Source organism: Globicephala melas, chromosome 9 (genome assembly GCF_963455315.2).
Source record: "Globicephala melas chromosome 9, mGloMel1.2, whole genome shotgun sequence".
Taxonomy (NCBI): domain Eukaryota; kingdom Metazoa; phylum Chordata; class Mammalia; order Artiodactyla; family Delphinidae; genus Globicephala; species Globicephala melas.
The window spans coordinates 74,524,471-74,668,649 of record NC_083322.1 but is presented as its reverse complement, the minus strand read 5'-3'; the positions used below and the strand labels follow the sequence as shown (position 1 = coordinate 74,668,649).

Below are 144,179 nucleotides of genomic sequence, written 5' to 3'. Positions count from 1 at the left end.
GGTTTCCAACTCTCTTCCCTCCTCTTGTCATATGTAAATAGCTCTCCATACAAGATTAGGGAAAGGAAATAAGTTAGAATTAAGGTAGAAAGCTTTGTTTTGCAGCTGTCCCCCAAGCATTCTCCTTTGTATCTGGAAACCTGTGTCTCTGTGTTTTTCTATGGGTTTACCATGTTTTCTTTAGCAGAAGCATGGGAAAAATTCTCAGAGGTCAGTAAAACCCCAGCCTATGAGAAAACTAGGACATAGCAATTTAATATACTTGGGAAAATGAGTATGAACTCAAGACTCCAAAAAGACTTATATTTTCCAACTCTGTGACTTCTCCAATGCCTCAATAGCAGTAGCATTCACTCACCACCAACTCTCATGTGTACTTAAATGCCCATATTTGGGTCTTTGATACTTTTCTCCACCAAAAGGAGCCTGGACTCCTTGGACTGTAGCAGTTTCCCAGGTGACAGGAAAAAAATGGAAACGGGTCAGGAAATATCCTTCTATTGACAGAAGACAAAGATTCTTTAAAAAAACATTAGAGTCAGTGCTGAAAGGGCATAGGTGTAAATTAAAGGCATTCCCATATTCTAAATTTCAAAAAATTAAGAATCAAATGATTATTTTTTAAGTTCACAATAATACTCAAAAGAAAAAAGTTAAAATAATAAAATGTAAGAAAAAAGGTGGATATAAGACAAAAGAATGGTGAAGATGAATAGATTTGTTTAATTTTTACTTATTAATGATATTAAATAGTGAATAAGACAGTAAGTAGTTTTTTCTTTTCAATTTCTATGTCTTGCTAAAGGATAATTTTTAAAAGCGGGCAGTATTTCTATATGACATTCTTATGTAGACATAAAATAAATCCATGTGACTCATTAATTAATGAGGGTACCAGCCCTATGTTACTACTTGGTCAAAGGAAAATTTAAAAAACACGTATATATAGAGGCAATAAGGAATGCCCAAAGAAATTTACAAATAGATGAAAATGTGTATATCCACAGGGAATAATAAATTGCATTCAATTGTTAATTTGCATCTCTATAGACAAAAATCCTTTGTACTATTATTAGTTCACTACAGCTTACAGAGTTGTAAAATAGTTTACAGTGGAGGAAAAATATGGTTTTCTTCTACCTTTCTAAGTTCTTGGCTGGGACAAGAACAAGACAGATTCACAAGAGAAAAGCGTATGAATTTGTTTAATATAAGTTCTACATGACACAAGATATTTCATAAGAAATTGAAGACCTGAAGTGGTTACACCTGAGTGCTTGTTTTTTTTCTAATTTATTAATTAATTAATTTTTTGGCTGCATTAAGTCTTCATTTCTGCGCACGGGCTTTCTCTAGTTGTGGCGAGCGGGGGCTACTCTTCGTTGTGGAGCGCAGGCTTCTCATGGTGGTGGCTTCTCTTGTTGCGGAGCACAGGCTCTAGGCAAGCGGGCTTCAGTAGTTGTGGCACACGGGCTCAGTAGTTGTGGCTCGCGGGCTCTAGAGCACAGGCTTGCTAGTTGTGGCGCACGGGCTTAGTTGTTCCAGGGCATGTGGGATCTTCCCGGACCAGGGCTCGAATGCGTGTCCCCTGCATTGGCAGGCGGATTCCCAACCACTGTGCCACCAGGGAAGTCCCATACCTGAGTGTTTTAATGCTAGGTTTGATGAAGCGTAGAGAGTGGCGGAAAAATGTGATAGGGCAAAAAAGGGATATGAGCTAAGTATAGAAAACTGGGGTAAACAGCAGGGCCTGTTCAGATTCCTCTCAGAGTCTTGGAGATAAGGATGTTCTTTTCCTCCAAGTACAGGGAGGGCACTTCTCACATAAGTGTTTCATAAACTGCTTCAGAGTAAGGTCAGAAAGTCCTTCCTGCACACACCATCTCTCAAATTTCTTCAGCTTAATATATTCAATATGCTAAGTTGCCATATTTTGTGGTAGTGTGTCCTGAACCCCACCAATGAACTGTGGAAAATTGTGCTAGACAGGAGAGTTAATACTTTTTTTTTTCTGATTTCAAAGTCTTTCACAATTTTTCCTCACAGTCTGTTTATGAAGTATATAAATGTCCTTATTTTTATGTCTGTATACAGGAAAGAATATACACAGGGAACAACAGAAGAAGTAGATATTGTTCCAAGAAACTCTTCAACACCAGCAGCCACATGAAGTAACCAACAGAATGGGGGTATGACAACTATTCAGCACATACAATAGCCATGCAAGAAGATAATGTATTCCAAGAAAATAAAAGAGCCAGTTATCCCAAAGAAGAGAATTGGCTACACAGACATAATCCTTAACCACTCAGGAGAAGACATCTCTATATCTTTGTTATGCAAAGTATGATTCAAGGACCAGTAGCATCAGCATCACTTGGGAGCTTGTTAGAAATGCAGAATCTCAGGTCCTATTCCAAACCTACTGAATCAAAGTCTGTAGTTTAACAAGATTCGCAGGTGATTTGCATGTACCTTAAAGTTTACAAAACCCTGATCTAGATATTCTGCTAATTATAATGAGGTACACATGAAACAGAAGTCATCAATTAAACCTTCAGGTTGGACTATTAAGTCAGAGTGGTAAGCTATTTGGTTATATACTGCCAGACATAGAAAACATGAAAGAACATATCATTTTGTAGAGAGAAACCATGTGTCAAAAAATTAAAATCTATAAGAAAGGCAATTAATTAAAAGTAAGAGTGAGTATTCACTATAATAGAGGTTTAATAGAGTAACCAGTGGTTTGGGGTAGAATCAGTGGTTTGGGGTAGAACTGTGTGATTGGATTCCAAATCCAATTGAGAAGCAGTCATTTGTCTACCCAAACCATTTAGTGCTACTATCAGCATAATATTGTGTGTGTGTGTTTTGTCTTTATTATAAGTTGTTTAAAACATTTATAAGAACCTATGTTAATTTGTGATTTAAAGTCATTATTTATTTAATTTAATTTTTATTTTTAAATGTTTTGGCTGTGCGGCACGTGGGATTTTAGTTTCCTGACCAGGGATCGAACCTGCGCCCCCTGCCTTGGAAGTGCGGAGTCTGAACCACCGGACTGCCAGGCAAGTCCCTAAGTCATTATCTAGAGAGTATAATTAAATAAGTTTATAATCAATGTTTAAATATCTGAGAAATTTGACTTGTAAATCTGTGATTTGATTTATCAGCAGTATGAATGTTGTATGAATATTTAGGATAATGTTGATTGTTTACTATTTAAAGAAATGCGAATTGCTTAATGCGTCAGTCAGGTTTCTTCTGCAATATTGATGTGTAAAGTGTAACACCCAAATCGCTTATTTCATGTTCATGGACTGTAGCTGGGGGCTGGTGAGGATCTCTTTCAGGTTGTGTGTTGAGTTTAGGTATGTTCCATGTGTTTCTATTGTGGGACCAGTGGCTACTCAAGGATCTTTTCAAGCTAGATGGCAGAGTGCAAGCGAAGAGTAGAAACAGGTAACTACCTTAATACCTTGGCTCAAAACTGACAGGCTCTCTTTTCTACCCATATTCCATTGTCTAAAGCATGTCACATGGCCAAGGCCAACATCAAAGAGGTAAGGAAGAATGGTCTGCCTGCAGTGAACCATGGCGAAGAGGGGAGGGAAGGAAGAATTGTGGGCAAATAATGTAGTCTACCACATTTAATACATCCACGAGATTAAAATATTGGATAATAACCAAAGCACAAATAGTAGTGATCATTCTTCATGCACAAAAGCCTCTCATAAAGAAAAACCTTTATCAGTAACAAAGTTCTGAGGAATAAAAGACTATTTTTGTGAGGTCAAATGCAGTATGATATGAACTTATTATTTGATCTCAGTGTTTTTGTAGCAGGATTGCAAAATTACTGATGATAACAGAAATTTAGAAAAAATTTAGTTTCTTTATTTTGTCTATAGCTGATCTGGTCTTATGACCTGGTAGGTAGTGGGAAAGAAAAAACAAAACAAAACTAACTTGATTTGATCTGGTTTCAATGTATTCTGATCCAGTAATTTAAACCACCTCATCAAATATTTCTCAGGTTCTGAGATTTCCCACATTTTCACTTCTCACTGCCCTCCTATCTGAGAATACATGGGGAAGCGTATAGTTTCTTGTATTCTTATGGTATGGGGTTGGGAGAGGGGGTCCGTATGGACTTGTCCTGTCCTGGCTTTTGATTGTGCACTGGTCAGTTCATCCAAGTTTTGGCTACAGACTTCACTTGCTCCTAAAGTTGTCTATTTTTTCCTGCTTTAATCAGGGCTTGGTCATGCCTTCCTTGTTTGCTTGGCCCTCGTTCAACTCTCTCTGGCTGCAGACCCTCTGGTTCTCTCCCCCATCCAGCCCCCGGCCAGGCTGTCCATCCTGAAAACACAGTGGGATCATCTCTTCCATTGCCACAACAGGTCCCATGGCAAGCTTCTGGCTGCCAATTCTGTGTCCATGTTACATGGGTACCAAGGTAGGCTTCGGAGTGCAAATTAAGTTCTCTCTCTCATTCTCTCTCTCTTTCTCTCAGGGAGGGACCTCAGCACTGCAGTCTTCTAATCATACTAGGGCATCACATGGTGAAGTGAAGCCACTCAGCGTAAGTCTCCCGGAATCCCGCAAGGACAAGAAGAGCACCTTGGAGCATGAGTTTCTCATTGCCCACTTTCCCTTCCTCTGATCCCTCTTTTCCTTCTCACCATCCCAGAGACCACAGAGGAAGGTTTTCTTTTACTTCTTCTCTATCCATCCTCTTTCTACACACCTACAGAGTAGGAAGTTTCTTGGCATAGTGTTTAAGTGAAAGAGGAAAAGCTCTATGATTTTGTTTGCCAAGTCTAGCTCCTAACATGTTAAGTGGGAGCCAGAGAGATGTAGAAAATAAATCTCCTTCCCCTTGACTGTTTCTCATTGTAAAATCCTAGTTTACATGTCAGAAGCTGCCTGTTGTTTCTTTCATTCCTAATTACCACCCTTCCCCAAAGATGGGTGCTTTAACTCTTTAAAGAGAAGGTCAAGACTAGGAAAAGAAAAAGAGAAAAACGTGAATTTTTCAAAATTCAGCTGCTGTTGCACTGACACTCTGTACTTGTCAGGGCTCAAGTTGAACAATACTTCAGACAATCAGATTTGCTTCCACTCTTAGGTCTACTATCTTCATAGGCAACATGGTGGAGCACAGTTTAGGGCATACATGACCTGAGGTTGACATTCACTTGTAAACAGCCATTAATTTTGTGTGTGTGTGTGTGTGTGTGTGTGTGTGTGTGTGTTTTGGGGGTTGGGGGGGCAGCCAGGAGTGATGAGACTTATCTAAGAATAGGAAAGAAAAATAGATTAATCATCTCCCAATTACTTATCATTACAGGCTAGGCAATAGAAATCATTTTCATTTATCACCCACCCTTAACCTCTGATCAAAACAAGTCTCACTTGGGCTTCCCTGGGTGGCACAGCGGTGGAGAGTCCGCCTGCTGATGCAGGGGACACGGCTTCGTGCCCCAGTCCAGGAGGATCCCACATGCCGCGGAGCAGCTGGGCCCATGAGCCATGGCCACTGAGCCTGCGCGTCCGGAGCCTGCGCGTCCGGAGACTGTGCTCCGTAATGGGAGAGGCCACAACAGTGAGAGGCCCGCGTACCGCAAAAAAAAAAAAAAAAAAAAAAGAAGTCTCACTTGCATTGTCATGAATCCTGTGCCCCCTCTCTGTGGCCAGACTCTGGGATGTACAACCTTAGGACAATGAGTTGCTGCACTGTGGCATTCAGCGTCTCAGAAGGAGATACCACCTCTTCTCCTGGTTGACAACCACCTGGGAGGATTAAGAGCACTGCTCTAATAGGAGCTGTAACTCACAGAATTAATGCTGCTCCTACTGTTCAGGGCTTTTAAGAAATAGAAACCACTTCATACATGCTCCTCTCCAGAGTAGAGTTTTGTAGAAACTCCTAGAGGAGATTTCAAACCAATTCCCAAATCCATCAGGACTTGTTAAGATCTGGGAAATGATTCCTCCAATGAGGAAATGCCACATCTACTGTGTCTATTCTATTACTGGGCTGGCAGCTGGGGTTAGCAGAGATACCTTGGTAACAAAACACTTTGATAGCCTTGTGTCCTGTGGAGTGGTACTCTGAGAGTTACAGCCTTCTTGGTAGAATATTTTCTCCTTTATATATCTCCTTGGGCCTTTAAAATCCTTTTAAAACTCAGAATCATATTGATATAGACTTTATGGGAAAATCCAGACTCTTAGATTGATGATCTAGTCAAGAGGAGAGCTGCAAATATTTTAGAACCATTCTCGGCAAAGGGAGAAACAGCATCCTAGGGACAGCTACTGTATTACTCACTGCTCTCTCTGCAATGTGAGCTCAGTTGCCATGAGAATGAGGCCAGTGAGGCTAAAGTTGTATGTTCAGGTCTCCAGGGTACAGTCATTTTGACTCTGCTTCGTGGCCTTATATGAGCATTCCAACCCCAGGCTGCTCCTGACCATAAGGAAAGCAAACAAGTGCCTGAAATGATATCTCAAAGCTCAGGTCTTACTGACCCCTTAGACAGACAGAGCCTTTCCAGTTCTAATGACCTAGGGGACTGTAACTGTAGCATGGCCGAAGAGTCTCAGCATTTTCAGTTTTTGCTGTAAACCTTGTCAAATGCAACCACCAGTTACAACTCACCGAAGTTACATATTATATCTGGGTAGAGGTCCTTACAGATCCTTGATCCCAGGTACAAAATTTGGGTGGATTCAAAGATGCCTGGGGCTCCAAGAAAAAGCTCAAGAAGATTTAATATTTTTTATGTATAAAACAGTGGTCTGGACTTCCCTGGCAGTCCAGTGGTTAAGACTCTGCGCTTCAGTGCAGAGCGCAGGGGTTCTATCCCTGGTCGGGAAACTAAGATACCACATGCCTTGGCACAGCTAAAACAAAACCAAAAACAAACAGTGATCTTCCTCAGGTACATGGGGGATGAGCACTGCCCCTGGAAGGAGTATTTAAGAATCTCTGAGAGAAAATATTCATTTTTAAGGTTTATTTAATATTATAATATACCTTGGGAATTGGATATTAAATGAACTTTTCCTGTTATCTCAAAGTTTCAGCAGAAGCTTTGTAAGGGAGAAAACTTTTCCTCTAGCCCTCTAGGTTCTTCTGGCTGCTCTATTAGTTAAGTTACCATAAGAGAGATTAATAAGAGATAAACAAATTTAATTACATGTGTATAGGAGCCCCACAAAATCAATGAGATGCTCCTGACAGACAATTGAGGCTTAGATGCCTTTCTGAGCTAAGAAGAAGCGGGTAGGGTCCTGGGGCTTCTAAGGGAAGGAAAACAATTCGCAAGAAGATGGCAAGAGCAAGTGTTTGGTAAACAAATGTTTGCCTTGCCATGCAGAGACAGTGGGAGACAGAGAGGACTTTGAATAAACAGGCCCTGCCCAGTTCCCCCCAGCCTATCACACTTAGCCCATATTCTCTGTAGTTGTCTCTGGTGATATCATTCTTCCTGGACTAGGCCCTTTATCTATGGATTAAAGATCTAAATGTAAGGCCAGACACTATAAAACTCTTAGAGGAAAACATAGGCAGAACACTCTTTGACATAAATCACAGCAAGATCTCTTTTGACCCACCTCCTAGAGAAATGGAAATAAAAACAAAAATAAATAAATGGTACCTAATTAAACTTAAAAGTTTTTGCACAGCAAAGGAAACCATAAACAAGATGAAAAGACAACCCTTAGAATGGGAGAAAATATTTGCAAGTGAAGCAAGTGACAAAGGATTAATCTCCAAAATATACAAGAAGCTCATGCAGCGCAGTATCAAAAAAACAAACAACCCAATCCAAAAATGGGCAGAAAACCTAAATAGACATTTTTTCAAAGAAAACATACAGATGGCCAACAAACACACGAAAAAATGCTCAACATCACTAATTATTAGATAAATGCAAATCAAAACTACAATGAGGTATCACCTCACACCAGTTAGAATGGCCATCATCAAAAAATCTACAAACAATAACTGCTGGAGAGGGTGTGGAGAAAAGGGAACCCTCTTGCACTGTTGGTGGGAATGAAAATTGATACAGTCACTATGGAGAACAGTATGGAGGTTCCTTAAAAAACTACAAATAGAACTACCATATGACCCAGCAATCCCACTACTGGGCATATACCCTGAGAAAACCATAATTCAAAAAGACACATGCACCCCAATGTTCATTGCAGCTCTATTTACAATAGCCAGGACATGGAAACAACCTAAATGCCCATCGACAGATGAATGGATAAAGAAGATGCAGTACATATATACAATGGAATATTATTCAGCCATAAAAAGGAACGAAATTGGGTCATGTGTAGAGATATGGATGGACCTAGACAGTGTCATACAGAGTGAAGTAAGTCAGAAAGAGAAAAACAAATATCATATATTAACGCATATGTGTGGAATCTAGAAAAATAGTATAGATGATCTTATTTGCAAAGCAGAAATAGAGACACAGATGTAGAGAACAAATGTGTGGGTACCAGTGGGGACAAGGGGGAAAGGTGGGAGGAACTGGGAAATTGGGATTGACACATATACACTATCGATACTATATATAAAATAAGTAACTAATGAGAACATACTGCCTAGCACAGGGAACTCTACTTAATGCAGTGTGGTGACCTAAATGGGAAGGAAATCCAAAAAAGAAGGGATGTATGTGTATGTATAGCTGATTCATTTTACTGTACAGTAGAAACGAATACAACATTGTAATGGAACTATACTCCAATAAAAATTAATTTAAAAAATAAATTCTTTTAGGCAGTTGAGGGGGAGGAGAAAAGCTCTTCCTAAGTCTTTCGAGCCTCTGTTGTCTTCAACTCAAAATAATCCATTGACCAAACTGGCACATTTTGGGGAGGCTTGTTCTAAATTCCTTCAGTTTCAAAGTCCCAAAATAATACAAAAGTACTAATGACTCTCACACTCTAAAGAAAAGGTGAGGCTACCTCAGGATGGCCCCATCCTGCTGCCATCGCCCATGACCCACTTCCAGACTATCTGAGAAAATAGGGGGCTTTCAAGTTTGAAAGAGACTTGGGAGGAGGGCAGGGTGCTGTGCATTTCTTCTTCTTGCCTCCAAGAAGGAGGGATGTGGAAGGGAGAGACTGAAGCTTCATCTGAAGCCAGGTGCAATAGGCTTCAATGGAACCACTTGGAGAACTTGACATACATCCCTGGAGTTGGGGGGACACAGAGCTTGACACTGAACGCACACCTGAAAAGTCTGAAGTTGAGGGGTTGCACCTGGACTTGACAGGGTAGAAAGTGTTCAGCAGGTGAAGAACACAAGCATATTTCTCCTGGGCTAGAGTGGACCCTGCAGATTAAACCGGGGCATGGGTTGTTGTCTTGAAATTGGCCATGCCCAAGAGGGCCTTCTGATAAGGGTGAGGGAACCACAGCGGGAAGAAGCTACAGATGAACCTTCAGATGCGGAAGCAGAGTCCGTGTCCCCTAAGGAGGCATCGCCTACATCAAAGGAAGTGGAGACAGCTGATCCCAGAGGCAAGAGGTTACAGAGGGGGTTAGGGTGGGGCTTCACCAGAGAACCCAAAATGGTTCCCCAGAAGAAAAGAGGATGCATTTGGAAACAGGCACACCCAGATTAAAACTGTACTCATCAAGGACTGCTCCTGCCCGTTATGCTTCTCCTTCACCCCTGCTCCAAACCTATAAAGGCTTCTGAACTGCAGCCAGCAGGCGGGGGGAAGGATAACATGAGACAGAGAGAAGAAACTGAGGCATCACCCCTGCAGGTCTTGATTTCATCTGAGCAGAAAGGAGAGAGGAGAGATGTTTTCAATCGCATAAGAGTTTAGAGTTTTGATGTTTCACTGAACTGGATTATTTAAGACCTGAAAACAGGAGAACATTCTTTTATTACCGAGAATGGCAAGAAAAGCTATGCAATCTGCCAAAGGTTTCATCCAAGGGACAGAAAAGAACAATCAGAGAGGATTTGCAAGGGAAGTGGGGAGAAAAAACGACACTGTTTTTTGCTTGCACCCTGTGGAGTCTGGATTATTCAATACACTGGTTATAATTTTAAATTTTTATATATTTTTTTCTAAAACAAACTACAGAAAGGGTTGAGATACTTATGTATATTAAAGGGGGTGTGATATAGTGAACCACTAAACACCCTCCTTATATAGAGAATATGTAACACAAATATATAATATTCCCTGTGCTATACTATATATCTTTGTCCCTTATCTATTTTATACATAGTAGTTTATATCTGTTAATCCCATACTCCTAATTTGTCCCTCCCCTCTTCCCTCTCCCCTTTGGTACCACAAGTTGGTTTTCTATATCTGTGCATCTGTTTCTGTTCTGCATATACATTCATTTGTATTATTTTCTAGATTCCATGTATCATATAGTATTTGTCTTTGACATTTCACTAAGCATAATATTCTCTAGGTCCATCCATGTTGCTGCAAATGGCAGAAATTCTTTTTCATGGTTGAGTAATACTCCATTGTATATATACACCACATCTTCTTTATCCATTCGTCTGTTGATGGGCGCTTGGATTGTTTCCATGTCTTGGCTATTGTAAATAGTGCTGCTATGAACATTGGGGTGCATGTATCTTTTAGAATTAGTGTTTTTATTTTTTCTGGATATACTCTGGAGTGGTCATATGTTTAAAACAAACAAAAAATAATTCAACTCTAAGCTGCTGGTATTTGGGAATGATAATGATAATCTGGGGATAGGAAAGAATAAAGAATAATGATAATAATAATAGTAATGATAATGGTAATATAGGTATAAATTTTTTGCCTTTTATCTCAAGTCAAAGAATGTTTCCCATTTAGGCAGGTGCTCAAAGGAAAGGACCATCTTTTTTTTTTAAGCATTTTGTTTTTGTTTGTTTATTTTATTATTTAATTTTTTATTTTTGGCTGTGTCAGCTCTTAGTTGCAGCACACGGGATCTTTGTCGTGGAATGAGGGCTCTTCATTGTGGCACGCGGGCTTCTGTCTAGTTGTGGCATACGGGTTTTCTCTCTCATGGTGCACGGGCTCCAGAGCGCATGGGCTCTGTAGTTTGCAGCAGGTGGGCTCTCTCGTTGAGGCATGTGGGTTCAGCAGTTGCGGCACGCAGGCTTAGTTGCCCCGCGGCATGTGGGATCTTAATTCCCCGACTAGGGATCAAACCCGCTTACCCTGCATTTCAGGGTGGATTCTTTACCACTGGACCACAAGGGAAGTCCCGGAAAGGGACGTCTTTTAATTCTCTGCATGGAAGAGTGTGTTTGCATAGAATTTAATCTTCTCTTCAGAACACTTTCCTATAAGTCATTTTATTTTGCTCCCTAACAACTATGTGAAATCCATCTATAAACAGATGCTATTAAAAAGGAAGTGAAGTATAGTGGGTGTTATTATCCATATTTTTCAGATGAGAAAGCTAAAGTCAGGTGAGTTGTCCCGAATTGACCAGCTGGTTAGTATAAACTCCTTGAAGGTAGATATGGGGTCTTAAAAATCATTGTAGGGCTTCCCTGGTGGCGCAGTGGTTGAGAGTCCGCCTGCCGATGCAGGGGACGCGGGGTTCGTGCCCCAGTCCAGGAAGATCCCACATGCCGCGGAGAGGCTGGGCCCGTGAGCCACGGCCGCTGGGCCTGCGCGTCCGGAGCCTGTGCTCCGCAACAAGAGAGGCCATGGCAGTGAGAGGCCCGCGTACCGCCAAAAAAAAAAAAAAAAAAATTGTAATTCCAGCACATGGCACAGTGCTTGATACAGGAGAGGTTCTCAATAGCGGTTTGTTGAATGAATAAACGAATGTATAAACTACAGACAGAGAGGGCACTGGGACCCAGCTCAGCCTACTTCTAGTCCAGTGTTCTTCCTGCTCACCAGTGTCTGGACACACAACTTATATAGAATTTATGTAGAAGAGGATCTGGCTGGAGCCCTTAACGTTCTTCTGTATTTCTGGTGACCAGAAGGTTGTTTTAGGGCCATATGATACCTGAGGAAAACATGGTTTGGTAGATGCTGGGGTCATCTGTCAAGTACTGCCAGGTGGAGAGAGAGAACTGAAGTAGCCTGGGACTTAGTGACCTGGCTTCACCCAAAGGTGCTTGGCTCACTCAGGGTGGGTGGAATGGTGTTAGGGAAGCTCATGCCTATGGAGGACAGAGGGGTCTGTGAGCATGCCTGGCTGAATCCCTGTAGAAGGTGAGCTGGTCAAACTTCTTTCATTAATCACTTATATTCTTCATTTGGTAAAATTGTATTGAAGATGTACTGTGTACCAGACACTACTTAGGAGAAGGAAAACCTTCTACAAATGGCAAATTTTTCTTCCTCTGGACACCCCATCATCCCCATTGTCTCTGACCTACTTCAGGCCAGAGAAGATAGGTCTGGAGGTCAGAGGCATAGGTCCTGGTCCCATGTCTGTCACCAACTCCCTGTGAGATCTTGGGTAAGCCCCTGTACCAGATATCTTTGAATGTCCCCTACAGATTTACTTTCCACTCTCTTCCACCTTGCTCCTTGCCCTGGGAGGCTAGCCTGGATGAACTGCATCAGTGGGGCCTCTTTCCTTCTGGCTTTGGTTGAATTCAGCAAAAGTAGTGTGCTGGCTGGAGTATGAAGGAGGAGAGTGAGGTCAGGGTATTTAGTCCTCTAGCTCCCACCTACCCAGATCGCTTCCCATACAGCACCCCTGGTTTTAGTAACTGCTTCTTTCTCCTTCAGACATGATGGTAAAACTTTCCCACTGATTCTGGCTCTGTTGCTTTTCCTAAGACCTGGCCACAGCTTTATTATAAACAGATCCTTTATTAAATTCTCCTTAATTACCCCTCTTAATATAGTCAGTAAATCCTTCTGAGCCTGTTTCTCAATTTGCATATCATAATGTAGGGAAATTGTTATTATTTTAATATTATAACAGGTTTTAAGCAAAATTTCTCTCAGGAGAGAACCATCTTGTCTTGGAAGAACACCGTGCTAGATAGTTGGTGTATTGTCTATTGCTGTGTAGAAAATCACTACAAACTTAGCAGCTTAAAATCACTACAAACTTAGCAGCTTAAAATAAAAATACAACATTTATTGTCTCACAATTTCTGTGGGTCAGGAGTTTGGGTACAGCTTAGCTGGGTCCTCTGATTAGGGTCTCACGCAACCACAAACAAGACGTGGTCTTATCTGGAGGATTGAGTGGGGGAAGAACTGCTTCCAAGCTCAATTAGATTGTTAACAGAATTCATTTCCTTTTAGTGGTAGGACTGAGGGTCCCAGCTTCTTGCTACATCTAGAAGCTGCCCTCAACTCCTAGAGACCATACAGTCCATAGAAGCTTCCCACAGTTCCTTGCCTGTGGACCTCACGATACGGCTGCTTACTTCATCAAGACAGCAAGCAAAGTCTCTAGAGGGAGGTGCTAGCAAGCCAGGGTCTTATATAAGGTAACATAAACACAGAAGTGACATCCCATCACCTTGACCTCATTCTATTGATTAGAAACATATCACAGGTCTTGTCCACACTCAACAGGAGGGAATTATACAAGGGCATGAATGATGGGAATTGGGGTTCATGAGGGCATCCTAGAGATTCTGTCTGCCACATTTGGGAGAGAAGGTAAGTCCTGCTGAGGACTTGGATGTTGGGTATGGTCAAGATTTGAAATGAGTAATTTAAATAAGATATCCCTAAATTGGTGAGGGAGGGAGGGGAAGAAGAAGAGGGGGAGAGAGAGAGAGAGGGAAGGGAGAGTTGGGGGCAGGGAAGGCATTTATTAAGGCACCTATTAAGCCTAAGATGACCATATGTCTTGGTTGTGTGGATCAGTGTCAGTTTAAACAACAAATTATACAATCACCAAATTAAGGGCCTCCTATATGTCAGGATCTGCATAGTCAAAAGAGAGACTAAGACAAAGCTTTCTATGTGTTTCTATATGATCCTTATCACAAATGCTATCAGGTAAATATTGTTCTTCCCACTTGACAAATTTCAAAAGTGAGGCTCAGAGATGTTAAATAATTTGTTTAAGATCACACTGCTGTTAAGTGGCAGCGCCAAGATGCAAGTCCATACCTGTCTCATCCTAAAACTTGTCTTCTTTTCATTCTTTTTTCATCCTAATGTACGAGGGATGTTTGGGATATTTACTATAAGCCAAGTTGAATTGTGTACTGCTTATTTTCCCGTAATATATCCCTTTTACAGAGAGCTTTAGGAACTCGCCTAACTTCACACATTTTAGTTTAGTTTAGTTTAGTTTAGAACCAAGTGAATTATGGTTTGAATTAATTAGGAGGCTTTTGGTTGCAAGTAACAGAATATCTGCCTAAACATGGCTAAACAATGGGAGTCTATTATCTTACATAAAAAGATGTCTAGATGTAAGAAGTTCCAGAATGTTTAATGCTGCTTGAGCTCTTGGTCAGCTAGACTGCAATTTCATTGTTTTTCTCCTCATGGTCACAAAATAATTGCTACCATTGTAAACATTATGCCCTCATCAGACAATATCAGCAATAGGAAAGGATTTTCTTCTCATATGACTCTCTTTCAACAGGGAATTTAAAAAATAACCTTCAGCAGATTTCCCCTTATAATTAATTGACCCCCAATGTATCACAGTTTTATACTTAAGCCAATGAAATAAAGGGAAATGAGATTACCAGGACTGGCTTAAGCCAATTATGATTTATTCCCAGAGGCAGAATTGACCTTCCCGGAGCATTTTGCTGCCTGATGCTTGAACGAGTTTGGCATTCTAGTAGTGATGGAGAAAGGAAGAAATGTAGTTGGATCCACAGTGTCTGCTACAGGGTTCTATGCCAAAGACTTATAACAGTGAAAGCCTCATAACAATGGACCTGCATGGGCAGGGTCACTGTGCTGAGTCACTGCTTCTTATGGGTTGGAGGGGACACTCCTTAATAACTACCGCCTCTCTGTCTTCCCTTCCAGGTGGCTTAATGCAAAAAGTTAGGTTCAAGCTTCTGACTTTACACTTGTGATAAATAACCATCATTCTTTGGTACATGGTGTTTTCCATAAAGCATATTATTGTTCCAAATTCTTACTACTTTGCTTCAAATATTTTTGAAGAAAGAACAATACGAGTCATCTTTCCCAGGACTGGAAATGTGACTACCTCCCTTTGGAAACAGCACACAACTATGTAACTGAAAATGGCAAGCACTCTCATCATCAATTTGTGTTCCTGGTATAACAGTAACACAGTAATATAATCATAATAGTAATGGTTAATAATAACAATAGCTACCATTTATTGAATGGTGCCAACCACTGGGCTGAGAATATTTATACACCCATATATTTTTTTCTTTTTTTTTTTTTAATTGAAGTAGAGTTGATTTACAATACTGTGTTAGTTTCAGATATACAGCAAAGTGATTTAGTTATACATATATATTTTTTTCAGGTTATTTTCCATTTAGATTATTATAAGATATTGAATACAGTTCTCTGTGCTATTCAGTAAATCCTTGTTGCTTATCTGTTTTGTATATAGTTGTGTGTTTCTGTTAATCCCATACTCCTCCCCCCTGCCCTTTCCCCCTTGGTAACCATAAGTTTGTTTTCTATGTCTGTGAGACTATTTCTGCTTTGTAAATAAATTCATTTGTATTATTTTTTAGATTCCACGTATAAGTGACATCATATGGTATTTGTCTTCTCTGTCTGAATAATTTCACTTAGTATTATGATATTTTCTAGGTCCATCTGTGTTGCTGCAAATGGCATCATTTCATTCTTTCTTATGGCTGAGTAGTATTGCATTGTATATATGTACCACGTATTCTTTATCCATTCATCTATTGATGGATACTTACTTAGGTTGCTTCCATGTCTTGGCTATTATAAATAGTGCTGCTGTGAACACTGGGGTGCATACACACATACATTTCTTTTTTAATGTAGTGTTACCTTTAAGTACAAGTCATGTCACTTAGAGATCATTTTATCCACTGCTCTGTTTGGCCGCCAGTCTCTTGCCTCTCTCCTCAGCAATGGTAAGGTGGATACAGTTTCCACGGGGAAGAGAGATCCATGGTTTGTTGTCCAGTGTCAGGTTTGATGAAGTCAGTAATCTTGCCAGTCTCCAAATCAATTTGAATAGTGTCATTCATCTTGATGAGGGGACCAGGATAGCGGATGGTGTGAGCATAGTGGGTCACCAGATGAGGGATTCCTTTTGTCCCCACAAAGATCTTTCTCACTTTGCACAACTTATATTTGGCCTCCTCTGGTGTAATATGATGAACAGCAAAATGACCCTTGGTTTCATAGGTCAGATGAAAATTCTCTCCAGTCTTGTCAACGCTGATGACATATATAAAACCAGTAGGGTAGGTTATATCAGTGTGGATATTGTCATCAATCTAAATGAAATGCTGCATGCAGATCTTCTTTACTTCATCTCCTGTTAGGGCATACTTAAGTCTGTTCCTTAGGAAAATGATTAGGGGGAGACGTCCCCTCAGCTTGTGGGGTCCTCTAGATGGACAAGGAACAAACACACCAGTCAGTTTATCCAGCATCCAATGCTCTGGAGCTGCTACGCGCTTCAGTTGCTTCTTGGGACCACGAGCCATGGCTGCGCTAGGCATGAAAAGAGCCACACATATATTTTTTTAAAAAATTATTTATTTAATATTTTATTTTTGGCTGTGTTGGGTCTTCGTTGCTGGGTGCGGGCTTTCTCTAGTTGCGGCGAGCAGGGGCTACTCCTCATTGCGGTGCTCGGGCTTCTCGCTGCGGTGGCTTCTCTTGTTGTGGAGCATGGGCTCTAGGCGCACAGGCTTCACTAGTTGTGGCACTCAGGCTCAGTAGTTGTGGTGCACGGGCTTAGCTGCTCCGCGGCATGTGGGATCTTCCCCAACCAGGGCTTGAACCCGTGTCCCCCGCACTGGCAGGGAGATTTTTAACCACTGCGCCCCCCGGGAAGTCCCCACACATACCTTTTTAATCCTCATAACAATGACATGAGATAGGGTTGAATATCCCCATTTTATACGCAAGAGAACTAAGGGGGAGGTTATGGGACTTGCCCAATTTTACACAGCTGAGAGTTAAGCTTTGAATCCTGTCCACTGATTCAGAGCAAGCCTGCTGAATGTCTGTGGTGTGCTGCTCTCACTGAGCTCATGACCTCACCTGCTACAGATGAAGAACAAGGGTGTGGAAAGGGAGTGGGAAGAGAGATGTCTTCTAAAGGCTGAAACTGATCACCATGCGGGAGGATTTCAAAGTTCACTTGTAAGAAGACAAATCTCAAGTTAGAGTTTTAGAGAAACATTATTGTATTGTCAAGGTTATCTGGGGTCAAACCTAAGCTTTACCATTTTCTAGCTGCATAGCCCGGGACAGATTATTTCTGCTGTCACTGTCTCCAGGTCTTCATGTGTAAATAGAGATAATAATAGTCCCTACTGCATAGAACTACAGGGAAGATTAAATGAGTTAATGGACATAAAGCACTTAAAACAGTGGCTGAAATTTTATGTCATTGACAGGATGTTGAAATAATAGGGGAAATAATGTGAGTCAGATGAGCTTGGGTTTAAATCCTGACTCAGCTACTTAGCTACCGTGTGACCCGGACCAAAATGTTAGACTTTGTGTACCTAATGTATGGCTTGCATTAACAAACAGGTTTTAAGAATATGACCTGTTTTAGCACTACAACATTACCCCTTCCCCTACAATCATTTCTTCCTATTTTGATAGGTCTGATTGATAACAAGTGACTTATTAAAATCAGGTTGATGCTGCTTTGAGTATACCGGCTCAGATTCCTCTACCTTAAAGATAAGTAGACCTCAGTATATTATCTCAATTAATGTCTGGCTAAAGGATTTTCACAAGTGAAACATTTAGTACTGAAAGGAGGGGGAAATGTTAGTAAAGGTGGTAACAGTTATCCACTAGGTATTTCATCCTCTGAATCTCTCAGCAAAGGAATCTGGATACTGAGTAGGAGGCAAACATATGTGCCTAGTTGCTGTTGCTGCTTGTAATAAATATCTTTAAGCAGAAGTGTCGCTACTGCTACAGTTTTGGGCAGTCCCCCAACTGTCCCAATACTTTCTTCTTCCAAAATCATTCCTCCTCCCTATCTTAAATAGATTTTTTTAGAGTATATGGTTTCTTTAGAGCCCTGTTTTGGGCCAGATGCTACATAAGAGTGAAATCTGACAAATGAATTCACTCAAGGGTGTTAGTGACCTGTATAACTGCAGTTTACAGTAAGTGACCAGAAAGAACTGCAACTTACAAAATTAGATACATGAATTTCTAACAAGAGTCTGGGTGGGTAGAGATGTTAGAGTCGGAGACTCTCTAAGGCTCCTCCCGTCTCACGTGGTCTGCTTTCCATCAAAGAGCTTACATTGGCCCCGGTGTACTAGACTTCAGTATATGTACCAGTTTACACCCCAAGCAAGCTAAGAGGAAGGTAGGACTCCAGTGGGGCTGTAGAGATTCACTTCCTTTGGTTTTATGTCTTCATTTGGGGCAGGGTCTTTTCCCTGGACATAAGCCAAGCACATTTAGTCACACCAAAATATCTTTTAGCCTGAATAATATGAACAGTTATAGCTATAATTTTATCTTACAATTATTCTTTTTTCTGTTACCTAAGGTTAAGCCTGCCCTGTGGTGAAGTTGTTATTTTGTAAAATTTTTTATTATGAGAGACCCAAACTCCATATAACTCAGGCCAGAAGACAAACTGCTGTCCTGAAATTGCTCAAGCTATGGCCCAAATGTCCACCTACCTTTAAACTTTATGGAGATGGGCTAAAAGTATTTCCACTTTGGTAAGCACCAGGGGTTCAGATGAGTACTTATGGGAATCATGATTTGCTGGACTGCCATTCTGCTTTCTGAGATAAAATGGTAATCAATTTTTAAGCGGAAGACTTTTTACGATGCAACTGACAGACCAAAAGCAATTTTCAGTTTTTCACCAGGATCCAGGGAGTAGAACTCCCTACCACACCAATAAACATTTCTTGGCACCCGCTTGCTAGATGTGCCTAGAGCTCTTGGCAGAAGCTATAATAAACTCGTCCTTCTTCCCTCTATCACACCAGCCATTCACAGACGATTTATAGTGCTTTCTGAGAAAGGCAATTCTCAGCCCTAAGGGACATCAAAATGAAAAGCACACCAAATGAAGTATTTAATTTCATCAACCCAAGAATTAAGTAAAAAGTCTTTTTCTCTGTAGGGTTTATAACCGCAAAGTAGCCTTCTGTTAGAGAGACTTGATTACATGAGCCCTTATGAAATAAACTCCTGGCATAGATTATGTGACATTTAAAATTGTAGCAGAGAATAACATTAGAAGGTAAACTTGTTCAATTCATTCCTTATAAGACCACATGCATTTTTTGTACCATAACAAATAGATCCTATAATATATCAATATGATAGAAGTTTCTTTCTTTTCATTTTTTAAATGAATAGACTCTTTTTTAGAGTAATTTTAGGTTTATAGAAAAATTGATTAGGAAGTACAGAGTTCCGACCCACTTCCTCCACTGCCTCCCCCACCCCCGCCCCAGAGTTTCTCCTATTATTAACATCTTGCATTAGTGTAGTCCACGTGTTGCAATTGAGCCTATACTGATCCATTATTATTGACTAAAGTACTTAGTTTACAATAGGGTTCACTCTCTGTGTTGTCCATTCTCTAGGTTTAAACAAATGTATAAGGTATGTCGTATCCACCATTACCGTATCATACAGAATAGTTTCACTGTCCCAAAGATCCCTGTTCTCCATCTATTTATTCCTTTCCTCCCCCTGACCCCTGGCAACCACTGAACTTTTTCTATCTCCATAGTTTTATCTTTTCCAGAATGTCATATAGTTGGCATTGTACAGTATGTAGCCTCTTCACACCGGTTTCTTTCACTTAGCCGTATGCATTTGTAGGAGAGCAAAATTGGCCATCCCAAAATGTCTCTTTGGCTTGTGGTTTATTTTGAACTGAGAACAATCAAGGCCTGAAAGACTCAGGAAGAAACTTTGACCTTTCTCTTAGCTGCCTCAAGCATTTAAAGGCCCTGTTCCCAGAATAGAGCTGTCACCAGGGATATATGGAAAGAATATGGGGTAGGTGTGGTAGGGGAGACTTGGCAGGGCCTGGGGATCAGAGTCCACTGTGTGTCCCATTGCCTTTGAGTGGCCCAGAAAACATTTGTTTACCAAACATTTGCTTTTCCAACTTCATGTGAATTGCCTTCCTCTGCTTTGAAGTCCCAAACTACTACTTTAAACATCCTCTTTTGTCTTTAGCTGAAGAGGGCATTTAAGGTGAGGGTTTCAGCCATTTTGGTGGGTTACTCAGTTTTCCTGGGTCTCTCCCATGTACACATGTTATTAAACTTTTGTATAATTCTCTCCTATTAATCTGTCTCATGTCAATTTATTTCTTAGACCAGCCAGAAGAACCTAGAAGAGTAGAGGAAAATTTCTTCCTTCTTAAGGTTCATCTAAGTCTTTGCGTGACTTAACAGTTTATTTATGTTTATTGCTAAATAATATTTCATTGCATGGATTACAACAATTTGTTTATCAATTCACTTACTAAAGGACATCTTTGTTGCTTTTGGCAGTTATGAATCAATTTGTTCTAAAAATTTGTATGCAGATTTTTGTGTGAACATAAGTTTTTAACCCAGTTGGGTAAATACCGAGGAGCATGAGTGCTTGTTCATACATAAAGGTATGTTTAGTTTTATAAGGAACTGCAAAACTGTCCTCCACAGTGACTGTAACATTTTACATTCCTACCAACAATGGATGAGAATTCCTGTTGCTTCACATATTTGCTAGCATTTGGTGTTGCCAATGTTTTGGATTTTAGCCTTTCTAATAGGTATAGAATGATATCTCATTGTTGTTTTAATTTGTCCACATGCATTTTGAAATGTCTCAAAACATATTCCTCCCTCCTGATCTGGGGTTCTTAACCTGGAGTTGAGAGATGGGATTTAGGCCCTTTGTGAAATGGTGTGTAAAATTGTGTGTGATTTTTCTGGAAGCGATTTCTCAATCACAAAGATGGAGAGCCATCATTTTAGAGTATTTTATCATTTTTTAGAAAATGTAAATCACTGTTACAATATTATCATATTCCATGCTTTTTAAATATATTTATTTTTGTCTATGTTGGGTCTTTGTTGCTGCACGCGGGTTTTCTCTAGTTGCAGCGAGTGGGGGCTACTCTTCGTTGTGGTGCACAGGCTTCTCACTGCGGTGGCTTCTCTTGTTGCATAGCACGGGCTCTAGGCATGCGGGCTTCAGTAGTTGTGGCTTGCGGCTCTAGAGTGCAGACTCAGCAGTTGTGGCACACTGGCTTAGTTGCCACGGCATGTGGGATCTTCCCCGAACAGGGCTGGAACCCGTGTCCCCCGCATTGGCAGGCGGATTCTTAACAACTGCATCACCAGGAAAGTCCTATGCTTTTTAAAAGGTTAGACTACAGGCAATTGCGTTCATGATCGTCCAATACATTTGTAGAACATCTTTAATGTGACAAGCATAGTATTAGGCACCACAGAGTCAAAGCTCAAAAACACGTGATCTCTGGGACTTCCCTGGTGGTCCAGTGGTTAAGGCTCTACGCTCCCAATGCAGGGGGCCCGGATTTGATCCCTGGTCAGGGAACTAGATCCCGCATGCGTGCTGCAACTAAAAGATCCCTCATGCTGCAAGGAAGATCCCGCGTGCCACATCTAAGACCGGGCACAGCGAAATAAATAAATATTAAAAAACAAAACAAAACAAAACACATGACCTCTGTTCTTAAGAAATTCAGGCTGATGCAACTCATATTATCAGGCAGCAATCATAAAGGAAGACTCAAAGACTGCTGTGTCACATTCACAATTACCTCTGGATGCTCAGTCCTGCTTGTGCCAGTAGATGTCATTGTAGTGTAGGCCAGCTAACTGATCAGCTACCCCAAAGACAAGGAATTCAGAAATGCCTTTTTTACCCCTTGATGCATGATGCACATACATGTTAAAAAGGCATCATGTAGATTTTTTTCCTCTTATTGACAAAGACATAGAGCCACCATAAGTATAAAATTGTGGTTATTTTGAAAGTTAAAGGAGATTTTGAAGCCTAAGTAAAAAATATTTCTGCAAAAAGAATATACATAACCAGTAACGTTATAAGTCCTAATATATAATGTAGCTTGCAACTTGAGACTATTAAGCTTTCAACATGATCTTGAGGTTTATCAAGGCTTCCATTTAAACAAGCAACAATTACCATTACTTATACTTAATACCATCTTGCTTTTCTCCTGTAAAACCCAAAGACAAATTGAATACAGTGAATACAGTAGCAGTGAAAGATTTAAATTTTAGAGTTTATGACATATGTTGTTTCAGAGAGTATTATTCTGTTAGGAAATAAGAATTTTGTACAAGGAAAAGCTGTACAAAGTGTAGCTTTTTAAAGTGCTCATTCATTCATTAAATAAATTATGCTTATGCCCAAGAATTTCCAAGCCTTGTACTAGTATTGGAAATACAAAAATAAATAAATTATATGCCCTGTCCATAAGGAGATTATATTCTAGTGAGAGAGAATTTGGATTTTCTTTTGTTTTTTGTTTTTTTTAAAACAAAAATTAGGGTAGCAATTGCATAGACGAAGACTCAGTTGGAATTAACATGTGTTTTTTGGCTAGTCCCAAGCCAGGAAGAGACCAATGAGGTACACTAATATATAACTGTGCCAAGGCTTAGAGTTTTTTCTTTAATACTAAGGGGCTGGGGTTCTGGATTCAGTTACTGAACCAATGAGTATGTCTACCTTACTGCTTGTCATCCATATCCTAAGGAGGCTTTGTTGATGCACACTATTTTTCATATAGGGAGTCATTTTGAAGTGGCTCTTTTGTTCATCAAGTAAGTGGGTGAAAATTGTACTGAGAGGGTTGACATAAGAAACTCATTATGTTTTAAAAAATATTTATTTATTTATTTGGTTGTGTTGGGTCTTAGTTGTGGCATGCGAACTCTTAGTTGCGGCATGCATGTGGGATCTAGTTTCCTGGCCAGGGATTGAATCCGGGCCCCCTGCATTGGGAGAATGGAGTCTTAAGCACTGCGCCACCAGGAAAGTCCCAGGAAACTCATTTGATGAGGCCAGCATTATCCTGATACTGAAACCAGACAAAACCATTATAAGAAAAGAAAAGATGCATAAACATAGACCCCCAAATTCCCAACAGAGTACTGTCAAATCAAATCCAACAATATATGAAAAGGATAGTACATCATGGTCAAGGGACTTCATCTCAGGATGGCAAGCTGGCATAATATTGAAACAAAATCAATGTAATTCACCATATCAATAGACTAAAGAAGAAACATTATATGATCATCTCAATGGATGCAGAAAAAGCATTAAACAAAATTCAATATCCATTCATGATATAAACTCTAAGAATACTAGAAATCGAAAGAAACTTCCTCAACTTAATAAAGGACATCTATGAAAAGCTTAGAGCTAACATTATACTTAATGGTGAAAGACCGAATGCTTTTCCCTGTGATCGGGAACAAGGGAGGATTGTATAGTCTTACCATTGCTATTCACCATCTTACTGGAGGTTGTAGCCAGTGCAATAAAGAAAGAAAAAAAATGCAAAGAAATTGAAGAGGAAGAAATAAAACTGTTTGTATTTACAGGTGACATCACTGTCTATATAAGAAATCTCAAAGAATTAACAAAATAGCTACTGTAATTAATACGGGAATTTAGCAAGTTTGCAGGATACATGCTCAATACACAAAAATCATTTATATATATATATATATATATGCAAAAGTTGGAAGGTGAAATAAAAAATATCACTGCACAATAGGACTAAAACCATTAAATACTTATGTATAAACCTAACAAAATATGTGTAAGTTTTGTATGCTGAGAACTATAAAATATATATCTCTAAAGAATGAAGTATCTGAGTTCATGGATTGGAAGACTCAATATTGTTAAAATTCCTATTATTCCCTAATTGTTATAGATTCAGTGTGATCCTAATAAAAATTCCAGCAGATTTTTTTCTTTTCTAGAAACTGGCAAGCATATCCTAAACTTAAATAGGAAAGCAAAAAGTATAGTCAATTCTGCAGAAGAATGGCTAAACGAATGGTTAAACAATTTTGAAAAAAAGATAAAAGTTGGAAGAATCACAGTACTACCTGATTTCAAAACTTGCAAGAGTAATCAAGACAGGGTGGTACTTGCAAAAGGATAGACACAAAACACTGAAACAGACTAGAGCAAGTGTTGTCAAACTACAACCTAAAAGCCTAATCTGGCCTGCTGTCCGTTTTGTAAATTAAGTTTTGTTGATACAAAAAAATAGCCAGGCTTATTTATTTACATATTGTCTATTACAGCTGCTACTATGCTGTAATGCCAGAGTTGATTAGTTACAGCAGAGACTGTAGGGCCTTTGAGCCTAAAATCTTTCTTATCCTTCCCTTTACAGAAAAAGTTGGCCAACTCCTCAAATAGAATCCAGGCATAAAACAACTCATATATGGTCAATTGATTTTTGGCAAACATGCTGAGGAGAACGTGCAAACATGCAATGGAGAAAGGATAGACTTTCAATATGTGCTGTTGCAACAATAGATGCTGGACGTATATGTGCAAAAATGTGAACCTTGACTTATACCTCACACAGTATTAAAAATTTAACTCAAGGGCTTCCCTGGTAGCACAGTGGTTGAGAGTCCACCTGCCGATGCAGGGGACACGGGTTCGTGCCCCGGTCCGGGAGGATCCCACATGCTGCGGAGCGGCTGGGCCCGTGAGCCATGGCTGCTGAGCCTACGCGTCCGGAGCCTGTGCTCCCCAACGGGAGAGGCCACAACAGTGAGAGGCCCCCGTACCACAAAAAAAAAAAAAAAAAAAAAATTAACTCAAAATAGATCACAGACCTAAGTGTAAAACCTAAAGTATAACATTTCTAGAAGAAAATTGGTGAAAATCTTTGTGAACGTGGGTTAGGCAAAAGTTTTGTAAAGAGCATCCAAAAAATGCAAACCAGAAAAGAAAATGCTGATAAATTGGGCTTGATCAAAATTAAAAACAACGAGTCTTCAAAAAGCAATGTTAAGGACTCTCCTGGTGGCACAGTGGTTAAGAATCCACCTGCCAATGCAGGGGACATGGGTTTGAGTCCTGTTCCGGGAAGATTTCACATGCCACGGAGCATCTAAGCCCATGCGCCACAACTACTGAAGCCTGCGCATCTAGAGCTCATGCTCTGCAACAAGAGAAGCCACCACACTGAGAAGCCCAGGCACCGCAACAAAGAGTAGGCCCCGCTCACTGCAACTAGAGAAAAGTCCACGCAACAATGAAGACCAAATGCAGCCAAAAATAAAAATGAAAAAAAACAGAAAAAAAACAAAGAAACAATGTTGAGAGAATGAAAGAGAAGCCACAGACTGGAAATAAATATTTACAAAACACTATCTAATAAAAGACTGATTTCATTAATGTGTAAAGAACCCTGACAACTCAATAATTTACAAGCAGACAATCTCATTAAAAAAAAAATGGACAAAACATTTGAACAGACATTTCATACAACAAGAGATACAGAGGGCTAATAAACACTGAAAAGATCATTAGCCATTAGGGAAATGCAAATTAAAACCACAATGAGATATCATTATATGTCTCTTAGTGTCAGCGAGGATGCTGCGCCACCGGAACTCTCATACGTTGCAGGTAAGATGAAAAATGGTGCAGCCACTTTGAAAAAACAGCGTGGCAGTTTTTTATGAAGTTAAACATGTGCTTACTACATGACCTAACTCATCTTCTAGGTTTTTACCCAAAAGAAATAAAAATATATGTTTACAAAAGACATAAATGTTTATAGAAGCCTTATTCATAACTACCAAAAGAAATGCAAACAACACAGATGTTCATTACATGAGAAGGGATGAGTAAACTATAGAACATCCACGATGTGTACACACGTACTGTGATACATTCCATACAGTGGAATTCCATACTATGGAATACTACTCAGCAACACAAGGGACAGATCTCAAATGCGTTATGCTAACCTAAAGAAACCAAACTTATAAGGCCACATGCTATTTGTTTCCATCTATATGACACTCTGGAAAAGTTAAAACCATAGGCACAGCTGTAGGCTGGGGAGCGATCACAAAGGGGCACCAGGGAACTTTTTGGGGTGGTAGAAATGTACACTATCTAAAATTGTGGTGGTGGTTATGTGCCTGGATGTATTTGTCAGAATTCATAAAATCATACATCTGAAAAGGTGAATTTTGGGTATTTCCTGCTGGTCCAGTGGTTAGGACTCTGTTCTTTCAGCTGCAGGGAGTGGCCAAAAAAAAAAAGTGAATTTTACTCTCCGTAAATCATATTCCAATAAATATGACTTTTCAAAATGGCCATCAAGTGAAAGAACGATTTTGAGTGAAAGTCAAAAAGCTGACTGTCTTGTGCTGGGAGGAAATCCAGGATTCAAGCTAGAAACTGAACACCAATTCTTATTTATTTATTTATTTATGGCTGCACTGGGTCTTCATTGCTGCACAAGGGCTTTCTCTAGTTGCAGCGAGTGCGGGCTACTCTTTGTTGCGGTGCACGGGGTTCTCACTGCAGTGGCTTCTCTTGTTGTGGAGCACGGGCTCTAGGCGTGTGGGCTTCAGTAGTTGTGGCAAGTGGGCTCAGTAGTTGTGGCTTGCAGGCTCTAGAGTGCAGCAAGCTAGAAATTTAATTTAGAAGAAATCCAGAAACCCATATAAACATTTCCATAGTCAACCTTTTGGATCTGTGAGGTCTCAGGACATATACCTTACAAACATCAAGGGGCTCTGGTATGTACTATAAAGTACAAGAATCTATTTTTCACATAAGAGACTTATGACCATACAAGGGAGGAGGTTGGTAACTCTCCCTAGGGGCTCAGGACAAGCCTAGTAGAGATAATGATGTCACCTCTTAAGTAGCTTCTTGAAGGATGAGCCAAGGATAAAATTGAAGAGAAAAGCATTCTAGACAGAAAGAACAATCTAATGAACTAAGACTTAAGGGGGTAAGGTGTATTCTAGGAAAGATAGGTATTATATTTTTGAAAGATTGAAGAGCAGTTATTCATTGTACTGCGTTTTTAATCTTTTCTCTTGCTTAATTTGTTCCCTTCACTTATTCCACATATTCCTGAGCACCTACTTTGTGCCAGATACTAGGTAACCTTTAAGGAGTTAAAGATAAATAAGCCGAGATTTCTGTTCTCTAGGAGCTCACGGGCACACACACACAACTTACTAGTGTAAGATTTTTAAATAGGAATATGTGCATGCATGTGCAAGTTGCTCAGAGAATAGAGGGTCTAACTCAACATGGTGGCTGTGAGCAACTGGCGGTGAAAGAGTAAACAACCAAAAGAATATGTAAGCTGAGAGTTGAAGTATGAGCAAGGTTTGTCAAAGAGACAGAACGAATATATTGCAAGGCAGAGGGAATAGCATGTGCAAAAACACAGCAGCTGAAGAGAACATGGTACTTGGAGAAAATGGCAAGTCATTTAGTAAGGCTAGAGAGCAAGGGATAGGGTGCATTTGAATGTCTAGATGAAGAGCTGATGTGGTTAGAGACGTGGACAAGGGTCATTGCCAAGCTAAGGCATTTGAACGTCTTCTGTAGACAGTTGAGAGCTACTGAAATATTTTACCCAGAGTAATGAAATGATCAGATTTGAGTGCTAAAATGCCACTTTGCAGTATTTTGCAATATAATTTGAATAAAGAAGAAACTAGAGATAAAGAAAACAGTTTTACAATTGCTGCAGAAATTAATTGTGGGATACTGAGGACTTGGCCTAAGGCATCTGAGAGATAAAACTGATGGACTTGGGAATCACTTGAAAGTGTGTGGGAAGAGAAGTGGTGAGGGAGAAAAGGGAATTGAGTATATCTACCAGTGTTCTGGTTTGAGTAGCTGAATGCTGAAGCCATTAACTGGGTTGTTATAGAAGAAGGAGCAAGTTATAAACATAATTGTCTAATGAGAATCATTTTTTCACATAGGAGATCTATGTGAGTTGAATACACATAAGTAAATACACATAATTAAATAAATTAAATTTAAGTACAAATTTAAACTAGAGAAAGATGTCAATAAAAAAAATTCTGGATCCTATTCCCCTATTCCCAGGCAAGGACATTTTTCTTTGCCCCTTCTCATTCAAATACTGAAGCAGAATGGAATTTAAGACCTATAAATCATGTCCAATTTATTCCTGGACTATTTTACTAGTGATACAATGGTTACCTTAGAAATGAGATAAATGGAAAGTTGTTTCCTTTTGTGCTTTGGATAATTGTCTCCTTGCCTAGGAGAAGTTCTGATCTCTGGCTCTCTGTGAAAGGGTACCACCTTTTGTTTTGTTAGTTCACTTCATTCTACTTTGAGATTTCCATTGAAATCTTAAAACATGTTCCAAGTTTCTTTGAAATGCCTACGTCTTCAATATCTTGTACAATTATAACAATAGTTGCTGAGTGTCTACTGTGTGTCAGGCACTGTGAGGTGCATTAGAGATATTATTTCTTTTAATTCTCAATATTCTTATAAGGTACAAATTAATTATTTTAAAGATGAAAAAGAAGCTCCATGAGTTTAACAATCTTTCCACTAACTTGTTAGTGAAAAGAACCAGTATTTGCATTCTGGTTTACCTGGCTCCAAATCCTTTGAAATTTCCATTATGTCACACTGATTAGGTCTATATATAGAAAAGCAAAACTTTTTAATGGAAAATTTTAAACATAAACAAAAGGATAGGGGATAGTATAATGAACTTCCATTTACTCTTCACCCAGCTTCTCCAATTATTAATTTATAGCCAATCTTGTTTCATCTTTACCCATCTACTTTTCCTACACTCCCTCCCTCTACCACTGAATTGTTTTGTAGCAAATCCCAGGAATCATATCATTTCTTCTGTAAATATTTTTATATGTAGTTTTAAAAGAGAAATATTCTAAAACAACAGCAACAATGAAAACTAACCACAATATCATTATTACACCAAAAGAAGTAGGCAATAAATTCCTTAACATCATCAAATATACAGTGTTCATATTTCCCTGATTGTCTTATATATTGCTTTTTAACAGTTGGTTGTTTGAATTAGGATGATTGGAGCTAAATTTTACTTGAGGTACATTGTTTAAACTAGACAAAATACCACCTCATTTTGGCCAAGCTATCATCACATCCACATACATGGGAGCTAGGAGGAACCTCATGGCAAATTGTAAATGAACTACCGAGTCGGCGAGTGACCTGTGGGTCGCTCTCTCTCTCTCTCTCTCTCTTCTTTGTATTGCGATATAACTGACATATAGCAATTATATTAGCTTCAAGTGTACAATGGTTTTATATTTGTATATATTGCAAAGTGATCACCACAATAAGTCTAGTTAACACCCGTCACTACATATGGTTAAAATTTTTGTTTCTTGTGATGAGAACTTTTGATATCTACTTTCTTAGCAACTTTCAAATATACAATACAGTATTATCAACAATAGTCACCATGCTGTATATTACATCCCCAGGACTTGCTTATTTTATAACTGGAAGTTCGTACCTTTTGACCCCCTTTACCTGTTTCTGATATAGACCAAGATAGACATGATTGGAAGTCAATCCCATTGGTGATCTGTGTGAAATGAATCATCACTTTGGCACCTTAACCAATGTAAAAAGTTTCACAATGTTTGACTGCCTAGGACAAATCAGAGTATCTTGTATTCCTTTGTTAACTGCCCCAGAAACAAGATGAAGAATTAAATTAGTACAGAATTTGAATGTATATCTTCTATCAGATTAAAATGTCACACAATAAAAAATTTAAGAGCTGTACAGATTTAGTTTCTACACATCTAGTAATGCCCGGGTATCAGGATTTGCTTCACAGTGTTCAAGTGTTTGGATTAGGTGATGTTTGTCTCTAGTGCCCTCCCTTTCTTTGTCTTTCTTCCCCAACTCCCTTGTGGGCCTATGTTTCCTGTGTCTTCCTAGAGACCCCTAATAAAGCACTTACTTAGTCCTGGTCTGAACCCAATTTCACCTGGTGTCTAAAATTACCCATCTTTTACCTCATCCTCCAATCAAAACCCCTTTCCTCAAGGACAAACAAATGTAGTAGAAAGACTGTGGGCTTTGGAATCAGGCAGACATGGAGTGGAATCCCATCTCCACCACTCTGTGACCTTGGCCAAGTTGGCTAACTTCTCTAAGCGTTGGTTTTAAGATTAACCACTGGGTTATCGGCAGGCACAAAACATTTTTGCACCCTATAAATTTCAGGTAGCGTCTTCAACCAAGCTCTCTTTTGTGTGATGAATCAAAAAGATAAGTCCAGGTCCCAGGCCCTGGACAGGGGCTCAGTGGATACAAAGACTAGTGGTAGAGACTCAGAGGTGGCCAGAGAGAGAATATGCTGTCAACCAGGCTTTCTGTATTTTGTTTTATTTTGTTTTTAACAAAGACCAAACCCATATGCCACTGCCCACTACTACTTCCCCAAATCATCAAAATAGAGTGGGCAAAACTGCCTTTCCTAACTCTACACACCCCTTTTAGGCTATATATTTACTTTTCATGACTGGCAGTCCTCTTTTTGGGTCCCTTGGGATGTTCTCTGATTTGGAGGAAGGGGGAGAGCCGGGAGGGGAGCACACGGTATTATTTGCTTCATTTCACCACCATGAGTAAGGGCCCTGCCTAGAACTATTCATACCAGGAACTGGAGGAGAACAACCTTCTAAATATCCAGTTACTGGTGTTTCATAGCATGGCCAAGGGCAAGCAGAGGTTGATCCAGGACTGCCTGGGTGGAGTTGCTTATTGTACAATTCAGCAGATTGTCCTGGGGCCCTTCCTGTCACACTAGAGATGAGTCTTCTTCCAGCAGCCGCTAAGTGAGATAGCCAAGTTCTCTAGGTTCTGAGAGGCAGATTTTAGAATGGTGCTCTGGGGACCCCTGGGGTACTGATGATGATGGAGAAAGGGGCAGGAGGGCAGAAGGTTCTTGAGGCATTCCACTTTTGTTCTGTACATTGTGCTTTATTCAGTCTTCTTTGCTGAGTCTGCAGGAAAAATCATTTGGAAAAAGAACAAAGAACTTTGCTACTTCTTCTACTACTGATGCTACTATACACACACACACACACACACACACACACACACACACTCAAACAGACAAACCAATCTCTTGGATATTTTGCTCAGGGAGAAGTTAATGAAGGATAATGGGGAAAGGGAGCAGGCATGCCCTTGAACTTGTCTGTTCTATGAGACTATATTGCTAGTAGTAGATGTTCTCAGTGAAGTTAAGAAAATATATGTGTTCATGTTCATGTGTGGTTGGTAGAATATTTTGGGTGGTGTTTCTTAACTCTGCTTGCACATTGTCGTCACCTGGGGGGGTTTAAAAAAAAATAATAGTGCCTGGTTTTACCCCATAGAGTCTCAAGATACTTGTTTGTTAACCCAGCTCTGGTGTCTAATAATTAAAAACTTGTATCCTTTATGTAACTTTAAAGCACTTATGTACTATAGAAATATGCATATATGTAAAATAAATGTGTGTTATATATAAAAATTTTATAAGGAAACCTGGTATAATTATAGAGTAGAATTATTAAGAATGACTACCATTAATGACAGTTTTGGATATTTTTTCAATTTTATGTTCTTTTCTGCTCATGAAGATGCAAGATAAACCACCATAGGATTTCCTAGCATTGTGTTAAGAGAGGCCATAAAACAGCTTTTATCATTTTGTGTTTTCTATATCAACCAGAGGGATAATAACATACATTCATCTTCATGATCTATTACTGCCTCCTGGTTACAATAAAGGAAATTTTAGAGAGTTATTTTCTGGATGAATTATCTGATGTCAAACACTTGCTTCAAAATGTAACTATAAGGGGTATTGGTCATGGCCTTGGAAAACACAGGCCATACTTGTCCACTCTACTTAAATCATGTTGCAAGAAAGTATAAGCATTAAATAACTTCAGAAGCCATTTATTGTCAATTTATTCCAAAAGTTTGTTATTATTGGGAATTACCTTGTGGTCCAGTGGTTAGGACTCCATGCTCTCACTGCCGAGAGCCCGGGTTCAATCCCTGGTCAGGGAACTAAGATTCCACAAGCCGCATGCAGTGCAGCCAAAAAAAAAAAAAAAATCCAAAAGTTTGTTATTCTTCAAGACAGCAAAATTAAACAGCCCACCATTAACAGTAACATTAAAATTTTAAGCAAACATCAGAACTTCTTATTTTTCAAGTATTTGAATGGGCTACGTTTTCTAATTGTATGACTTTTCACCATTAAAAATGGTGTGATGATAGAGCCACAAAAAATTTGTCAATTAAACAATTATTTAAACCCTATGGGAGTGCATCATGAATTATTAACTACACACACCCTTCGGAGCTCGGAGAGTAAAATTCTTCTTTCCTTGATGTAGCTGCTTCAAAGGGAGCAGTCTTTCCTTGGGAGCCATGGCCTTTCTTGTCATGAGCCAAATAACTTACCCCAAACTCTGTGTGTGGGTGCTGTTACCCAGCACCCACGTGGGTCCATTACAGGGAGGCCTGTGAAAGGACAGCGTGGACTCCTTACCCCACACAGACTGTTCTATTTTGAGATTAACACAGGTGAAGAGGACTACCTCTCAAATTTGGAAATAATCTTTCAAGTTCAAATGTAGACCCACATAGCCCACTTGAAAAAACTCTGGGAAGAGATTGTTAGGAGAGTGTGAATATGGGGGAACTGATAGAAAGTCTAGGACTGTTCTTTTCCTGGACGTGGTCTTCCCTCTGGGTTCTTATACCTAGAAAGGTTTTAGACAAGAAGGCACAGGCAGAATTTTTCCATTCCTGGTACAACTTAATAAGGGCACTTATGAATGGAAATATTGGGGAACATGAATAAATAAATGTTCTAAAGTATTTCCTACTCATTCAGCAAATAACATTTCCCATGAGGCAATAGGCAGGGGAGGAAATGAACATTTATTGAATATCTATTATAGTCCAGGCACTGTGCCAAGCACTTTAGATGTATTATCTCCTTTAATCCTTACAAATGCTATGCAAAATGTTATATTACAGAATGAAAATTAAAGTTTCAGAGAAGTTAAATAACTTTCCTAAAGTCATAGATCAAGAGAGTGGTGAAGCCAAGATTCCAATATAGCTTGAATTTAAAAGCTCACATTCTTTTCATTATACTAAAAAGCATGTTTCCTAAAAAGCATAATGAGTTAAACCATAAGAAACCAAATGAACTGCAGAATCACAAAGAGTTAGTTTGATGGAGGTTAGGGAGAGTGGGCCACTATATGTGGGATAGTGGCTTAGCAAATGGACCGTGGGTCAGATAGACCTGAATCTCAGATTCTTCACTCAGCAGCCAACTGAGTTGGGGCAAGTTACATGCTTCATAGGGGCTATTCTCCACCCACTGGCCTGCCCATCTATCCATCCATCCAGCCATCATTCATAGGGACTATTCTAAGTATTCAATGATAGGATGCTAAATAAAATCCTTGGCCATGTATGACGTAGAGTAAGTGCTCAGTAAATGCTGGCTACAATTGTTTTTGTTTTCAAGAATTTAAAGACTCTCTGTTTCAACACCCTTACAGGAGTAAAAGCTGGGGTTTAGAGAGTCTAAGTGAATTTCTCAAGGACATTGGCTTGAACAGTGACACAGCTAGACTTAGACCTTAGATCTTTTGATTCTTGATATATTCTCACTGTCTTTTCAGGACACAGTACATTCACCAGAGGATTTCGAGAGAGTTTTTGAGATAGTCATCTTAATGCGGACCGTGTTTTGCAACCCCCATGGAACAGAATATTTGAAACCAGTGTTGTTTTTGAGAAATCCAGGACGTGGACACTGTTAGTAGTTCAACAGGCATAACTTCCTCCTCCTAACATAACCCTAGTTTGGTCCAGGTCTCCACCCCTTCCCCCCGCACCAGGAGTAGATTCTGTTTAGTCTAAAGCAGTGATCCTCAAACTTCAGAATACATGGCATATTTGTTACAACTCAGATTGCTGGACCCTAACCCCAACATTTCTGATTCAGTAGAGCGAGAGTGAGGCCTGAGAATTTGCATTTCCAATAGGTTTTCAGGTTCCCAGCAGCATAAGCTGCTGATTCGGGGACTGTACTTTGAGAATCATTGGTTTAGGACAATCAATGTCATTCCTCTGTTCTGGGAATGGACAAGTGTAATAACTTGACGCAATGAGACTAAAGGCAAAGGCGCATATTCGTTGGTTGGAAGATTTACTGTCTCCTGTTGTAGATGAATAATGAATGATTATTTGTTGCTGGTACCCATTTTATCATGAGGAGAGAACCAGCCTCAGTAAGCAGCCAGTGGGGCAGAGGGCAGAGCAGAGGGAGGGACAGGGCCCAAGCCTTTGATGAAATCATTGAGACACTGAATCACTCCAGCCAGAGACTTGATCTTCCGCTGTACCTCCTGGTATGTGAGGTTATGCAAATTTCCTTACTGAAGCAACTTCAAACCAGAGCTTCTTTTACTTTGGCCATGCTGAACTGTAACCCTTAATGTTACATAAATTCCTAAAACTCAATAAAATGAAAATAAATGCATTTGAAATAAGGAATATTTTTATTTATTGGAGCTTTTTCTCTTCCAAATAACTGTCAACTTTCTCTTTCATTAATGAGATAATACATATATAAATACAAATCTATTTCTATGGTTTAAAATCACAGAAAGTGCTCAATAAAAGCACAACCCTATTCTTAATGTTTTCGTGATATACTGTGGGCAGGAAAGACAGTTCTCTTTCAAAAGATTTGAGGTGATTAGTTAATAGTTGTCAGCGAAAAACAAACTCTGGTACATTACTAACTCAGGAAATGCTTGAGATTCTTAGACAAGATAAATTCCTTCTAAGGAAGCTGATCCACATAATCTTAACAATTGCAGTTTGTTAGAGCCTCCATTCTGTTTATAAGTCGAGGTAGGAGCAGAAGTGAAATAAGTTACTTCACCTCCTTCATGTCTTATGTTGTTATTGTAAGTAATGGCAACTATGGAAGGATATTAAAAATAAAAACAAAACTCTCAACAAATTAGCTCTTCCTTCTGGCATCACAGAATTGGAATATAATATATATATGTATGTATGTATGTATATATTTATTTTGCCCAGTTCATTTCTTCCTTGTAGAAACATGCCATTCGTTGTCTGTGTCTCTAAGCAAACAGAATTTTTTGTCCATGATTCTGATATATTTCCATGTAAGACTTCTCTGTGTGAAAGGTCATTTTATTGTGGCTTAATCATTTGGTTCTCCTTCAGAAAATGTATGTTACCTGATGACAGAGCCCATCGAAGTCTTTAAGTTATTTTGAAGGGGGGGACAGTAACAAGTTTTGAGTTTTTCTGTTTCCTCTAAACCAGAGATCATGATGAATAGTAATAATAGCATTTGTTGCTATTTATTTTGTGTCAGGCATTGTGCATGGTTTACAGGGACTAACTCATTTTATTCAATCATAAATTCATTCAACAGACATTTGCAGAACACTTAACATTTGCCAGTCTGGTCTTATATACTATATAGACCGTTTTCAGCTAGAATATTCATCAGGGTGGAAAAGAGCAGCAGTCTGACTTTGAATCCTAGTGCGAGAGCCCTATTGCCCAGGAAGTAAGAAAGAGATAGAGAAGATACAAATCAGGTTTTTCTGGGGTTTTTTTTTGCGGTACGCGGACCCCTCACTGTTGTGGCCTCTCCCATTGCAGAGCACAGGCTCCGGACGCGCAGGCTCAGCGGCCATGGCTCACGGGCCCAGCCGCTCCGCGGCATGTGGGATCTTCCCGGACCGGGGCACGAACCCGTGTCCCCTACATTGGCAGGCAGACTCTCAACCACTGCGCCACCAGAGAAGCCCAGGTTCTTCTGTTTTTATTCCCTGAGTTTCTCCTCCCAATATGACAGACTATGTTTTTCAAAGTTTGTTCCTTGATATTTCCACAAGAGAATGAAAATAGATGTTATTTTAAAAGTTCCATGACTAAGAATTTTGCGGGGAAACTTGGTGACTCAACCATTAAACAGAATTCTTTACTACACGAGTTCTCAGTACCTTTAGTAGGCTTTGGGGCTCTCCAAGGAGGTGCCACATTTTGTATTATTTCCCAAACGTATTTGATCATAATCTCCCCCCAACTTGCACCCTGCACAGGAGGTACAGTGTTAGGGCTCCATGGCACACACTTCAGGAGAGACTTATCCAAACTATTTTTGCTTTTAAAAGCTTTTTCATTTCCTCCTTTTACTTCAAATCTCTCTAATGCTCTAAAAGCTCCGGGTTTTGTTCTCCACAGCTGCAAACTCCCCACCTCCCTGACAATCATACGTGTCTTCAACATGTCTAGTTTTCAGACCTCACGGAAACTTCTAGTCAAATTGGATATGTCTATAACATTTAGCCTCTCAAATCCCTTCATCCCTGGATGATATAGTGTCCTTGATCCACAACGACTGGGGAAGGAGGGAAGAAGAGGACATAGGCAGAAAGGTTATAACCAGAAAGGGTAAAAAATGTAAATTTCAGTAAACAGATGAAACTTGGTGCAGCCCTGCTGAAAAACTGCCAACTCCTGACTGAAATGAAAATGTGTAAAAATCAAAGTCATGGATTATGTTTATCCTGGATGCAAAGTGAAAGAGAAAACTTGGAAACCGCCTGCTTAACCTCGTCGTGTTTCAAAGCCAAGTCCAATAATTCTTGTTGGAGGAGGTGTGGAGAGGGAGGAAATGGTCTTTGGAGCTTGGATCATGTAATTCGGCATTTGTGTTAGCCAAATAACTTAACCATTTCCCAACCTGGATTTCTTTCATGTGAAGTGTGTACCTGCACTTTGTTGTGAGTTGCTGCACTGATGAAGTCCACCTGAAAAACAATAGTGTTAGTAATAACCTATAATGGAAAAGAATCTGAAAAAGAATATATATATGTAAGTATAACTGAATCACTTTGCTGTACACCTGAAACTAACACAGTATTGTAAACCAACCACCGTTCAATAAAAAAAGGAAAACAATAGTGTAAGTAATAAAAAGAAGGAGACCTCTTAACTCTGTGTTCCTTTCCCTCCTCCAAGTAAATACACCCATCAGACCTCATCATTCTCTGGAAATGGGAAAAAGAGTAATAGCTAGCATCAGGTGGGGAGAGGGGGGACTCAGGAAGTTCTGTAATTCATAGTTTTCTCTTTGAAGAGAAAATTTTTGTATTAACCAGGATCCTGGTAGGAAACTGAATTCTCCACTCAAAATAGTTCAGTGGAAGAGGTTTTAGTAAAGGGACTATTTACAGAGATGAGGGCAAGGTCAAGGGAGACAGCAAAGATGTTAAGGTACCCAGGGACTGTCGATAGTGGGAAGCTATTACCGATAGTAGGTCTGAGGGGGCAAAGAGAGTAAAGGTGTTACCAGCTGGAGGAAGGGCCATCCCATAAAAGCTGGACTTATGGACGCAGCACATCAAAGCAGGAAGGAAGCAGGAAAGAAATCTCTCTCTTTCTCTCATTCAGTTCTCAGTTCTCCTACAGGTATCTCCTACTAGCCAAACTCAGATAGAACCAGAGAGCAAAAGAGCCCAGGAGATGCAATGTGAGTAAGTGAGAGCCTCTCTGGAGCCAGAGCACACAAGGCTCTGGGGAGAAAATGGAGAATAATTAGGCCTCTCTCTCCACAATCTACCTTCTGGGTAAAAACTTTGAGCAGAACTCCAGTCTGTCAAATAAACGAACATTTTACTTTCAGCTCAGAACATTTTACTCCACTCATCTTACAGATGAGAAAACTGAGATCCACAGAGCTTGTTTAAAGTCACACAAGGTCAATGTGAGGTGTCAGCCCAATCCTGCCTTCTAGTTCCACAATGTGTCTTTTCCACGCGGCCACTCTTCATCTTTTAGACCCTCTGGGTTTATTCATTGTCTTACTTCTCCCTCAAAATTCAGTTTCTCAGTTCTCCTGTGTCTTCTAGACAAGGAAAAGAGAGATGAAGATTTCACCTCTGGGCAGACATATGCCACCAACAGTAGACTGTTTTTCTGAATAAGGTGTGAATTGCGTAGAAATGAAAATGTGATTATATGAAAGCTCAGCTACAGCCCTTTGGGCAAGCTGGGTGGACAAGAAAGACCTGACTCACCAGGAGAGGTCAACTTGTCCTTCCAAATGCACCACGGGTGTGTTCTGGGGAGATCTGAATGGGTAATTAAGGTGGCCAAAATGCTGGATCTGTTATTAGGTTCACTGCAGGGAATTCAGGTCACTTAGGTTTCAATACTTCAGGGTCAGCCTTAGGGAAAATTGGGAAATGGTTGACCTTTGCCTTCAGTTGCCTTATGCTCACTCCTTCCCAGGTTTCTTCCTCCCCTTCACTCCCGGTCACCAAGAGCTAGTTCCCGCCTTAGGCAGGAGCTGGTCTTCCTAACCCCTTGAACGTGCCCAGAGTTCAGACTGTCTTGGCCCTCTCCTCAGTCAAGGCCTACTGTCCTTTAGGGTTTCCTTTTCAGTGAGACTTCAGCAGATATGCTAAACAAAGGTGTGTCTAACTGGTCGAGGTTGTTAAGTAGCCCGTTAAGGTGTTACCCTTCCCAAATACTCTCCCCACATTCCTCTCCACTGTCTGCACAGTCACAGCACCTCAGTCTGACAAATAGACCCTATGGTGGAATATTCATACACTCCAGTCAACCTGTGACAGGTAGCAGGGGGGAAGGTCATCTAGCACCACCTCTTGATTGAGGTGCAGAGGAAGATAATTTGCAACCTCTTTTTCTAGAACAGAAAAGAGCGTCTCATCAGCCCCTATTGCCAGCTCTGGAAAAAACTGCCAGGTGGGATTTGAGGCCAAGTAAACTTTTCTTTGGCCTTCAAAGAACCTCATGTTCCCAGAGGTTTACCCACATTTTTAGAGAAGCTGTGCTATGAGTCATTCCAAGAAAGATCTGTCTAGGAGATTTTTATTTCACAATACCGTCAAACACCTATCGAAGGTCACTTTGCCCTTGCTTACAAGGATTAGTATTATCTGTATCAGTATTAATAATCGTCCTATTTTATGGCTGACAGGTTAAATTATTTTCCTTGTGGAAACTGTCACCAACTATTTTCAAGCTGTAAAGTTTGGAAATGCAGCTGGTTTTCACTCTTTATACTCAACTCCTTTCCTCTTTCCCTGCCCTGCTGGCATATTCTTCTCCCAGTAGTGTCCTCCCTGCAATGTCAGTGAAAATATACTGGAGCTAAACCAACAGGTCTGACCAGAAATCACCTAGTCCAGAAAAATCTCTCACCACCATCTTCAGGCCATGTAATTGGAAGCAACTAACACATGTAGTCTCAGATTCACAGCAGGGATTTAATGAATGATTGTTGATCTTGCAACTAATAGGCAAATAGGTCCTGGAGATCTGATGCACAGTATGGTGAATATAGACAATAATATTGTATTATAATCATCCAACTTGCTAAGTCTAGATCTTAATTATTCCAACCACAAAAAAGAAATGATAGTTATGCAACGTAATAGAAGTGCTAACTATAGCTACGATGGCAATCATATTATAATATAAAAATGTATCAAATCAACATGTTATGCACCTTAAATTTACGTTATATGTCAAATATATTTCAATTAAAAAAAGACTGTTGAGTCTGAATCAAAATGTGACTTAGCAGTGATTTGCAATGAAACAGACAGGCAGAGATGCTTTAAAATTGCTGAACGTGGAAAGGTCTGCATTAGTCATCTGGAAAATGCAAATTAAAACCACAGTGAGATACCATTACCTATCCACTAGAATAGCTAGAATTAAAAGGGCTGGTAATACAAATATTGACAAGGATGTGGAGCAACTGGAACTCTCATATTCCACTGATAGCTACGTAAATGATACAATTACTTAGGAAAATGACTTGACAGTATCATGTAAAGGAGAGCATAAGCTGACCCTAAAACCAGAAATTCCACTCCTGGATATATACCACAAAAGTACACATACATGTACACTGAGAGCCATGTAGTACAAGAATGCTCACAGCAGCATTGTTTGTAATAGTCTTCCTCTGACAACTACCCAAATGTCCATCAGCTGTAGTATTGTCAGATACATTGTAACATATTCATGTAGTAGAATACCATATAACAATGAGAATGAATAAACTATAAGTACAAGAAACATGGATGGAATGCAAACAATATGTAGAGGAAACAGTGACTCAAGAGTATATATTCTGTATGATTCCACTTACATCAAATTTCATAAGTATAGCTACATTAGAGCAATAGGAGTCAAAACAGAGGTTATCTTTGGGAAGGAAGGAGCAAGTGGTGATTGGCAGCAGGCCCAAGGGAGCTTATGAATTGTTGTCAATTTTTTTTTCTTGACATGGATCAGTGGTTGCAGTGTTCACCTGTGACAATCCACTGAGGTCATCGTATTTTTGTTTTCTCTCTTTTTCTATATGTACGTTACACCTCTGTTAAAACAAAATTACAATTGCAGAGCTGGCAGGACTGGTCCAAGTCAAAATAGCCTGCCCCTCCTTGACCCCTTCAGCATATCTTATTTCCTTCAAGGGTCCCCCTGATTCTTCTCAGATCCCCATAGCATCTTACTGCCCATGGTCTCCAGAGGGAAAGAGCTCCCTAGTTACTGTCCCAGGCTCAAATATCTACATTCCTTGCATCCGTCCTCCCCATTGTCTTTCCTAAAGGCCTGCTCTGTCTTAGAAATATGATCAATTAATCTCTGCTGATTCTTTTTTTTTTTTTGACGGAGCTCTGAGGCTTTTGGGATCTTAGTTCCCTGACCAGGGATGGAACCCAGACCACTGACAGTGAGCAAGCAGAGTCCTAACCACTGAACCGCCAGGGAATTCTCGATCTCTGCTAATTTTTTGATGACCAATGTGACTTCTTTTCTTCCTGGTGTAATTCAAATTTGAAAAAAATCTTCGAGAATGACTTTAAAGATTAGTACCATGGTTCAGCCCATAGAGGTAGTGGTTTTTTGGGAAATGACACCCTTTAAAGGACACAGGGGAGCTGAGCCTGGACATGTGTCCCATGCCTGTGCAGAGAACTTGCCTCAGGTAAACAGAGAAGTCTACAGAAGGTGTTCCTTGGTTCTGCTGACATAATGGGTATCAAGAAAGACCAGCTTAATGGAGGACTGAGTCATTTCAACATGGCGATGGAGGAAATGGGTGACGGGCTTGTCCTTACTGAACATTGGTGATGATGTTGAATTTGCTCACTGGAACTTTTTTCTTTTTTGCATAAATATCAGGGTGTGGTGATGGTGACTAAGTAGATGAGAACAAAATTGAAAAATAGTATTATTCATACATTGGACTCTCTTAACCCAAGAGTAACAAACCAGAGTGAATGGGTTGGCAAAACTCTTTGCGGGTGTGCCTCTCCCTGCCTCTCTCTCTCTTTTTTTTTCTGTCATACAGAGTGAAGTAAGTCAGAAAGAGAGAGACAAATACCGTATGCTAACACATATATATGGAATTTAAGAAAAAAAAATGTCATGAAAAACCTAGGGGTGAAACAGGAATAAAGACACAGACTTACTAGAGAATGGACTTGAGGCTATGGGGAGGGGGAAGGGTAAACGGTGACAAAGCAATAAAGAGGCATGGACATGTATACACTACCAAACGTAAGGTAGATAGCTAGTGGGAAGCAGCCGCATAGCACAGGGAGATCAGCTCGGTGCTGTGTGACCGCCTGGAGGGGTGGGATAGGGAGGGTGGGAGGGAGGGTGACGCAAGCGGGAAGAGATATGGGAACATATGTATATATATAACTGATTCATTTTGTTGTGAAGCTGAAACTAACATACCATTGTAAAGCAATTATGCTCCAATAAAGTTGTTTAAAAAAAAAAAAAGATTACTGCTTTTTAAAAAAAATGTATTTTTTTTTTAATGTATTTTATTTTTGGCTGTGTTGGGTCTTCGTTGCTGCACGGGCTTTCTCTAGTTGCGGCGAGCGGGGGCTATTCTTCATTGCGGTGCACGGGCTTCTCATTGCGGTGGCTTCTCTTGTTGTGGCACACGGCCTTAGTTGCTCTGCAGCATGTGGGATCTCCCTGGACCGGGGCTTGAACCTGTGTCCCCTGCATTGGCAGGAAGATTCTTAACCACTGTGCCACCAGGGAAGTCCCATGTATACAGTTTTGTACCCATTTTTCATCTTTTTCCCATGTCATAAAATATTTTTCAAAAACATGATTTATAAAACGTGCAAAACAAGACTCTCCCAACAATAATTCTTCTAGAAAACACTGGTTAATAAAATGTCTTAGAAGATATGTGTGGCTATTTTTCTTTTCTAATGAGGGTAGCAGTTAGTCATTAGGCTTTCCACCCCTATCTATATGGCTTTTTATAAATATGAACAAGATTGGCTCTGCTGTTAAAAGTTAAGAGAAAAAAGTTTTTTTCCCTTAAAACATCTGTTATAAGGATATTGAAATTTTAACTTATGAATTTTTTTTTTAAGATATAGAGAACGTTGTCTTCTTTCTAGGATGTTATTCCTAGAAAAACCCGGAACCAACCTTGAAGGATAAAATTCACTTTGCAAAATGCAATTGATCCAGCTTCTTTCACTTGGTGCTTGATTCTGGGAGTCTACTTATTGTTTCATACAGGCATGAAAGGTACAACAATTTACTTAGAATATCTTAGGTGATGCAGATGGGAATCTTATAGGACTCTGGAAACAATTGCAGTTAGATCTCACAGATGTTGAATGCAAACACTGGAAACTGGTGTGATTCAGTGCAGCTGTAGGAGATGGATTATTTCATTGTCCCCTCAACAGCAGGATTTCATTGATCCCCATCTTTATTACGGTGACTCATTCTACTCTGTCCTTTGTTACCAGTTACTTTGTCCTCTACTTTTTATCTCTGTTCACTGCCTAATGGCTTCAGTTTCCTCATAACTTGCCCCTCTTGGGGCTTCTCAGGGCTTCCTTCTATTGCCTGACTTTTTAGCTTCTGCACCCACCACGTGAGGGATTTTCTCTTCCCATTTCCAGTTCACATTCTTGAAAGAGAATGGGTTTAGGTAATTACCACCATCCCTGTTTGGATGGAGTGTTCACATCATTAGGCCTGGCTTCCCTTGGCCTATATGGTTCTAGGAAGGGGGTTGTATGGCACAGATCATGGCTATTGCCTCTGCTGTGGGCACTGGCTGGAGTGGCTCTCTTAGAAGGAGAATCTGGCACAGCAAGACAGAATGACCTCTTAGACACACTCTTTTAGTTTTAATTTTTTTTTTTAAAGTACGTTTTAACATCCTTGCCACTAAAGTAACGTATTCTTCATGTTTTTTTCAAGATAAAATTCTCCTGACTGTGTCATTTAAAATAGTCATGGTACATAGAAACAAAGAATATATTGGTGGTTGCCAAGGGTTGCAGGTGGAGGGACATGGGGAGATGTTGGTACAGATTTCCAGCTATAAAATGAATAAGTTCTGGGGATATAATGTATGGCGTGCTGACTGCAGTTAACAATACTGTATTGTATACTTGAAAGTTGCTAAGAGAGTAGATCCTAGACATTCTCACAACAATAGCCAAAAAAAAAGGAAAGAAAGAAAGAAAAAAGTTAACCATGTGAAGTGATGGATGTGTTAACTAATCTTACTGTGGTAATTATTTCACAGTCTGTATATCAAATTGTCAAATTGTACACCTTAAACTTACACAATGCTATATGTCAATTTTTTCTCAATAAACCTGGAAGAAAATAGTCATGTTACCTAGCTGTTTTACGGTTAATTTAATAGAAATATATTTGAGTTAAATGTTTCTTAGGTTTCTGAAATTTAATATCATAGGGAAAATGTTCACGCTTTAAAATGTTCAACTTATTTGCAAGAAGGTAAATGCATTTTAGTAGTTAATGTAGAATTATGCATACAGATATTGGAGACTGGCAAAGTTGGGTAGTTAAGGTCTGGAGTATGCTGACTTTCATAAAGTAGGTTAAAAGCATTTCCCTTTTGAAACAATGTTGTCAGGCATTTTCCTGGTGCTTTGCTGCTCAGACACAAATGGTTATGTGTAACTGTTAACTGCAGGCTGTTATTGTTGGAAAATACTTTTATATGCACAAATTGTGATAGAAAGGAGGGTGGACCGCGAACATAAATTTGTGTTTTGGTTTTACTCTGACTTAGAGGAAAGATGACTTAAATTGCCTTCTATATCATCTCACCACTTCAAAACAGGAAGTGGTCAGGCAATAAATTGCTTTCTGTCTTCTTGCAGAAAGGAAACAAATATATGAATATAAATAGACAGCCTTCAGTCTCTCCCACTCAATCCATCCTATGTACGGTCTTGATTTAGCATTAGTAAAATGTTACGATGTCATTCCCCTGGTCTCAACCCTGAGTGTATGTTAGGTTCACTTGGGAAGCTTGTGAAATAAACCCTATATCCATCCCCCAATTTTCTGATTTATTTGATGTGGGTATGCTTTCGGCATTTATATTTTTGAAAGTCATCCCAAGTAACTCTAAGGAACAGACAGGAAGCTACTGGCAAGCAGACAGAACCTGAACATTTGAGTTTGCTTTTAAGGCACTCTATTATCCATCTCCAACCTAGCTTGGCAGGGTCTGGCCAGCTCATATGGCTCCCCATGTCCTCTGTACATTGCTTATACTTCCCCTCTTCTGTTTCTTTCTTTCTTTTTTTTTTTTTTTTGTGGTACGCAGGCCTCTCACTGCTGTGGCCTCTCCCATTGCGGAGCACAGGCTCCAGACTCGCAGGCTCAGCGGCCATGGCTCACGGGCCCAGCCGCCCCGCGGCATGTGGGATCTTCCCGGACCAGGGCACGAACCCATGTCCCCTGCATCGGCAGGCGGACTCTCAACCAGTGCGCCACCAGGGAAGCCCCCCTCTTCTGTTTCTTTCCCAGGCATACGAAGAGTTTCCTTCTCACGTGTTTTTTTTTCGGATTCAAATTTCTGCCCATTTTTCAAGACTTGGCTCAGTTTTTACCTCTCCCATGATGCCTTCCCTGACCATCCTTGACTGAAGGGCTTGCTCTCTCTTCTGAACTCACACAGCAGTTATTGCCTAGAAAATCATCTGAACAATGAATCAATCATGTACTGCTTTGTGTTATCTCTTCTATTGTTGTGATAAATGATTAAACTTTGCTTTACTTTTCACCTGTTACCCAGGGACCCATACTGTGAGCTTCTGGCATGCTTTTGTATCCTTGACAAGCTGAGTGCCCTGTGTAGTGCAGGAAGTCAATAAGTATTTGCCCCTTTCTCCCATTTCCGAAGGTGTGGTTTGGCCCTTCATGTCTGCTGGGGTCATGCCCTGGTCCTAGTGGACCTTCTTGCCAACAGAATCTCTGGCTCTTTAAATCAGGCCAACACATCAGTGGCCCACATGGCTAATTGTCAGTAAAACTGATTGTGTGTGTACTCCTCTGCTCACCCTTGCTCTCTCCCTATTTTATGATCAGCTGACCTTTTGGCTTTCTTTCCCTCTCTGACACCTCACTCTCCTACTCCCTATTCTGTCAGGACTTGATGTCAGAATTCAATTTCTTGGGTTTTGACTGCTTGCATTTTTTGAGATGTTAGAGTACAACACACTCTCTGGATCTTCCTGTTTCTATTCCTTCAGGTAAACACTTCCCCTGGCCAGGCTCTGGCCCAGCTGACCTAAGTTATCCTGCAGTCCTCCACCAGTACCCTGGTCTGATCTGTCAAGATTCTCATCAAACAGAACAGGCACTCTCTACACTGTCTTTAAGATTATCCACATGATTAAAAGCTTCTGTGAGTCCCTCATTGCCTGTAGAATAACATCTAAACCTGAGCTGTCCAATATGGGAGCTATTAAAATTCAAAAAAAAAATTGAGTTCCTCCACTATGCCATATTTCAAGCGCTGGATAGCCACTTGTGGCTAGTGGCTATCATATTGGACAACGCAAATATAGAACATTTTCATCCTTGAAGAAAGTCCTGTTGGACAGTGCTCATCTACATACCTTAGTGTAGTTCATATGGCCTTTATAATCTCATCTCAGTGTTTTGCTCTAGCTTAATTTTTGGCTGCTACATGCCTTTCAGCCCCACCAACTTTCTCAGTGTTCTGCAGCCAATCAGTGCCCTTTCACACTTCACGCCTTTGAACTTGCTGTTCCCGCTTCTTGAAATGCCCTTTGACTTCCCTCTCTGGCAAACTCCCATCTACATTTTAAGATCCAACTCAAATATCACCTTCCTTGTGAAGTTCCCTGACTCTCCTAAACACAATAATTTCTTCTTCTGTGTTCCTCTGGCTCATTGAACCTAGCTCTGTTGCCCTTATCACCATATTTTGTTATTATTTACTTATAAATCAGTCTATGCTCTTGGATGGGGGATCCTGATTGTTCTATAGATCTACCCTAATGATTACCTGAAGTTGTTTGCTTGATTCAATATCAAGTAATATATTTTGTTACTTTTTGCTTGTTATTTATGTGTGTGCTATGTTTGAAAAGATCTTGGGGCTTTAGGAGAAGTCCTTCCCCTTTCTTATAAAACTAAAGTGGCTTCCTGTCTTCCAGGTTGAAGGTTCATTTTTCTTCTAATCAATTCTGATTGGACTTGCGAGGGATGTGGTAGGAGGAATCAACAAGGTTGAAACAGAGGAACTATATGTAGGAAATAGTTCAGATGTGCTCAGGTTCCAGTCGTTACATAAAATATTTAGTGCGTATTTGGGAGAAGAGTAGGGAGGGAAGATGAAGAAAAACAAAACAAAACGAAACAGCTCATGGAACGGATATTGTGGAATTGTTTGACTTTTTCCCGACTAAGGCCAAAAGCAATGATATAAGGTGAGAAGAGTTTTTATTACCATTTTGCAAAACGTACATTTTTTTCTCCCCTCTGAGGATTTGATAAAATTTTGATAAATTCTGGTGACTCGAATTACTGGGAAGTAAATCCTCCTGACCAAGAAATTAAGATATCAATTAGTTTCTCTTCTGTGATTACGGTCAACAGCATTCCGAAAGGCTTATTTTCTTCTGGGAGGGCTGTAAATCCTAATGGCTGAGTCCAAGAGACCTTCTCTGATCACTATCGCCTAGTTGTTGCCGCAATCTTAACAGTCAATCATCTCCCCTTGGGTGCCCCGACCACGCCTATTGCTCAGACCTCGCCCACCAAGTAGCCCTCCCTCCCACCTCATGGCTCCGCCCCAGGCCTAGCAAAGGAAGATTCTCACTGGTGGAGAAGTTGCTCTGGTCCCGCCCGGCGGGCGGCGATAGGCCGAGCTGGCGTGGGGCGGTGGCGGTTGGCTGCCTGGGGACGGGTCCCTGGTGTTGCCCGTCAGGGTAGCTGGCGGCAGTGGCGGCTCTCGGGGGTGGGTTGTCAGTCAGTGAGCGGAGGGGGAAGATGGCTCGCGGGGACCCGTTCTGCTAGGAAGAAGGTGGGCAGGTGGTGCTACTTACTCGGGAGAAAGCAGAGCAGCCGCCGTCGCTGTCGCTGCGAGCCAGACAAGTCGAGATTCTGGAGGTGGAGCTTGGAGAGCCGCTCTGGTGAGTCCGGCCGAGCGAACCGCGCCGGGCCCCCAGGGCGGCCGGCGACCGATAACTTTTTTGTCAGGGAGGAGCCGGGGCGAGGCGGCGGCGGGGAGGGCACTGGGACTTTGTCCTCGGAGCGGCGGCTTCGTTGGAGGTAACGGCTCCCGCGCGAGGCGCCGCGGTTGGGCGCGAGACGGTGCTGGGCGCCTGGGGCGTCCGGAGGTCTGGGGAGCGGGACCGGATGGTGGGCTGCGGCCGGCGGCTTCTCGCCCAGAAGTTGGGCGCAGCCCGCCTGCTGCCTGGGCGGCGGCGGCAGCTTTGTGCGCGCGGACTCGGGTCTTTCTCCTTCCCCGGCCAGGAGCCCTCCGACCTCCGGGCGTGACCGGGGTGTAGCCGCCTCGGCCCGACCCGCCGCCCCTCGGCGGGGTTGGCCTGGGGTGGGACCCCGCCACCCCCGCCGCGGCTGATGCTCCGGCCTGACCTCTCCTACCCCTCCCACCCCTCCTACTCCTGCTTGCCACTTCAGCGAGGCTGCCGCTATCCGTTCAGTCTAATGGCCAAAACGGTCACTGTCGCCCCCCTCGTCTTTGAAAGCTGCATTCGCCTCGGCTCCCCCCTCCCCGCCCCCAGGTCGGACAGATTCACAAAGCAGCCACGATTCCTTCCTTGGTTATTTACACCGGAGATCTCTTCTTCAGCCCTTGCCCTCTTCTTACTAAGAGTTAGCCCTCTCCTTAGGATGATTCTGACATACTAGAGAATCGTCAGGGTTTTGTCTGAAAATTGTTGCATTGAAAGACCCGTCGAAGTTTGCACGCTTTGGCAAAACTGGGTATCCGCCCTTCGGTGTGCACATGTGTGCGTTGTACCCTCAGAGTTAGGCAGTCCTGATAATTTTTAATTTTGCCCTGGTGCTTTCGTACTCTGCAGAATCGGTTCTCTGATAAATACACTATCACACGCCTGGCAGCCGCTCGGCTCTTCAGGTAGGGGGAGTTTATTCCGCTGGCAGCTTCTACTTATCTCAGAGACGTACTACCGGCAGTCGGGCCAGGCTGTCCTTTGGCAAATTATTTGTCCTTTGGGTCACCCAGTAGTTTGGGGGGCAGGTATGACACCTCTTTGGTTCGTGTATCATTTTACAGTTTGAAATTTTCAGCTTTTAAAATCTTATCTGCATAAAATCATAAATATTGGTCTAACCTTGAGTCAATGTGATAGTCCTGGGAGGCTTGTTTTCCATAAGAATATTCTCCTAACATCCGTAGATCACCGCCCCGCCGCCGGACCCCAATTTCTAAGCATTTTTTTCTTTAGGTTAATACATTTTAAGTCCAAAGTACCATATTTTTGAAGTGCAGGCAAGAAAGGAAGAAAAAAATCTGTAGGATATGCTTGGTTGGCCAATAGTAGCTTCAAAGTCAGTCAGTTATTCTAATAATTCATTTCAACAAAGTGGCAAGGGAGAAAATCATCACCTGTTTTAGAAAATAAACTCTGGATTTGGTGTATTTATCCTTTTTTGATTTACTATAGTTATAACCATAGAGGGATTATAAATCCTCTTAGTTATCAGCATTAACAGGATGTGGATAGCCAGATGAGGCATTGGCTAGGTCAGTGTGTTACCCCTGCTATGCTTCCTTTCTTTGTTGTATTCCTATTTTATGAAATCTGCTCTTGGTTGCATTTTTAGAGTGGTGTTGTTTTGACAGTCAGAGTTTAAATATATCTCGTAGTCAACTATTTTACTCAGGATCCTGTTGCCTGATATTTATTTTATAATGAATATTAAGAACTCTCTAAAAAATATTAGTATCAAGACCATTTTGGGGGGTATCAAGTTTACATTTTGTAAATAATGGAAATTATGTCAAACATAAAATTTGCACTATTCCAGGCTGAATAGGTGCTAGGGATACAGAAATGAATATCATAACTCTTGTCATCAAGGAATTTACTGTGTAATATACAAGACAGATAAGTAAAGTAACAATTATAATACCCTCTGTTAAGTGTGAATAGAGATATGCCTAGTATAGTAAGGGAACAGAGTAGGAGATGGCTAACTCAGCTTGGATGTATATAAAGTCGGGGGCACACAGTAGAGTTTTAAAGTGTGACATAATTTTGCCAAGTGCAGGATGTAAGTGAATAACTTTCCAAGAAGAGAATATAAATATAGTCAGTGAGAAAGCAAGGAGGCATGAGAAACCCTGGTAGTTTAGAGAAGTCATTGTCAGTGACAATTACGAAGTCAGCAATGTTGATGTAACTTGAATGCAGGGGTGAGATGGGGAAATGGTGGAAGATGAGAACAGCGAGAGTGGTAGAGGGCCAGACCAGGGCCTTGTATCCTTGGCTAAGGGGGTTGTGTTGAAAATGATGGGTAAGAAACCGCTTAATGGATCTGTGTTTTGGATCCTCACTCTGGCAGAGTGAGGTAGAATTTGATAGATGCTGTCACCTCGGGAAAGAAAGGAGGAGGAATCAAGACTGAGGATTTGATTTGGTTCCATTGATTGGAAATGAGGAACACATAGATGGAGGGAAGATGATAAATTCTATTTTGGATATTTTTGAATTTGAGAAAGCTGTGGAATGTTCAGGTGAAGCTGTAGATAGATGTTTGGATCTAGGATGTGAAACTTGTAAAGGAAATCAGGAATAGAGGGAAGAGTGGAGGTTGAATTGAAGAAGCTGCGTTGACTTGGGTATGTTGGAATGACTCAGATTGGGAGTCTTAAGCATAATGAAAGCAGCAGTCAGTGAACAGACAAATAAAAAGCAGATAGGTGGAAGCATAGTGTGAAAGAGAGAAGAGTAGTAGTTAGAAAGGTAGGAAGAACGTCAAGAGGGATGCCAAGGGAGGAGAAATTTTCAAATAGAGAGGGAATGGGTTAACAATTTCAAATTCTTTAAAGAGGTGTCAAATAAGGAGAGACTTCAGGGAACAGTAAATTTGTCAGGAGTCCATAGGTGACTTTGACAAGTACAGATGTAGCTGAGTGGTGGTTCAGAAACTAGTCTTCAGAAGATTGAGAAGGAATGGATGATGATAAAGTAGACATGCTTGCCTGAGGCATTTTAAAAACTGAGGAAGGGAGAGAATGACAGCTATAAAGCAGTGGTTCTCAATCTTACCTACACATTTACAATCTTCTGGGGGAGCTTTTAAGAATCCCGATTTCAAGGGGGAGCTCTTGTACCAATTTGGGGAGTGGGACAGGACGCAGACATCCGTATTTATTTCAATAGCTTTATTGAAGTATAATTGGCAAATAATAAACTACACATAGTTAAAGTGTGCAGTTCAGTGTTTAACATGTGTTTATACTCATTAAACCATCACCACAATCAAAATCACCTCCAAAAGTTTCCTAGTGCCCCTTTGTAATCTCTCTCTCTCATCCCCTGAAACCACTGATACACTTTTTGTTACTATAGATTAGTTGCATAGATATTTTAAAGCTCCCTAGATAATTCTATAGCCATAGTTGAAACTGCTGCGGAGGGATGTGGGTTGAAGAGATATTATGCTTGATTTTTTTATATGCATAAGGAAAGTGAGAAGAGATTAGGAAAGATATCTATTGGAACTAAGTCCCTGAGGAGATAGAAGTCGATGGAATTTAGAGCTTTGACTGGTAAGAAAGGAAGACAATTCTGGAAGCAACATCTCTAACAAAGAATATGATATTAAAGATAGTATTTTTTTTTGTTGTTGTTATCAGCATCAAAGTTGTCATCACGTAATATCAAGATTAGTTCTCTGAAGTACTCAAAAACAATTAGCATCTTAATATTATTAAAATGAATGCCCCTCAGAAAAACCCCTTAAATGCAACCTGAGACCCCTGGCACCACCATGTAATGCTTTGTCATTTTTTTGGAGGGGAGCAGATGGAATTAACAGTTTGACTATTGCTTATTGTTAAGAGCCAAGTACTACTAGAATCTTTTTGGCCCTCTCAGAGTTAGGCTGCATATCTGCACTGTGGAAAGAGAACATTTAACATTTACAAATCTCCTGTTTAAAGTATTTTTGTTCAGAAGAAATCCAGCTTGCTTGCCCTTTGGACATATGCCTTTTAAATACATTGGAGAAGAAAATCCTTCTTCTGCGTCCCAAATGAGACAGAGAAGAGCTGTGATTAGAAGTTGTCAAAGGCCCACACTTTGGGACTTCCCTGGTGGCACAGTGGGTAAGACTTCACACTCGCAATGCAGGGGGCCCGGGTTTGATCCCTGGTCAGGGAACTAGATCCCACATGCATGCCGCAACTCAGAGTTCTCATGCCACAACTAAGGAGCCCACGTGCTGCAACTAAGGAGCTGGTGAGCCTCAGCTAAGGAGCCTACCCGCCACAACTAAGACCTGGTGCAACCAAATAAATAAATATTAAAAAAAAAAAAAAAAAAGGCCCACACTTTGTATCCTGAGAAAGGTAATTCTACCCCCCCATCCTACCCCACTCCCCCATTCCACTTTTTCTTTTTCTTTTTTTTTAAATTTCTGGCTCAGGTTTTGGATGTAGGCAAAAGCTGAGCCCCACTGGTTCTGAGGTCCAGGGTTTGTTCTTCACTCTTGTTTCTTACCTTTGGCAGGGGGCTGAAAGCAAATGGTTAATATCTAAATATTATTTGACATTGCACTTGAGCATAAATAAAGGTGGGGTGAAAATTTTTGTCTGATTATTTCCTAGAGTTCTGAAAATTTCTTTCATTGTGATTAAAGTATAAAAGTATGATCAGACCTAGAGAGGGTAGGCATCCCTAGTTTTGGTGCAGCCTAAAAGAGTGGGACTATCAATGTTAACATGATTTTGGATACTATTGTTACTATATTCAAAGCAATATTGTAAACATTCTGTATTTTCTTAATTACTAATGTAATACATAATAATTGTAGGAAATTTGGAAAATTTAGGAAAGCATAAATGAAAAATAACATAATACCTTCACCCATTGATAATCATTATTAATACTTTGGTAAATATCCTTATAGGTCCTTTTTAATGGGATTTACTCTTTTTTTTTTTTTAACAAAAAACGCCCCCATGTTGTAAATACTCTTTTTCTGTTGTTGTTGTTCATGCTGTTCTGTTTCTAGCTTACTTTTACATAATTGAATGAATACTTACCCGAGTCAATAAAACATTATTTTTTTTACAACATAACATCATTTTAAATGTGTGGCTAATATTCCAGCATATGGATTTACCATTATTATTTAACCAGCATTTCAATTGTTAAAAATTTAAACTCTTTCCAATAATTTTGAATGAATCATGTAGCAGTTAGCTTCTTGATGGATTAATCATTGCCCATATCTTTATTTACTTAAGACAAATTCTGAAATCAAAAGGTATCATATTTTAATTATTTTTGATATTAATAGACTGCCTTCCAGAAAGTTTTAATTAATATTCATTTTTGTTAATTGTGCTTGAGAATGCCAGCAACCTCTCCATATTAAAAATCTGCCATTTTGATATGAAGAGTTGTAGCTTCTATAAATTTTTTTGTTTCATTGGTTATTAGTTATTTAAAATATTTGTATTTTTTGTGAATTATCTATTACTGTACTTTGTTTATTATGATATAAAGATATGATATGGAAACTTTTAAAAACTGAGTTATGAGAGCTCTTTGTGTATAAAACTATTAGACGTTGGTCAAATTACAATGAAAATAATTTCTCCAGTTTGTCATTTGCATCCTAATTTTGTTTTTGGTGTGAATTTTTTCTTTTTAAACAGATTTTTAACATTTAGTGTAGTTAAATCTGTCAAATTTTTCTTTTATGGCATCTGCCTGCTTAGGAAAGCCTTCTTGCATTCCCAAATTATATAAGTAATTACCTCTATTTCCTTATATTACTTTCAGAGTTTTAAGAAACATTTACATCTTTAATCTATTTGGAATGTATTTTGAGGTAGAGTGGCAAGTCAATTATTTTAATACTATTTACTGAATAATTATCTTTCCCCAGAGGTTTTAAATGCTGTCTTTTTAATATGCCAATTCATGATTTTTTTTCTAGGTTTTCTATTCTGCTTCATTGGGCTATATTTTTTGCTCCAGTAACTCCAAACAGTTCTAATTATTAATAACTTCTTAATGTATCTTACTATAAGGTTGTGTGAATTCCTGTTATCTTTTTCAAAACATTTTCAGCGTTTCTCATATATTTTTTTCAGATTGCCTCTAATTCAATTTATTAAGACCCTGAAAGAACCCAATTGGAATTTCTAAACTAATTTTTTAGAGATAGCTGTGATATCTTTACAATATTTTCATCATTTCTTCAAGTCATCTTTTATGACTCAGTGTTTTGTAGTTTTCATGTGGTTCTGCCTATTTTTAAAGTTGATTTTTGGTATTTTAAAGCTTGTTGTTGCTATTGTGAGTGGAGTAGTTTTTCAATGTATTTTAAAGAGGATTGCATCTTTCTCGTGGAACATAGAAAAGTTGGTGACTTGTGTATACTGTTTTCTAACTGGTTATTTTACAAAATTCTTAATTCTAATAGTTTTTTATTGGATTTTGTAATAAGGCAGTTATAGCCTTTGTAAATGATGATAATTTTGTTTTCTTGCCCTTATTTAACCCTTTCTTTTTAAAAAAATTACACTGATCAGAATGTCTAGAAGACTGTTAAATTATAGTAGTGAATAGTGAGCATCTTTGGCTCATTTCTCATTTGAATGACTGCCTTTACGGTTTCACAGTTGTGTATTCTTTTTGACAATTTTTTTTAGTATGTTAAGGAAATAGTCTTCTATTCCCCTTTTCCGGAGTTGAGGTTAAATTGGAAAAATATATTAAATTTGATCACATACTCTCATAATGTATATTGAGATAATTATATGGTTTTTCTTCTTTTACCTATTGGTTGATGAATTATATTAGAAGATTTCCTAGTGGATTTCACCAATTTTGTCTCTTTGGAATAAAGGCAACTTGATAATAGCATACCTCTTTAAAGCTACATTTGGTTGCTCTGTAAGATCTCTAATGTTCTTTTTGTATTACCTTTTTGAGGTTTTGGTTTCTGAATATGCTAGCTTTGTAAAATAGAGAGAGAGAGATAGAGAGAGAAGTGTTCCATCTTTTTATAAGCTCTGGCAATCTCTTCTTTGATGGTCTGAAATAGTTTAGCTATAAAAATGTCTAGGTCTTTTTGGATTAAATACAACTTGTTGAGATTTTAATACCTGCTACTTTCTAAGTACTTTGCATAATTAATTTCATTTAACTGTGCACAGCTTTGCAAGATAAGTATTATTATCCTTATTCTACAGATAAAGAAACTGAGACTCAGAGAGATTAAGATACTTGTACAAGAGCAACAGCTAGTTAGTGGTAGAGAGAGTTTAAACTCAATTCCTATCTGATGCCATGATTCATGATTTTTAATCAGTACCCTAATTTTTTCCTAATCAGGACTCTTTCCTATTCTCTCTTACTGAGAAGTAAACTTAATTATTTTATTTGAGTGTCTTATTAAGTGTTTTCCTCTTTGTCCAATTAATTTCAGTTTTTGGTAACCCTATCTTAATTATTACTGGTTTGTTCTGTTTTGCAATCGTATCTTCAGCTGTTTTAACAAATACAGCCCAGTATGGTTATGACAGAAGATACTGGAATGGGAATGGGATGATAGTTATTTAATGCACTTTATATAATTCATGTTTTAATTTGTCAGGTGTTCAAGATCAACTTGCATTCCTGAATCCTGTTTTACCTTGTAAGGAATATTAAGCGCAACACATCAAGGAGCTTTGGAAATAGTACTTTTCCATTCTAGTTTAAACATTTGTCACTGTTGAAGCTTGCATCAGGGTAGCCTTTTAGTAGTAAATGTTAAATGATATTTGTTTGGTGTGTGCTTTCTGGAACAAAGAGTCTTTTGATTAGAGGATGAACATTAGTTGCTTTCTCATATAAATGCATAAGCATTCATTCAGTTATTTGCACTAGACCTAGTGAAAACATTATATGTGAGCTCTTAAACTGTGCAATGAAAATTATTTGAGGTTTCAGGTATTGGAAGATATACATCCTCTTCTGTAGAGGAACTTACAGGCTTGGAAATTAAAGAGAATAATGTAAGCCTTAAAAGTGCTTAAGTTGGGCAAGCAATTGTAAACTCTGTTTCTATCTTTTTGAGCTCCTCTGTTATTTTCTTCCCCCTTTAGATGTAAGTAACATTTAATTAATTCAATTAGGGTATTGGTTCTAATCAACATACACAGACTGTACTCCCCACCTCCACTAATGGGGGGCAGAAGAAGCTGCCAGTCTGACCTGGCACATAACATGCTCTTTGGATCTAAATGTCAAAGTTCCTGTTGATTTGTTAATCCATAGATATTATTGTGGTGGACGGAGTGACCACACAGTCCTCAAAGCAGTACACACTTTAGTAGTTGAGAAGAGGGAGAGACTGTTTTGGGAAATTATGAAACTTTGAGTGGGTCTGGATAAAGGAATGTAGAGGAAGGTGAAAGTATTTTAGAAATGGGTGGGGGGAGATGCATCAACTAAGTATGAAAGGTAGAAATGTGCAAATCGAATAGACTGTTAGAGAAGTATGGAAAATCAGAAGAATGGGTTACATGGGTGATAGAAGCAGAATATTGAAGTCAGTGAAGTCTTCTCAGTAGAGTTTCAGAAAGGAAGATGCTTGTGGCAAGGTTAAAGAGAAGGAATGAGTATTGAGAGAGAACCAATAGAATTGTCATTTTTGAGGTCATGGAGAGTATATGATGAGAACCAAATGTATACTGTAAAGGGGGTTAAGGAATAAATTGGTGGTGAATAATTGGAGGCAGTGGCAGTAGATAAGGCTACTAAATCAGAAAGCTAATCAGTGAAGAATAAATAAGGATGAAAGTAACTGGAGGGCATTAGAAGCTAATGAAGCTTCTCTCCCTGTTCTATCCCTCCCCCCTCCCCCTCCCCACAGATCCTGAAAAGCATTTTGTCCAACTGAATGAAGTGCAAATTGTCCAATTGAAAATATTTTGTTAGTGATAATTTGAACTATCATTGAGCATCTGTGGGGTGGCAGTGCTTTAGTTGTATTATTTTTAATCCCTAGAACATTCCTGTAATACAGATGTTATCACCTACTTTTCACAGTGGACGAAAGTGAGAAAGTTTAAGTAATTTGCTGGAAAGTGGGCGTGGTTTTTTTTGACTCTTCATTATGCCATGCTTCTTCTTCTGTTTATTGAGCTGTGTTAAAACACTTGGGAACATTGTAAAGCAACTATATTCCTATCAAATTAATTAAAAAAAAACACTTGGGGAAGGAGTGGTTGTAAAAGGAATATAAGGTATGATTCCTTTCCTTATAGAAAGGAGTGGAAGAGAAATTTTAGTTATGTTTGCTGTAATTTGTGTTAACTATATTTTCTATTTAAAATGTTTTATAAAAGGATTCCTTTCAATAAGCTCCTCTACCATATGTATAATACTTAAATTTTATCTAGAGATGAAATGTTCTTTTTATCCATGATAATGATTGGTTGAGGGGAAAGGAAGTACAATCCAAGAAAGATGATGTCTAGAAAAGTCAGGATATGGGAATTCCCTGGCATTCCAGAGGTTAAGACACAACTCTGTCACTGCCGAGGGTGCAGGTTCAGTCTCTGGTCGGGGAACGAAGATCCCACAAGTTGTGTGGCGCAACCAAAGGGAGAAAGAAAAAAAAAAAAAGGCAGTGTATGAATTGTTCTTTTCACTGTGAGAGCTACAAGTATGTTATACAATTTTCGGTAGCACCTCAGAAAGTTTAGCTTCTTCATGGAAATCATACTGAGCTTGTCACAAGATGGTAATCAGGGCAGATATTTTTCATGACACCAGATTATAAAGCTTCAGAGTTTAATGTAGTATAATGTGATTTATTGAATTTGGATTCCATCAGTCAGGAATAGGTTATTGGTGACAGAGTCCAAACAGATGTTTAATTTTCTGTTATAAACCCTTTCTTTGGAAGGAATGCATAACTGAAAAGAAATACTTAAACTACTTTAGGGATTAAACATCCTCACAGGACTTTCAAGTACTTTGAGAGGAACCAACATAGAAATTTTTGCTGTACTAATTTTAGTTTCACATTCAGCTGCAAAGCAACATCTAAGTTACATTTTGCTATACTAGTATAAGGCTTAATATTATTAAAAACTTTATTTAGAGGATTTCCCTGGTGGCACAGTGGTTAAGAATCCACCTGCCAATGCAGGGGACACAGGTTCGATCCCTGGTCCGGGAAGATCCCACATGCTGTGGAGCAACTAAGCCCATGCACCACAACTACTGAGCCTGAGCTCTAGAGCCTGTAAGCCACAACTACTGAAGCCTGCGCGCCTAGAGCCTGTGCTCCACAGCAAGAGAAGCCACCACAATGAGAAGCCCAAGCACCGCAACGAAGAGTAGCCCCTGTTTGCCACAACTAGAGAAAGCCTGCGCACAGCAACGAAGACCCAACGCAGCCAAAAAAAACAAAACAAAACTTTATTTAAAAAGTAATTTTATAATTGAGCCTCTGCTAAAACAAATTGACTGTGACCCCAGTTAGTATGAATCAACATGATCATACTGGGACCTCCCTGGTGGCGCAGTGGTTAAGAATCTGCCTGCCAGGGCTTCCCTGGTGGCACAGTGGTTGAGAGTCCGCCTGCCGATGCAGGGGACGTGGGTTCGATTCCTGGTCTGGGAAGATTCCCACATGCCGCGGAGCAACTAAGCCCATGCGCCATAGCTACTGAACCTGCTCTCTACAGCCCGTGAGCTACAACTACTGAGCCCATGTGCTGCAATTACTGAAGCCCGCACGCCTAGAGTCCTTGCTGCACAGCAAGAGAAGCCACCATAATGAGAAACCTGCGCACCACAACAGAGAGTAGCCCCTGCTCTCCGCAAGCCCACGCGCAGCAACAAAGATCCAGTGCAGCCAAAAATAAATAAATAAAAAAAAAAACAAAACAAAAAACATGATCATATGGAACTATTTATTTCATCTTTGGTTACTATAATTTTTTAAACAAGAAAAACAACTGTGTTAATAAGATCCACTGAGTTTCTGATTGAGACAAACCAAATAGAATTTTGTAGTGTAGTTAAGATTTGTTGCTTTTGTTATTATGGCTCTTTTATTATTATGTTGCTTTTATTATTATGGCTGTATTATTTTGGCTCTATTACCTTACCACCATTAACTGTTTACTTGCATTTTTTCATTGTACCCTCCCTTTGTCTGCACATTTTCTAATTGAACATCTGAACTTCTGTTGGCAGATGTCATTAATGGTTGAGCATCTCATTCCAAGTTTTGAAAGGGCAGTGACTCACCCTAAGACATCAACCCAACCCATGAGTCACTTGGAATTTGGTTCTCCTAACATTTCTCTCTTCTTTTGTCTCCAACATTAGAGAAGGGAAAACTGCCGCTTAAGAATGCAAAAAACTTTAAAGGAATTAAAATAGAGCTGTGCTTTAAAAAGTGTATTTCTATATGCTATCATTTTGGGGAAAGAGAGGAAAGAGACGTGAATGATAGCAAAATGATTGCAAGATAATATTTACATTGGACTTTCTTCAACATTCCTCCTCATTTTCCTCATAGCATTTGTTTTTATTTGCTTATACCCTGATTTGCCTTGATTTGTTTCAAAAGGGATTAAAGGACACTCACTTCTGCTGTGTTTTAGGTTTACTTGTTTCCCCTAATAGACTGTGAATCCCTCAAGTCAGCGACTGTGTCATATTCATTTTTGTAAATCTATCACCTAGGACATAGAAGACATTTAATAGTTCATAACTAAATGGATGATATTTAAGCGCCTCTAGTACAAGAGAAGAGAGGTTAATCGCTGCAATCCTAGTTAATTGCATGCAGCTTTGATGGCGTTCATGGACTGAGTTGTGTCTGTTCCCCCACCCCGTTCCTAATCCCCAGTACCTCAGAATGTAACCATATTTGGAGATAAGGTCTTTATAGAGGTACAAATTAAGTTAAAATGAAGTAATTAGGGTAGCTTCTAATCCAGCATGACTGGTGTCCTTTTAAGAAGAGGAAATTTGGATATGACTTTACAGATGGAAGATAATGTGAAGGCACAAGGAGAAAATGGCTGCAAACCAAGGAGAAAGGCCTGGAACAGAACCTTTCCTTAACGGCTCTCAGCAGGAATCAACCCTGCCGACACCTTGATTATTAGACTTCTAACCTCTGGAACTGTGAGAAAATAATGTCTATTGTTTAAGCCACCCATTCTGTGGTACTCTGTTACAGCAACCCTAATAAACTAATACAGCTGGCTTGTATGCTTGGCTGTAGCAAAATTTGATACCCTTAATTTGCCTATCTCCAAGGAACAATTTGTTACCCTCTATGTCAAAACCTTAGAACTTTTTACTCTTCCCCCAGGCAAGACATGGGAAAGAGACATTTGTGTGGCTTAAGGGAGAAAGTAATAACTATACGTCTCAAATAAATAAATAAATAAATAAAAATAAACAATAACTATTTGTCTCCTTTCACCTTCCTACCCATACAGTCAATGGCAAGCAGCTAGCTCATTCTCTAGTTCAACTGAATTTGTTTGGCTTGGCACGGAGGAAGTGTTTATGAGTTATTTGTGTTTAAGTGTTCAAGAGCTGCCGCGAAACCTGGTTGCTTTTTCAAAGTATGGAGATGGAAGAGGAAGACTGAATAAAATAGTTATTGTGACGTTAATTTGAACTAATTGCTTGCGCATAATCTCATCAACATTACTTTGCCTGTGTTATAGTCAACAGGGCAGAGCATTGTGTCTTTTATAGTGTTTTGTGACACTTAGTTGAAAGAGAAGATTTTGGACGTGTACAAAACAAGAACACTTGCTCTATCATCATTTGGAAGTAGTTTACCAGAGTACTGAGAATACGGTAAACTTAGATTAACTAGCAAACTGAATAAAGCTCTCAGTCCTGGAGTTAAAAAAAAAATTGTTTGCCATAAAGCAAAACAAAACAAACAGCAAAACCCTCCAATTTATGGGCAAGTAGGAATTTTAACCTAATTTTGGCATTTAAGCTTCAGTCACATCCACACAGTCTAGAGCACCCTTGTTAACAGCCTGTAGTTACTGTGGTAAATACCAGTGATACACTTTCTCATCCCCTTTCTTTTCCTTCATTCCAGTTGTTGAGAAAAATACTGAAACCAAGAATTTTCTCAAAGTCACTTGCTAACAAGTGGCAGAGCTGGATCTCATTGTAAATTGAAGACTTTTGCTCTGTTACCCTACCATGTTTTACTATGGCCCTGTAGTTCTCAACCTGGCTGCCAAACAGAATCACCCATGTAATTTATTTTCCCCTACCAATTTATTTTGAGATGAAAATATTCTAGTTTTCTGTTTAGAATGAAAATATTAAGAAGGAAAGACTAAAAGAGTAAATTATTCATGAAACGGTATGCTATAAACTTTGAACTGTTGTGTGCTGGGGGTAGGGATTGTTGATAGCATGAAGAGTGATTGAGAATGGGGACTCTAGAGTTGGGCTGCTTGGATTCTAAATCTAACTCACTTACTTGCTAGTGTGTGACACTGGACAAGTTATTTCTTTAAGCTTCAGCTTCCTTTTTTTTGTGAAATGGAGATTATATTAATTTACCATTTAGGAAGTCTGTGAGGATTAAATGAAAATTCCCATAAAGCACTTAACAAAGTGCCAGACACATAAGTGCTTGAGAAATGTTAATCGTTATAACAATATCATCCCTGGACGTCTATTGTTGACACATTTGACTCGCACTGTTTTCTAGACTGTATTCCCAGTGATGCCAGTTGTGTCTGGACCATAAAGGATCTAATGGGCAAATACACTTGGGAAAATATTTCATTCTAAATAGCTTTCTTGGAGACTCATTAACACAGATATAGCATATTAAAAGGCTCTGACGAGGGGCTTCCCTGGTGGCGCAGTGGTTGAGAGTCCGCCTGCCGATGTAGGGGACACGGGTTCGTGCCCCGGTCCGGGAAGATCCCACATGCGGAGCGGAGCGGCTGGGCCCGTGAGCCATGGCCGCCGAGCCTGCGCGTCCGGAGCCTGTGCTCCTCAACGGGAGAGGCCACAACAGTGAGAGGGCCGTGTGTCGCAAAAAAAAAAAAAAAAAAAAAAGGCTCTGACGAGTCCTTTGATTAAAAAGAAAGAAAACTCTAACTTTCTTGAATAGTTAAATTTTAATAGGGAAAGCCTTTTCTTCTTTGGTACAACTGTTAATATCTTTTAGAACGGTTTGTTTTTGTTTGTTTGGTTTTTTTTTTTTTGGCTGTGTTGGGTCTTCGTTGCTGCGCGCAGCTTTCTCTAGTTGCGGCGAGCGGGGGCTACTCGTCATTGAGGTGCGTGGGCTTCTCATTGTGGTGCCTTTTGTTGCAGAGCATGGGCTCTAGGTGCACGGGCTTTAGTAGTTGTGGTGCACGGGCTTCAGTAGTTGTGGTGCACGGGCTTAGTGGCTCCACTGCATGTGGGATCTTCCTGGACCAGGGATCGAACCTGTGTCCCCTGCACTGGCAGGTGGATTCTTAACCACTGCACCACCAGGGAAGTCGTAGAACAGTTCTAACAATAGTTTAGGAAGCACTGCCTAAACTATTTATACTGTGTTTACCTGGTTTAGTGAATTAATAAGGATAGTGATCTTTTTATTTTCCCCAGTTATTTGTACTCTACAATAACAATATGATGTATAGTTGGAAGGAGCCAGGAGTTTGGGATTCTAGTAGAATTTCTGTAACTACCTAGGAGAGTGATCTTGTATTTAGCCTGTATATGTGCCTTTTAAAAGTAACAAAATAAATGAGGAAAATGACTGTAAACAGCTGGTTATATGAAAGATTTGTCATTGAAATAACTTGCCTGTTAGATTTGACTTTTTTTCAGCCTTAGTACCAACTGTCATACAACCAGCCTTGCAAATAAGTTATAGGAATAGGAGCTATGTTCCTGATCAAGTCCCTGATATCAAATTCATTATAGAAATAGTCACTGACAAAACTACAGAAGCTTTGAGAAATCTGGTTAAAAATAATTCCTTGACAAGTTCAAATTCTGTACATGGTTAAGAAGTTGAGGTTTGGGTTTCTTTTTTTTTTTAACATACTTAATTTAGATTACTTTGTCACATTCTGATGTTTGTAGCCTAACTTAAATAAAAAATAATAAAATCTATCCTCAAATAGAGATCATTTTTAACATACAGAAATCTGTTGCATTTCTTTACACTAACAATGAAATATCAGAAATGGAAAGTTAAAAAAAAATTCATTTTAAAATTGCACAGGAATTTTAAGGAATCTTTTCCTTAAAAGATTTTATTTTATGAAAAGATTTTATTTTATGAAAAGATTCCTCCTTAAGGAATCTTTTCAATTTTAAGGAATCTTTTCCTTAAAAGATTTTATTTTATGAAAAGATTTTATTTTATGAAAAGATTCCTCCTTAAGGAATCTTTTCATAAAATAACATTTCATAATCTTTTCATAAAATAACATTTTATGAAACTTTTTTCATTTCACCTGCATTGCCAACATCTCTTCATATCGTATCCATAGCAGCAAACTTTAATACTTGCACGTTTGAAATGTTTGAAATGTAAAATATGATTTGCCTACTGAATGGCAAAATTCGTATAGGTAAAATTAAATTGGGGATTAACGTTGAGGTAGAATAAAAAAATTAACTGTCATGTGGGACAGTTACTTATAATTAATATGATTGTCTGTCTAGAGTATTTCAGATAATAGACTGAAGAACTATTGGAACTTTGGATAAATATTTCAGTAGGATTATTAGAAATGAAATAAACCAAATGCATAGGAAAACAATGGCTTTCCTAAATACTTGAAATAAGCAGTTACAATTAAAAAGAAAAAACGTAAAGTGTAATAAAAAGAGCTCATTTATAATAGCAGTATAAATTAAACCCTATTAGATAACAAAATGCACAAGTAACCTTAGACCCAGCAATGCTCTTTCTTGAGTCTGTCCTATAGAAGTACTTGCAGAAATACAAGAAAATTTGTCACAGCATTGTTCAAATAGAAAAATTGGAAAAAAACGTTTTAAAGGGCTGGAAAAATTTCAAAAAAGGGAAATACCTGTAACTTAATAGATTTAGTTAAAATTGTAATAGTCAGGTTTTTTTTTCCCCACAAAAACCTGATTTCTCTGAATGTGTCCTACAGTGTTTTAGTTATCTGTTACTGTGTAACAAATTACCCCAAAACCAAGTGGCTTAAAAATAACAAAGATGTATTTTTCTCATGATTTTATGGGTTGACTGGGTTCAGCTGGCAGTTTTGCCTTTGCATGGCTAAAAGCAGTCTAGCTGAAATCACTGTTGCAGCTGCATTCATGTGGGAGCTTGGCTGTGTCTGAAATCCCCAAGATGGCCTCTCATCCTCCAAGGCCTTTCTTCACATGGCTTCTCATTCACCTGTCTATCCCTGAGCTTTTACAGCATGGTGGCTACCTTCTAAAAGGGTATTTCAAGAGGACATGCCTGAGATGCAAACTTCTATTAAGCCTCTGCTGGCATCACGTTTGGTAAAGGCCACTGGTCAAAACAGGTCACATTGCCGAGCCCAGCATCAGTGTGGGAGAGGACTACACAAAGGTGTAAATGGTGGGAAGGGTTGTTTGTTGAAGGCCATAAATATAATAGTAATAGTCTACCTCACATGAAGAAAAATGTCCAGGCTATAGTAGATGGAAAAAGATCAAGTCTCTGTGTAGAGTGATTGCATTTTAGGGGGGAGAGGGGAAATCAAAACACAAATTGACCATCATATCATATCAGTTGGAATGCAGAAGCAGTTATAAAGATTCAATTATGTTCTATTAAGCCAAGACATTAAAGAAATTTGCAAAAATGTGAAACAGAACCACTCTTCTCAATAATTTTTTTGTTTAGGGATTATTAAAAATATGTTGATATATAATAGGTTTATTATTGTAATAAAATTTAAAATTTTATCATTAAAAATTTCAAATATGATTGAAATGTCAGTAAATATATCCACCATAAACAAGACCTCTTTGGGGTTCTCAATAATTTTTAAGGGTAAGGAGTTTTGAGAACTGCTGATTATATATTGATGGTATATGCATAGAAAAAAATTTGAAATAATACAAAATAGTACAACAGTGCTTTCCTTTGAAGAGTGAGATAGCAACAGTGAGATGAATGAACATTTCTTTTAATTATGTGGAAAAGATTTAAGTGTAGCAATGAAAGAAAACTCCAGTAAAGAAAAATATTAGTGGAGATGGGAGATTAATGTTCTATGAAAGTGTTTATACTTTTTTGGTTTGTTTTCTTAAAGGAAATTTTGTAATTTTTTTATAGTTTTGTAATAAGCAGAACCGTGTTTTACACTCTACATTGTTGATTTTGTGTATTTTGCCTAATTTTATCATGATTCTAGTACTTGTAATTATTCCTGTAGAAAATATAGGGTGCCGTCTTGATTCATTTTCCCCCTCAGCTATGCTTCTCCCTTCCTTTGTCATCTGGATTACAGCCTCCTGTGGACACAGATCATATTTTACTGTTCTTTTCAAAGTAATAGAAACACTTTGTATTATACTCAGTAGGCACTCAAGGGCTTGTTGAATTATTAACGTTGCAATTTGAATCTATAGTAATATTGATTTTTTGCATGTATAAAAATATTAAGTGAGTTATACACATGATCGATTCTCATCCTATGTCTGTTTTTACCTAGTCTTGTTCTTTTTTGTTCCGACTCTGACCCTGCCTGCCCTACAGTCTGGGTAAATTGTATGAACTAGACAGGGGATGTGTAACTAATTTGTATCAACTTGAGGTCCTGGTCTAGTGAATATGTAAAAAGCAGTACTGATCACTATACTACTTACTTATTACTTATACAATAATCATGTCAATGAATGGTATTGAGGTAATTTTTGTAGTTTGAAACTTTTATAATCTGTCAACATAAACTTTACAATTTGTGTCTTAGTTATCATGGTTTCATGGACTTTGATTTACTGAAGTAATACTTGAATCATTCAGTATATACTGTAATTATATTTTATAAAAGACGCTACAAACATTTTGGAAAATCTTATTTCAGCTAATAATTGCTCTTGTAGATTTATACCCAATATTAAATTTGAAATAACTCAATTTCTGATACTTCTATTTTTAAAGAAATGCATAACTTAACTTAGTCGACTCTTTAGAATTCTTGTAAAATTCTAGTAATATTTTCTAAGTCAAGGTCAATCAATCAACCTTTAAACCAATCAATCAGGCGATGCTGTTGTGGCTTATAGATGCAGTGCCATAGTTCTCTCCTGACAGTTTTCCTTGCTACCCATATACTTAGGTAGCAGCCTAGGCTCTGAGTTTTTCCTGGGTAGGTTGTAAAAAACAGGAGTAAAAGGAAGATATAGTAGAGAAGAAAAGCATACAGACTTGGAGGTTGGAGTGGCATGATGCATTTTGGAGAATAGCAGTAAGTAAAATTTAGATAGGTAAATTATGGCTGTATTATAAGGGGAGCTTGAGGTAGAAGATCTGATAGGTATGATGTGGAAAAGTGTCATAGTATGTTTCAGGAGAAAATCAGTGTTTCAGGAAGATTAGTTTGGCAGTAATGTATATGGTGTCCTGGAGAAGAAACAGAAGCAGGAAGGCTGTGTGAACTGAGCCTGCAGAGGCAATAAAGACCCAGACTGAGGGTGTAGCTATAGAGATGGAGAGCAGATGGCAAATTTGACAGGCATTATGAAGAATGAAATTTATTCCTTTACTCAACAAATATTTGTTAAATACTTGACTGTATATATTTATGCTTCTAATATCTGGACTGAACTTGGCCTATAATTACAATACAATTTTAAGCTTTAAAATTATGTACACTGGTGGTGAAGTTCTTACTATTCTCTTTTCTGGTGATTTGTAATTTTAAAAATAGTTAATCTAGACCTTTCTAAAATGAAGAGTAAACACTTCTTAATCTTCCAAAATAATTTGTACTTTATTTGATTAACAAATTGAAACCAGCTACTTAATTATACATATAAGAAATCCTCTGGCAAGCAAATGGAAGTTCTTAAACAGAGGGCTTTATTTTTTAAGAAAGCTTGCATTTATATTTGTGAACAATTAAGAATGTTCTAGTGCATGGAATTCCCTGGTGGTCCAGTGGTTAGGACTCCGAGCTCTCACTGTTGAGGGCCCAGGTTCAAGAGGTTCAGTTCCTGGTCGGGGAACTAAGATCCCACAAGCCAAGCAGTGCGCCCCCCACCCCCCCCAAAAAAAAGAATGTTCTAGTGCATAAAAAAGTCTTTTCATTGCAGTCTTATAATGCCAGCTATCACTTTTAGCATCTTGTTAGTATGATTTCTAAATCAAGCAATGCTTAAAATAGGTTGTTGGTTTAAAACAAACTGAAAAGTACTTTGATTTCGAGGTCATTTTCTCTGGTTAAAGCCAATAACAAAAGTAGGTATGAATCCACTCAAAGAGCCACATTAATCATTCTTATAAGATAAAGATTTTCCTTAAATTATGTTGATAACACATAATAGTTTGCATATTGGAATATAAGTATGAGGGCAGAGTGAGGCAACGGAGGTAAATCTTCATGTTATAAATAATTTATACCTTAGTGTGTTGATGAGAAAGACTGGAAAATTTCAATTTTAATGGTATTGTCTTCATTGACAACAAGCAAAGTAATTTTTTCTTCTTACTGTCATAACTGTAAATATACTGCCTATAGCATTGCTTTTTTTTTTCCCTATTAGATCCCAATGAAAGCCCTGACTTTTAATGCTTTCATTCTGTTGGAACTAATATTTTGCTTTCTGTGTTGTCTTCCTGGACAGTCATAAGATTCATTGTTGTAATTCTTGTATACGTTTATTAATTTTTTCCTTTATATTTCTCCTGTTATCTATTTCCAAGATTTCTATTTCATTGGTTGATCTGGGACCTTCCTCAGCATAGGCCCCTATTCGTTCTTCATTCTAAACATTGAAAATGCCCAGCAATACCACTACTGGACATATACCCTGAGAAAACCGTAATTCAGAAAGAGACGTGTACCAGAATGTGCATTGCAGCACTATTTACAATAGCCAGGACATGGAAGCAGCCTATGTGTCCATTGACAGATGAATGGATAAAGAAGATGTGGCACATATATACAATGGAATATTACTCAGCCATAAAAAGAAACGAAATTGAGTTATTTGTAGTGAGGTAGATGGACCTGGAGTCTGTCATACAGAGTGAAGTAAGTCAGAAAGAGAAAAACAAATACCGTATGCTAACACATATGTATGGAATCTAAAAAAAAAAATGGTTCTGAAGAACCTAGGGGCAGGACAGGAATAAAGACGCAGACGTAGAGAATGGACTTGAGGACACAGGGAGGGGGAAGGGTAAGCTGGGACGAAGTGAGAAAGTGGCACTGACATATATACACTACCAAATGTAAAATAGATAGCTAGTGGGAAGCAGTTGCATAGCACAGGGAGATCAGCTCAGTGCTTTGTGACCACCTAGAGGGGTGGGATAGGGAGGGTGGGAGGGAGACGCAAGAGGGAGGAGATATGGGGATATATGTATACGTATAACTGATTCACTTTGTTATACAGCAGAAACTAACACAACATTGTAAAGCAGTTATACTCCAATAAAGATGTTAAAAAAATAAACATTGAAAATGGATTATTATCATGGATATTTACTTAGTTTGGGGCCTCCTGTACGTTAACTGTGTCCACTTTGGGGAAAGTCATTTATTGTCATTGCACTAATAATTGCTTATACATGGATAGCTTACGACACATCTCTAGCTTTGTTTCCTTACTTTTCTCTAGTCCAAATTTCTTGCTTTCAGGATCACTTTTATTGCATGCTACGATGTCAGCTACCATGGAGGGCTAATTAACAAGGTAAATGTTATACTAAACACACAGAATGGAATTCAGGGCCCAAGCTAGCAAAGGTTCAAAGGTTTGCTCACTTTTTCATTCACTGAGCAAATGTTTATGTATCTATTAAGTGTGAGTCAGTTTAAAAAGACTAAATTGTAACTTAGATTTTTAAGAATTGATTGGATAAGTATAAGATAGGAGTGACCTAGTTTGGAAGCAGTTTGTATGAAAAAAGTCTTGGGGTTTAGCTGACTGCAAGCATAATATCTCTTTCTGTGAGACTTGATTACAAAGGAAAGTAAAAAAAAAATTTAGGTTTCCCTGATTGAAATGTTGTGTCCTTGTATTCAGCTTGTTAGATTTCTCCTGGGATATTATATCTATAGTAGATACTAGATATGTTTACCATTCCTGCTCATGCAAAGCCCCTTTGAAATAAACCTGCATCTATATTCGTCTGTATCTTTGATTTCAACTGTAGGACCAAGGGGAGATATCTGTCCAAAGGATGGGTAGTCTTCAGGCTGGCCAATTTCCAGGGTGGCTAGTTGAGTTGTTGTCATGATCAAAATAAGGAACTGGTACAATCAGATTTATTTGAAGAATTTAGATTTGGGAAATTGAGAAATGCAGATTTGGTGCAGAGGAGAGTGTGTGTCTGGAGCAGAAAGATCGTGATAATTAGGACTAGAATAACCATAATGGAACGTAGGCAGGATGAGTAAGTTAGAAAGGCATTCAGCAAATGAAGAATGGAACATCAACACTATGAAAGCAACCTATATTCATCCTATGCTTTGAGATGTGGGAATTGGACATACGGCTTTTGTGGTCTTCTGCATATATCCCTTTCTGTAACATTAAGATGGTACATTGTTGTAACAGTTTACTAAACTTTCTTTTGAATAATTAATTTTTATATATGGATGTAGGATGAGCAGGGATTTTAAGAGTTTTCTAGATTATCAATTTTCATGAGATATTACTTATAAAATCCTGGACAGATGAAAAATCTATCATAATCTTAAAGAAGTTTGGAAATTGTATGTTTTCTCTCAGTAGCCTATTTTATATTGAGGTTTCCAATAATAAGGGTTATTAATTATTTTATCAAACCTGAATCCCTTATTGTATCATTTAAATTAAAATTTTTTATTAGTTTCAAAATTGCAAAGATCTATACTCTAAAGAAGAATATCAAGGTGAAACTTCATTTTTTTAAACTGAAAATTTAAATGAAAGCATTTGACATCTCAGGAAAATTCTGAGGTGCTGGCCTCAGGATATGTACAAACTAAGATTGTTTATACCTAATGAATAAAAACAACTTTTTTTTTTAAACATCTTTATTGGAGTATAATTGTTTACATTGTTGTGTTAGTTGCTGCTATATAACAAAGTGAATCAGCTATATGTATACATACATCCCCATATCCCCTCCCTCTTGCGTCTCCCACCCTCTATCCCACCCCTCTAGGTGGTCACAAAGCACAAGCTGATCTCCCTGTGCTATTAAAAGCAACTTTTATATAATATAGTGAGAACTGTGAAGGTTACTGTGATAAGTTGGCTCCGTTGATTAAACATAGCATTTAAGATAGGATGATTATTAGTCAGTGAGTTTTGTTTTGCTTTGTGGCTATGGACTTCTCCAGACTTTGAATTCTAGCCAACCGTATCACAATGTCTGCCATTATTAACAGTAGGATCAGGCAAAAAAAATATATATCAGCAGAATGTAAACACATTTATTAGACATTCATAGATTATATTCTATTAATAATAGGCTTAACTACAAGTTTTCAGACAAAAATCTAATTCCTTGATGGCAGGGATCATGTCTTGAAAAATCTAATATTCTCTGATAGGAGTTAGCACACTGCCTTGCACTAAAAAGTTATGTCCTACATGTTTGATTAAGATAGGTGTTATGGTTTTCTGTTGATGCCTAACAAACCATCCCCAAACTTAGTGGCTTCAAACAGCAAATATTTTTGATCTCTCACAAATCTGAGGCTGACTAGATTTAGCATGGCAGATCTTCTACTTCATGTTGTCAGCTGAAGCTACAGTCATCTGGAGGCTTGGCTTGGTTGGAATATCCAAAATGGCTCAGTCTTGTGGCTGGTACTTGGTACTGACTCTTAGCTGGTAGCTCAGCAGGGCCCTCAGTTCTTTTCCATGCAACCTTTCATGATGGTGTGGGCTTCTTACAGTATGGTGTTAGGATTCTAAACACATGAAAGTGGAAGCTGCAGATTTCCTAAGGCCTGGCCTCCGAAGTTTCACAGCATTGTGTTCACTGCATTCTTTTGGTGAAAGCAGCACGTGGGGCTAGTCCAGATATCAAAGTGTTTTTTTCCTCACTTGTATTATTTAAATTCAAATCAGATATCCTTTCCCTGGACAAAAGGTTCTTCTGAAGTCCTGGAGGATTTGAAAAGAATAGAAAGATAGAAATGAGAAATGAGAAGAGGGATTGCTACCTTTCTTCTAATTGTCCTCCCTTTTCCAAAAGAAACACACTGGCCTGGTTGCCGTAATACATTGGTATCCCAACATGATTTTATTTGTCCTTGGGGTAGGCAAAAGATATTGAATGCAAAAAACATTTCACATAGTAAAAATCTCTGCTCTATTTTTAATAACCAGACACTTGTTTGTGACTTATGGGGAAAATAGGCCTGAGTTATGGGTCTTTGGAAAGATTTCTCACACCTCTTCTACTGACCTATAAATTATATTCCTTCTCCCTGTGCCCTGAGAGGAAACTTTATTCATTTGAGGACTCAAGTAGGCAATGAGGCAATCAGTAGCACTTCTTTTCAAGTACCAGCACAGGTACCCTCCTGTTTCATAGGGCTCTCCAGTTGAGTGGTCATTTTCTAAGCAGTAAAATCACTAAGATTAAATTAATTTTATTCTGTAACATAATCTGAACATTTCCTTCTGCTCTATTTTCCTGAAATTCAGCTAGGAATCTTGGTAATCTTCTGGTGGCACTTAATTTACTGCAATGGCCCCATTTTGTAGGACAGAAGTTTAAAACTGTGATGTGTCACAATCCATTTATAGAAATTTGTTTGTTCTTTAGATTTATAGAAACTTGATTTTCATGACATATAAAGCAAATGGTTTTAAAAGATTCAGAAGTGATTTATAGTTAATACTTCATGATGCAAGGGATGATGTGAAATAATAGTGAAAATATTTTTTAGAGTTTTACAGTGAAAGTTATAAGTACATTTATTTCTTTTTATGTTCTTCCTTAATTGGATAAGAGTAAAACATTTATAAGTTATATGTTTTTTGTGACAACATTTTTATGATATGCTTTCTGGAAAGCTTGAGGAATTCAGGAATCATTATTAGGGTTAAAATTAAAATATAATGTGGGGGACTGAAGAAAAAGACATTAGATTTAGAAAGGTTTTATGACATACTGAAAATATAAAAAATTAATTTCACACATTACTAACTCTGCTTGTGAAATACTGCATAGAATCCTAGAGAGCTTTCTAATATAATTTTAAGTACTCTGTTCCAAGATATATTTGAGAAAAATAGGAAGTTAAATACACAGCAGGAAATACCTATTTTAATTTTGTTCCTTTTGCCTATGAGAAGAATAAAGATTTTTTTAATGTGAGAGTATATGTTGAATATTGCTTGAGAGATCTAATTAGGTTTATAAAGCTTTAAAGTTATGTAATCAAGACTTTGCCATAAATGTTAACAGATTACATATTAGATATGAAATGTGGGGGTGGGACAGCAACTGTAGAGAGTCTCTTGCTGAGCGCTGGTGGAGAGAAAAAGGTTTTAAATCACGGTTTCAATTTTGTGGTCATTTTGCTTCTTGTCCTCCCTAGTCTTTAGTGGTACCTATAGTCATAACTTATTCACCATGGAACCCAGGTCTAATGGAAAGAAAATTTTTTTACAGGGTCACAGTGTGTGGTAAGGACAAAGAAAAACTTCTGTAAACTGACACACACTATTGGTTTTTCATCTTCTATTTCTCTAGCTACTTATGCTACATTTTATAAAATTCCATTAACCTCTTTCTCATATAATGCATTAATATTTCAGGTCCCATTTTTAATCTTTGTACATTTTCTATTTTTCTTAAGATACTTTTCCTTTTTTGAAATTTATAAAAACTTGTCATCTGAGGGAATTTTTAAGTTTTACCATATTTAGATTTGTTTTGAACTGGCTTGACTTGGTAATTTAAAATTACATGAATGCCAGTTGAAATTTTCACTTTTTGTAATTTTATGGTATAGTTTAATATTTCTGTGAAATTACACATGTAATTAAAAATATTTCTACATTGTACTGAAGATTTTTGACTCCATGTAAAGACAACTAAAATGCTTGAGTATATTACTGTTCTTAAAGAAAACACAACTAATGATAAGTTAACTAATGATTTGAATTTTCATTCATGTTTATAATTCAGTACTGTAATTATTTTCCTTTTTTAACTTACAACAACAACTAGATAAGAAATCTCTTTATAAATTAGTCTCTTTGTCATCTCAGTTTAGTGCAGAGAATAAGTTATAATGGAAAAGAATTTGCCCCTTAGGGTTAAGAAGCCCTTGTGTAATCAAGTATTATGAAAGTTACTGAAATCGAAGCTTTAATGAAGAATGGTATAGAATGTTATCAAAAGACATGAATATCTTTGAAGTGATCTTAATCCCACTGTTGGAAGGTGCTTTCAGATTACACTTGTGGCAGATAATATACTACATTACTTTATATACGGGAAAATAAATTTACGTTTAAAAATTAGAAATGTCCTAATTTTCATTTCAGATCTGCTCTCCACAGTGGCTGGTGTCTTTCTACATTATTGCTTATTCATGGATAGTTTTACAACATATCTCTAGCTCTGATTCCTTACTTTTTCTCTAGTACAAAATTCCTTGCTTTCAGGATCACTTTTATTGCATGCTATGATGTCAGCTACCATGGAGGGCTAATTAACAAGGTAAATGTTATATTAAACACACAGAATGGAATTCAGGGCCCAAGCTAGCAAAGGTTCAAAGGTTTGCTAACTTTTTCATTCACTGAGCGAATGTTTATGTATCTATTGTGAGTCAATTTAAAAAGGCGAAATTGTAACTTAGATTTTAAAGAATAGATTAGATAATAAGTACAAGATAGGAGTAACCTGGTTTGGAAGCAGTTTGTATGAGAAAAGTTTTTGGATTTAGCTGACTCCAAAAGTAATATGAGCTCTTTCTGTGAGACTTGATTTACTGATATAAGAAACTCAACTAACCCTAAGCAGGATAAATTCAAAGAAAAACACACCTAGATTTATCATAGGCTGCTGAAAACCAAAAATGAAGAGAAAGCTTCATATAAGAAGATTTAGGCTTCATATAAGCTTATTTCAGATACCTCATGGCACGCATACATTAGATGATTCACTAGAAGAGCTCACAGGATTCAGGCAGTTACACTCACAATGCTTTATTACACTGAAAGCATGTAAAGCTGAATCAGTAAAGGAAAAAGATGCATCAGGTAGAGTCAGGAGGAAACCAGGCACAAGCTTTCAAAGTCCTCCCTCATAGCGATCACATGGGACACACTTCTTCTCCTGAAGTGAACTGCAGCAACACACGCAAAGTATTGCTGACCAACTCACTGAAGCTGACATAAAAAGAAATAGAAGAATTTTAATAGCTCTACATCTATTAGAGAAATTGAATTCTTTGGGTAGGCAATCATTTCTTAAATGGGGCACAGAAAATACTAATCATGAAAGAAAAAATGGTAAATTGGACTTCATCAAAATTAAACCCTTCTGTTATTTAAAAAATACCATTAAGGAACCAAGATGGTGAAGTAGAAGTATGTGCTCTCACTCCCTCTTGCGAGAACACCAGAATCACAACTAGCTGCTGGACAGTCATCGACAGGAGGACGTTGGAACTTACCAGAAATGATACCCCACATCCAAAGACAAAGGAGAAGCCACAATGAGATGGTAGGAGGGGTGCAATCACAGTAAAATCAAATCCCATAACTGCTGGGTTGGTGACTCACAGAGTGGAGAACACTTACACCACAGAAGTCCACCCACTGGAGTGAAGGTTCTGAGACCCACGTCAGGCTTCCCAACCTGGGGGTTCAGCAACGGGAGGAGGAATTCCTAAAGAATCAGACTTTGAAGCCTAGTGGGATTTGATTGCAGGATGTCGACAGGACTGGGGGAAACAGAGATTCCACTCTTGGAGGGCACACACAAAGTAGTGTGCACCTCGGGACCCAGGGGAAGGAGCAGTGACCCCATAGGACATTGAACCAGACCTACCTGCTAGTGTTGGAGGGTCTCCTGCAGGGGTGGGAGGTGGCTGTGGCTAACTGTGGGGACAAAGACACTGGCAGGCGAAGTTCTGGGAAGTACTCCTTGCTGTGAGCCCTCCCAGAGTCCGCCATTAGGCTCACCAAAGAGCCCAGGTAGGCTCCAGTGTTGGGTTGCCTCAGGCCAAACAAACAACAGGGAGGGAACCCAGCCCCACCCATGAGCAGTTAAGCGGATTAAAGTTTCACTGAGCTCTGCCCACCAGAGCAACACCCAGCTCTACCCACCACCAGTCCCTCCCATCAGGAAACTTGCACAAGCCTCTTAGATAGCCTCATCCACCAGAGGGCAGACAGCAGAAGCAAGAAGAACTACAATCCTGCAGCCTGTGGAACAAAAACCACATCCACAGAAAGAGAGACAAGATGAAAAGGCAGAGGGCTATGTACCAGTTGAAGGAACAAGATAAACCCCCAGAAAAACAACTAAATGAAGTGGAGATAGGCAACCTTCCAGAAAAAGAATTCAGAATAATGATAATGAAGATGATCCAGGACCTCAGAAAAAGAATGGAGGCAAAGATCGAGAAGATGCAAGAAATGTTTAACAAAGACCTAGAAGAATTAAAGAACAAACAAACAGAAGTGAACAATATGATAACTGAAATGAAAACTACACTAGAAGGAATCAATAGCAGAATAATTGAGGCAGAAGAACGGATAAGTGACCTGGAAGACAGAATGGTGGAATTCACTGCTGTGGAAAAGAGTAAAGGAAAAAGAATGAAAAGAAATGAAGACAGCCTAAGAGACCTCTGGGACAACATTAAACACAAGAACATTTGCATTATAGGGGTCCCAGAAGGAGAAGAGAGAGAGAAAGGACCAGAGAAAATATTTGAAGAGATTATAGTCGAAAACTTCCCTAACATGGGAAAGGAAATAGCCACCCAAGTCCAGGAAGCGCAGAGAGTCCCATACAGGATAAACCCAAGGAGAAACACGCTGAGACACATAGTAATCAAATTGGCAAAAATTAAAGACAAAGAAAAACTATTGAAAGCAGCAAGGGAAAAACGACAAATAACATACAAGGGAACTCCCATGAGGTTAACAGCTGATTTCTCAGCAGAAACTCTACAAACCAGAAGGGAGTGGCATGATCTACTTAAAGTGTTGAAAGGGAAGAACCTACGACCAAGATTACTGTACCTGGCAATGATCTCATTCAGATTAGGCGGAGAAATCAAAAGCTTTACAGACAAAAGCTAAGAGAATTCAGCACTACCAAACCAGCTCTACAACAAATGCTAAAGGAACTTCTCTTAGTGGGAAGCACAAGGGAAGAAAAGGACCTACAAAAACAAACCCAAAACAATTAAGAAAATGGTCATAGGAACATACATATTGATAATTACCTTAAACGTGAATGGATTAAATGCTCCAACCAAAAGACACAGGCTGGCTGAATGGATACAAAAACAAGACCCATGTACATGCTGTCTACAAGTGACCCACTTCAGACCTAGGGACACATACAGAATGAAAGTGAGGGGATGGAAAAAGATATTCCATGCAAATGGAAATCAAAAGAAAGCTGGAGTAGCAATACTCATATCAGATAAAATAGACTTTAAAATAAAGAATGTTACAAGAGACAAGGAAGGACACTGCATAATGATCAAGGGATCAATCCAAGAAGAAGATATAACAATTATAAATATATATGAACCCAACATAGGAGCACCTCAATACATAGGGCAACTGCTAACAGCTATAAAAGAGGAAATCGACAGTAACACAATAATAGTGGGGGACTTTAACACCTCACTTACACCAATGGACAGATCATCCAAAATGAAAATAAATAAGGAAACAGAAGCTTTAAATGACACAATAGACCAGCTAGATTTAATTGATATTTATAGGACATTCCATCCAAAAACAGTAGATTACACTTTCTTCTCAAGTGCGCAGGGAACATTCTCCAGGATAGATCACATCTTGGGTCACAAATCAAGCCTCAGTAAATTTAAGAAAACTGAAATCATATCAAGCATCTTTTCTGACCACAATGCTATGAGATTAGAAATGAATTACAGGGAAAAAACATAAAAAATGATATATGCATAGATGTATGTGTAGAACTGTACACTTAAAATGTGTACATTTTATTGTGTATAAATTATACCTCAAAGTTGATTTCTAAAAACTAAAAAAAAAATGTTGTGAGGGGAGGTAGGAATTAAAAACAAGCATACAACTCTTTTGAGAAGTTTGAGTATAAAACAAAAGCAGAGAAATGTGGAAATAGCTGAAGAGGAAATAAGGTTGAGAGTTTTTTAGGGGGAGTGAGTTAGTAGAGAGGGAGAAATTTAATTAGGGAGAGAAGGAGGCTCGTTGGAGCAATTTCTTTAGGTAGACAAGAAAGGTTGGTTGTGGTGTGTAATTCAAAGGATTGACCGCAGATAGGATCATGGACAGTTCATTTATAGTTAACAGAAGGGAAGATGGAGTATAAAGATACAGATGCTTTAAGATTGGTAGACATTTGGGAGTTTGTGGAAGTTCTCTTCTGATTGGTCAGTGAAGTAGGAATTAAAATCATCAGCTGAGAGTAGGAATGGGGAGATGGTTTTGGGGTTTTGAGGATCAGGTAGAATGCACGAAACAATTAAATAGGACAGTAGCAAAGTGAATGGACTATGGGGAGGAGGACACTGCATGATTACCAGGCAGCAGTAAGAGCTCGAGTCAGGTTCCTGGTCATAAGTTTTAGGTGTTGTTTTAGTTGTTTTCTCCACCTTGTTCAGCTGCATGGGTGCTCACATGGACTAGGTGGAGAGTTGGATTTTACCAAAATTATATTTTTGCTAAAGGAGTAAAACTAGTAAGAGCAAAGGAGTTGAGGGAGCATATTTAAAATGGTGATTATAATTGACTAAAGAATTTGAAATGGGTAAGGAGAGAAAGGAGAAGGTTGGAAGGTGACATTAGATTCATGTATGGTCAAAACGTTTTGGGGTTTGAGTACATAAAAGTGTGTGCCGAAAAGATAAGAGGAACAATCAGAGTGGGTAATGACAAGGACTAGGGTAATGGTTCTCCAAGTATCATCTTGAGACCTCTCGGGGTCCTGAAGACCCTTTCATGGTGTCTGCAAGCTCAAAACTATTTTCATAATAATGAAAATATGAGTAGACTGTGGCTACATGGTAAGTGATGACTAATGAAATATGTGCTCATGTGTTCTTGTGCTTTTAAATTTTGTTTTGTTTTTGAATACAGTAAATGTCAATTGGATTAGATCCTAGAACAGAAATACATCAGAGCCTCAATAATGTTTTAAACAATTTTAGATTTATAGAAAAATTTCAAAGATAGTACAAAGAATTCCTGTATACCCCAAACCCAGTTTCAGTTTCTCCTAATGTCATCTTATATTACCATTGTACATTTGTCATTACTATTACTTTGCTATTAACTAAATTTCAGACTTTTTTTTTTATTACTATCTCTTTTCTTTTCTAGGATCCAATCCAGGAGACCATATTGCATTTAGTTGTTATGTCACCTTAGTCTCTCTGGTCTGCGAGTCTCAGCATTTTTAATTTTTCATGACCTTTTAGTTTTGAGGAATATAGGTCAGATATTTTGTAAAACATTCCTCAAATTGAGTTTCTTCTAATGTTTGTATCATGATTATACTGGGTTTATGGCTTTTTAGAGGTAAGGTGCCCTTCTCATCATATCAAGGGTACATGATATTCACATGACATCATGGGTGATGTTAACCTTGATCAAGGCAGTGTTTATCAGATTTCTCCACTATAAAGTTACTGTTTTCCTCTTTCCATACTCTCTTCTTAGGAAGGAAATCACTATGTCCAGCCCATTCTCACTGGGGAGGCGGCAGAGACAACTCCTCCTAGAGGGGGAAATACCTATATATATTATTTGGAATTCTTCTGAAAAAAAGATTTGTCTCTTATTCTCTAACATTTATTTATTTGTTTAGTCATTTTATTTATATCAATATGGACTCATGTATATTTATTTTATACTTTGGGTAATAATTCACTACTACGTTATTTGTTCTGTTGCTCACATTGTTCCAACTTTGACCATTGGGTGTTCTTTCAGGTTGGCTCAATATTTAAAAGTGTAAATGTTTGGTCTAGTTCATGATAATAGGATTGAGTTGCTGAGGCCGGGAAGAAGACAGTATTGTTGTAGGAGATTTTTAGGAATTCAGAGTTCAGGGAGTGAGAAGGAAGAGTAGTTTCAAAACATGACAGTGAGCCAGAGCTAAAATCATCTAGAAATGAAAGGGAGGAATTGAATGATAGATGACAGCTTCATGAGTTTCGGAATAGCGTTGGGTGGATGGTTCGAGGGGAGAGAGGGAGAATGATCTGAAATGGTAATATTACCTCTAGGGCCAGTGGTTTCTTCCAGGGCTATGAGAGGAAAAGCAGTCCTCTTTGAGAAGATTGCAGGGAAAGCAGTGTCTTCAGAGAAGAGTCAGGCTTCTTGTTAGAACAAGAAGAAAGTGATAGTGAGAGAACTGTTGAAGATATAGAGGATTTTGCTGGTAACAGATTGTCAATTCCAGAAGGCACAGTAAAAGGGAACCTCCTTCCAGTATTAGGATGGAATAGGAGATGAAGGTAAAATAGAGGGCCTGCAAAGAGTTACGAAGATCAGTGTGCAAGGGCTGAGTGTAACCTGGGAGCTGTAGTTTCTTGTGGTTCCTGACATCAACAGCGGGGAAGGGAAAATGACTTTAGTCCTGGTGGAGGCAGGTAGTGGTGGTGAGGCTGTGAAAGTTCCTGGGGGGTGCTGTTTTGAGGTCTCCCTTTTGAGCTCTGCAGAGGAAGGCAAAGAAGTATGGAGAGGGACAATTTTACTGAGTATTCATGTGAACTCAGTTATGCAATTGAGGGCTTCCATTTGATCTCTATCAAGTGAATGATAAGAGGCCTGGAGCTGTCTGGTGTTACTAATGTATATATAGTATATACACAGAAAACTGCACAAAACATAAGTGTTCAGCTTGATGAATTTTCACTAGATGAACACACCTGTGTAACCAGCACTTAGATCAAGAAACATAATATTACCAGAACCCAAGAATTAACTGCCTCAAGAGCAACCACTCTTCTGATTTTTAACAAAATTGATTAATTTTGCCTGTTCTGGAAGTTTATATAAATGCAATTGTATAGCAGTACTCTTGTTTGCCTTCCCTTTCCCAATATTGTGACATTGATGTAGTTATAGTTTGCTTATTGTCGTTGTGTAGAACTCCATGTATGATACACTATAATTTATCCATCCTACTCTTGATGGACACTTGGTCTCTTTCTAGTTTTTTTTTTTTTTTTTTTTTATGATTTTTTTTTTTTTAACATCTTTATTGGGGTATAATTGCTTTACAATGGTGTGTTAGTTTCTGCTTTATAACAAAGTGAATCAGTCATACATAAACCTATGTTCCCATATGTCTTTCTTTCTAGTTTTTGACTGTTTACAAAAACTGCTGCTGTGAATGTTCCTGAACATATCTTTCAGAGACATATATTCACATTTCTGTAAGATATATATATATATATTTAAAATTAATTTATTTTCGGCTGTGTTGGATCTTTGTTGCTGCACGTGGGTTTTCTCTAGTTGCAGCAAGCGGGGGCTACTTTTCATTGCAGTGGCTTCTCTTTGTTGCGGAGCATGGGCTCTAGGCTCACAGGCTTCAGTAGTTGTGGCACGTGGGCTCTGTAGTTGTGGCTCGCGGGCTTTAGACTGCAGGCTCAGTAGTTGTGGCGCACGGGCTTATTGCTCCTTGGCATGTGGGATCTTCCTGGACCAGGGCTCGAACCCGTATCCCCTGCATCGGCAGGTGGACTCTCAACCACTGTGTGACCAGGGAAGCCCAAAAAGGGCTATTTTTTATCCTGAAAAAATAAAATGCATATCTCTCAAGTAATTCTTCATGTATGAATAAATGAATTAGTGAATATATATTTTTTTCTTAACCATTTTTTTAAATGGAAATTAGACAACAGAAACATTAGAATGTATTCTTTGCAAGAACCTGTGTTGTTCATTATGAAGTATCTGTATACTTTGATAGACAGCTGAGTAGAGGCTATACAAGTTGATATTCTTTGATAATAATATTGCATAGTAATAACACTTTTATTGCAAGGTACTGTAATAAGTGCTTTTATTTACATTTTTTCATTTAATTCTCACAATAATCCATTGAAAGTAGGTACTGTGGTTAGCCCTATTTCGTGAATGAAAAAAGTAAGGCAAATAACCTGCCCAAGGTTATACTATAAGTAAGAATAGAATCAGGATTCAGTTTCTGTCAATTCTGTCCCGGTTTCTACTACATGATAATGCTGATTAAAATTAAGAAGGCTAATGCAGGGTTTGTGCCTGACTTAGGAGGTTAGGAAATTCAGCTAGAGCTAATAAAGTTTCCCCTCAAGAAACAGTTTTTAAGTTCATTCTCCTATAGATGGATGGGTGAAGAAAACTACATTGTACTTTGACAGAAGTTTTGCTTGAGATAAATTTGTTTTGCATTTCCTTTAGCTTCCTTTTTTCTTATTTATACTTAAGTAAATTCCAATCTTATGAATAACTATTGTTAAGACTAAGGTCATTATCTTGGATATTACCACTTTTACTTCTGTTTTATGACTATTAAGCTTTCAGGGAACCAAGTGGCTTGCCTAGATAGATTGTTACTGTAGTAAAGAACTGAAATATAAGCAGATTAAATTAATGCTTTCTATAAAGTTAGTTTTGGATGCACGTCTTTTTATATTTGCAGTTTTAAAATGTTTTTCGCAGTTTTCTTTTTTTTAATGAATTTATGTATTAACTTATTTATTTTTGGCTGTGTTGGGTCTTCGCTGCTGTGTGCAGGCTTTCTCTGGTTGCGGCGAGTGGGGGCTACTCTTCCTTGCGGTGCGCGGGCTTCTCATTGCGATGGCTTCTCTCATTGCGGAGCACGCGCTCTAGGCGCGGGGGCTTCAGTAGTTGGGGCACGCAGTGGTTGTGGCACAAGGGCTTAGTCGCTCCGCGGTATGTGTGATCTTCCTGGGTCAGGGATCGAACCCGTGTCCCCTGCATTGGCAAGCAGATTCTTAACCACTGCAGCATGAGGGAAGTCCCTCTACAGTTTTCTTAAGATGCATTATCTACTTGGAATTATTTAATTGAAACTAGGGGAAAATGTCCAGTATGTTTTGCAGCTGGTATTACTAAAAGCTGAATGAAAAATTGCAGAGCCAATTTCATCATGTTATGATATTTATACTTTTGTCAAAATTGTTGCTTTTTTTTTTTTTTTTTGTGGTACGCGGGCCTCTCACTGTTGTGGCCTCTCCCGTTGTGGAGCACAAGCTCTGGACGCGCAGGCTCAGTGACCATGGCTCACGGGCCTAGCCGCTCCGCGGCATGTGGGATCTTCCCGGACCAGGGCACGAACCTGTGTCCCCTGCATCGGCAGGTGGACTCTCAACCACTGCGCCACCAGGGAAGCCCAAATTGTTGCATTTTAATGCTTGTTTGTGCACACTGGTTTTGAAATGAACCCAGTAATTTATGTTTGAAACTGCTTTAATTTCACAAGTAACAAAGTAGATAAATTTTATAGGATTACTTCTATTCTTGGTAATCTGACTATAAAGAAAATATATTCAAAATTTTAACATTTTTCTATGTTAATTTTCAGGTTGAAAGTTTAGAACAGATGTGGAAAGATGTTCACTTCAGAGAAAGGGGTTGTGGAGGAATGGTTGTCAGAGTTTAAGGTAATATTTACTGTTTTAATATAATAGTTATATTCCAGAGAAGTTGTGTCTGTGGTTTAAATTCCAGTGACTTTTTTTTTTTTTAATGGCTAAAAAGCTAAATATCTGTGGAAGCAAAACAATGTTCCAAAAAATCTTATTAGGGGATTATTTACACATAGTAATCTTTCCTAGGAAATTGACTCCTTTTTTCACCAAGTACTTTAGTTTGTTTTCTCCCTTTTATGGCAACACCACAAAGAATGGTTAAAGTCTCTGAAAGTTGATGTCATTCTCTCCAACCAGCATGAAAGATTCACTGTTGAAATGTTTCTCCCAATTTGGGGGGCACTAGGAGTGGGCAGATCAACGATGAGGAGGAGATGGGAAGATATTTGCCCAACTTTCTATCAGTGCATCTTTCTCTAGTTGGCTAACCCAGTGCCTATATAAGCGGTATATAACTCTTGGTTAGTTGATGAAGAAAAATAAAACTCTGTTTTCTTGTCTCATGAACTCTTCTTTATGATAGTTAAAATAGTGTTCCTTTAACCAGTTAACTAACTTCTTTTTGTCCCCTGGGTCTTGTTGTTACACATAATTATGTGAGCTTCCTGATCATGAACCACAGGAAGGAAGGGTTTGGGCTGAAATTGTCATTTTTTGTCCAGCCAAGTTAGCCCAAGGCCTCGGACAAAAGTCAGACTTATTGGCTTGTTTCAGTGAGGCAGACTATACAATAGGTACCCTGTAGGCATCTCACCAAACAAAGGAAAAAATAAAATTGTTATAGGATTTTCAGAAAAGGTGAAATTTAAACGAAACAGTATTTTGATAGACTCAAAACAAAGCAGAGCTATGTGTAATGGGGTTAAAATCTGACCTGGACTGTGAAGTGGACCCAGGGTCATGTTGTCTTGGGAACTACAAAGTTAACATCTGTGTGGAATGTTCGGTTCAGAAACCCCTTATCTGAAGCCTGCTTCTCTGTGTCTAGGTGACTTAGATCCTCCTGCCAAGAGTGGGATGTTTCATTCTTAACCGATATATGTTTAAATGACAAAGTTCTTGATATCTATGATTTTAGATTACAAGGCTTCTCACTAAGTAAGAATACAGTAGTCATTCAAAAATGGAGGTTATGACACTTTTTAGCTGCAGTATGTCCTTGAGAGAAGCAATGTTTCCTGTTAATTTTGTAGCTGGCCTTACCTGTCGTTTTCTCATCCTGATGAATGACAAAGGTTTTCATTTTCTCAGCTTTTATAGTCATGAATTGAATATCTTTCTATGGATCCCGTAACTCATCATAAAGTGATGTAGTTATACATGCACTTATAAAAGGGCACTGTATATAGTATACATATTTTAATAGTTTGATTAAATCTGGTGTGTGCCTTTTTTTCTTACATATGTTGTCTTTGTGTTTTTAAGCTTTTTTCCTGCTTCAAGAGTGTTTAATATGGTTCATTACCATGATTTTTTTTTTTTGGCAAGTTGATTAAAATTGTCAAGTTTAACAGTTGAATACTACTTCTAGGGCATCCTTATATTAATGATGAAGTAAAATTTGCAAAAGCAATTAGAGCCAGTTAGCCGTTCTTTACTATGGGAGTTGTGTCAAGAGGGCTCGATAAAGGATGTGAGGCTTAGGGGAGGATCAACTATTAAGGCAAATAACTGAAAATCATGACTAATTCTCTTCCCTTCCCATCTTTTTGTTTATTTCTTTCCCTTCCTGCGAAGGAAACTTTTCCTTGAGAGGAGGGGAGTAAGATCCTGGGCCCCATGAAATAAAAGGTTATTTAACTTTCCCCTAACGCGCCAAAATTAAATTTACCCAATTTTCAATCAATTTGACATAACAAATGATTTAAATTATTGTCAAGTATAAGGGAAGATATTTCCTATTCCTTGGTTAATTTGGTAGGCATTTCTGAAAATTATTTTGAATTGTGTTAATGTGTGTTGAATTCAGCTCTGTTTATATTTGATGAAGAGATTAAGGTTACCAGACAAAATCAGCAGCATAGTAAAAGCGATAGAAGATAGGAAAGTGCATGAGAACAAATCTCCCAAGTATCCTTTTATAATTGAATATATTGTCTTTTGAAATGATTTGTGATGTTAATTATGTATTTTGGTGAAAATATTTAAGAAATAAAGTTTAGGGATCATCTATCTATCTACCTATCTATCTATCTATCTGTCATCTATCTATGCCTCTGCTTGGTTGTTTAATCTAATAACCGTCGTGCTAATAAGGCCAAGGTCATCATGATTAATAAAGTAAGTGGTACAGAGTACATGGGGCTGAGAAGTCAGACACCCTTTGGTCTAATCATAATTTTTCCTCTAGGTGGTTTTACGATGTTGGACAAATCACATAACTTCTTTGGGTCTCAGTATCCTCACCAGAAAACCTGAAATAGGTGGTCTTTGAAGATGATTTTAGCTGTGCACTGTTCCATGGGTACAGTCTGAACTCCCAACCTCATAACGTCACTCAACATTCTCTCAAATGCACAAAGACAATGCAGTTTGCTTTGGGCAATTTTTATTTCTTTTTTCTTCTTTGCCTTTGGAAAAACTAGTATTTACTCTAGCTATGGGCCCTCATTAATATTCTCTTAGTATACCAACAAAGAGAATTAGACTCAGACTTCATTATTTTAAGGTTTCATGAATAGTTAGTTCAATCTCTGTCTTTACAAATATTTATTTGTAAAATATTATCTTTTTCAGATTGTATTGTGTTTTTCTTAATGTTATATATAGATTTATCCGCCAAATTTTTGATTTTCTGGTAGTCACTGAATCGCAATATGTGACTCAAAATCTAGTCTTATGTGTAATGTTGTTGGTCAGAATTGTTTTATTTATTGGTTCTCCACCCATCTGTCCATCTTCATTAATTCTCTTCCACCCAACCCATATCACTTCCTTATATTTTATAAAAGCCATCTGCCAAATGATACTTTAGTATGAAGCATCTGTCTTCTTCAAATTTTGCCAAGACTAATTTCCTACCATAATGTCCCGTTATAACTTCTTTTGTCTCCAGTTCTGCCTTCTGAAAAGTGAGAAAGCTTAGCTGGTATTTAAGAAGGCAAGTACCTTTGAACTAGTACAGTGTAAGAAAATTTAAAGGTTTGCTGTCATAGTATTTAAATCCATAGGCTCTTTTAGATCTTAAGGTTTTCAAAGCACTGTTCATAAACACAGCAATTGTATTTTCTCTCCTTCTATAGACAAAAGTAACTTTTCCCACATTCACAAAATGAAATAATGACAGAATTGTGATAAAATATAATAGTTCACTACCCTAATTTTTGGGAGATCCTTCCTCTCATTTAGCAGTAGTAGCCTAGGCCCAGGATATTTTCTAGAACTTGTCTTTTCAGAAAAGAGCTGTCCTTTTGCTTTTGGCTGTTTCACAAAAGATATTTTACCTCATGAGGGTTAATTGGTACATAAACTGAAAATTGTAGTTCACATTTTTAATGACTCTTCCAGTTTTAGCCTAGATAGTGTATGTAATAATGTTTCAATTCACTAATCATTTTTTAAGATTTATTTTTCAATTCACTTGGTTTAAAATTTTATGTTTAGACACGCGTGTGCACATGTGCACATACACACACATATATGAATGTGTTTTACATGTATACTTAGGTTTGTTATCATTCAGGTGATTGGAAATCTGTTGTTTATTTGACTATTATTCCCTTTTATATAAATTCCATCAATATTAGGTTTACTCTTGATCAAATAACGGAAATGGAATGTTGCCTGGAGATCTTTTGCTACATGCTTTTGAAATACTGAAGAAAGCCCTAATCTCCTCTTTGTGTAAGCAGCTGCAGTGAAACTCCCAGCTTCCGTCCCCCCCAACCCTGGAAGAATTGTGGAAGGTTCCCAGATAGTTCACATTTACTTACCATTCTGGTAAACAAAACTATCTTAATAAATTAAAAAAAGAAGCTATTCACTCATATATCCTAAGGTGAAATGTGACCTATTTTTAAAGAATCTACTGAAGAGTAAACAGTGACAGTATGTATTTCTTATTTTGTTCATCTATATAAATGTCTTCAGCAAAGATTTGAGTACGAGGCTTTGTGCTGTATGCTGTGGATGGAGAGATAAGATAGTTCTTGCCCTCAAGGAGTTCACAGTAGGGTAAAAATGAACCAAATGTCCTTATTATAAAAATTAATGCTGTTTAATTTTCTGTGTCTATTTATGCACACACCCACCTATATACACTAACCATAACCCATTTTAAATCATGAAATACTAGGATGTGGGACATGTAAGAAATAGTGTATATCTTGGCATGACTGTTAGCAATATCTTGAGACATTATATCTACTGCAGGATTAACATTGTTGATTAATTGGTTGATTGATAGAAATAATTTTCATGGGAAAAAATAATGACTTGGGAGACAGAAGTTGTTAAGGAAGGGGTATACTCTAGAAGGATAGGTTTTTATCATTTGTTATGATGAAGTGGGTTTTTGTTTTTTTGTTTTTCTTCAGATTTCCCTACTACTTTTATCCTAAACCGTCTGACTTACTACTGGAGTTTTATCTCTTCCCATTCCTCTCTGGTCATAGTGTCCTTTCTGAAAGGGTGGCTCTGTGATTAGTTGCTGCTATTTTAAATGGAATTAAGAACACTAGTTTGTTGGTAGTATGACTATCTTTTTCTCCAGTTCTGAGAAGTAAAAAATTTCCCCCCAATTCTGTAAAGTAGAACAGTCTTACTTAACAGTCACAACATGTAACTCAGGAGTTACTTTGATAGATGAGCTGTGGCTTTAAGGTTTGAAACATTAGATCCTTATATAACATGTTTATTAAGAAACAGGATAAAATACTGCTAATAAGATTGATAACCTGTATAATGCTACAAAAAATGTATCTCTGGCTTTACAAATGATTTGTATTCTTATTTCTAACCCCAAACTGTGATCAAAGATGAAGTGCTGAATGTTAACTTATGTCCCTGTTGATGTTGAGGATTAAATATATCTTTTATTTTATTTTTACAATTTTTTTGTTGAGATATAATTCACATAATGAAAAATTCACTATTTTAAGATGAAAATACAGTGGTTTTTAGTGGTTTTACAATGTTGTGCCACTAACACAAGCATCTAATCCTAGGACATTTCCATCACCTCCAAAAGAATTCTTCCTTCTCCCAATTCCCTGTCCCCCAATCTCTGGCAACAACTAGTCTGCTTTCTGTATTTGGATTTGTCTGTTCTGGACATTTCATAAAAATAAAATGTATTTTTTAAAATTTGTTTAGACACTACCAGAAACATCTTTACCAAATTATGCTACAAATTTGAAAGACAAGAGTTCTTTAGTTTCATCTCTCTATAAAGTTATCCAGGAGCCACAAAGTGAGGTAAGTACTCTAACAGTTTATTGTGCTAGTAGTATTCATTTGATTGATTTTTTAATTTGTTACTGTGAAAAATAACACATATATTAAAAAGGGTGAGAAAAGTATAGTTTAAAGAATTGTAATATATATTCTGGAGTGTTTAGCTGATTACTTTTGAGAAGTGGATAGAGGGATAAGAGAAGAATACTTTATGTGCAGAAAAATGGCAGAATAAAAAAAATTATAATAAAATGAGCTCCAGTGTACCATCACCCAGACCAAGAAATAGAATTATTACCATATTCCAAAGCCACCTCTGAACATGTTCCTGCTCATCTACCTATGCATTATGTATGTAGGTATCTGTCTGTCTATCTATCTATATATCTATCTTGCTGGAGATAGCCTTGGAAAGTCTGGGTCACTGCATTCATTTATTCATTCAGCAAATATTTGTGTGCCCATTATGAGCCAGCTGCAGTGCTGGGCAACAGAAAATCAAAGATGAGTAGCACATGGTCTTTATCCCGTAAGAGGAAAGGGAGGAAATGTGTAAATACATGCTTTCAAGGCAATGCCTAACTGAGTCTAGATGGATTTGCACATGTTTTCCAGGTGTGGAAAGTAAAAGGACGTTCCAAGCTGTAGGGATAGTATATGGAGGCCTGAGAAAATATGCGGAATTTGAAGAGTAGCAAGTAGTTTGGTCCTGCTGGTGTTTTTCCCAGTCCTTTCTTCTTTTCTCTGCGTGCCCCTCCACCCCACCCCGCATTTCCTTTTCTTTTTTAGATAGCAAGTTTACTTTGAAGGTGACAAAATGATCTATACTCCAGATTCTGGTGCTTATAAATCTCACCATTCATAGTAGAAATATAATAGGTAAGGATTGGAAATAGTGAGGAAAATCAAAAGGCTTGGCATTCAGATAAAAGCAAATAGGCTAATGCAGTAGTTAACAAGAGATGAAAGACTGTTGGGAACTGAAGCTGGAAAGGTAGGTTTAGGTTGTAACCATGGCGGGCCTAGAATTCCATCATAAGCAGGTTAGACTTGTTTTGTGCTGATGACTTGACCGGTTGATTGTTTTAGGAAGGTGGCTATGTGGAGGACAGATTGGAGAATGGAAAAAATGAAAGCAAGAAGACTAGGAGGCTATGACAACAGTGTAGGAGGGCTGTTGAGAACCTGAACTAGGGCAGTGTCAGTGGGAATGGAAAGAGGTGGAGTAGAGAGGAGGAGTATGAGGTATGCATTCTTTTTATACTTGAGTTTGGTAGGTGAAACGATAGGCTCTAAGACCACTAGTCCTATTATCTAGGGGTAAAACAACTTACACCCTGGCGTCTAGTCCTATGTGGACCTATGTGCCTTTGGGATGAAACTATCAAAACTAGAGTCTTTTGTTATTTGAGTAGGTAACCTCTTTTGGAGGGTGTCTAGAATAACCCAGCTTCTACTGATTATTCCATAAAGAAGATTATAAAGATTATGAATTTTAGGTGCTGAAAAAAAGACTAGGGTTTATATTGACAAGACAAAAACTTTAACTGGAATAACTAAATAGAGCAACCTTCCTCCTTCCCAAAGCTACTTAATTTGTATAGTAGCTTGTTTTCTTGAAGGGTTTTAGTTTTTGAAGTATTTGGGTAGAAGCTGTCTTACAGTTTTCCATGTTTATTTGAGAATTATTTTACCAAATGGATCAAGTATAGCTGTGTGCTTTATTATTATTTTTTTTAACAAATTAAGTCTTATTTATCATTTACTGATCAGTATTTTGAAAGACTTAAAAACTATTTCTCTAATGAAGTGTGTTTTAACCAGGCTGCTTTGGATAGAGGTAAATTTCTGGTAGGCTAGTTTGGTTCATAACATTTCTTTCATTCAGATGACAGTGAGCTCTGATGGCTCAGAGCAGTATATCTCAAACTATTTGTGGTGAAGTACCAGTTTAATATTTTTTTTCCAGTCTCTCACAGACCAATATGTGTACCTAATGTGTATGACAAGTATGCAACTCACATCACATGCGAGGTGCCACATAAATTTGATAACCCCTAACTGATCCATACTCTGTTCAATAAGTCTGCTGATCACCCTCTTGGTTATTGCAGCCATATCAAGTTGCTATAAAAGTTTTTAAATATTTCCTCTCAATTTCTGTATTTATATTGTTGAGGACTGGTAACAGTTTGTAGATGGTCTTCAGTCCATGGACCACACTTTCAGAAGCACTGGTTTAGGAGGTTTTGCATGTAAGTTTGTTTTATGTTTTTAGCCTGATGAATGTGGTAAAGACAGTGTGTATTCTGTATTCTTAAAAAGACAACTCAGTCTTTAAAAATGTACTTAGAAGTGCTTCTAAAATATAGCAGTGTCTACTTTAACATCATAACCTTCCTTTTGCTCTTTAGAACATTTTGTGTCTTAAAGTGGAGATATTCCCAAAAAGTTGCCGTCATTGTCTTTTGGCATTTTTGAAATTTGGAACGTTGATTCTGCGGTTATTTGAAGTCTGGGAAATTTGGTATTTGGATTTTACAAGTAGTACTTTTTCATTATTCAGTTAAATTCATTTGATAAATATTTATTGAAGACATATAGTGTGCCAGAAATCACTTAGAAATGTAGCAGTGAACAAAACAGAACAAATTCTTTTTCTTATAGATTAGAACTTGTATTCTGGTAGGTGAAAGAAACATTAAACAAATACCTAAATGTATAATAAAATGTCAGTGATAAAACTGTGAAGATAAATAAAGCAGAGTAGGGGAAGTATGTGTTGGGACTGAGGAGGTGATGGTTGAATTAAGGTCTGAATGAATTAGAGGAAGAAAACTAAACTGGGGCAAGAGCTTTCCAGAGAGGGAATAGTAAGTGCAAAGGCCCTGAGGCAGGTATGTGTGGCAGGCTCAAGAAACTGTAAAGAGGCAGTTTATGGATACAATGAAATTTCCTTAACCAGTGCTTTTAATTGACTAAGATAGGCATAGGATTAGAGGCTAACAATGCTCAAGTCTGTTATGAAACCAGCTGTTTTTTTTGAAAAAACCGCATAAAATCTTCTAGGCATAGCAATCCCAGAGTGAGAGGAGGTCAGTTCATTGGCTACTGGCACATGAAGAGTAGTGCCCTCCAACTTTTCTGAATCTGTTTCCTACCTGTATTCTCAGTAACTGTTCAATTCAAAAAAAGTTTGGAAGATTCTCTTGTGAATTTACCCAAACTTAGCTCTTTTCCATCTTCTATCCCTGCTTTAGTCATTTAAAGGCATTTTTATGATACATTTCTGTTACCATTAAAATTCTCTCTTAAGATACAGCTTCTTACTTATGAATAGATTGTTGTAAAAGTTCATTTGTAACTCAGTTGTTTCAGAATTCAGAATGTATTTTAGAATGGAAAGAAGGTACATGATGTTTAGACCATAAAAAGGCCATTTAGCACATCAAAATATACTTGAGGTGCAGTTCTCTCTTAACAGTATTATGAAACCTACCCGCCGAGTATAACAATGTTTTCATGAGAAAATAATTCAAAAGTTCAAGCAAGACACTAGGAATACAGCATGTTCTAATGCTCCATTCTTGTCTCAAATATATTCAGGTTAGGGCTTCCCTGGTGGCGCAGTGGTTGAGAGTCCGCCTGCCAATGCAGGGGACGCGGGTTCGTGCCCCAGTCCGGGAGGATCCCACGTGCCGCGGAGCGGCTGGGCCCGTGAGCCATGGCCGCTGAGCCTGCGCGTCCGCAGCCTGTGCTTTGCAGTGGGAGAGGCCGCAACAGTGAGAGGCCGCATATCGAAAAAAAAAAAAAAATATATATATATATATATATATTCAGGTTAGATAAGTCAGACACTGCTTGTGTTTCCCACATTGTATATTGTTTTATTCTTTTCCGACATTTTTCAGGTATGTTTATAAAGGAGTTAGAAAGCCTTGCCTTCAGTCAGACATGGGCTGTGTGATGTTTTTGATTTCAGTTGATAGCTTCTTTGTCTCAATTTCCTTATGTAGAAAGTATACATGAGGGTAATGACATTGTACCATATAATATTGTGGGAATTAAATGGGTTCATATATGTGAACGTACTTTGCAAGCTGTAAAATCCTGCACAGATACTGGTATTTACCTCTAGTGTTTTGATATGCATAATTTCATCTAATCTCATTGCAATATATAACTTCTGCATCCCTTTTGAATCTGTCTTCATTTGGTTCTGCTTTCATAAACCAAAACTCCATTTAATTTTAGATTTTAAACCAGTTTAAAAGGCCTTTTGGAGTGTTTTGATTAAAATTGATTATGTGTTCATGCAGCCTATTGAATAAATTTTCAGCATAAAGTTTCACAAGCTTGCAGATAATTTTTAGACTATATTAATTGATTTAATCAAAGCTTTCCGTGGTATTTAGAGAAGACTGATATTACACCACAGTACAAGATTATCGACCCTGGTCCACAAAGAAATTTTAAAACTCCATCCTGAAAGCTAAACATTCCCCTACCAGTCTTTCTTCCACCATCCCCCTCTCCATTCTTCCAAATTCCTACCCTAAAAACTTTCCTTGCTATCTGTGAATGGGGTTACTTTGCCTCTGACCCTGCAGTTTCCTTTTGCCTTTGCCATGCCACAGTGGACACCTGTTGCACTCTGATGACCATTCTGAGAGTGGAAAAATGTTCCTTAACTGTCAGAAGATAGTTTTTCAATAGGAAAGACCAGTTTGATTTAGTCAATATTTATTAAAGTATAACTTTTTCTGTAATACTGACTTTAATTATACCCGGTTTGCTTTACATATTGAACTTTTTTGAAATCAAAACATCCACTTTAGTTCCTGTTCATTCCAATTATTGGCAGTAGAAAATCTGTTTCGTAAATTGACGTCAATCTATTGCCTAAGTTAGTGAAGTGAATGAACTCCCATTCGCTTAAAATATAATAGTAGCCTGCTTGTTTGAAAAGTAGCCCTGACATATTCGTTAATGACGTGTGTGATTATATATGCTTTAAGATAATACTTACCTATAAGAGTCTCTTATCTTGACTTTCTGATTTTTTAAAAAAATGTCTGTTATAAAGATACAGTCAGCTCTGTTAACTGGGTAGCTGGGGGAGTGTGGTGGGGGGAAAAAAAGGCTATCAGTAAGTCCAAATCAAGTTTAAAATAAAATGATAGCAACGTTTAGATCATCCAGGGGAATTAACCATGGTTACAGTAAGAAACTAGACCTAGGGGCTTTATATTATTCAGCTTCTCCCTCCACATACTGGTCATTGCTGTCCCATGCTGCCTAGTTATAACTCAGGAGGGCAATGAGACAGTAACTCCCTAGGGCTCCCATTTCAATTTCTCCAACCCTGTAGCCAATCATTTATATTGACATGTTTTATCTGGAAGCAAGGACATTCAGGAAGGAACTTCTCACAACCTATCTATTTTAGGAATTTTAAAAGATACGGTTTTAATAACAATACTACCTTCGAGTTACAGAATGTTTTAGAGTTTATAAAGTGCTTCAGTATACACTTAGTTTGCAGTTTGGCCTTCCACTAGAGTTCATTACTAAATAGCTTAGCTGTGAATAGTTTTGTGTTTCCAAAAAATGGAAACATTTGTATATTTCAGTAATTACCAATCAGGGAAAACCTTTTATATTTAATACATCAGTGTCATTCAAATACAGTCCAGTCCGTGAATGAATATTTTGTCTTTCTTGCAGTTGCTAGAACCTGTCTGTCACCAGCTCTTTGAATTCTATCGCAGCGGAGAGGAGCAGTTGCTTCGATTTACACTGCAGTTTCTTCCAGAACTGATTTGGTGCTACCTTGCTGTCTCAGCCAGCAGAAATGTGCATAGCAGTGGATGCATTGAAGCTCTTCTCCTAGGGGTTTACAATTTGGTTTGTATTTAATATAGTTAAAATGTTTTCTGACAAAAGCCAAGCATATAACCCTTTCAACAAAAATGAATGCATATTGGCAACTATTTTTCATTTTAGTAAAGCTAATATTTATTTTTAATACATCAAATGACTCGTAGCTCATTCTCCCAAAAATAACTTTCTGGAGGTTGAAGACTATATGGGCATACATACAATTATGTAAATATACATTTTTTGATTGATTGGAGACTAAGAATCAGTCCATTTAAATGATTTTATGGAGGTATCTGAAAATACCAGTGTTGAGTTTTCAATTTTTTAAACTTAAAATCCACTGTCTATAAATTGTCTATTGTGACCTTCACAGACGGTTTGGGAGAAAAGATCTAGTCTAATATCTACCAATGATAATTCTGTAAAATCTGGACTGTCTCCAGACTTCACACCATTCATTTAAAATATATAGTTTGCATTACTAATAGTGTTTGTATATTAAATAGTACAATATTCTAGATACATACTTAAGGTTTGTACTTTTTAAAGTGGAAAAAAAAATTTAAGGGTCATTTCATAATGTATTTCATAACTATGTTAATTGATTTAGAAAGTAGAACTTCTTACATGAGAAAAAATCAATGATTATTACCACACTGCGTCTGTATTTCATCCTTAAAACTATGTTACTTACATTTTAAGGAGAAGGTTAACTCCTAGTATTTGTGAATAATCGATTATCATAGTTTAAGATTTTAGCTGAATTTAAAATTCCTTTCTTCTCAGGTCTTTTTTTTTTTTAGACTAACAGTTTAAATTCAGCTTTTAAATTTATGTGTAAAAAATAAATATTGTAAGATATTTTCTTTCATTTTTGTAGGAAATAGTTGACAAACAGGGACATAGCAAAGTATTGAGTTTTACGATTCCATCTTTATCCAAACCATCTGTATATCATGAGGTAAGTGACATTTTTATCAAAGTAAGTTTATTGGTCCTAAGATTTGAAGTTGCTATAAATTAGGGTCTGGTTATTGAGACAAAAAATTTTATCAGTTTATTAGTGCCTTAAAAAGTATAAAACACCACACAAAGTATTGGCTATTCCCAAAGTAAAAATGGGCAATCAAAATCATTAAACTAAAACCTGATTTTAAAAGATCTATTAAAAGTGTTCATTTTGAAATGTTCTCCCCTTCTCCTGACAGATAAGATTAGATTTTTTATGTGTGGCAATTATGTATTTCTGGGGTAGAATTTTTAAAGTTAAACTATTTTGTATTTCTATTTGTAGTTTGTTTTTAATTATTTGTTAAATCTTTGAGCAGAATACTTAGTAGGCAGTCTGAATATTTCCAAGATGTATGATGTTCATGGCAGTCATTCTTACTGGTGTATATATTCTAAATACCACATCTTCAACAGAATGGTTTTTTCTTTATTCACATGTCTTTTCTTTAGCCTTCCAGCATTGGGTCCATGGCTCTGACCGAGAGCGCCCTATCCCAGCATGGCTTGTCAAAAGTTGTGTACAGCGGACCTCACCCCCAAAGGGAGATGCTGACAGCACAGAATAGGTATACTGTGGAGACATAACCTGCTATTGTACCATGCTAATTTTTTAAGAAATTATTTCAGTAGATTTATAAATAATGTTTAATAAGTTGTATGTAACAATTTTTAAAATGTTGAGTCATTTTATACAAGAGAAAAACACATCTTCCCGATTTGTCACTTACACTTTGCTTCAGATGTCATCTGGAACATTGAATTTTTAAGATAATTTTCATATGACTGTTACTTTTTTCTTTCAGTTTTGTATTCTTATTGGTGTGATTATATTGTACAGGTCTGTTTTGTAACATAATATCCCTCCCCAATGCTTGCTTAATTACAGTTGACTTCTAAGAATTCTCAAGATTTGTAAATATTCTTTTGGTTTATCTTTAGGTTTGAAGTGTTGACATTCCTTTTGTTGTGTTACAATGCTGCCCTAACTTATATGCCCAGTGTTTCTCTTCAATCACTGTGTCAAATTTGTTCAAGGTAAATTAAAATTCAAATGTTTTTAGTATTGAAATATGTGAATCTAGGATTGCTAGTTTGTTACATATCTAAGTTATTTTTGTTTTGTTTAATCATTTGCTTGAAACACTAAATAGGTTAATATAAAGCTCCACGTAGTTGACATACAGAAAGCTCCCTAAAAACACAATGAAGTCACAAAAAACACAGTGAAGCGGGTAAAGCTGAATAACATTTCAATAGAATATTTAATTAGAAAAGGATCATACTGTATAATTAAAAGAATGGAACTATTATGACCTTTCAGTTTTTGGCATGTGGTTGGCTTCTGTTTTGTTTGCTTTTTTATCTGTCTGTTTATCTATCTATCTATCTATCTAGGTAGTTATTTTCTTTGTGCTCTAATTTGGTACCAAGAAGGAAGTAAGAGATACTGGTTTTTAAACTTTTCGTGTTAAAAAAAATTTAGCCAAGAGCTTGGTTAAGTAAATTATGGTAATCCTTGTGTATACTATGCAAATACTTAAGAATTCTGATTTAAAAGAGTACTTAATGATAGTATATATGGTGTGATTCCAGCGTTGACTGAAGATGACCAGAATATTAACAATAGTTATATCTACTTGGTGGAATTATAGTTTATTTTAATTTTTTTCCTGTGTGATTTTTCTGTCATTCTCTACATTTTCTGTGTTGAAGATGTTACTTTTTTTTTTTTTTGTCCGCACTGCATGGCTTGCGGGATCTTAGTTCCCCAACCAGGGACTGAACCTGCACCCTCAGCAGTGAAAACGAGGAGTCCTAACCTCTGGACCACCAGGGAAGTCCCTGTTACCTTTTTTTAAAAAAACAAAAACAAAAGAAAACAAAAAAAACAAGGCAGAGAAAATGCCTTTGGTAATTCAAGTAAATAAGGGAAAATATAGAATTAAGGAACTTGTAAAATAATTTAGATTTGGGAAACTTATTTAGAAAATGTAGCTTTGGAAAGTTAGTAAGAGGGAGGGTGCATAGAGCAATACTTAGAAATGAAGTCAAAACAAAACAAACAAAAAACCTAAATTGATTCTATTGAATAAGATAGAAAACCACATAGGACCAGGGAGAGGGAGAGGGAGGTAACAAGGCAGGGGGCTTATTAGAGAAGATAGAGAAGTGGAGAGTCATTCAGATATTTCCTGAATTGGAGCACAAGTACATTTGCTGCACCTTAGAAGATGGTACCAGTGTGCCATCTCTCTCACTTACTCTTTCTAATATGTTTCTTGTTTTAAATATTTTAAATTTAGAGGTGCCCAGAGTTTTTGAATTTCACAGATCTGTAAAATTTCAAGAAAGCTGAAGTGGGTATTTACATGGTGTTGCCGACTTTGTCTTCTGTCAAGTCATTGTATTATAAATATCTACCATCAACATTGTTTAATGAAAGGGGAGAGTATTTTAACACCCAAAAGGGGTAGAATGGAAGGGAAGGACAACAGTTTATAAGCCAAAAGTGAGATGTTTAGCATTCCTTGTTTCTCATTTCATTATGGTCCAGTGAAAATGTTGTTATGCACTCAAATGAGTGTAAGAACCAACACTTCAGAAACATTGGCTTAAGGAGTAGTTAGATGCAGGAACTTTTCACCTGTAGAGCTTAAAACACACTACTTTAAAGCAGTATTTTAGATGGTAGGACCCAGGAATATTCTAATATGCTTGAAGCTCTAACGTTCTAATACATACAAATGTTCTAACACAACTTCCTAAATAAGGACCACTGTTGATGTTTTCCTGAAATGACTGATGGCAAAGTTAGGAAAGAACATGTGTCACTGGTTTCTGTCCTGTGTAACTCGAATGCACTATCTTCAGTATAATTACTTTTATGTTCTGGGTAGAAAATTGCTAATATATCAATTTAACTAACCAGGGACTTAGATTATCCTTTAAGAACACAAGTAAGAGCTGGTTTTGAAAACAAATAGAAACAGCGATTACTTGAAAACTAGCTATAGGATTTTGGCCGAGGAAGGTTTTAGTAGAAACATATTACATTAATTCTATGCCACAAGAAAAACTCTTGTATACTCACTAGCTATAAGAAAATGAGGGAGGAAAGAGATCTATGTAATTCAAAAGACTTAAACTATTTAATAATGCTAACTCTTAAGCCACAGAACATGATGTAATAGGAACTCCATCAAATTCATTGTTTCCATCTTTTTTAGTTTGCTTTTGTTTTTGTTTTAGATTCCCTATTACTGTATTCTCAATAGTTTAAAATCTAGTTATTTATTTCTCTTAACTCTGGATTCCCTTAATCATTTATCAAATATTCTAATTAAGGTGTACACTTTAAAGATGTATGGCAAAGAACTAGAAAGCACTAGTATCTAATCAAGCAAAGCCTAGTCCAGAGCTATGGAAGGAAAATTAGTTATAGAACTATGGTGATAAGTAAGTTATAAATGATTATGATAGTTAAAGTACAAGAGATTCCTCATGATCTTAGTCCTGGTGCAGGTTTTCCTGAAGAATAAAATAAAGTGATCACACTGTGTTATGGCTAATCAAGTTGTTTTGGCCATGTGGCAGTTGTTTCAGATTGCTGATTAGTTTGGTTGTTGATGATAATTATACCAAAATGATAGACTGGGTTATCTAGGAGGAAGGACACATAAATACAACCAGAAAAATTTTGTGGAATACCTGAGCTAGGTTCAGTGACAAATGTGTTCTGTTCTTTTTTTAACCTTCTGATTGTAATGAATCGTGGAATTAAAACAATCCTGGACACTTCCCACCCTCCACGCATACATACAAATCTATTCTGCTGGTCAAAAATCTGTTCAGTTAACTATAAGCTTTGCTTCAGTTAACTGTAAGCAGACTGATGGCCAGCTTGATAGCCTGTGTTTTCCTCCTGCATATGTGCATGGACCACTAGAAGAGAGATCTGAAAGGAGGCAAGAGGTAGACTGAGTTTTAGTCAACAAGTTTTTATTTTCTGCTAGTACTAAATATTACATATGGCCCTCCTAAAAGCAACATACCCAACAATACTACAAATAAGTTTTATTAGTATATTCCTAAGTCCTCTAAATTTGGGGAAATAGTTTTTTCTTTTTTTTTCTTTTTTGAGCATCTCTTTTAATACAATTGTGTTTAAGAAATGGCTTATCTTGCCTTTTGATGTAGAATATAAATATTAAAGATGAAACTGTACTAAGCTGTAAATTAAATTTTCCCCCATTGTCTAAGGGACTGTCCTGATTTTGTTCACTTGGTGAGTCACCTCGGTGACTGACTTGAATATGTACTGCTAGGGATTCTTGATCAGTGTATTTGTTCCTGTGAACCTGTAATGAAACACTGACCCACTCTTGATTCCTAAATCAGCCTTCCTGACCACTGAACAGATTTCTTCTTGTTTTCTGTCTATTAGGGACAGCTTTGTGCAAATAAACCATCTTGTGGATTAATTTTCCTGCCTGATAAAATGAGAGAGAGAGAGAGAGAGAGAGAACAAGCTCTTAGCACAGTGTATGTCACTTTGTTATCATTCAATAAATGACAGCTAGCACCCCAATGATGAACACACATGTTCACTCTAGATACACAGCCGCTCTTTCTTTTTTCCCACCTGTTTGCAGTTGCCAGCTGTTCTAGAGCATATCTTATACTAGGAAATTCCTTGTTGAAAGAACCTACAGTTGACTTTTCATTGCTTATTATTTACTTTGTACACCTTTCCACCATTGTAAATCTTCTCCATCCTTCCTTTACAACCCATCTGAGATAATCTCTTCTCCAGCAACTTGAGCACTATTTTTGTATATGGTATTCTCTTGAGGAAAGTGATAGAAGATGCAGCCTTTATTAGGCTCCTAATTTCAAAGAGCAGAAGCATAAGAACAGAAAAGTGCTCATTACTGTGTAGGAATTTCTTCCATTTTCTCTTTTCTCCCTTATTCCCCCACTTTTTCTCCTCTCCTGGCCTTCTCCTCACCTCCCCTCTCCTCACTATTTAAAAAGCAGAGCAGAAAAGGAAGAGGTTTTGAAATTGGTTAGTTTTATTTCATAGTCTATGTATTTTATCCAGATGGATACGAAATAGAACTGGACCAAATTTTAAATATTTCTCAAGTTAAAAAATAGAAAAATCATTGTTTCCCTTTTTTTCTAGCTAGTTTCTACTCACTGGTCTGATGATCTAATGATAGTAGTTAATCTATTTACTTTTCTACCTTAAGTTCTAAATAAATACTCTCTCCAGTCAGCCCCAATGGAATTGGGCTTTCTAATCATTTTGTGGTTTGTAATTCAGTATATTGAGAACAATCTCACAGGTTTTCTCTCAGTCTAAGAAAGAGATAGTATCTCTCAACAGAGAATGAGAATCATGGCAGTAGTTTCCCTCACTTACAAATTGATACTTAGAACTTCTTCCAGAAATGTATTGACAAATATGCCTTCTAAAAGGAATTTTATTTTATCATGGTTTGTGAATTTGGGAGATACCTATATGTGACTGCAGAGTAAGTTTAATATAGCAGTGGAGGTTAGGCCACTCAGCTGCTCTTCGTAAGGTCGAGTCCTTATGCTTTGGATTTGTAAAGGGAAGTCAGGCAACTTCAGGATACCCTCTGATGAACAGAGGAGTCAGGCATTCATGTGACATGTAGCTTTGTTGATTGTTTTTGCTTTGTTCTGCGTTTTATGTAAATTCAGTGAAGGATCTATGTGAAAAGAATATCTTTGAAGAGAGCATTCAGAGTACTGATGAGTAAATCAGAATTCTTAATTATTAAAAGCAAGGACAGGAGAGGGCTTCCCTGGTGGCGCAGTGGTTAAGAATCTGCCTGCCAGTGCAGGGGACACGGGTTCAATCCCTGGTGCGGGAAGATCCCACATGCCGCGGAGCAACTAAGCCCGTGCACCACAACTACTGAGCCTGTGCTCTAGAGCCCGCGAGCCATAACTACTGAGCCCACGTGCCGCAACTACTGAAGCCCGTGCGCCTAGAGCCCGTGCTCCACAACAAGAGAAACCACCACAATGAGAAGCCCGTGCACCGCAACGAAGAGTAGCCCCCGCTCACCGCAACTAGAGAAAGCCGCGCACAGCAACGAAGAACCAAAGCAGCCAAAAATTAATTATTTAAAAAAAAAAAAAAGGACTGGAGAAAAGAGGGTAAAGAGTTGCCATTATGAGTTATGCTGCAGCTGGCTAGCACTAGATTATTTTGGGTCTCAGCTCAATGTTACCTCCTTGGAGAGATCTTCCATTATCATCTTTTCTATAGTAGCACCTTCCCACCCCAGTTTATTTCCTTTTAGCACTTATAACACTGTTATTACCTTGTTTGTTCACTTGGTATAGCCTGTCAACTGCTGGAATATCATGAGGTCAGGAACTTTGGTGTCTTTTTCACTGCTGTCTCCTTAGAGTCCAAGAGAAATGCCTGGCATACAGTAAAAACTTAGTAACTATTTGTTCAATGAACGAATGATAGATGATCTCTTCCACTTCAGATTTGTGATCCATTAAGTAAAATTATGATTAAAGGAAATAATTCAGTTTTTATTTTTTAAAAATTTTTCATTGATAAATGAAAAATTCCTGAAGTCACTTGCTACAGTTTGGGTAAAGTTTTAGTAGTTATTAAAAACTAACTGCTAAAAAACAAACAAACAAAACCCCCTAACTGCTATGATCTGAATGTTTGTGTTCCCCCCATCCCCAGATTCTTATGTTGAAATCTTAATGCGCAACGTGATGGTATTAGGAGGTGGGGCCTTTGAGAATGGGATTAGTGTTCTTAGCCAGATCTCTCTCTCCCCTTCTGCCATGTGAAGATATAACAAGAACTCTCCAACCTTGAAGAGGGCCCTCGCCCGACCATGCTGATACCCTGATCTTGTGATTCCAGCCTCTAGAACTATGAGAAATAAATTTTTGTTGTTTATAAACTACTCCGTCTGTTGTATTTTGTTATAACAGCCCAGACGGACTAAGACACTAACCCTTTGCACTTCTGAATAAAGAAGTAAATACAGCCTCTAACAGATAACTGCTTATTTCCTTATAGGTAGTTAGTAGAGAAAACAAGAGAACCTGGAATCCTATTTCTTTTGTGAATTGAGAGAACTATCTCTCTAGTTCTTACCTAAAGTAAATTTAAAAGTTGATTGACCATCCTAGAGCTATGGCAATGTTGTTTTTTAAAAGTTGTGTAATAACAGCAATAACTTATTTTTCTGACCATATTCTCTTTCTTAAATCCTATACTTCTTTCCTGATTTCTAAACCTGTGTATCCAGTTCAGTAAACATCTTCATCAAGATGTCCCATAGATACCTTTTAAGAGTTAGAACGCTTTCTCTTGCAACTGACTGATACCTACGTAAAACTACCTAATATCAAAGGGAAAATTTTTGGCTGTTAGTACTTGGGAAGAGCAGGGATGGAACTGGCCTCAGGGTCAACTAGATGCAGAGGCTCAACTGTTATCAGGCTATTCTCTCCTCTCTCTCTCTTACCTCATTTTCATCTGTTGGCATTGTACTTTTTTTTTTACTGAAGATAGGCTTCTTCTATGTGGTAAGAGCAGTGACCACAGGCAGCTAAAAGCTTACATTGTCTTCCTTTAGTGAACGCAGGAAAAAGAGCATCTCTCCCAGGTTCACTATGAAAAACAATCCAGCAAAAGTTTCGATTGTGCCATCTGAAGCTTATACAAACCCCTATAGGGCCAAGTTGCATAGTAGCATTATTGGAAGAGTACTGTATCAGGTTAAATTTTGGTTTGGCTGTTTTAACAGAAATAATGGTAACTTAAATAAAGTGGTTATTTTTCTTTCACATAAAAGTCCAAGCTGATAGATGATCTGAGGGCAGATTGGCTCTGTTTCTAAAGTATTCAGGCTCCTTCTTTCTTGGGATTCTACCATTCCCTATGGTCTTACTCTTGTCTGTATGGTGATGAATCACTACTATTACATCTGCCTTGTATCCTGAAAGCAGGGAGAAAGAGAGAGTGGAAGGCAAGCAGCTGCCTTTTAAGGGTACAGCCTAGAAGTCATACGACTTCAGTTAACAGACCACTGTCCAGAACTAGTCACATGGTCACACTTAGATGCAAGGAAGCCTAGGAAATATGGTCTCTAGCAGGTGGCCATAGTTCTAGTTAAAATTGGTTGGGGAGTGTGGAGGGGAGTGTGCCTTTATATATGTTATTAAAAGGAAGAAGGGAAAAATAGATCTCAGAGTAGCGATCTCTTGTCACAGGCAGTTTTATTGTCAGCCTCACCATAATCACATGGTTATACTTAATTTTATAGGGGGTGACTACTTCCTAAAGGTAAGAGGGATAGAGGTACTATTAATGGAAGACGTTGGGGGTGGGAGAGAGGACATGACAGACAAAACTGATACCTATATTGTATACCTAAAAATAAACATATCTGAAACTTAGCACCTTCCAAAACAGTATGTGTTACTTGTCCTAATTGATTTAGTGGCACTACCAGCCAGCCAGCTATCCAACCCCCCCAATAAATGTGGGGATAATTATACATTCCTCTTATTCTTTCCTTTTCACTCCCTGATGATAGTATGTTACTTTTTTTGGGTTTTTTTTGGCTGCATTGGGTCTTCGTTGCTGCACGTGGGCTTTCTCTAGTTGTGGCGAGCGGGGGCTACACTTTGTTGCAGTGCGTGGGCTTCTCATTGCAGAGCACGGGCTCCAGGCGCGCGGGCTTCAGTGGTTGTGGCACGCGGCCTCAGTAGTTGTGGATCATGCGCTCTAGAGCGCAGGCTCAGTAGTTGTGGCGCATGGGCTTAGTTGCTCCGCAGCATGTGGGATCTTCCTGGACCAGGGATCAAACCCATGTCCCCTGCATTGGCAGGCGGATTCTTAACCACTGTGCCACCAGGGAAGTCCCCTCTTATGGTATTTTAACATAAAAATTTTCAATCTATCTGAAATTTATTAAGATATACTGTATGAAGTTTGAGTCTAATTTTAGAATACTTTTTTGGAGCCTGCAGTTTGTGTCAAGAACTTTATCGGGAATAGAGGATCATACCACTGATCTATTCATGATGAATAGTGCTGAGCTTCATGTTTTATGGTAACCAAAAATCATTAATAATTTGGTCAGTAATAATGATTGATCAAAATTAGTGAACCAACTCTGATAATCTGGTTCACTTACTTTATATTAACATACCCCCAGCTTTCTACATTTTTTCCCAGTCTAACTTACTCAGTAAAATGTTACAGACAAACATTCTGTTTTGAAAGATTCTTTGTTTCATTGCTGTTTGGTTTGTTATGAGAGCATACCTCGTACATTGTTGGCTTATAAATGTTAAAAAATAAATTACCTTAATTTTTACTAATTTTACAAATATATTTATTTTGGTCTTTCTAGAATCTGTGTTTGTGGATATCCTCGACAACATGTAAGAAAATACAAAGGTATAAGTAGCAGGGTACCGGTTTCTTCAGGATTCATGGTGCAAATGTTAACAGGAATTTATTTTGCCTTGTAAGTTTATTTCATATACAAAGTTAATCTTTGATCTCTTTGGAAAATTATAGTCTGTTATTTTATTGTTGCTATATTATAATCTCAATAAACAATCAGCATATTTTTGTGAAAAAAAATGAATCAATATCTTGATAATAGTTTTATTATTTAAAACATATCTTTTAATATTCTAAAGAATTTGTAACCAACTAAAACACTTCATCGTCTTTCTTTAATTCAGGGACAGAATGAAAATTAGTGACACCTAAATACACTTACAGTTTCTTTCTTCATTACTCAATTTTTTTTTTGCTGTAATTTCCAAGTAGCAATTTTTCCCTAATGAATATCCCTTTTCCATTTCCAGAAATTTTAATTCTTGAGAAACATCTTAGAGCCTCTTTCATCAAAGTTTATTATGAATTTGCTATTAATTTCTAATATTGATGCTCAGTCTTACTTGATACTTGAGATATTAGTATTTTTCTTTGCACCCTTTTACTACTTTGTACTTCTCTTACTACACATATCTTACTATACTTTATATTATATTCACTTGATACCTTAATTTTCCCCAGTAGATTATAAGCTTCTTAACTGAAGGCAGAATTTATGATCTTTGGGCCAAATCTGGCATGCTCCCTGGTTTTTAAAAAGTTTTATTGAAAAGCAGTGATATCTGTTTGTTTATGTATTGTCTGTGGTTGCTTTTGTGCTACAGTGACAGAGTTGACTAGTTGCAGTGGAGACTGTATGGCCCACGAGCCCAAAATATTTACTATCTGGCTCTTTAAAAAAAAGTTTCTTGACCCCTGTGTTAGACCATTAGTATTGTCCCACAGCTCTTAGATGCTCTGATCTATTTTATTTTCTCTCCTTTTTGCTTTGTGTTTCTGATTAAGGTCTGTTGATCTATCTTCATGTTCATTGATTCTTTCCTTGACTATGTTGAGTCTACTAATGAGCCCACTGAGGGGGTTCTTCATCTCTGTTACTGTGTTTATTTCTAGCCTTTTCATTTGGCTTTTTTTATAGTTTCTATCTCTCTACTAAACTACCCATCAGTTCATACATGTTGTCCCTCTTTTCCACTAGAGCATTTAATATATTAATCTCAGTTATTTTAATTTCCCAAGTAAGTACAACATCTGAGTCATCTCTGAATTTGGTTCAGTTGGTTTTTGTCTCTTGATAGTGGGTTGTTTTCTTCTTGCTTTTTGTGTGCTTTGTAATACTTGATCATTATTTTGTTCATGGGTAGGACAGTAAAGATTGAGATAAATATTATTTATGCCTGGAAATGGATATGCCTCTTTTCTAGGATGCTAGTAGAGTTTTTGTAGGCAGGAGTGAGCTGGGACTGGATTCATTGCTGCTATGATTACCTATATTGCACCACCTACTCCAAATTCCTTTTATGTTACCTGCTACTTATTGCTGGAGAGTTTTTCCTCAATACTCTTGCTCCGTCCTCAGCTTTTAGCTTTCCGGGTATGTCTGTACCTCAGAGAGGGTCTCTCTCCGTGTTCTTGCCCCTCCTCCAGCAGTAGAGTGCTGCTCCATGTTTCTAGATGTGTACTAGCCTGGTTGGGGGTGGGAGGGAGGAGAAGTGGTGTTTTCTGTTGTCCTCGTCTAGCCTCAGTTCTAAGCAGGCCCTATGTCCCTGCTTATCTGGGTGGGAGTTCCTCAGTGGTCCTGCCCCTCCTCCAGTGGTAGGAGACCTCTGGCCTTCCTTCTTCTCAGCATAGGATGATTTCCTGATCCTCCCCTACATGCAGAGGCTTTTTTTCTTTTTCTCTCCCTCGCAGCGAGAGTGAGTTGGTCTTCACCTCCGCCCTCGGGGTGAAAGGGTTTTTCTGCTCTTTCCCCAAAGGCTTTAAACTTTTGTTCCACTGAAAGTGTCTGGCTGGATCTGTCTGGTGTCTTTCCTGCTCTGGTGGCCACTCTTCTCCTTCAGGCCTGCACTACCAAGAGCAGCTTTCTCTGGTCCCGCGCCCTGTGCTTAGTTTTTCTTATGAGTGCCTAAAGGTGGTTTGTGGAGAAGAGCTTATGAGTGGGTGTGACGTCCCCTTGTATCTGCTTCCAGAGTTTTTGTACTGGCCCACACCTGGCTTTTAGAAATTTGTTGAAAAGTTTAGCTGAATTCTTTTTACCCACCTGCATTGTGGCCTCACTCTCTTCAGGGGCACCTGGCTGCCATTGGGTTTCGGGCTACTTGGTTGCCCTGTGACCTTAGCTCCTTGTTGGATTCATGAGAAGTTATGATTTTGTAGATTACCTGGCTTTATCTTGTTTTTAGGGTGAGAGCAATGCTGCTTCCATTTTTTAGGCCTCACTTGCACGCTTGATGTAATTCACACTTCTTTATTTTGTTGTCAGATGAGCAAGTGGTTATTTCTCTGTCCGTTCCATCATTTAGCCAATTTTTAGGAAGAGTTTGGCCATATCTTTGAAAACTAATATACACATGCACTTTTTTCCCAATATCTCTGTGATATTTGCAGCATATGTCACGTACACTTGTAAATGACTATGTGAATGCAAAGAAGTAACTACTTAGGATGCTGCAAGCCACAGTAGTTGTAGATTTTCGTTAAAAACCATGGGAGTTACAGAGTAGTTTGACCATACAGTGTTCTGAACATTATTCTAAGGTATATAATTTATTATGCTCTGACTTGTTTTGAAAGCGTAAAGTGCTTTGAGATTGCCTAGCTTTTTGGCTATCTGTTCTATAAATAGACATGTTCTTTAGAGAAGAAATTACATCTGTAAAATTTTCTTTGCTATTAATAGGCTTTCAGATACAGTTGAAAGGAATTCAAAGATTTAGAAATATATATTTAATGAGGGTGGAATGCTAAGCAATGTGCTAATACGATCTATTATTTTCTTTATTAAAGATAAACAATTTCTCATTATATCTTGTTCAGTTATATAGAATTAATTTAAAGTAATTATACTTCATTTAATTTTATAGTTATAATGGAGAATGGGATCTAGCTCAAAAAGCATTGGATGATATTATATACAGAGCCCAGCTAGAATTATATCCAGAGCCATTGCTGGTAGGTGTCTCACTTATTTATGTAAATTTTGTAATTTAAAATTTCTCAATTTAGAACTATAAATTGAGAAGTAGCCATTTGTAGTGCATTAATACATTATCAGTACTCAGTGATTCATGTTCCTGTTATAGTGTAAAAATTTGTTACTCGAAAAAGGTATATATAATTTGAAAATTTCATTAGGCTAATGTCTTAGCCTGATATGAATAGTCATTTTCACTTCTAAGAATATTCTCATTAACATGCTCAAGCTGCATTTATTAATTAGCATTAGGCATTTGGAAATATAGTTTAGTATTTTGGAATTTTAAATTTCATCACATATATTTTTAACCATGTTTCCTTCTGCGTTCTTACTCCTCATTTTAGAGGATCTTATGAAAGATCTTGAAGGAATTATTCTTTTTAAAAATCTGTTAAAATTTAGCATCTTGGGATAAACAACATGGTCCTAATGTCTTACACAGGGAACTATACTCAATATCCTGGGATAAACCATAATGGAAGAGACTATAAATAAAGAATGTATCTGTCTGTGGATAACTGAGCGAGTTTGCTGCACAGCAGAGGTTGGCACAACATTGTCAATCAGCTCTACTTCAATAAACAAATTGAAAAAAGAATTTAACATCTTGTTTTATCTAAGGGTATAATAATACATCTGTTTAATGCCAATCTTGAACTATATTTTTCCTTTTTAGGTTGCCAATGCAATACAGGCTTCATTGCCTCATGGTGCCATGAAATCTAGTAAGGAGGGTACAAGGTGTATTCAAGTTGAAATCACACCAACTTCCTCTAGAATATCGAGAAATGCAGTAACCAGCATGTCAATAAGAGGTCATAGGTGGAAAAGACATGGTAAGAAATAAAACACTCCTCAAATTAGAGGATTGTTATTGCTGTCCCCTTCTTCTCTGTACTTAAGGTGCTGTAACTTCTAAATTTGGTAAATAATATCATAGTGGCATGGAATAAAGAGCTGTTGGATCACCTTTAACTTTTCATTTCTTATCCATGAATGGCAGGCAATAAGAATACAGAGCCCCTTGTGTTACATATACGGATGAAAATTTATTTAAACATTGTATTGGCTCTTAAATTTTATTTCAACACAGTAGGAGAGTAGGAAATGCATTTTTCAATTATTAATACATTTTGGGTTTCTATTCACAACTATTTGCAAATATTCCTTAATGTTTCTGATTTTTCAACTTTTTAGCAGGTAAACTTGCATGTTGAAATGGAACAACCAATAGGGACTTTAACATTTTCTTCTGGACATCTTGGTAAAGAATCCCATGGTATTGATACAACTCTAGGCATTTGTATTTTCTAGAAGTTAATTTTCTTGTAAGATTGTTTGTTTTAGTATCCCTTCTTGACTGCTTCATTTTATTATTTAAAAATTCTACTGGAAGTGAATTTTATTTACCATGACTTTCTTAATGCTTTCCATCTCTCTCCGTTCTCTTGTAACTTATTATTTTTTATTTAATTTCTTATTCTTTTTATAACTCGCCTCCTACCTAGAAGTTGTTGTAGTCGGCAAGAATCAGTGTAAGGAGATTACTATCACTTTCCTAGAAGTTAACCATAGAATGGGAAGCAAAAAGCCATTTCTTTGCTCCAAGCAAACATATATATTGGAGTAAAACAAAATCGATTGTCTGTTTTCTCCTTGCTACAAACTGCAATGAAAATGGTAGCTCCTTTTGGTATATTTGATAGTTCCAGTTGTCTCTATGATATCTATAGTGAAAATGCAAAAGTGAGAAGAGTGAGATTATTCACTACGAAATAGAAAGTTGATGATGAGAACAGCTGCCATTGTTTCTACTCAGGGAATCTAGGAGACAGTATGTCCAAAAAAAAATGATGATGAAATTTTCCAGCTTAACCAATGATCATTTTCAATCTTTTCCTTTTTTAAAGTAATGTGACCAATTCTCGAAAGTCCTTTAGGAAGGCACAAAAGAGATGGTAAATATTTGCCATTATCAAGGCAAATTATGCTACTGTTTAAGACATATAGTCAGCGTCTAAACATACATCAGTTTCTTCAGTGAAAATTATGCTACAGTTTGGGATTAGATTACAGGTAGAAAGTCATTTAATTAGATATCATCATGTTCCCCTAGAGATCCGTTTTCTGTTTAAGCATTAGCAAGTGAAAATATACACAGAGGCAATGACCCAGATCGTATGCGTCTGTTGTGGCCATAATTGCTCCAAAATTACCACTACAGGAAATGCAAGAATGAATTTTAATTCCTTTTTCACTTACCCTTCTTTCTATTTAGGTGGACATATTGGGCACTAGGGGAAAAATATAGGTCCTGCAGTTAAAAATGTGAAATATTGAAGTTTAATTGTATTTGCACATATGTATGTGTGAAAGAAGATTTGTGTATGTGTCCATAAGTGCATTTAATGGAATAAGATGTGTACTGTGCAATAAAATAGAAATAATTTTCCAGAAATATTGTATAGCAGTAAATTACCAAAGCAAGAAAAGACTACTTCAATATATTGTATATACTAGATTCTTACATATCTTCCAGATTTTATATTGGCTACCACTTGAAGGGTTGGCACAGTGTCTTAAGGCTACAGCCTTAACCTTACTTGTCACCTGTCTCCCTACACTTATTCAATCTTAACAACTCTTAACACTTGGGCAACTCCTGTTTATGATAAAAAAAAAGTCAAGGATGAGGATTTAAAGAGAACGAATTGTGAAAAGCAAGTCAGGCGCATGTAGAATGTAGCTAAGTCTTGTTTACCACTCTTCTGCAGTGTGAATTCTCTTTATCCAGTGGACTCTAAAATATTCCTAGTCCAGGGTCCTTATTTATCTCTACAGGTAGGTTGCATTCTCCCTTTTTAGAGTAGTCTTGGCTTTCCTTCCTAGAGCAGTATTTTTCATTGTTACCCTGTTTTGCTGAATTGAAAGCTTTTCTGTTTTTCATCTCCATGGTCCTGATTCCTATTTGAACACCTTATCATTGTCCTGGGCTCTAGCTGACACTGGCTTCTTGTGGGGAAGATAGGTATCTTTACTATAGTTTTTAAATATATAGATCATTCTCAAGTTGTAAATGGATTTTTAAATTATATTTGTTTATATAAATTATGTTTATTATATTACATTCACATGTGAATTATATATATATATTATAACAATTTTATTTATACATTAATTTTTGCAGAAACTATGTTAAAGGGCATGTGGATTCCAGGGTGATCCACAAAAACCTTATGATCTTATAATGTTTCTGAAGCACAGCACTGTAGCATGTAAGCTTAGTTTATGACTGTGTGAAAACACATTTAGAGTTTCTTTGTTTCATGGAATGCTAAATGTGTTTCGTGTTCCACCTCTATCCCTACCATTCCCTTCCCACACCAACCCTCCCAGGAGGAGGGATTTCTTCCCAGACCCTGAACTGTATCATACGGTAGGAATATGGAATATGCAACTTTAAGGCAGTGATGATGAGGGTTGGGGAAGGAGAAGGGACAAGAAACATGAACTTTAAGGAATACTCTTTTTTTTTTTACTCCTTGTCTTTTTCCTTGTTATTGCTAGTGCTGGGAAAGAAGAAAGCAATTGGCCCTTTTTTTTTTCTTTTCTTGGATCTCTTCCCTTTTTCTTCTCTTTTTTCTTTTATTTGTGTCTTTTAAAAAATTGAGATATAATTGACATATAACATTAGTTTCAGGTCTACAACATAATGATTCAATATATGGATATATTGTGAAATGTGATCACAATAAGTCTAGTTAACATGCATTTCCACACATAGTTACCCTTTTTTCCCCTCATGATGAAAACTTGTAAGATCTTCTCTCTAAGCAACTTTCAAATACACCATACAGTCTTATTATTAACTATAGTCACCATGCTGTACATTACATCCCCAAGACTTATGTTTTTATAACTGGAAGTTTGTACCTGTTAATCACTTTCACCCATTTCACCCACTCCCACTTCCCACCTCTGATCTCTGTATCTAGGAGTTTTTTTAGATTCCACATATAAGGAATCTCATATGGTATTTGTCTTTCTCTGTCTGACTTATTTCTTAGCATAATGCCCTCAAGGTCCATCCATGTTGCTACAAGTGACAGGAGTTCCTTCTTTTATGGATAAATAATATTCCATTGTATATATGCCACATTTTCCTTGTTCATTCATTTGTCGATGGACATTTAGGTTGCTTCCATATTTATGTCTTTATTTATTGCCTCTCTCCTTTTTTCTCCATTTTCCATCCTAACTGGGGAGAAGAGGGGCAGGAGTAAATGAGGTTGTCCCACAGAAGCAGCCAAGCAGAACTTTCTTTTTTTCTTTCCATCTCCCTTTTTCATTAAGGAATATAGATAATTAAGCCATTAGTGTGTTTGCACATCTGAGTCACCAAAAATTGCACACGCAAACAAATACATTAAATTGGAGCAGTTAATCACATGTATTCTTTTTATTATTTGTAACAGAAAAAATCTCTTTGTCTTTACAGCCAAAACCAATTCATGGTTTAGTCTTTCGAAAATTAATTTGGAACAGTTTTAATCATTTGCATTCAAAAATTTTTTTCTGAGCTCTTTTAGAATGTATCAATATTTCAGGATTCTCTGAAGCTTCACAGATCTGCCATTCTTTTCTTAAAGTTAAGAATTTATCTATAGTTTATATTTTAATGGAAAATGTCCTTTTGGAAGGTAAAAAATTACTTTAGCTTTAGCATTTCCACACATTTCAGAACATATATCCCTTGCCATCATCTTATTATTGTTAAATAACAACCCAAATTTCTAGAATTATATTTTGGATGGTTCAATTTTTAAATTATTATTATTATTAGACTTTATTTTTAAGAGCAGTTTTAGGCTCACAACAAAATTGAGTGGAAAGTACAGAGTTCCCATATACCCTCTGACCACTGCCCTCTGTCAGCATGCTTTATCCGCCCTGACTATCAACATCCCAAGCCAGGGAGATTTCGCAAGGCCCTGTAATTTTAATTCTGATCAGACAGTGACTAAATAGGGTGATTTTTAAAGAAAGGTTGGTTTCAGCTGAAGTATTGTTTTGGAGAGACATGTTTGAGAACTAGTGTGTTTGTCTGATTTTCCCCACTTTTCACTTAATTATTTCAATATTGTACTGGCATGGCTTAACTTAATGTTGTGTTTTCAGGCTTTTTAAACTTTGTGTATAAATTTTTGAGAAAGGTTTAATGAATTCATAATTCCATGTCAATACATATGTTTGGAAAGTAAAATTACAATGTAGAGTTGCTGCTTTTGACTTTCAAGGGTCATAGTTTCAGAATTAATAGCTTTATATATATTTATATAGATTTGTTTATATAGATTTGTTAATTATTTTAAGCATATTGTGTTTCACTTAGTGTGTATTTTTTAAACCTAGATTTTTGAGCCACCTACAGATTGAGGGCTATTTAGAAGTCATAATTTGAAAGTAAAATGCAATTAGAGAAAGATAATAATTGAATAAAGATTTTAAAAAGCATTAAGTAAGGTAAGAGAAGAATGTGAGTAGATTATGACCGTCACAAGAATCAAAATTCCAATAAGAAAAATAAGATAAAACAGTGAAATAATCAATTTTTTAAATTAATAATAAAAATGCAGTTTTATTTTCTTAAATATTTATTACGTTTAAAAAATAAACAGAACTAAAAGGAAAACAGAAGGTATTTCTTTATAATTATGCTTCTGTTCTATAGTTATTCTTAAATGTTGCTTCTAAAGCTATTTTCATTATCTACCATTTCAGCTATGAGAGCCCTTTTTCTTAAATCCCTGAATGATTCTCTACAAGATTCTATTATACAATCTATACTTATTTATTTCCTTGTACTTTTCCATTCCTTCTCCTCTCCCAGAGCAAATTTAATTGCTATTTTTTTTCTTTGTCTCTTTCCTTACCACCGCCACCATTATGACACACTCTTCCACTTTTTAAAAAATTATCTATACTTGGAACAATGTAACAACTTTCCTCCTTTCTTTTAAAATGGTTGTTGAAATACCCATTCCATGAAAGTCCTCTAATTAAGTTATTGTTGCAAATAATGAGTGCTTATAATTTTTGCCAACTAGTTATCTGATAAAAGTCTTATCTAGTGAAATCCTAATTCTTTATTACTGCCCACCTTTTTTCCACTTGTGTATTTGTGAGATAATGAGACAAGTCAGTGAAAAGCATTTTGGTATGCATTAAAGCACTCTGTAAAGGCTGACTTTTATTAATTTAAAACTATTTACTTTGTTTTATTAACTGCTCAATAATTGAATTCTTGATAAGCTTTTTTTAGCCAGCTTGCTATTCAGATCATCCTGTGATTGATCAACCCTTTCATTGGCTTTCCTCAATTTGAGACAAACATGTTTAGTTTGAGTGTAATATCAAACAAAAAAGTATACATATGTGATATAATAGTAATGATCAGTTTAATGATTTTTTTGTAATTTCTAAAACCCTGAGGTATAGTACTTTATTATCTGACATGTATAACACCATTACAGTCAGGATTTTTTAGAAAGTTGTTTTAATACTTGTTGTCTCAATCCCAAATTGACAGGTAAATAGAATAGATTGAACTTATATTCTCATTTATGTACGGTTACAACTGTTTGCAACAGGTAGGTGTAACCATAAAAGCAATATTTGTAATCTAGATTCTTTGAATTTTGCCCTGCTTTTGGTCCTGGAATATGTTAAATGGTTTATTTTTATAATATTGCATATCATTATTTTGACTTAGGAGATCCAAGAGTACAGAGTTTTAAGCAGTGAAAAAGAATGGAAAATAAGTACTATATATATTTTTAAGTCTTCTAACTTAGTAATACCAAATCAGTACCCTGAGAATTTTAGAGTATTTAATTAATTAGATGGAATGTTTAAGTGAAAAATGAAACAAAATATAGTTTACATAGAGTGAATCTAAAGAAAGTGAAGTTTCATGTTGTTACAGCTGTTTATTGCATTTTCAGCATTAAGTTCCTATTTAAAGGATGCCAAGGTAGTTAAATAAATTTAAACGATTATAATAAAATTCAAAGATACCTGTGATTATATTTTTAAAAAATGACAAAAAATGTGACTTGTTTCAGTTTGCCCAGTGATCTAGGACTAACTTATTAGATGAGATAAGAAATGGAACAATAAAAAGATGCAATTCATGTTGGAAAATAGTTTATTTAAAACTGATTATTTTAAAAAAAGGATATTGATTTAGAAAATGTTAATAATTTCTATCATATAATATATTGATAAATAGGACATTAATAACTTTCTAACTGTTGAGCAAATTGGAATAATTATAAGAGGTATATTTTAGTTAAATATTAAAAAAAAGATTATTTGTAAATATTTCAAAACATTTAAGCTAGTCTTTCTAGATACTGCAGAAGGTAAATGCCATAAATCTTGACACGGAACATTTATTTTGTTAATCAGATTTTATGACTTTATAAGTAAAGCATTTGAGGAAAAACAAAATTGCTGATAGTTATAAAAGCATTTTGAAAAATGAAGAAATGGTAATTTTAAACTCAAAAGTAGCAAACTTTAAAGAATTGGCTATTGGAATTCTACGTGTACAATTAGAAATTTATAATGCTTATGTTTTTATTTTAAAAGTTGTTTAAACTTTTTAAAGAAATTTAGAAAAAATCATTTTGAGAAGCTCCATTATTTTTAGATTCTAAAATGCTGTTTGAGGAACAAATTTTCTTTTCCCAATATAGATGATAAAACATTAGAACCAAAAATAAGCATTTCCTTCTGACCAAACTTAGCATTGCATGAATTTTAACTGACATTTTTGATATTGACCTTTTACTCATGGAAGACAAAATAATATATTAGAAAATATTGGGTGACACAAAGAAAAAGGACATATTGACCAGAGAGCTAAAATACAATTGACACATGTGAACATAAGGCTTAAAGAGGAAGACAGTAGTCTTAAGAATTCTGGCCAACTTTAGAAGCAAACAAAAAATCTTAGTTTATTTCTAGATAAAATAAAGTAATTTTCTCTACAGAGAAGCAAGATAGTTCAAATTATTTGTTTTATGAGGCAAAAACGGTTGTTTGTAAATGACTGTGTTCTACATTTTTTTTTTTTTTTTTTACTAAGGATGCCTTATATAATTCTGGCTGTAGTTAAGGAACTTATTATTTATTGTTATTTATTATTGAGCTTTACCCTTCCCCCAACCTTTTAAGGAGCATTTGTTGTACAATGCGCACGGAGGAAGAAATAAGCTTTTATAGATAGTTTTTTAGTAGATGTTGCTTACCAGTTTTTGGACTCTGGTCATGAGGATCTTTAATCATGGAGGATTCACCTGATCCAGCAGCAGTGTTGGCAGTTCTCAAAGAGATTTTTTTTTATACTTGAGATTAATAAAGATGAAAAGTTATTGCAAGTAATTGAATTTACCTCAATAAGGGGCATTGTGTCATTTACTATATACACAAGTTAAAGACTTGCCTGTTCTTACTTAAGGAATCTGGTAATATTTCCTAACCAGTGTGTCCGTAAATAAATTGTTCTTGTCCAGACTGTGTTTTTTCTTTGTGACCCAGGCTGCTCTTTTCTTACCTGGAAATTCTGCTTCTGGCTTCAGGATTAATATTACTAAATCTTAGTAATTCATGTTCTTGCTCAGAGTGCAGCCCCTTAACTGCCAGGACCTTATTCTGTGTTTCTATGGCAGCTTTACTTCACTCTAATCTGCCTTGCAAATTACTGGCCCAGGCTGTGGACTGTTACAGTGCTGTTCTTTCTAACCCAGGACACACTTCGTGCTCAATATTTTGTGTTATACAGATGTGACTTCTGTTGATAAAGAATGCTAATAAAGTACCCAAATAATTTATCTGTGTACTTGTCAATGGCTGCCCATTGCAATCAGAACAAAGTCTGAGCTCTGTACTATGGCATAGGTGGCCCTGGTGATGTCTTACCTACCACTGTGACCTCATTTGAAGACCACTCTCATCTTTCCTTTTAACCCTTCAACGTTCTAAGCCATTTCTGCCGTAGGGTCTTTGTACTAGGAATTGGGGATATTTGAGCTGAGATTTGAATTATTAATAAGTGCCAGCTTGAACTCTCTTCCTCCACATTGTTGTGTAGCCAGTGCTTTTTCATCATTCAGATCTCAGTTCAAATATCCTTTCCTCAAAGAGGTCTTCCCAGACCACCCATCTAAAGTAGACTTTCTCCCCACTACCCTGCTTACTCTTTCCCATTATTCTTTTCTTCTTTGCATTTTCCACTATCTAAAATTCCCTTGTTTACTTAATTCCCATACTACAATGTAAGTTCTGTGAGGGCAGTGTCTTTGTCTGTCTGGTTGGCCATTGTATCCCCAGAGTCTAAAACAATGTCTAGCACGTAATAGGTGCTCAAGAAATAGTTGAATGCATGAATAAGTGAATAAATGATAAATTTATAATATAGACTGAACAATTTGCTTCTTTTTTCCTTATTTTATTGAAAAACAGTGCAACAACATGATAGTAAACTGGGTAGAGGAATATTCACTTATAATCCCGGTACTTAAACAATTACCATTTTACAGTTTTTTTTCCATACGTATATGTATTTTTCATAGTTACGCTCTAATTAATTTTTTTTTACATACTGTGCTTTTGTTGAGTTAACACTGTCAAACATTTTCCCAAGTTCTTCTAGTAAGTCCCATTATTTTAATGGCTACATAACACCACATTGAGTTTATATTCCAGCATTTACTTAACCATTTCCTTAATATGCTAAATAATTTGTTTCTAACTTTTTGCTATTATGGATAACACTGCAATGAATAGCTTAATGAATATAGAAAACATTGGTCTTCCATTGAATAGAATGAATTGTAAACATCAAACTGGGTAATATGAAATTGTTCAGGTATTTTATGACATTTAAAATATATCTTATAAATTGTAAAGGAATATGTATGACTTTCTTCTGGGGTCTACTCTAAAATACTTTTCATAATTAATGTCAAAATTGTATGATACAGATTAATTTTTTTTAATGTCAGCTTATTTTATTGATTTTGCAAATGAATTTGCAAGTGTCTTAGGTCATAACCAGGTTCCTTTCTTTTTTTTTTGTTTTTTTGGATTCACCTTGATTGTCTTTTTTTTTTTTCCAGATTCCTTTAGACTTATGAATCAGTCTGAGTACAGAGTTGTGTAAATTCTGTGAATAATAAATTGCTCCTTTATTTAAATTGTCACTTTTAGTAAGTAGGGCAGCTGTGAAAAAATAGAAGCTAAAGCTAGGATAAAGAGTTTCATGAGTGACATAATGGAATAGATATTTGGGATTATAAAGTTACATATGAGAGAAATCACAACTTTTCATGATCAGTTTTAATGATATTTGCAATTTGTTTCACCTTTTTTTTTTTTTTTCTCCCTCAAAGCCGGAAGAAATTTTGTAGGGAGAAATGATTTGAGTGGCTTTGAGAACCAATTTGGAAATGTCTATTAAATGTATTCTTTAACTCTCCTCATATCTGTACATGGAGAGAATATTACGTATTTATAGAGGTTGTACAAATAAAATATTCTCTGAGAAGTTTCTCTTTGGATCTTTTTTGAACTTTTCAAATTATTTGAAGTCAAATGTAAGTACTGTTTTTTTATAGGTATAGAACAATCATGACACATTTTGCATAAAATTTTAAGTTCTGGGCTTTTAAGCAGATTCTATTTTCTTATGCATTTATATTCCCTTAAAACATCTCCTTTATGGTCTTTTTAAAGAAAGAATAACTTTCTCTTCTTATTCTCTGGATAATATAATAAAAGAACTATAGATTTAAAAATAAAAAGTCTTTCTGATGTTAATAAGCATTTTACTAAACCTACATTTAGAGGTAGCTACTACACTTTTCTAAAACAAAAATCCTTTGCTTTTCTTTGCCATCTAAAAATTCTTTTTATTTTGGCCATGCAACCCGTCATGTAGGATCTTAGTTTCCCGACCAGGGGTTGAACCTGCACCCCCTGCACTGAAAGTGCAGAGTTTTAACCACTCGACCACCAGGGAAGTCCCTAAAAATTCTTTTATGCTATACATTATTTTTTCATTTTATCAAGTCAAGTAACACATTCCCAGCTTACCTTTCTCATTCCTTCTTTATGGTCTTTCAGCTTTATTTATTTTAATAATTTCACCTCATAACTGGAGATTCGTTCAGTTTATCAAACAAATGTTTATTAGGCACGTACTTAATGCAATCTACTTTCCTAGGAACTAGGTATACAGCAGTAATCAGATAAAAATCCCTGGCCTCATGGAACTTACATCTGGTAGACAAGATAAATAATTGTAGGTTAGAAAGTAATGAAGTGCTAAGAAGAAAAAGAAACAAAGTAGGGAAGAGGGCATATGAAATATGGGAAATATTGAAACTTGATGGGATGATCAGGGAAGACTTCACTGAGAAGGTTTTGAGAAAAGACCTGAAGGAAGTAAGGAGGTGAGCCACGTAGCTATGTGGGGAAGAGCATATTCTTACTAGAGAATAGTAAGACCAATAAGAAGTTGTGTGTAGGGGGATTGGGTCACAGAATTATATAGGGGAAGAAGTTGGAGAAATAATAGGGAGCAAGATAACATAACAGATGTTTGCTATGTAATTATCTTTCTTTATCCTGTAATTTTCCTGAGAATTATATTTCTTTTCTTTCTAGCTCTGTGCAGAATTACATGTTTTTCTTTCTATGAATTTACTTTAATAAGCAGTTTAAAAGTTTTGTGGTTTTTACCATTTTTGAGTGATAACATACATAAATGAATTAAAGATTTTTGCTTGTGGAAAACATATCTTGTTTTTCCACATGCCAGTTAATTTCATGATTAAAAAAAATTAATGTTATTTTTTCTTGGGTTGCAGATCTTTACCATTATCCCAGTGAATGTGATTAGCAATCCAATTGCCTATTGCTATTTTATATAATATTCTTGTCATTTTCTAGTTTTTCCTGCAAAATTCTAAATTTTCACATTGCAGCCATTTTAATTTTCATTGACATCTTTTAAAAAATAAACCCAATTAAAAAAATAAATTAACCTTGAGAGTTATGACTTACTTAGGTTTTCTTAGAGATTTATTTGCTCTTGCTCTGTGTTCAGCCAAGTAATTTATTTGCTTTCTATGAAAATGGCCAGGAATCTAAGCAAGTAAGTTAAATGTAATGGAAAAATCTCTATCAGAGAATATTTAACTCAAATTGACTTTAATGAATTGAAGAGTTAGAATTTATAGTATGTTATACTGTTTAGATCCCCCATACAAGAGTTGTTTTAACTCTTTCTGAACTTCAGTTTCCTTGTCTGTAAATGGGAGTCAAATTGCCTGCTTCAGAGGTGCACCAACACATTATTCTAAGAATATAATTGAATAATATATGTGAACACTCTCAAGAAAACTATTTAGTGCCAATCAATGTAGTAGATTGTTTTCTATTCTGTTAGGCTACTTATGCTTATCTTTTAAAATTTTGTTAAATTTTAGTAATCATTGGCTTTGTTATGTCTGGATAATTTCAACAGTTTATAACGATTTTGCACTAATGATCCCATTAATAGATCTTTTGTGAAACTGCTTCTACAGCGTAAATGGACAATTCTTGGTTGTCACCAACAGTGACATGCTGATTTTACTCTCAGTTGCAGTGGCCTCTGGCATTTACCTCAGTTAGATTTTACTTGCCCTTACTTTGATTTTGTTTTTTTTAAATTAATTTTTGTTGGAGTATAGTTGCTTTACAATGTTGTGTCACTTGCCCTCACATTGAAGACAACTATTAGCAATGGGGAATGGGCTTGTTTGGAACTTCTTAGTCTCATTAAACGTCTATTAGGGAAGCAGAAGTAGCAATGTCATACTACCTCACCAACGTGCTTTGGTCTGTCTAGGAAATAAAAATTTCATTTAGAGTGTATTCAGTCAAAAGATGTGGATGGACCTAGAGTCTGTCGTACAGAGTGAAGTAAGTCAGAGAAAAACAAATATTGTATATTAATGCATATATGTGGAATCTAGAAAAATGGTACAGATGAACCTATTTGCAAGGCAGGAATAGAGACACAGATGTAGAGAATGGACGTGTGGACGTGCGGTGGGGGAGAGGGTATGGGATGAACTGGGGGATTGAGATTGACATATACACACTGCCATGTGTAAAAAAGATAGCTACTGGGAACCTGATGTATAGTGCAGGGAGCTCCGCTCAGTGCTCTGTTTTGACCTAGGTGGGTGGGATGGGGGGTGTGTGGTGGGGGGGAGGTACAAGAGAGAAGGAATATATGTATACATAGAGCTGATTCACTTTGTTGTACAGCAGAAACTAACACAACATTGTAAAGCAACTATACCCCAATTAAAAAAAAAAAGTTTATGAAGCGCTAGCTAATTGGGAAATTAATTAACCAGCGCATTGGCCTACCAGCGCAGGGCAATATGAAGCTTTGAGGACCTTTGGAGGTGCATATTGCTGCTGGGTATGGAGTACCCAGGGCATCCATAATAACTTTCATTTTCAGTTTTCAAAATTTGAAAGAATCAGAATAGAGCAGTGGTTCTAAACTTTGCTGCACATTGGTCATGTGGGAAGTTTTAAAAATCCCAGTGCCCAGGTCATACCTCATACTATTTAAATCAGAATGTCTAGGGTGAGAGCCAGGCATTCGTAGTACTTAAAGATGCACAGCAAAGTGGGCGCCCACAGGAATATATGGTTCTGGCCGCCAGTGTTTTGCCTGTTCACATGTTGTAGCACCATTCAGGAGACCTTGAAATGAAAAATATTTGAAAATAGTGGGTAATGTCCCTCACACAGATTTGTGTTCTACATTTTAAAAGAGTATATACTGTTTTACATAGTCTTATGGTGTTTTGAACTTTCACTTTCATTACTGGTCCATGGTAGACATATTCATGTTATTTTTTCCCATCTGTTATGGATATTTCCTTGACAACTTTAAATAAACCATGGCTTTGTGATTTGAGACACAATACAATGTCTACAAGTATTAACTCGTTAGGAGTTTCATTCCTTTGTTTCGATTCCAAATGACCATTTTCAGAATAAAGGACCAATAGCCAATTTGTTTTTCCAAATCCATTTTTATTTTTCTCCAGTTTAGTAATGAACGGTTACAAATTAGCCTAAATTTATGGAATTAGTATGAGTCTGAAGGAATAGACTGTTTAATTATGTCACAGCCACATTAATATTTACTAATATACAAGATGATTGGTGTGTGAAACAAAAACTATACCTGTAGCATTACTAATCATGATATAAGTGCATAAGCATTTTTCCAGTATCATGGTTTATTAAGGCAGTCTCAGTGTAATCTAATAAAAAAATTGTGCAAGGGGAATTCCTAAGTGGCTTGGTTCCTCATGTTAAGAAGAGCTAAAGTTTTGGCTATAAATCCTTGAAAATTTGCCTAAAGCTTGACATAAGTTCAAGTGGTCACAATATTATCTTAAAAATAATAGAAATTCTATTTTAAACTATAAAAAAATTTCTGTTTCATAGTCCACATCAAATATGTGTGTGAAAAAATACAGAACATTAATTGATGCTCTGAGTTTTGTCATTGTCATTTGAAATTAAAGAACATGACCCCATTGTCTCCAGTGCTGTCAGAGTATGGTGAATTATGGTAATTTCTACAGTGCAAATATTTGGCTTAACACCTAACATTCACTCGTTCAATTTTTGTTTTGGATCTTTTCGCTTTTCTTGTTTTGCATTTTTATTTTGTTTTGTTTTCAGCCATCATTTTGTCTTATCATCTTCAATTCTAGAGCAACCTGACAACAATAATGATACTACTGAATTGGGCATCCTTGTCATTCCTGAGATTAGTGTCACAAATGTGGCCGGAGAGAGGACCGGGAATGGGGAAAAAGGCAGAACACTAGGAGAGATTGATGCTCAGCATATACAGGGTGTACAGGAAACAACCACAGATCCTAGAACTGAGAGCAAAGGCTTGCCAGAGATCAGGAGGCAAAAATCTGTAAGAAAAATGATGGAGGATGGAATAAACTCACCTGGCAGAGTGCAGTTTTAGCAGAGCACTTTATAGCTGCACTCCAAGGTATCTCATGGCAAAGGGTCACTGCTGCATGTTTTAAGCAACAGTTGCACAGTCACAAAAATTTTGCATGTCACCTAATCAAAATGCATGAATTATGTACCACAGTTTCTCAATGACTCTTAATGCTCTTTGGAATGGTCGTAGCTCTGCTCTCTGAGTAAACAGTTATGAAAATGAGGCAGAAAATTGCTTCCAAAATAATTTTCTGCTTATGTTTTGAGATCTAAAATTACTTTTTTATCTTTGTATTTTTGCCATCTTTGATATGAAGGAGAATGTATAAAGAATTTTAGCAAGTTTGAGCTTGTGATACTTATGGTCTGTATATTTTTCTCTTAGTAAAATAATCTAGAATGTGTAGTGCAACCTTTAAAAAAATCTTTGAAATATTTTAATACTATTTTTTAAAAAGTTCCTTGGTATGGTCTTTGATTTTACACTGCTTTGCTACTGGGGGAGAGTTTACCTCTAGTTTTACTGTGTGGTATTTTTCCTAATTGTTTCTGATCTTTTGCATGAATAGTAAGAGAACTTTTTCTAAAAACACAGTGGGGTGTGGTTTATGGCATGCTTTTCGTTTAATACACTCTAAATTACTCTTATTTAATTATAATGAACTATTGTTGACATTTTATAGAATGTTTTGATTATCCTTTGATTTTGGTCTATAATCTGTTGCTTTACATATGTTGCTAAAATTTAATGTATTTAAAGTATACTTGATTTGGTATGAATCATGAAAAAACAATTACTTAAAATGCTTAATGTTAATTAATATTTGTTATTTCTTTGTTTAGGAAATACAGAATTAACAGGTCAAGAAGAACTGATGGAGATATCTGAAGTTGACGAGGGATTTTATTCCAGGGCTGCGTCTAGTACTAGCCAGTTGGGTTTATCAAACAATAGTCAAAATTGTAGTAACAAGGGAAGTGTAGGAAAGACTCAGAGACGGTCAGGAGGAAACAAAACTGGAGGAAAAGAAAAAGAAACTGCAGGGGAGTCTTGCAAAGATCACTTTGCTCGAAAACAAACCCAGAGAGCCCAAAGTGAGAATCTCGAGCTTCTCTCCTTGAAGAGACTTACATTAACAACCAGCCAATCTCTGCCTAAACCTAATAGTCATGGTTTGGCTAAGACCGCTGCGACCGTATTCAGTAAATCCTTTGAACAAGTTAGTGGTGTCACAGTCCCATATAACCCATCATCTGCTGTTGGCTGTGGGACTGGGACAGATACCAATAGGTTTTCTGCTTGTAGTCTGCAAGAAGAAACGCTTATTTACGTTTCTGAAAGGACTGAACTTCCAATGAAGCATCAAACAGGTCAGCAGAGACCTCCTAGTATTAGCATTACTTTGTCCACAGATTAATTTGTAAGAGTTTTCTCACGTAACCAGTGAATCAGAAAATACGACATTGCTTCTTCATGAAAGTTCCCAGGGTCGTCTTTCATCCCTGTTCCTGACAGGAGCCCTGATATCTTAAATTCTGAAGGCTACCTTGACTTTATGAAGGGAATAATGTCTAGGTTGCAGTAAGTTGAAATATGGTTTTGTTATTTCTTGGTTGTGTGTTTTCCCCTTGGCTTGAGTCTTTTTTTTCTTTTCTTACCTTCTTATTTGTTTCTGTTGCCGTAAGATTGTCAGTGTGACAATACATTTTGGCAGGTTGTCTGATCAGATTGGTCACAGCTCATGAGAGGTTATGAGTCTTTTTCTTTAATAACTCCTATTTTGGTAGCTGTGTGTTTGGCCTTCAGTGTAAAAGGGAATCTCCTTGCATGAGAACAGTGTTTTCAAGGATGAGGCTGCTGTTCAACTCCAGGAATTCTACAGCTGGCTGTTTAGCGAGCCAGTCTGAAAAACAGGCATGTGAAAAACAAAAATGACGTGTATGAAAAGTGCCTGCTAAAAATGTTCGTAACCAGATCGTCTTTAAGATTAGTAGAACAGTTTATATAAAGCACTGGAAAATGCCTGGTAACTCCGTAACCTAAAATATGATATGATTCCAGGGGATGGGAAGAGGGGTTTCCATTGTTATCTTTGGAACATTTTTATATCAGAAATCAGATTGCTAGTAGATGTGTTGCTTTGAAGTGTTTGATCTGGATTTAGCAGGTGAAGATCCCTTTCAGTTCCTAAGATGTAATAGGCCATAAAACTGACTTACCCTGCTGCTGGACTTCGGAAAACCTACTTAGCTTGGATTCCCACAATTCAGAGCACACATCATTGAAGACTTCCTGGAAATGACTGAATTTTGCAACCCATCTCTCAAGATACCAGTGTTTACCATATTGAATTGTTTGTCTACAAATGAAGGAAATTAGGTAAATTTTTCATCTATAAAATATCATTGAAAGAAAATAAAAATAGTGAAATATGGACAAAGGACATTTATATATTAACTAATTTAGGGTTATATATGTTTGTGTTCTTAAATTTAAAATTTTAAGTATGAAAAATATTAAATGTGTTTCTTGTTTTGTGAACAGGCCTATTTGAAATGTTCTTGTTATGATAGAATAATGAATGTAGTTGCTCCCAACCAAAAAATAAAAATAAAAAGGCAATATGGCAGAAGCTAAACAAACTTGTATGTAGCTATAGAGAGTCAGGTGACATCCAGATGGATGTAAAAATTTGATGTTTGCTAGTGGTGGTCATTTCAGCTATGGTTGAGGTTCCTTATAAATCAAGTATACTTAAGTAATAATCTAGGGTAAGAGAGAGAAAGCAGGGTTGAGGATGAGAGACTAAGTTGACTGGGGAGGAAGATGTAGGGAGCTGTCCCCTTGTTAATGGTTAGTACACAGTAGTTTCCTTATTCACAGTCTTTAGCTGTGGTCACACAGAGAAAATGCTAGTTTTCCTCTTGTACCTGCTTATGCAGAGCTCAAATATGTGAAAAATTTGTTATGTCTTGAAGACTGCTAAAGCATTTTCACTATGAATGCAGTTTTGACCATAACTGCTTTGGCTATCGTTTTAAATCCAATTCTTCAAAAAGCATGAACTAGTTTTTATTCAGTAACCCTGAATAAAATATGGTTTTTAATGTAAGTGAATTTGATTTTTTTAGTGCCACTGATAGAAATGGAATAAGATCTATTGGCATACATTGTAGGAAAAAACAAAAAAAAGCAAAGCAACCAGACAGTGAAAGTTGATAAAGTATTAATTTAATAGAAATCCTGTCTACAATTTAAATCCTGTGTACAATTACTGTGAATTTCCTATTGTCTTTTTGTAATTCTTTAACAAAGAATTTCCCCTAGGCATAGCTACTAACAATATTAATAATAGTCTTAAGAACTAATTTAAAAGATTGGCATTGGAGGCAAGTTAAGGTGCTTAGGAAACATTATAGAATAAGTTTGAGGAAACATTAGCTGGCACAAATAAGAGATCAGATTTTAATGTTCAGCTGTTGTAATGGAACCTCATTTTGTTACTATTCTAGATCATTGCTATTATAAATCATTGTGGTCTGAGGACCAGTAAGGAACATTGGCATTACCTGCCATCTTGTTAAAAATGCAGAATTTCAGAGCCACCTTAGATCTACTGAATCATAATCTGCCTTTTAATAAGATCTCAGGTGATTATTATGTACATTAAAGTTTGAGAAGACAGTATCAAAGTGCAAACAAATCACTTATCTAATATTTAGAATTCTCAGTGTTCTCACAACCCTAGATCAAATATGTTGGATACTAGATCATTATAATCTTCATTGTTTTTAAAGCTAATTAATTTTTTTAAGTGTCAACTGACTTAAGTCCCCTAATTCTAAATTTTTAATGAATCTCATTTATTTTTACAATAAAAATGTTAACATTTTATATTCTTCTGTTATTTGAAAATGGAATCAGAGCTGTAGATGCCTACAATTTTAAGTATGAAAGGGGTACCACCCTTTTACACAATGCACAACAAATCTGCATGTGTTTTTTCTTTTAAAAACCCTGAAGGCTTACTCAAAGGAGTGGTTCTGAATTTTTGCTCCAAGTAATTTGTCCCAGTTGATTTTCTAGAATGTGGAGTTATGGTAACAGTCAAATTCTTTAGTAGTACCTTTGATACTATTTCAAATAAAGATTATACATTTGAAAATTTTTATAGCAGTTATTAATACTGGGTAATGCTAACTGTGGTAACAATGATAATTATCGCTGCTCTTCTTGTCCCACTCACTTTTCCAAATTTGAAAGTTGGAGTGGCTTTTGTAGGTCATTTTCTTATGAAGATGCTGATGTGACCATTTGGTCACAGACCTTGTGTATATCCAGAGTAATACCTTTTACCACAAGAAGGATTCTGCACAAAACTGGGGCCTCGCACCTCATAGCTCAGAGGATCTGTGCAGACATTGTAGTCCCATTCCACATTTTAAACCTCTAAAAGATTCTTGAAATTACCCAACCTCTCACTCTTCAGATATCCGACTACCTGGGATATTCTAGTGAAGCTGGGTGCCAGCTTTTCCGTTTTAGAATCCAAGTGGAGAGAGAGACAAAGACTTCAGGGGAGTGTCCCAGAGCAGGTGAGCACCCTGGAATCCCTTATTATACCACCATGGAACTTTTAAAGGCAGCTCTGTAGATTTGAAGAGTAGAAATTCTCAGTCCTTAAATGATTTCAGTGTGTTTAGAAAAAGCAATATTTCATTGCTCTTTTCAATTATGAAGTAACTACTTAGCAAACATTATTCAATAATAATTATAAAAGTTATTAACTTTTAAAGATAAAAAGTTAAAATAAAGGGAAATAAAATTTTTAAACCAAAATGGATGAAAAATGATCCCATTTTTAAGGGATTTTGTCTGTTTTGGAAGAATAAAATTAAAGTGTTGAAACCTTTAAATTGTAAAGAAAAATACACCCTGAGACCTAATTTTCAGCAGATATTAAAGTAAGGCTATTTAACGTTTGAGTCTATAGGCACAATAAGTCTACACTTTATTAAAGGGAAGCACATCAAGGAAATATATCTGTTAAATAAGGTAACTGAAATTTTTTTTTTTTTTTTTGCGGTATGCGGGCCTCTCACTGTTGTGGCCTCTCCTGTTGTGGAGCACAGGCTCCGGACACGCAGGCTCAGCGGCCATGGCTCACGGGCCCAGCTGCTCCATGACATGTGGGATCCTCCCGGACTGGGGCACGAACCCATGTCCCCTGCATCGGCAGGTGGACTCTCAACCACTGAGCCACTAGGGAAGCCCCTGAAAAAATATTTTTTAAAAAGCCATTTAAAAAAAGAATAATTTGATGGGTACTTAAATTAATCATTGTAGATAGAAGTTAATGTATAATAGTGTCTTCCCAATCTTTGGATAAAAAATAAACTCTCTAGTCCTTTAATTAGCATGAATTTATACTTTTAGATTAATTGCTTAGTAAAATTATACTCAATACTTTGAGTTATTCACATTTATATTTAATATTGTTAAATTCTTCATCAGAGAACAGAAATATGTCGTCTTCTGTATTTTGTAACTTGTGCATACCTACAGAGATTACCAGTGAACGTTTTAGAAGATGCTTTTGTGTTTTTTAATAGTAGAGTTCTAGAGTACTTATGTCTTGATATGAAGTTTCTACTAGTAAACTGAAGGTCCTATTTCACATACTGTTATTTTCTCTTATGTGGAGTTTATTGTGTACCTCTTATCTTTATTTCTAATCACGTAGTGATACTAATCTTTTCATAGTAAATTGACTTGTTTCTAATCGTGTTCCTAGAGTTTACATTCCTAAAGAATAAATTACGACTTTGGATATTTTTATGTGCTCTCTACCTTTTTAAGGCTATGGAAATAAACTGGAGTTTAGTTTTTTGAAGTTTTGTATATTTGTGTAAATGTTCTCCATATGCAATACTTTATAGAGCAGTGTTGCCTCTTGTTTTAATGAAATAAAAACTGAAAAAATATTTTTTCCAGATCACTTTACTAATTAAAAAATCGTCATAAAATTTTGCAAAAGTCATGATGTGAAGGAAGAAATTAAAGGAGGAAGACTTAGGTGAGTTGAGCCATTGAGAGCTTTGGGGAGTAAGCCATAGGACAGTGACATCTCATTCCTGGCTTTACATTTTACATGGCTATGGATGAGAAGTGTGACAAGTTCATTAGTATCCATCCAAAAGAAGATGAGCTCCATGGGTCATGTACCAGTGACTGATTATTTGTCATACCAGAAGTACAGGCAAATTTAGATAACAGTGCTTTGCCCTTTTATCTTTCATATGGGTCTTTATCTCTTGAGTGCAGAGACTATATGCCCCTAGTTCCTAGCATAGGATTTTGTACATGGTAGGTATTGAGACATTCAATGAATGTGTGAGTTAGGTTGACGTTAGTTTGGGGAAAGAATCAAGGATAAGGTCTCCAACATATTGTATTACGGTAAAATTTTAAAATTTCATTTACTGACTCTAGGAAATTTCCATGACATTACTTGAATAGGATTACTGTGTGTGCTTAGAAACAAAACCCTCTTAGAAGCTTGAAAAAAAATCCTGTTGTATAGTTGATTATATATTTGGATAATTCCATTTCATCTAAGGAAGTAAGTAATTTAGGAAATATTTTCTGACTGCTATTAGAGGAGCAATCATAGAAAACAAGAGAAGCGATTTTGTAGGCAGTATGTTAGCCCTATGGAATACAAACTCTTCTAGTGACTTTAGCAATCCCAATAAATAGTTGATTCAGTTCATAGAATCTGTAATACCAGCATATAATTATTTTATAATTATTAAGAAAGGCTTTTACAAATAATTCTAGTCACTTGGTAATTTCCCTTGCATTGTTATTGTGGTAGTAGATAGCTAATATTTGTAGTTAAAATTATGATCTCATTTAATCTTCAAAAGAGTCCTATAAAATGATTAGAATTTCCATTTTACAAAAGAGGAAACTGAAGCTCTCAAAAGGGCAGGTGACTTGCCCAAGGTCACTTAGCTGCTGGGTGGAAAGCTAGAGCTTAAACATAGGTCCTGTGACTCTCACTTTTCTATCACTTGGTAAAAGAAGATACTAAGTGAATACTACATAACAGACATGTGTTTGATATTCACTCATTCCATCTGTCTTATAGGTGACAGAGTTAAGTTTTAAGGTCAAAATAAAATTTTTCCAAAAATAAATTATGATACGTTTTGTAGAGCTTTAGGTAATTGTGTTTCAGTGGTAAACTGAATGCTAGTTATTCTGATATTAAAAGCATAGTAAAATATAATTAAGATTTTGTTTATTTTTTTACCTGTCAGATAGATAAGGATTAAAAAGATTGATACTAGTATTAGTACAGGTGTGGGGAAATCATTAGTTTAAGAGGCCATTGGCAGGACTTAAATTGGTACAACTAAATTGATGAGCAGTTCAGCAGGATCTATCAAACTTTAAAGTGCATACACCTTCTGACCTAGCAGAATCCTGCTCTTCCATGTTTATTCCACTCTCTATATTTTACAGAAATTTTAGCATAAGGTATAAAGGTATTCATTGCAGCATTGCTTGCAATAGCAAAAAAAAAAAAAAAAAGCAACAATCTAAATGACCGTTAATAGAGGACTGGATAAGTTATGGTGCACACATATAGTGGAATATGATGTAGCTGTGGAAAACAACGCAGATGTGTATGTGGTGATTCAGAGAGATTATTTAATAGAATGTTCCCTGAAAAAAACATGTCATAGAGCAATCCCATTTTTATAAGACTTGGGTAGAACATTTAATATGGGTGTATATGTGTTTATATATGTTTACATATTCATATATATACATATGTTCAGCACATGTATATTTGCTGGTATGCGGGGAGGAAAGCATTATTTCTCTAAGTATGATCTAAAGACAGCCTGCATTAGGGAAAAAATGGTGCTTTTTAAAATAGAGATTCCTAGGCCTTGTGCTGATCCCTCTAAATCAGAATCACTGAGTGAAGCATGGAAACCTTTATTTCTAACAAGTTTCTCATTTGATTCTTATACAAACTTAACATTTGGTTTAGTAGCTGACAGCAATGAATTGGTTATCTTTATGTCTCTGGTAGTGGTTTGTAGTTAGGAAAGACAAATGTGTTTTAAAATTAATTGTTAAATTGAGGTATAGTTGACACATAACGTTATATTAGTTTCAGATGTACAACATAATGGTTCAATATTTGCATATATTGCAAAATGATCACCACAGTAAGTCTAGTTAATATCCATCACCATACAGAGTTACAAAATGTTTTTTCTTTTGTGATGAGAACTTTTAAGATTTACTCTCTTAGCCATTTTCAGATAAGCAATACAGTATTATTAACTGTAGTGATCATGCTGTACATTACATCCTCATGACTTACGTATTTTATGACTGGAAGTTTGTACCTTTTGACTCCCTTCACCTATTTTGCTCACCTTTCCACCCCTGCCTCTGACTTATTTCACTTAGCATAATGCCCCCCAACGTCCATCCATGTTATCACAAACGGCAAGATTTTCTTCTTTTTTGTGGCTGTATAATATTCGTGTGTGTGTGTACCACATTTTCTTTATCCATTCATCTATTGATGGACACTTAACATTGTTTCAGAAAGGACAAATTTCTTAACCAGATCTTGTGTTCTAAATGAGGCTCTCCCTAAGATAAAGCCAATTAACATTGATTAACATCATCAACATAGACCTGTTGGTGAAAGGTAAATTGACCTGACACACAAAAATGATTCTACTCTATAGTACATGCCAATTAAATAAGCAATCCTTAAAAAAAAACCTTTGCTGTTGTTTAACTCTCTCAAATATCATCTGATGACCTGCTAATAAAGCAAAATTAAGTACTAAAAGTTAACTACAGTAAGACAGTGCACCACCTTGATATGCTTACCTGTCTCTCAGAACTAGAAAATTAGCTATTTGTTGAGTTTTGAGACCTGTGCCCAAATGGTTTAAGACATGTCTGTCAAGACAGGGAACTGATTGGATTTGGCAAAGTTAAGAAATGGTTTAGGATTGGTGGACACAGCAAATAAGGACCTTGAAGAATCTTGATAAGTAAACTGTTGTTTGATAAGCTAGCTGTTTGCCCAGGTCAGCAGGTCATTGTTTCCATCCTATAGGAACTTCCTTATGGAAACAAAAAATTAGGGATTGTTCCTGTTTGTCTTTTGTTTTGTTTTGTTTTGTTTACCATCTTATCTTTCCTGGGCAAAGGTTTACTGGAATGAACAACTATCTCATATTGACATAGAGGGCCTACAGTTTTATCTAAGCCATAGTTTGATAGTTTCAAACTTGGTAGTTTGAAACTTGATAGTTTCAAGTCTGTTTATCTCTCCGCATTCAAAGATTGTAAGTCAATACTATAAATACAGCATATTGATACATCGTTAATGACTTCTTAGGGTTCTACAGAAGGTCTCAGAGATTTCTTCTGAAGCTTCTTGACCCTTATCACACTGGATTTATACTTGTAAAGTGCTGTAATATAATAATCCTCATCACATTGTACTGTGATTATCTTTTCACATGTCTGTCTCCCGCACTAGACCATTGCCCTGTGGGAGTTTAGTATAATACCTAATACATGATAGTGAATAAAGATTTGTTTTACTAGATAGAATGTAAATCCAATCCAGGAAATGAGTGGCAACGTAGGAACACTGTGTTGCTCCTCTTCCATTCAAAAGAAATCTGTGAAACTCATTTGATTCTCTAATGTACATCAGTACAGAGATGAAGGTGAAGGTTGTAAAACTTTACCACTTTGGTTCTTTAACGAGTATCTACATAAAAGTTTTTTGAGAAGTAAATTATGATACATCATGTTTCTTTTTACTTTAATGAATAACATGAAGATTTTTCTGGGCTTATGTTTGACTTTCTTTTTCTATCATATTCTCTTCAATATTTCTGTGGCGCACATAAGTGATATCTAGACTCTTTAGCAAATAAAGTAGGAAAGACTTAAACACTACAAATTTTCACTTCTTGCTTCACTTGCTTCCTTTTATAGAAGCTACAAGTATGTTTAACTTTTGTATCCCAGGTCCATTACTACCTAGTGAAGGCCTATAGTGCATTTATCTTAAAACTTGTGTTCTCTTCACTTAGCCAAGATGCTTCTACTTCTGTCTTGCCCCCTGTGCTATATAATTTTTACTAACATTTTCTTCTCCAAATTGCTTGAAATATAACCCTCTGGAACAACATGTCACCACTTCCTCTTCTATTCTAATTCTACTCTAGTGTGGAATCTCATTTCAATATTCATTTACATCCACCAAGTTGAATTTAATGAGGCAAGGTATGTTTGAAAGGAGAAAACAAGCAAGCAAGCAAACCCATGAACTATACTTATAATAGGAGAGAATATTACAGTTTGCCAAGCAGGAAAAAATTGAGCTGTGTTATACAAGCAAGTAGTTAGAGGTAAACTGTAGCACTACAACCCCACTCAGCAGTGGTGGTGGAGGACACTTAGGAGAGGAACTCTTTACAGTGAGAATAAATCTGAGCAGTATTTCTTGTCTGCTCTGCACAGAAGGTAAAGATATCCCAAGGTACAGATCTGCCCCATTTTATGAGTCATAGTTGGCCAGGTGGTAGAGGACATGGAAGTAACAAGGTTGGAGGATGAGTGATAAAATTCAGGCACTAAATATATGGTTGGACTTCTCAAAATGGGCTCAGATTGTAAGAATAATTGTTTTCTACATAAATACTAAACCCCATTTGAAGGAGATGCTAAGTACTCAGATGGTCAGGGTGATTCTGAGGATGTCAGTAGATCTTTCTTTCATATCCCAGTCCTTGTTCAATCAGCTAATGAACAAAGTGGCAATACTGGAAGCAGAAGGGCTATACATGGACTTCAACAATATGGCGCTCCTGGGACTTCCCTGGTGGCGCAGTGGTTAAGAACCCGCCTGCCAGCAATATAGCACAGGGAGATCAGCTCAGTGTTTTGTGGCCACCTAGAGGGGTGGGATAGGGAGGGTGGGAGGGAGACGCAAGAGAGAGGAGATATGGAGATATATGTATAGCTGATTCACTTTGTTATAAAGCAGAAACTAACACACAATTGTAAAGCAATTACAGTTCAATAAAGATGTTAAAAAAAAAAAAAGAATCCACCTGCCAATGCAGGGGACACGGGTTCAATCCCTGGTCCGGTAAGATCCCACATGCCGCGGAGCAACTAAGCCCTTGAGCCGCAACTACTGAGCCCACGTGCCACAACTACTGAAACCCGCATGCCTAGAACCTATGCTCCGCAGCAAGAGAAGCCACCGCAATGAGAAGCCCACACACCGCAACAAAGAGTACCCCTCACTCGCTGTAACTAGAGAAAGCCTGCGCGCAGCAACGAAGACCCAGTGCAGCCAAAAATAAATAAATTTATTTTTTTAAAAACGTATAAAATAAACAATATGGCCCTCCTTTCGTCAAGGCTACCCTTATTACTGCCACTGCTAAGAGCTCAGTCTGCCGGCAGGAGTGACAAACCCTAAGATTTCATGCCCTAGGGCAACCAAATAGTTGCCTAGTGGCAGACCAATTATATCAAATCTCTTTTGTCATGGAGAAGCAGCTATTTCTTCATGGAGTAGACACTGTTAATCTGGATTTAGATTTGCCTTCCCTGTCTGTCATGCTTCTGTGTGCAACACTAAGTGCCCTATTGACCATCATGATTTTCCTCAAAATATTGCATCTAAGGAACTTGCTTTATAGTGTAAGAAGCAAGGTAGAGGGGGAATTCCACTTCCATTAATGGCAGACTGGGTAATAACGTCAGGATTTCCATGGACATCTAGATAATCTGAACGAATTCTTTTTAAAATACGAAAATCTAGAGAGGCAAGCCCAGCATTGCGGCCACTTCTTACCTGGAGGTATTGGCTGATTCTAGAAGAAGCGCTTAAGGGGATGAGCAGTGCTTTTACTACCCCCAGAAGGCTAGGAGGACAAAAATTGGATACTAGTGCATGCCATCTCATGGGGAGGGGCTTAGAAAACTCCCATGCTTTGGTTTGGGGTCCCAAAAAGCTCCACCAGTGAAGGAAAAGTGAGTTGAACGTACACTCCCCCACCCCTCCAAATTCACGGGGAATTTAGTGCAGCATCAAATCATCTCAATTCCTGAAATTGAATTGAAGTAATCCCTTAGGTGCCTGGTAACAAACAAACAAATACTCTGTTGAGGAAAGAAAAGACATCTCAAGTTTCACGTTCCATAATTTTTCAAATTAAATGTTCAGCAGAGAAGAAATAACCAGACACTACTACAGCAGAGCAGCCCTCACTGAGGACAACTAGTGACATTGGATAAAATAATTAAAAACCTCTGTTTGGAACCATTGAAGAACTTTTAAGCAAACAGGACTCCAAGAGCCAAAATCCCAGAAAGAAGGTGTGCAGAGAAGAGTTTACAGAGCAGGCCTGACATACTATCCTTAGAAAGCCCTGCTTGCAATGTTGGCCGTTGGCTGGCACCTGAGAATTTGGATTACAGGAATGTTCCCACCATTTCCTAATTGATAAGGTAGTTTACTATATATAAACTGATTGTACAAACAACATGGTTTATGCTGAACATCTGCTTTCCTCTGGGCATCTGTAATTATGATACATGCTAGGCAGAAGGTGCCTATATGAACAGCTTCTAATACAAACCCTGGGCAGTAGATCTCTAAAGAGTGTCCCTGGCAGATAACATATCACATAAGTTGTCACAATTCAATACTGGTGGAATTAAGCACATCTTGTGTGATTCCACAGGGGAAAATTTTTGGAAGCTTGTGCCTGGTTTCCTATGGATTTCACCCCATGCACTTTTTCCCTTGGTTGATATTGCTTTGCGTTGTTTTGCTGTAATACATCATAGCCATGAGTATGACTGTATGCTGAGTCCTGTGAGTCGTTCTACTAAATCACTGAATTTGAGGGTTTTCTTGTGGACTCTCAACACAGAAGGTAACCAGAGCACTTGTGAGCAAACCTTGTGCAGCTACTTTTTCCTTTACAGAATTTGCCAGTTTGGGACACAAATCTGGGTAGAAGGCCCAGGAAGAGAATTTCTGCTAAGAATCAGAGAAGCAAACAAAGTATAGCAACTCCAAGGAACTAGAAAGACAAAAAGCTTAGGTTCATCAAGCCATCCAACACTTGAAAGACCTAAGGTCCCAATAAGGCAGAAAGTTTCAGAGAAGTGAGCCTGATACTCTGCTGGTTTTCCCCTTGAGTATTTGCTGAATTCTGGGACTGATCAGAGCTGAAAGATTAAAAAAAAAAAAAAAAAAAAAAGCAGAAACCTGAAAGCCAAAGCAAAGATATCTATTTGTCTATCTTTTCTATCTATCTACTATCTATCTATCTATCTATCTATCTATCTATCTATCTATCTATCTATCTATCTCATCATTGTAGGTAAGAAACAAAAATTGGAACAGGAGAAAGTAAAGCTTATAAAAATTATAACCTAGTTTCACATCCACTGAATTATAGATTGGATTAATGTGATCTGCTTGCCACCACTCTTATCTTCCTACCAGGGAATAGGGTGATCCCTCCCTGTATGAAAATAACATTCCAGAGACAGCACGGTGTATCATATACAATATCTAGCATTAAGTCAAAAATTATGAAGAATACCAAAGAGTAGAACCATGAGGAAAAAGACATTAAAAGCAGGTCCACAGATGACCCAGTTATTAGTGTTATCTGATATGGATTTAAAAACAGCCCTGATTGGGCTTCCCTGGTGGCACAGTGGTTGAGAGTCCGGCTGCCGATGCAGGGGACACGGGTTCGTGCTCCGGTCCGGGAAGATCCCACATGCCGCGGAGTGTCTAGGCCCATGAGCCATGGCCGCTGAGCCTGCGCTCCGCAACGGGAAAGGCCACAACAGTGAGAGGCCCGCGTACCGCAAAAAGAAAAAAAAAAAAAAAAAAAAGCTCTGATTAATGAATCGAGATTGAGAATTTAATAAGAACTAGAATCTTTTTTATTCAAAATTCTAGAACTGAAAAATGCAAAACCTGAAATTAAGAACTCAGTATATATATTTAAGCAGATTAGAGAATGGATTAAACAATCAAAAAGAGATTGTTAGACTGGATTTGTTAAAAAGATCAGAAATGCTTTAGATTCAGACACACATACATCAAAAATAAAAGGATCCAAGATGCACTATGCAAAGAGCAACCATAAGACAGCCAGAATGGTTATACTAATATCAAATCATTAGACTTTAAAACAAACAAAAAATGTAACTAGAGATAAGGAGAGGCATTTTATAATGATAGAAGGGTCAATCCATCATGAAGATATAACAATTATAAACACACACTAACAACAGAGCCCCAAAATATATGAAGCAAAAATTGTCAGAATCGAAGGGAGAAATGGATAGCTCAATAATACTTGAAGCCTTCAATACCCCATTTTTGATAATGGATATAGCCATGAGGCAGATCAACAAGAATTTATCCTAGCAATTCAAGGTTGTATTAATTTCATAGAGCTGCTGTAACAAATTACCACAAATTATATGGTTTACAACAATAGAAATTTATTGTCTTACAGTTCTGGAGTTCAAAATGAAGGTGTCAGCAGGATTGCGTTCCCTCTGATGGCAATCTAGGCTTTTCTTTTTTAAAAAATAATTTTTAAAATTGAAGTATAGTTGATTTACAATGTTTCAGGTGTACAGCAAAGTGATTCAGTTTTATATATGTGTGTATATATATATACACACACATATATATTCTTTTCCAGATTCTTTTCTATTATAGGTTATTACAAGATATTGAATATAGTTCCCTGTGCTACAGAGTAGGTCCTTGTTGTTTATCTATTTTATATATCGTAGTGTGTATCTGTTAATCCCAAATTACTAATTTATCCCTCCCCCCGCTTTCCCCTTTGGTAAATATAAATTTGTTTTCTATTTCTGTGAATCTCTTTCTGTTTTGTAAATAAGTTCATTTGTATCACTTTTTGGATTCCACATATAAGTGATATCATATGATATTTGTCTTTGTCTGACTTACTTCACTTAGTATGATAATCTCTAGGTCCATCTGTGTTGCCGCAGATGGCATTATTTCACTCTTTTTTATGGCTGAGTAATTTCCAGTGTATATGTATACCACATCTTCTTTATCCATTCCTCTGTTGATGGACACTTCGGTCACTTCCCTGTCTTGGCTATTGTAAACAGTCCTGCTATGAACATTGGGATGCATGTATCTTTTCGAATTAGAGTTTTCGGCTTTTCCGGATATATGCCCAGGAGTGGGATTGCTGGGTCATGTGGTAATTCTATTTTTAATTTTTTAAGGAACCGCCATACTGTTCTCCATAGTGGCTGCCCCAATTTACGTCCCCACCAACAGTGTAGGAGGGTTCCCTTTTCTTTACACCCTCTCCAGCATTTATTATTTATAGACTTTTTGATGATGGCCATTCTGACTGGTGTGAAGTGATACTTCATTGTAGTTTTGATATGCATTTCTCTAATAATTAGCAGTGTTGAACATCTTTTCATGTTCCTATTGGCCATCTGTATGTCTTCTTTGTAGAAATGTCTATTTAGGTCTTCTGCCCACTTTTTGATTGGGTAATCTAGGCTTTTTTAAAATAATGTACATCAAGACTGTTCCAGCCTCTACGTATTACTTAATTCCAAAGCCATTTCCACAATTTTAGATATTTGTTGTGACAGCACCCCACTTTCTGGTACCAAAATCTGTTTTAGTTCCTCAGGGCTACTCTAACAAATTATCACAAATTGCGTGGCTTAAAACAACAGAAGTTTATTCTTTCACAGTTCTGGAGGATGAAGTTCTGAAATTAAGATGTTGGGAGGGCCATGCTCTCTTTGAATGCTCTAGAGGAGACTCATTCCTTGCTTCCACCAAACTTCTAGTGGCTCTAAGCAGTCCTTGGCATTTCTTGTCTTCTAGCTGCATTACTTCAATCTCTGGCTCTGTCATCATATAGTCTTCTTCCCTGTGTATCTTCATATGACCTTTTTTTAAAATTAATTTATTTATTTTTGGCTGCGTTGGGTCTTCATCGCGGCACGCGGGCTTTCTCTAGCTGCGGCGAGCAGGGGCTGCTCTTTGTTGGGGTACGCGGGCTTCTCACCGCGGTGGCCTCTCTTGCTGCAGAGCACGGGCTCTAGGCGTGCGGGGGGCTTCAGTAGTTGTGGCGCACGGGCCTAGCTGCTCTGCGGCATGTAGGATCTTCCCGGACCAGGGCTCGAACCCGTGTCCCCTGCATTGGCAGGCGGATTCCCAACCACTGCGCCACCAGGGAAGTCCCATATGACCTTCTTTTAAGGACATTAGATTTAGGGCCCACCCTGATCCAATATGACATCTTAACTAACTACATCTGCAAAGACCCTATTTGTAAATAAGGTCACATTCTGAATTTCAGTATTTCATTATTTTGATGCTAGTTGTGGGATTTTAATACATACTCTTTATCAGATTGAGAATATTCATAGTTTGTTGAGTGTTTTTTATCATGAAAATGTACTGGGTTTTATCGAATGCTTTTTCTATCTTTTTCTGAGGGGGACATGGACATTCTTTCTTATTTATTTACTGAGGTATGATTAACATACAAAACTCCTGTACATATTTAATGTATACATCTTGATGATTTTGAAGTTAAATGTATACTCATGAAACTGACACCATATACAATGCCAAAAACGTAACCATCACTTCTAAAAGTTTCCTTCCTCTGTCTTTTTCTAAAATATAAGAATGTTTCACATAAGATCAACCCTATTAATGAATTTTTAAGTATACAATACTGTCAACTGTATGCACAATGCTGTACAGTAGATCTTGAGGAATTGTTTATCTTGCTTAAGTGAAATTATGTGTGTTTTGATCAACATCTCCTCCATTCCCCTTCACCCTGTCAAATGCTTTTTCTACATTTAATGAGATGATTATGTAGTTTTTGTCCTTTATTCTATTAATATCGTGTATTACATTAATTTATTTTTGAATGTTAAAACAACATTGCGTTCCTGGAGTAAAGCCCACTTGTTAAAGCTCTAGTATTCTTTCTATAGGATTTGTTATGTTATTAACAAATATGTTATGCTTGTTTTATGCACTAACATAAGACCTATCCTTGAGATTATTCCATGTGCACCTGAGAAGAAAGCATTTTCTACTGTTGTTGGGTGAAGTATTTTACAGATAGGTGTTAAGTCAAATTTAAGTGTAGTATTGTGTAAGTCTTCTATTTTTTTGTTGATCTGCTGCCAGCTGTTCCATCCATTATTGAAAGTGGGATGTTGAAGTCTTCAACTATTATTGTTGAACTGTATATTTCTTCTTTCAATTCTGTTAGTTTTTGCTTCACCTATTTTGGGAGTTCTGTTATCATGTGCATATATGTTTATAATTTTTATAGCTTCCTGATGGGTTGATCCTCTTATTATTATAAAGTGTCCCTGTTTATCTCTAGTATTTTTTTTTTACATCTTTATTGGAGTATAATTGCTTTACAATGGTATGTTAGTTTCAGCTTCACAACAAAATGAATCAGTTATATATATACATATGTTCCCATATCTCTTCCCGCTTGCATCTCCCTCCCTCCCACCCTCCCTATCCTACCCCTCCAGGCGGTCACAAAGCACCGAGCTGATCTTCCTGTGCTATGCGGCTGCTTCCCACTAGCTATCTACCTTACGTTTGGTAGTGTATATATGTCCATGCCTCTCTCTTGCTTTGTCACAGTTTACCCCTCCCCCTCCCCATAGCCTCAAGTCCATTCTCTAGTAAGTCTGTGTCTTTATTTCTGTTTCACCCCCAGGTTTTTCATGACATTTTTTTTCTTAAATTCCATATATATGTGTTAGCATACGGTATTTGTCTCTCTCTTTCTGACTTACTTCACTCTGTATGACAGACTCTAGGTCTATCCACCTCATTACAAATAGCTCAATTTCATTTCTTTTTATGGCTGAGTAATATTCCATTGTATATATGTGCCACATCTTCTTTATCCATTCATCTGATGATGGACACTTAGGTTGTTTCCATCTCTGGGCTATTGTAAATAGAGCTGCAATGAACATTTTGGTACATGACTCTTTTTGAATTATGGTTTTCTCAGGGTATATGCCCAGTAGTGGGATTGCTGGGTCATATGGTAGTTCTGTTTGTAGTTTTTTAAGGAACCTCCATACTGTTCTCCACAGTGGCTGTATCAATTTACATTCCCACCAACAGTGTAAGAGGGTTCCCTTTTCTCCACACCCTCTCCAGCATTTATTGTTTCTAGATTTTTTGATGATGGCCATTCTGAGCGGTGTGAGATGACATCTCATTGTAGTTCTGATTTGCATTTCTCTAATGATTAGTGATGTTGAGCATTCTTTCATGTGATTGTTGGCAGTCTGTATATCTTCTTTGGAGAAATGTCTATTTAGGTCTTCTGCCCATTTTTGGATTGGGTTGTTTGTTTTTTTGTTATTAAGCTGCATGAGCTGCTTATAAATTTTGGAGATTAATCCTTTGTCAGTTGCTTCATTTGCAAATATTTTCTCCCATTCTGAGGGTTGTCTTTGGTCTTGTTTATGGTTTTCTTTGCTGCGCAAAAGCTTTTAAGTTTCATTAGGTCCCATTTGTTTATTTTTGTTTTTATTTCCATTTCTCTAGGAGATGGGTCAAAAAGGACCTTGCTGTGATTTATGTCATAGAGTGTCCTACCTATGTTTTCCTCTAAGAGTTTGATAGTTTCTGGCCTTACATTTAGGTCTTTAATCCATTTTGAGCTTATTTTTGTGTATGGTGTTAGGGAGTGATCTAATCTCATACTTTTACATGTAACTGTCCAGTTTTCCCAGCACCACTTATGGAAGAGGCTGTCCTTTCTCCACTGTACATTCCTGCCTCCTTTATCAAAGATAAGGTGACCATGTGTGCGTGGGTTTGTCTCTGGGCTTTCTATCCTGTTCCATTGATCTATATTTCTGTTTTTGTGCCAGTACCATGCTGTCTTGATTACTGTAGCTTTGTAGTATAGTCTGAAGTCAGGAAACCTGAATCCTCCAGCTCTGTTTTTCGTTCTCAAGATTGCTTTGGCTATTCGGGGTCTTTTGTGTTTCCATACAAATTGTGAAATTTTTTTTTCTAGTTCTGTGAAAAATGCCAGTGGTAGTTTGATAGGGATTGCCTTGAATCTGTAGATTGCTTTGGGTAGTAGAGTCATTTTCACAATGTTGATTTTTCCAATCCAAGAACATGGTATATCTCTCCATCTATTTGTATCATCTTTAATTTCTTTCATCAGTGTCTTATAATTTTCTGCATACAGGTCTTTTGTCTCCTTAGGTAGGTTGATTCCTAGATATTTTATTCTTTTTGTTGCAATGGTAAATGGGAGTGTTTTCTTGATTTCACTTTCAGATTTTTCATCCTTAGTGTATAGGAATGCCAGAGATTTCTGTGCATTAATTTTGTATCCTGCTACTTTACCAAATTCATTGATTAGCTCTAGTAGTTTTCTGGTAGCATCTTCAGGATTCTCTATGTATAGTATCACGTCATCTGCAAAGAGTGACAGCTTTACTTCTTCTTTTCTGATTTGGATTCCTTTTATTTCCTTTTCTTCTCTGATTGCTGTGGCTAAAACTTCCAAAACTATGTTGAATAAGAGTGGTGAGAGTGGGCAACCTTGTCTTGTTCCTGATCTTAGTGGAAATGCTTTCAGTTTTTCACCATTGCGGACGATGTTGGCTGTGGCTTTGTCATATATGGCCTTTATTATGTTGAGGAAAGTTCCCTCTATGCCTACTTTCTGCAGGGTTTTTATCATAAATGGGTGTTGAATTTTGTCAAAAGCTTTCTCTGCATCTATTGAGAGGATCATATGGTTTTTCTCCTTCAATTTGTTAATATGGTTTATCACGTTGATTGATTTGCGTATATTGAAGAATCCTTGCATTCCTGGAATAAACCCCACTTGATCATGGTGTATGATCCGTTTAATGTGCTGTTGGATTCTGTTTGCTAGTATTTTGTTGAGGATTTTTGCATCTATGTTCATCAGTGATATTGGCCTGTAGTTTTCTTTCTTTGTGACATCCTTGTCTGGTTTTGGTATCAGGGTGATGGTGGCCTCATAGAATGAGCTGGGGAATGTTCCTCCCTCTGCTATATTTTGGAAGAGTTTGAGAAATATAGGTGATAGCTCTTCTCTAAATGTTTGATAGAATTCGCCTGTGAAGCCATCTGGTCCTGGGCTTTTGCTTGTTGGAAGATTTTTAATCACAGTTTGAATTTCAGTGCTTGTGATTGGTCTGTTCATATTTTCTATTTCTTCCTGATTCAGTCTTGGCAGGTTGTGCCTTTCTAAGAATTTGTCCATTTCTTCCAGGTTGTCCATTTTACTGGCATAGAGTTGCTTGTAGTAATCTCTCATGATCTTTTGTATTTCTGCAGTGTCAGTTGTTACTTCTCCTTTTTCATTTCTAATTCTATTGATTTCAGTCTTCTCCCTTTTTTTCTTGATGAGTCTGGCTAATGGTTTATCAATTTTGTTTACCCTTTCAAAGAACCAGCTTTTAGTTTTATTGATCTTTGCTATTGTTTCCTTCATTTCTTTTTCATTTATTTCTGATCTGATTTTTATGATTTCTTTCCTTCTGCTAACTTTGGGGTTCTTTTGTTCTTCTTTCTCTAATTGCTTTAGGTGCAAGGTTAGGTTGTTTATTCGAGATGTTTCCTGTTTCTTAAGGTAGGATTGTTTTGCTATAAACTTCCCTCTTAGAACTGCTTTTGCTGCATCCCATAGATTTTGAGTCGTCGTGTCTCCATTGTCATTTGTTTCTAGGTATTTTTTGATTTCCTCTTTGATTTCTTCAGTGATCACTTCCTTATTAAGTAGTGTATTGTTTAGCCTCCATGTGTTTGTATTTTTTACAGATCTTTTCCTGTAATTGCTATCTATTCTCATAGCGTTGTGGTCGGCAAAGATACTTGATACAATTTCAATTTTCTTAAATTTACCAAGGCTTGATTTGTGACCCAAGATATGATCTATCCTGGAGAATGTTCCATGAGCACTTGAGAAAAATGTGT

At 37.3% G+C, this 144,179-nt stretch overlaps 1 protein-coding gene and 1 pseudogene across 1 annotated transcript; one reads left to right on the top strand and one right to left on the bottom strand.

Annotated features, from left to right (window-relative positions):
- Positions 1–16,027: 16,027 nt before the first annotated feature.
- LOC115853497 (small ribosomal subunit protein eS4, X isoform-like) lies at positions 16,028–16,661 on the bottom strand (annotated as a pseudogene).
- A 31,072-nt stretch (positions 16,662–47,733) lies between these two features.
- Positions 47,734–128,954, top strand: HYCC1 (hyccin PI4KA lipid kinase complex subunit 1). The gene is made up of 11 exons (XM_030857060.2): positions 47,734–47,861; positions 82,909–82,987; positions 88,289–88,390; positions 94,097–94,276; positions 95,133–95,213; positions 95,714–95,829; positions 96,203–96,298; positions 104,701–104,817; positions 107,780–107,867; positions 108,569–108,728; positions 123,853–128,954. The coding sequence occupies exons 2-11, from the start codon at positions 82,937–82,939 to the stop codon at positions 124,425–124,427; spliced, it is 1,566 nt and encodes a 521-aa protein (XP_030712920.1). The 5' UTR covers positions 47,734–47,861; positions 82,909–82,936; the 3' UTR covers positions 124,428–128,954.
- The last annotated feature ends 15,225 nt before the right edge of the window (positions 128,955–144,179 follow it).

Bases quoted from the DNA above. Each gene is read 5' to 3' on its own strand.
- HYCC1 (XM_030857060.2), top strand. From the start codon at position 82,937: ATGTTCACTTCAGAGAAAGGGGTTGTGGAGGAATGGTTGTCAGAGTTT. The intron at 88,391-94,096 runs GTAAGTACTCTA...TCTTTCTTGCAG, and splicing joins TCCAGGAGCCACAAAGTGAG to TTGCTAGAACCTGTCTGTCA. The intron at 104,818-107,779 runs GTAAGTTTATTT...TTAATTTTATAG, and splicing joins ACAGGAATTTATTTTGCCTT to TTATAATGGAGAATGGGATC.